This window comes from Opisthocomus hoazin, chromosome 1, assembly GCF_030867145.1.
Source record: "Opisthocomus hoazin isolate bOpiHoa1 chromosome 1, bOpiHoa1.hap1, whole genome shotgun sequence".
Taxonomy (NCBI): Eukaryota; Metazoa; Chordata; class Aves; order Opisthocomiformes; family Opisthocomidae; genus Opisthocomus; species Opisthocomus hoazin.
Window position 1 is genome coordinate 138,014,175 of NC_134414.1, and position 142,088 is coordinate 138,156,262.

At 41.9% G+C, this 142,088-nt stretch overlaps 1 protein-coding gene across 5 annotated transcripts; it reads right to left on the minus strand.

Annotated features, from left to right (window-relative positions):
- Positions 1-308: 308 nt before the first annotated feature.
- Positions 309-52,663, minus strand: WARS2 (tryptophanyl tRNA synthetase 2, mitochondrial). Of its 5 annotated transcripts, none has more exons than XM_075437806.1 (7): positions 52,587-52,663; positions 29,135-29,392; positions 12,515-12,595; positions 10,771-10,856; positions 7,544-7,662; positions 5,053-5,474; positions 309-3,465 (listed from the first exon to the last, which is right to left on the minus strand). In XM_075437806.1, the coding sequence occupies exons 1-7, from the start codon at positions 52,638-52,640 to the stop codon at positions 3,430-3,432; spliced, it is 1,056 nt and encodes a 351-aa protein (XP_075293921.1). In that variant the 5' UTR covers positions 52,641-52,663; the 3' UTR covers positions 309-3,429. The 5 variants fall into 5 exon arrangements, with proteins under 5 accessions (XP_075293921.1, XP_075293948.1, XP_075293938.1 ...); XM_075437833.1 differs by lacking the exon at positions 52,587-52,663 and adding an exon at positions 52,280-52,387; XM_075437823.1 differs by lacking the exon at positions 52,587-52,663 and adding an exon at positions 52,048-52,127.
- Between the last annotated feature and the right edge of the window lie 89,425 nt (positions 52,664-142,088).

Consider the following 142,088-nt stretch of genomic DNA (forward strand, 5'->3'; position numbering starts at 1 on the left):
TATTCCAATACAGCAGAAAGAGTTTTTGCTTTGCTGACAAGAACGGGTAACATCTTTCCTGAACAGAAAACCTCTTCCACTAGACTTCCTATGCTAGCACGCTAGACTATTTCTCTCTGTGAAGCAATCAGTCATAAACAAACAGGCAGGCAGCACCCAGAAACTCAAATACAGAGATATTAGTACAGAGGAAAGATCCATCCATTGTTCTGAACACAAATCTAACCAAGCCGGACCACTGAAAGAGCATGCTCATTAGATTCTAGACTCAAGCCCACCCGAGTCCATACTGTTGCTGTTACCAGAACCACACACAGACCCTCTCTGAGTTTTGTCTTGATCCTTGAGCCATATGGGTAAGTAGAACATGCATCAGAGCAGTAATTCAAAATATGAATGAGTCATTCAGAACGGACCTCTGACTCTTACTGATCCTACAGCAACTGCTGCAATTGGTATTGTAGCTTATCAAAAGCAAGCTGCTTTGGGAAATCCCCATTTCGGGAAAACATCCAAAGGCTTTGGATCTGAGGACTAGATTTGGCTTTGGCTAATCGTTTCCAAAGACATTTCTGCTGACACCATCATCTAGCAAACTGCAGAGACCAGAAAAGTGAAAGTTTCATGTTATAGTACACTTCTCAACAAGTCAGATACAGAGTTCCCACATAAGCTCACGTAAAGGCTTTCATCAACAGTATTTACCGCTGTACTGTTCTCAGGATCACGACTGCCCTAACCAAGGATAAGAAAACACTTGCTCTAATGACCCATCATCCCAAAACATTCAGATGCAGGTCAGTCCCCAAGCATACCGTTTCACTGTCCTTCCTTAAACTTTCAGCTCACTCATACGAACTCCCTAACCTTGAATGGAGGCAACCATAACCCTGCCAAGGAGTATTGCTTGAATTGTTTGTAGATAAACACACACTGCATCAGAACTATGAACAAGGCCTTCTGCAGAATCTGAGAATCCAGACCACGGTGTTTGAAAACTAAGTATACTTCAACCATATCTTTAAGAGTTACAAACAAATTGCAGCATAATGTACCATATATACATGCTCTCCAGTTATTTGAAGCGTGTATGTACGCAGATTCTGGAGCAGTGCCCGAGTTAATTTATGAGGCCAGTCATCACCTGGAGTCTCTGCTGAAGAAAACATTGAACGTAAAATTCCTGGTAAATTCTGTGCTCTAAATTGGGAGCACAGAACTGAGACTCACTATCAGCATCTTCTGGTAAGTGGTAAGCTGACTTCCTAAGAACCGTTGGTCACAAAGACAAATGTCTGCAGTGTCTAAATGTTTTAGTTAGGTCTTAGTAAGTTATTCACTGTGCAGCTGATGTTTGTCTCTAAAGGCAAACGGATCTCTTCAGTTACCTGGAGACACTAGGTCCGATACTGCAGATCCCAACCAGTACATATGTACCTCCAATGCACTAAGCACACAGGAATGGGAAAGGAGGAGATTTTGAGACCAAGACAGAAATTACTGCACTTATTGGAGGACAAGGATTGCTGAAGAAAAGGAAGCTGAAACAAAGAGCAACACAGCATGGGGCAAGGATACCTCTCCGCCTTTCAGCTCTCTTCAGCTAGGAAAGACGCGCTTGCATCTCTTTTCCACCCAATTCCAGAACACCATACTACAATGACTTCCACAGCACCACGGGGCATGTCTACACTAGCCTTGTGGTTAGGATCAGGAGTGCACTTCTGCAGAAACTCCCCACTGTCCCCACTAACTGTGCTTCAGCAGGCATCACAGAGAAGTCTCAGGGAATATGAGCTGGATGAAACCACACACGCAAATGCATTTCAGGAGTGCACCTACTGTACTCCAGATGGTAACAAACAGAAAAGTTCCAGCACATAGGACTAGAGTCAGCATGAAACAAATTCTTCTGAAATACATAGCATCAAGCCTTCTCCAACAGCTGTTTCCTAAAAAGCTGCTCTAACCCATCTGCACCACTTTGTTAAACTAAACACTGCCACAGAACACCATATAATACTCGTGCTTACAAAAATGTTCTGAAGAGGAAACGGAGAGGTAGAAGAAGAGCAAAGAAATCAGAGCAGCTTGGCATCAAATAACTTTTACTGATAGTAGTGAGCACATGTTGCTTCAAGCTCAGCTTCCTGCCAAACTCTTCCCAGATGCCACTTAAATGGCTCAAGGAATGAAATGAGGCAGCCAGGCTAGGTACAGCTAGACTCTTAACCTGAATGCCAAGCTGGTGAACTTCCCAGAAAAGCTATGCTCTAAGAAAACTGAAATAGCCAGCATACCTGCAAACATCTACATTACAGTCGTCTCCTCTTAGGGGACTCTAATGACCACGGCTGTTAGTGGAATTCGGATTATTTCACTGGGCAGACGCAGCTTTTATTTTGAGAATTGCTCCCCAGGAGCTACTAAAATAAAAAGACTAAGTCAACAACCAGTAGGTGAACATACTCTTTTTACAGAAGTTTAACTTCCCTGAAGAACAAAAATCACACGTCTTTCCTTACTTCAAGGAAATAGGTCAGGCAAGTAAGACTTGTTTGACTGATACGGGAAGGGGAAGCCCCCAGTCTATTCATGAATTAAAAAGAGAGAGAATAGTAAATTTGATTGAAACACTGCTAAATCTGTGATGTATTAAATGCCTACCCCAAAGAAAGGGCTCTTTTGAAGCTTTTCGTCCTGCTTCACCTATGTGATTTTTTGAAAAAATCTAACTGTTTTGGAAAGACTGCTCAGAACCGCTTGGGCAATGAGCCAGAACTGTCTGTTGATGTCACCCCCTCCCCTTTAGTTTTTTAATAAATTGTATTGAAGACATATGAATACTCCTATTTCATTTTCACTGAAAAGAAGGTGTGTTGAATGCCAACCTTAAGTGATTTGAGCATCGGAAGTGTAAAGGCACCTTGAAACTATGATTTGTCTTTCGAATATATGCTTCTATCTTTGTTAGTGAAAAAGAGCAACAGTTAGAAACTAGATACACTAGTGTTAAAGATTTTCAGTATCCCCATGAACACTGTTTTAGCTTCTCTTAAGGAACTTTTTGTGGGACCTTTGCAGAAATCAACCCATGTTAAAAAGTGTCACAGCAAACACTTTATGCCAAGTCAGTAAGCAGCCGTAACTGTGTGCATTATTGTTTTGTCTCAGTTCCCACACAGACTAATGTAGTTGTTAAACACTGACAAAAGTTTTGTAAGACTACCTAAACATGCACAGCTACAACTGTGCTCTTTCCTAATCCACTACAGCTAATTTGAAACCAGGGACTATTTTTGAATACACTACTCCTTTCCAGAGGACATTACCTTTTGGACTTGTCTACACCAAGTTTGGTTTCCCATCATTCTGTCTCCATCCACTTTGCTCCTCTAGTCTTGATTAACTTTCAAAACTTTGTCATCATCAAGTTCTTGCATGGCAGTTCTCATCTTCAGATCCCTAACAAATAAATACAGCTCTCAACACAGATCCGTAGACACTCAGTCCACAACTTCTTTTTTTGCAAAATTAAATAATTCCTTCTGAATTACCTCACTATAATTAACTAAATTTAAATATAAATTTTTTTAAAAAAAACAAGCAAACAACCAACCAACTGCACTACATAGAAACCCTTCCAGCTTTACTACCTCAGTCACGTAGGACTGCAATCCTTTGTGACAAATGCCATAGGAATATAATGGTTATGAGCTGCTGGAGTACAGGATGAAATCAATTTACATTACGATATAGCAATTTCAAACACACCACCATTAAGTGCAATGATACAATTAAATATGGTGGCACAGGACCAGCAGGGCTTTCATTACCTTTTAACATGTACTATTACCCCCTCTTCGGAAGAGGGTGTCTCCCTTTGGCAATTCCCCTTTGCCACACATTCCTCAAGAAATGCCACGGTTCATGGGTCCTGCTCTGAGCATCTTGTGAGGCTTCAGATCAGCGGAGGCTGAAACCATTCTCCCATCACTGAGCTTTCTTGAGGCTTAGTAGTGAGACTTCACAAAGATCTATTTAATCTCAGTTTGGTTCTGACCTCAGCACAGTTTTCTAAACAAGTAGTTTTGTAAATTCTGCAAAAAGTTCTCTGATTTCTCAACCTCAGATTTCTTTCACACGAGATTACATCTCTTCCCCTGCACCTTTTCTAATGTAATCCTAGACTTGATGCTGAACTGAAAATCCTGGAGCTCCATATTAAACCAAACAGCAGGTGGAATAGGAGCAGCTGAAGCACTTGTCATTTCTCACTGAAATACCTCAGACCTGACCAGCAGGATGGCACAGGTGGCAGAAGTGAAATTCAAGTCCACTCGCTGGATTCTTTGGCATGATTATCAAAGAGGCCACCTAGCACAGCAGTCACAGTGAGTTTTAGGGTATGGACAGTCATATCTCTAAGACATGCTGACTCACTTCACACAAACTAGATGCAGGCACAAAATCACACTGAGTTTGAAGACATGATAGGGAGTAGTTAAGTTCTCTCTTCATCACCCTGAGCATTTTGATTTGTAAGCCTGTGCTTTTATTCTGGTTATCCAATAACACATTCGACCACCGTATCAAAGCTGAATAACCACCAGTGAGACGAGTTGTCCATCTGTGACAAGATCACATGCACAGCTAAGGATGTTCTTGAGAAGACTGAAAATCTTTCTGCTAGATTCTGACCACGTCGCCTATACCTCAGCTTCTTGCAGTGGTCAGCATAAAAACCCCAAACCTCATGTGGGCAACCTTATATTCTGCCTTTACGGGACTTCTTCGCGAATTGTAACTGATTCCACCCTCCCTCTGAGTATCCAAACAAGCTCAGTGCTGGTCCCACTGGAAATATCTGGCTTCGCGCACATTTTTTAATGCAAACACCTTCAATGTTCCACTTGGATTTTCCAGGAAAAAAAGGTTTTGTTTCAAACCAAAATGATTAAGAACATACAAATAACAAAAAGTCCATTCCAGGAAACAAAAGTCCTTGCAACTACTCAGCAGTTTCTACTGAAAACCCACCAATCTTCTTACTTCTCGATAGATGGGGGTAGCCAGTTCTTTCGCTTTCTCTGCTCCATTCTCTAAAACCTTTATCAGATGGGATTTGTCTTCCTGGAGTTTCTTGATTTCATTCCTGATAGGTGCAAATTTTTGAATAACTGACTCTGCTACCACCATTTTGTAGTGAGCAGTGTCAAGACCAGCAGATTGCTGCAGCACTTCTTTGATGCTAAGCCCCGTTACTGCAGCATGAATGGACACCAGGTTGGAGACACCAGGGCGACCAGCTGGGTCGTAGGTCACCTCAGAGGTAAAGTCAGTCACAGCTTTGCGGAATTTCAGCACTATTTCGTCAGGACTGTCCGCTATGTTAACAGTAGCTAACTTCTGCGGGTCTGACTTGGACATCTTCACTGTTGGATCTCTGAGGGATTTTATCTTCTTTGTTGTACCTTAACAGAAAATAAAAAAAAGAGGCAATAATTACGAACACATATAGACAATGGTTTCTTATGACAATTGCTAAGAACACTTTGCAGCAGCATGACAAAGCTCTCTGTTTATCTTTGCTTAAAAATGAGTTGTGAGCACAATCGCATATGCTCCTATTTAGTCCTTATGCCCTCCCTGTCCTTCTCAGCCACCTTTCTCCTCACATAAACTGAATTAAAACCTGCTCCATTCGTCCCTTCCTCACCAAGCAGAAACTTCTACTGGGGTATTTCCTAATATTTTCTGTGGCTACATGATAACGTTCCCTGAAAACCCTCTCCTCCTTCGTATTCCTGGCACTAGGGACAAGTTGCCTAGAGAGCACGGACTGCACATTACCGAAAGCTTCTGTAACAGTGGAGAAACAGGTTAAATCCACTGGTAAAGAAGAATTCCAGAATAGTTAATACCCTTGCTTTAGGAAACTCTTCCACCCAAAATCTCTTGGTAATTCTCCTAAATATCAATACAGACAGTTATTAAAAGTTCCCTAACTGAACGTTAACCATCTCTATTACAGGGAAAAAATTGTTCAAATAAGAGAGGTGTGGGTATTGTACAAAACTACTAAGATATATGCAAGTACATGAAAGAGAATAGTAGCATTAAGGGAATATTGCAAAGTACTTTCTTTAACAGTATCAACCCAAACTGTCTCAGTCTTTCTCCGAGAAAATCCATTCATGGAATACACAAAGTATCACTGATCTAGAAAGTACTCACATGAATTGTCTTTAGACACCTAATACAGCCAACTATATTACCCACATACTCCTCATAGATGGCCAACGTACTCGGTGAAAGGAGAAGTATTTTTCCAGGGTGCAATTCAGACTGCCCTACAAAGTGCTCTATTCTGCATCACCTTTCGGAAAAGCCCGTCTCTTTCCTGTAAATCTGAAGGAGTCCAGGTAATCTAACTGGCTACACCTAGTGAGTCTGAATGGGTCCCTAACTCCTCCATTCATCTAGGATATTTCATTGGTTTGCATGTACTTGTGAACTTACAAAGGTACGCTTTTCACAAGGAAAGTGAAAATTTCTTGTTTTGTTTTTCAAATTGAGCTTTTTATTTCCTGGGAAACAGTCTCATCTGCATCACAGGCTACATTCAGCTCCTCATCACAGCGCTTACTATTTAATTGTACACTAGAAACTGCACAGCTTGCAATGCCTTGTATTCTCTAAGCTCCACTCTGGGTCTAACACCATTTTTGTAACTGAGGCTTGAAAACTGAGAAAGGTTTATTACTGCCTGTCTTTTCTAAGGTGAGAGCTCCTTGCCCTTTTGGGGGCGAAGGTCTCTGCTGTGCATTCCTCTACATTACTTACAACAAAGATGCAGTGCTTCTTCCTTGCCCAATTCTTCACGTTTCTTAACAAACATGCCATTTGCGCCATCTGACTCCTCCTCACCCCCCGGCCTATGACCTTATAGCTCAAAAATGGCTGAGAAGATTTTCCTCGTAAGTCTCCCCAAGTCTAAGATCAAAACTGGAATGTCTAAGCTCTGTAAGAGACACTTACTGAAATATGCAAATATGTATTAAACACACTTAAAATATTTTTGAGCACTGTACCAATAAACCTACAAGCTGTTTAGCGTGCTTAATGTAAACATCTAACACTCAGACACTGAAGCATTCTGCTTGCTAGAGGTCTCTTGTCTCGTTGCTTACGAGCCTCGTGAACCAGCAACGCAGAGCAGAGACCCTGCTTTTAAAAGGTCCAATACTTCTCAAGAGCAAGGCTGACTGGCAGCAGCAGAGTGCATCTGGCCCCTGGACTAGAATACTAGATGTCACATACATTCCTCTACTGGGGATTTGTAAAGCTTTATGCCTATCTTGGGAGTTCAATTTCACAGCCTCTAGTCTCTTGTCAGTTTTTAATTTTCTACTCCCTTTGCATCAGTTTGCTCCCTTTTCTTGGTCCCTTTTTTTCCACAATATTTAAATCCATCTTCAACCTTGAAGTGCAGTTAAGGGGAAGGAAAAAAAAAAACCAACCAAAACCAAGACCAGCTCACTTAAAATGGCTTTGGGCACAGGAAAGAAATCTCCATATTTCTTGTTGAAATGTTGTGCTATATCTTGGGCTAGTTCCAGGTGCAGGACTTGATCTTCTCCAACAGGAACATGTGTCGACCTTTTAATAAAAGACAGATACAGGAAACTCAACAAAGCTCTCTAGTTCTGCTGAAATATTACTCAAGACTGTCACAGCTTTTGCCACGACTGAGGGCCAGACTGAGTCAAACACCCAGTCCCAGTTAGATACAGGTGCTACACGAAGAAGATCCCAAACCGACTATATCCCAGGATGAGTCTGCTTTTTGTGCTGAACTGAAGCACACCTCCAAGGGCAAAAATAGCCCTTCACAAAAAGATATACAGTAAAGATATCAATAAGAGCAAATCATTAAACTTGGCTTGAAGAAAAGTTCTTGTAGTATCTCCTGCTGTGTCTCTAAAGATCAAAGAGCATGTGTTACAGTGTGTGAACAAAGTAAGAAAGATCTGCAAGGCATAATGTGCAAGCACCTTGCCGTGTCAAGTCTCAAGAAAACATTACTGTTACAGAACCATAGAACAGTTTGGGTTGTAAGGGACCTTTACAGGTCATCTAGCCCAACCTCTCCTGCAACGAGCAGGGACATCTTCAACTAATCAGGTTGCTCAGAGCCCCGTCCAACCTCACCTTGAATGTTTCCAGGGATGGGGCAACTACAGCTTCTCTGGGCAACCTGCGCCAGTGTTTCACCACCCTCACTGTAAAAAATTTCTTCCTTACAGCTAGTCTAAATCTACCCTCCCTTAGTTTAAAACTGTTACCCCTTGTCCTATCACAACAGGCCCTGCTTCCCCATCTTTCTTATAAGCCCCCTTTAAGTACTGAAAGGCTGCAGTAAGGTCTCCCCACAGCCTCCTCTTCTCCAGGCTGAACAACCCCAACTCTCTCAGTTTTTCCTCATAGGAGAGATGTTCCGTCTTTCTGGTCATTTTTGTGTCCCTCTTCTGGACCCGCTCCCACAGCTGCACGTCTTCCCTGTGCTGAGGGCTCCAGAGCTGGACACAAGAGCACCAGGTGAAGAGGGCAGTTCTTCCTCATGGGTCACTGTCACATAAATATCATGTAGGCCAGTGTCTCTATTGCCACAAGTGTTATCACTCAAAAATTAGAACTGTTAAGATCAAAAAAATAATTTGATCTTCTCTATTGAACTCAGGAGCCTGAATGGACTTCTGGGGGAAAACACAATCTGCATCAGAGGACACAAGGAGGTGAAGAATCCATTAGTTCCCCTGGTGATACTTTCCCACAGTTAATCATACTTGCTAATGTATGATTCTTTCAGATGAGGCAGACTTGAAGTCTTGCCAGCTTTTGATTACTCTCCCTTCCCCCAGCAGACTTTTTTCCTAAGGCTTGTGGGGTATTCAGCTCTGAATTCTGGATATGTTCCAGTGTAAGAAAGTTCACTATGCATCTTTTAAGTTCCCAGAAAATTTCAGTTCAACACGGTACACTCCTTCCTTCCGATTCTGAATTACTGGGCTGACATGCAGGAATCAATTTGTCCACCTTTATTCCCCACCAAACAGTCAGCAAGGCAACCTAAAAACAGTTACAGTAGCCAATAGGAAATCACACTGGTCTATAACTAACAGAAAGAAAATCCGTTACCATAATCAATATACTTTAAGCAGGTCAAAAGAAACGTTTCCATATGCCAAAATGGTTCCATATTCACCAAGTTTGCCACTAAACAGAAAACATATTGTCTTTATAAATGCCTCTGCATGATACTTTGCCTTTTTCCTTGCTGTTTTTTTTTTAAATATTTCTGTGCTGGTGCTATTTTTTATTCCTTTCTGTCATATATTTACCTTCTTCGCATTTTCCTGCCTCTTTGATCCTTGGTTCATCTGAATTAATACTGTTTCTACCCCTCCCCCAGCTCTTAATTCTTCACTGCCGTTCCCTTCTTGTGTTTCCATTTCCCCCCTGATTCTTGTTCCCTATATTATGTTTTTACATTAAAACATTTCTTATTAAAGATATTATGTCATATTTCTTCAAAGAGATACCATTTCTCTTTCACTTCCTTGTTTTGTGCTCTGTCTGGACAGCCTGCTGTTAATACACACGGTACCAAACAAACCACAGGCTTCACTATGGAATGATGAATCACACGATCTTATTAGAGATAGAAGCGACATACATGGTTGAACTCAATCAAAACAGGGTGATTTCTGATCAAGTTGTCTAAATTTCACCCTTAAATACTGCTTGACAATCAAACGGGACTTGCTGCTTAGAAGATTATTTTCATGTTCAAATTAATTCTGACTTTTGTTTGCTTCTCATTGTTTTTAGTTAAAATCCAAGTGAATTAGAAATATCATCTACTGGTCTTCTAACATTACTGTTTTTCCCTACTAATGATCACTTTGGATCTCTAGATACATTTTTCTGGGTTAACAACTGGCTCATTTTGGTTACTCTGTCCTCCTAAAGTCCCTGTCCTCATAGCCCTCTATTACTTCTCTGTCCCAACAAATATCCACACCTTCACTTAAGAACAATTCCACAAAGTACATACACTCGGAACATAAAAATAATACACAGCACATTGTCTCTAACATTTACTTACTGAGACAGTTTAAAACATATTATGAAATACAACCAGTCACGAGAATGCACTACAAGTTCTACCAGCTAGGCTACAAACATAGACACGCTTAGTCACCAATCCCTCATTAGGGTGTATTTCCATTGCAGCACATCATACACCACAAAGAAAACTGAACTAGCTGAGGTACCACAAGGTGCAGTAAATTATTCACTTTATCATCAGTATCAACAGGCCTACTCAGAATCCCACACTAATATGGGTATACTACATACAGCCAGTTTAAATAGCTGTACAGTGCACTGCATAAAGTATAACTACTTTTAAAAAAGTATGCATGTGAATATGCAATATGTAAAATTAAACACCAATGTGTTATAATTCCCTAAGAATTAGCCTGAAGTGACCAGCTTTTTCTCTTTACAGCCTGTCAGTTGCTTTCAAACCAGGCTAGATTTCAACCAGCCGCTTGAGAAGTAAAAAGCTGTCATCCATTTCCAGTCTTCTTATCTAATCACACCCAGCTCCCCCACTTAATAAGTTAGCGTGTTGACCTGACGAACATTCATTCTAATGCAGCTGAACAGACATTGCCCATGGGCTCCCATTCTGCCTCTTACTTGTACAGCAAAATATCTGCTGCTTGAAGCACAGGGTAAGTCAACAAACCAACAGTTCCGTCATTATTCTGGCTGGCACGCTTCATCTGTTTGCAAAAGAAAAACAGAAAGAAATCACCCTTTTGGCTAACAGTATCAAAGTCTCTGATTTTAATTAATTGGAATTCCGACTAATTTGAGTAACTTATTGTATTCCCTAGAGAAAAACGTGCCATGTAAAATTCATGCTTTGTGAATACGCATATCCCATTTTATGTCCTATATTTATAAATTTCTCTGCACTGTTCCGATATTGTAATGAGGAGGCTTGTATTTTCTTTCTGTTTGTAATCTTACTAACAAAAATGATCAAAAATATAAAGAATCAGTATAGGTTATTACATTTACTATTGATAACACCTACTTTTTAAATAGCATTTTCAGCAGCAAATTTTTGAAACACTTTATAGTAAGACATAAAAAGTCATTAATACCTGTGTTTCACAGAAAAGAGATCAAGACGGCGATCACACACAGTCACCAGGACAGACAGTAACAGCTAGGAGGCGGACCCAGAACTACAGAGGCTGAGTCCAGCCTTCTCTACTTTAGTTCACACTGCTCCCAACAACCACCAACTGTCCTGAAGTCCTTTACCCCTCCAGGATACGGATCATTTAAACCAAGGTAGCCAGGCTACAGATACTCATTCTGTTCAAGCAATGCCTTATCTACTTTTTGCTTTAACAACAGTTAAATACTCTAAAATCCTTAAAATTTGAATTATTTCATTCAGACTATTAAAATATCTTTAGATTTTTCTCACCCTCTCATACAGATACTGTCTTCCGCCTACATCTCTAAGTGCCTAGGGTTCAGAAGTCCTAATTTGCAAAGCCTAGCACCTGTAACACCTATCTGTAGATCTGGAAAGTCAATCCAGTCAAAGTTGGATTTAAGAGCTTAACTTTAGAACCTCAGGTTTGAAACGGTTGGCTTTAATCTATGCCATGCATTAACGCTAGTTGCTGTATTTAAGTTTTACTGTTTTTATTTAATTAAGAAGAAAAACAGTAAAAAAGAAAACATCTGGAGGTATTTAAGACTGCTCTGAACTCTGCAAGCCAAACCGCTCTTAAGATTTTTTTTTTTCTCCTTTTTTGATACTTCTCTCTCCTGCTTTTTGTTTTTTCTGCTTACTAAATGCCAAAATACAATATATGGCAATTAAATGCAAGCATTCAGTTGATGCAGTCATCATGATGCCGTACCAAGACTAAGAAGATGAACACTTGAAACTTGTAAGGGCAAACATTTAAGGTGCATTAACTTTATCATTCAGCACATTGTTAATACTTATAATTTCTATACTCCTCTTCTTATGGAACTCCTTAATCAGCAAGGCTCAAGGTTTCCACTGCAATATCTTGTAGTTGTTTTGCATTATCGAATAAGCATTGAAATAACTCCAAGCATTCTAGCAAAATCAGTTTAACGACACTAAACAACCTTCCTATTTACTACAGTTTCTGCAAGTCTCTGCCAAAAATATTATCCTGTAGCTTCCAGCAGAAAAACGTTCACTGAGAGCAACAGATATGGAAAGACACATTTTCCTCCTTCCACCACAGGACTAGAGAATTCTTAAACCTAAAGCAAGGATAACCAAGGTGCAGTTGGTACTTCACAGAGAACAAGTATTTCAAGGACAGCAGTTCTACTGAATTCCCATACATTTAATTTCCACTTACGAAACTGTCCATACCTTCCACTGGGGCAAGCGTAGCAGACGTGGCATGTTAGTTAAGCACCCAAGAACCCAGGCAAGTTCTGCATGCTCAGGAACCTGGAAGCACAAAGTCAGAATCTGTTTAATCTTCTGCATTTATATGCATATTTTTTCAAAATCAATACACATTAATAGTATCAGAGATCAGAAAACCATTTGGTTTTGTGTACTATTTTTTCAGTAAGGTCAAAGGACAAACTAATGGAAAGTTTTGGACATCTCATAGATTGAATGCACTACACTCAAGCAGCATAGCAAGGTTCTTGATCTCATCCACTCCTATTCTAAAAAAGAAAAAAAAAATGCTTTAGCAATAACAGCATTGAACACACATGTAAACTAACCAACTGCTGGCCACTGTGCCACAGTCTCCTCACACTTTGACATAATATATTAATAGTTATAAAAACTCTTTGCCTTTCATATTTCCTGTGCCAATAAGATACCCAGACTTCACTTCTTCTGCAGCAGGGCCCTGAATGGACTAATTTCCCTTAACTGTCCTCACCAGCCTCACCTGAGCCCTCCACCCATACCCTCTGCCCATGGCCCCAGGAGCCCCATTTAAACTCAGGCCAGACTGCCCCTAGTCCTTGCCTGAGCTACACTACACTGCAGTATGTCTGGCAGTATAATAACTGCAGGTCCTTCACAGAAGCCTGAGCTAATAGACAGGAAACAAGAAGTGCTGGGCTGCTCCATGAGGCCCTGGCTACAGACAAGCAGTAACAGTTACCTCCCTGACCAGGACAATGTCCTGCAGTATTTAACCAGGGCAGGGGTGGTGACGGTGACAGTCTGGTGATCACCAGACATAGCAAGGTAACTTGTAACTTCTGAGGTCAATCCAGGAAGCCCAGCGAGAAAATTGGGGCAGCAGGGATAGGGTTGAGCACACTGTGACATACCTCAGGTGAAGACTGGGAGCCTGAGCTTAAGTGGAGCTCCTGCAGCATTGGGCAGGAAGTGCATGGGTGAAGGGTCCAGGTGAGGCTTGTCAGGGCTTTGGGTACACCAACAGGTCTTAATGACCCTGACCTGTCTGCAAAACAGGGATAACAGCTGAAGTCAAACTACAGTCCAGCCTGAATTGTGTCTTAATAGAATCATAGAATCATAGAAAGTTTTGGGTTGGAAGGGACCCCTAGAGGTCATCTAGTCCAACCCCCCCACAGCGAGCAGGGACACCACTAACTAGATCAGGTTGCTCAGAGCCCTGTCCAACCTGGTCTTGAATGTTTCCAGGGATGGGGCCTCCACTACCTCTCTGGGCAACCCGTTCCAGTGTTTCACAACCCTCATTGTAAAGAATTTCTTCCTTATATCCAGCCTAAACCTACCCTGTTTTAGTTTAAAACCATTACCCCTCATCCTGTCACTGCTGTCTCTACTAAAAAGATTGTCCCCATCTTTCCTATAGGCTCCCTTTAAATACTGAAAGGCTGCAATCAGGTCTCCCTGCAGCCTTCTCTTCTCCAGGCTGAACAAGCCCAACTCTCTCAGCCTGTCCTCATAGGAGAGGTGCTCCAGCCCTCGGATCATTTTTGTAGCCCTCCTTTGGACCCGCTCCAACAGTTCCATGTTCCAACAGTTCTTGTGCTGAGGGCTCCAGAGCTGAATGCAGTACTCCAGGTGAGGTCTCACCAGAGCAGAGTAGAGGGGCAGAATCACCTCTCTCGACCTGCTGGCCACGCTTCTCCTGATGCAGCCCAGGACACGGTTGGCCCTCTGGGCTGCCAGCGCACATTGCTGGCTCATGTCCAGCCTTTCGTCTATCAGTACCCCCAGGTCCCTCTCAGCAGAGCTGCTCTCGATCCTTTCATCCCCCAGCCTGTATTGATAGCGGGGATTACCCCGACCCAGGTGTAGGACCTTGCACTTGGTCGTGTTGAACCTCATGAGGTTCACACAGGCCCACCTCTCCAGCTTGTCCAGGTCCCTCTGGATGGCATCCTGTCCTTCTGGTGTCTCAACCGTACCACTCAGCTTGGTGTCATCTGCAAACTTGCTGAGGGTACACTCGATGTCGCTGTCCATGTCATTGATAAAAATATTGAACAGCACTGGTCCCAGTACGGACCCGTGAGGGACTCCACTCATCACTGGTCTCCATCTGGACATCGAGCCATTGACCACGACCCTTTGGCTGCGACTATCCAACCAATTCCTTATCCACCGAATGGTCCCCCCATCAAATCCATGGCTCTCCAATTTAGAGAGAAGGATGTTGTGGGGGACCGTGTCAAAGGCTTTACAAAAATCCAGATAGATGACGTCCATTGGTTTTCCCTCGTCCACTCTTGTTGTTACACCATCATAGAAAGCCACTAGGTTGGTCAGGCAGGACTTGCCCTTGGTGAAGCCATGCTGGCTGTCTCGAATCACCTCCCTGGCCTCTATGCGCCTTAGCATATATTCTAGGAGGATCTGTTCCATGATCTTCCCAGGCACAGAGGTGAGGCTGGCACATCGGTAGTTCCCAGGGTCTTCCTTTCTACCCTTTTTGAAAAGGGGCACAATGTTTCCATTTTTCCAGTCACTGGGGACTTCCCCTGACTGCCACGACTATTCAAATATCATGGAGAGTGGCTTGGCAACTACATCAGCCAGTTCCCTCAGGACTCTGGGATGCATCTCATCAGGTCCCATGGACTTCTGTACATTTAGGTTCCTCAGGAGGTCCCGAACCTGGTCTTCACTTACAGCTGGAGGGATTTTACCCTCCTGGTCTCCTTCATGCCATCCATCGACTTGGGAGGGGTGAGGAGAGAGGCTGCCGGTGAAGACTGAAGCAAAAAAGTTGTTGAGTACCTCAGCTTTCTCCTCATCTGCTGTTACCAGTTTTCCGGTCTCGCTCATGAGTGGGGGTACATTTTCTTTGACCATCTTTTTCCGGCTGACATACCTGTAGAAGCCCTTCTTGTTATTTTTCGCATCCCTTGCCAAGTTCAGCTCCAGCTGTGCCTTGGCCTTCCTGACCCCATCCCTACACAACCGGGCAGCTTCCCAGGAAGCCAGTCCCTGCTTCCACTGCCTGTGCAGTTCCCTCTTCTTCCTTAGTTTGACCAGCATCTCTTGTCTCAGCCATGCCAGTCTCTTCCCTTCTCTGCCTGACTTCTTACACTTGGGGATCGAGAGCTCTGTTCCCCTGTCCCTAAGGACCGTTTCCCAGGGAGTCCTTCTGACTATCTCCTTGAAGAGCTGGAAATTTGCCCTCCTAAAATTTAGGGTCCTGACTACGCTCTTCGTTATTCCCATTTCCCTCAGCAGCGTTAGTTCCACCAGCGCGAGGTCATTGCAGCCCAGGCTGCCTCCGATCTTGACATCCCCAACGAGCTCACTCGCATTGGTGACCACCAGGTCTAGTATCGCATCCCCTCGGGTAGGAGTGCTTATTACCTGGCTTAAGAAGTTGTCCTCAATGCATTCTAGGAACCTGCTGGATTGCCTACAGCTTGCCGTGTTGCTTTTCCAGCAGATGTCGGGGTGGTTGAAGTCCCCAAGTAGGATGAGAGCCTGCGAGCGCGAAGCCTCCTGGAGTTGGAGGAAGAACGCTTCGTCTGTCAGCTCCTCTTGATCTGGCAGCCTGTAGTAGACACCAACCACTAGGTTCCCTTTGTTGCCTCTCTCTCTGATTCTTACCCATAAGCTTTCGACCTGCTCGTGGTTATTCTTCAGGGACAGCTCTTCACTCTGTAATGTTTTCTTGATGTAAAGGGCAATGCCCCTGCCCCTCCTTCCTCGCCTGTCCCTTCTGAACAGCCTGTAGCCATCAAGAGCTACATTCCAGTCATGGGATTCATCCCACCAAGTTTCCGTGATGGCAATCAGGTCATAGCTTTCCAGCAGCACGATTGCTTCCAACTCCTCCTGTTTGTTTCCCATGCTGTGTGCGTTTGTGTAGAGGCTGTTGGCCTCATTACCTTCATAGCAGAGCACCCCTTTTTTCCCTTGAGGTGTTTCATGGCTATTTTCTTGTTGGCACCTGATACCTCAGGCGCCTCCAGCTCCCTCCTGCAAGACTTAATTGGTCCTTCAGTTCTGCAATCCTATCAAAAATAATACTGATCAGCAGGTGAAAAAGAAGGATCAGACCTTTGCATATCCTGTGCTACAAGGGTGGTTTGAAAAGAAACGAGAGAAAAGAAGATCCCATTTAAGCTCATACAACAAACTCTTCATTTAACATTCTGGGGAGATTCTGGTGACGGTGGAAGACTTTCAATAGGCGGAGACAAGAAATGTGCTGTGCAACAACCTCTGTTAGAAGAATTAATGTTTAGCTTCTTTATGTATACTCTTCAGCTTTGGCATTTCAAATATTGATTTTTGGATTAGTAAAAAAGGCTTGCATTGCTGATGCATACGCTGTTCTTTAATTTCTTTCCTGTCATTTTGTCTGTTGTTAGTTAGCTATATACATGATGATCATCAAAAGAAAAAGGTGATCTGTGTTCTGCTCCTTTGCTTACGTTTGATTCACTCTTTTTAATATTGGCAGGTCTCAACATTGAAGAGCATGCTAACCATCTCAAAGATATTCAAAGCTTCATGCTTGCAACATGATACAACAACCCAGATGGAAGGCAGTAAAAAGAATTACTAGCATTGTTAATGGCAATTCCTTTGTTGTCACACTTTAAATGTAGTCATTCCCTAGCTAATAGTCATTAGACTATTTCGTTTTTCTATGTTGTATAGAGGTATCTGACCTCAAGACAACAGCTCAGCAGACAGAGATATGAAATATTCCAGGTTGATTCTCTTTCCCTTCTTTCTGCCTTTCCCACAGTTTTTTTTTTTCTTTTTTTTTCTTTTAATTTTCTCATGCTTATTTGACCTGCAATCTTCTCTGCACAAGCAAAGCACAGCAAGTTGCACTAAATGTACCTTACGCAAGATACAAAGAGTAAACTGAACTTTGTAGAAAACACTAGGCTCAAGACCCCTATTTCATTTAGAAGGAATCACCATCTGGTTCAGAGTGGTTTCTCATTCCTTTCTTCTAGTCACGGATAGAGAGGAGATGGTGCTCTGTTGCACTTGTGTTGACAAGGATTCCCTTTAAAAGCAATGCAGTCATTGATCCAGCTCTGTCAAACGTTGCTTCCACAGCCAAGACTGCACGTGTGTTTCTTTGCATCAGTGGCTTTGACATTGCATCAGTTACCAAAACATTAAGTGATCTAAACAGCTTTTGTTGAGTTGAATCTGCAGTTTTGGGTCCTAGCAAGTTATACTCACTTCTAATCCTCAAACACACACAGTCCTTTCCTAAGTAAGTCTAGAGTGCTGAATACTGCAAAGAAAAAGACTGATAAAAGGGGGAGAAAATATAAAAAAGTGCACAGAAGTGTAGAGATTTCAGTTGGAAAAAATTTCAGTACTGGAGCCTAATGAGTTAACATTCATCACCCAAATTGCAGTAACTGACTGTATGTTGGTCTGTGAATCAGGAGGTACTAGGCTTAAACCACAAATCATTTGTCAGACTAAATCATGGTTTAAGCTACTGTGTTTTACTTGGCAAGAGGGGCAGGTAATTGCTGCATTTGGTCAGTCACCATGCATCAGCTCAAATGTGGTTACTCATTAAGCTACAGTACTCAATCACCTTGATTGGATAACTTTGGATACAACGCAGCTGGAAGAAGTGAAGATGTATATGATACCAGTAAAATAAAGGCCAAATCTACTCTTCCTTTCTGGCATTGAGCAATACCAGTGGATCACAATCAGGAGAAGCCATTCTCTTGGATAAACTCAGTCAGCCTCTTTCCCTGAGTCCATTTAAAGTTCTGAGCAAGTGTCTTCATTAAACAACCAAAACACATGAATGTAATAAATAATATTGTACTGGATCACAACAGAGGTAACTGTAGCTAAGCACTCTGTTTCCAGGAGCAGTAACAAGATACGGCATTTAGGGCAAGCACATGAGCCTACTGCTTCCTACAGTGTCTTCCCCTCATACTTTTCCAGCATCCATTATTGTTGTACTAGGGAATATCATAAAGTATTACCCCTGGCCCAGTCCTGTTAGTATCTATGTTCCCCATAAAGGTGTCTAATCCCTTTCTGAACCTGCTGATACTGTCCACTTCACAACCACATGCAGCAACAAACTCCAGAGGTTCAAACCTGATGTGTAAGGAAGTACTTTCATTTATACACTAAACTCTTCTGTTTACTAGTCGTGAATGTCACCTATTTCTTGTATTGCACAATTTGGCGAACAATTCCACATTCAGTTTATACAGCGCTTTTCTGATTTTGTAAACTTTGACGGCAGCTACATCTCAGCCTTCTCATCTTCGAACTAAGTATCCCAGACTTCTAAATTTTTCCTTTTAAGACAGCTACTCTGTCCCCTGTAGTGTTCATTCCCCTTCTTTGTATCATGGCTAATTCACTACCTTCTTGAGATCCTGATATCAAAGCTCTACCCAACATTCAAGATAAGGCTTTGTACAGTGACAAAACATCACCTCTGCCTTGTTCTCAATACCCTTCCTGGTGACACAGCGATAATGACATACTGCTGGCTTTTTTGAAAATTAATTGTGCTGAGCCAGTGATTTCAGAGAACTGCCAATGATGACTCCAAGACTTTTTTTCCTGCGTTATGACTCAGCATAATACTGTGCAAAGAAAGTTTAAATTACTTTACCTAGGTGCTTTACTTTAAAGCTCTTGTACCACTGATTTGCCTATCCACTCTGTTTTACGAGTGCTTTTGGAGTTCCTTTCCTTGGCATGGCATTTGACTACCCAAATGAACTTAGCATTGCCCACAAACCTCTGTTCACCACCTTCTTCAGGTCATCAATGAAGATGTTGACCAGAATTGCTTCTGGCATGAATCCCTGAGGGACATGACTACTGACTGTGCCATTCGAAAAAAAGTGATCACTATACCCTATTTAGACTAGTAATGAACATTGCCTCCAATACTTTTTTTTTTTTTTAATAGGAATTGATATAGAACCCTGTCAAAGGATTTAAAAAAAATTCAAATCCATTATGTTCCTGGGATGCCCTTTATCCACTTGCTTACTGACACCCCCATAACGTTCAGCAGTTTAGTGAAACAGGATTTGCCTTTAAAGAAATCATAGCGACTCTCCAAAGAGACTGTTTACTCATGCACTCAGTGTCTTGTTCTTTTTTGAAGACTCTACCATACCTGGTAAGACGAAAGCCAAAATCATGTTTGTAGTTTCTGGGGTGCCATTTAAAGCTCTGCCAACATGACTTCGATCTACTATTTCTCTGGCACAGTGACCATGAATTGTGACAGATTGACTATATGGTCGCAGACTGCACACCTTGGCCACCAGTTCTGCCATTTCACATCTGAGGTTTTTTTTCAGATTCCCACCTGCATACCATCCGGTGTCTAAACTGTCTATCTTTACCTAATAATTTCTGTAAACTTACAATAAACTGACTTAGCTCTTCTGATCTGCTGCTACAAAACACATAAAGTGGAAACCTTCCCAATACCTTCTGCAGCAAAGTCTAATACCAAGAACTGAGTCTTGCTCTCAGGGCACTATGAACCCTGAGCGTCTCCTATCCTTTGCGCTCACTGCTCCCCTAAATGACCCGCTGTTTTTGATGCAAGGCTACTTAGTTGTCAGCTTAAGAATCCTCTGCAGGGTGCTCCTCAAATTCTTTTTTAGCCCCCTTAATTTTTTGTTTAAAAAAAGGGGACTTACCATTTTTATATGTTTTCTTGCTTTTCTAATTTGGGGAAGTTTTCCCTTCTGAAAGTCTAATCTTTTCCTATGATTGCATCCTAACTTATGGAACCATGGAATGGGACTTTCTGGACCAATGTTTTCTTCGTGAGTGGTGTCACATATTTAACTGTCAGTTTTGTTGTGGGGTGTTTTTTTTTCTTAATACAATTGTTTTTTAAGAACATGACCTCCAGGATAGCTGTAACTTTCTTACTTTCTTGCTTTCTGCTTATTTATTTCTGACAACTGGACTTCATTTTCACCTAGCTCCCTTTCTTGAAATAGAACATTCACGCACTTTATTTGGTCTGCTCTCTCCAGCCACAATGCTAAACACCGCTATAATGAGGTTGCTACTACTGAGAGCCCTCCACTAAACCGTCCCGAACTATGTCCTGTGCACTACCCAAAAGCAAATGTAGTATGGCATCATTTCATACAGAATGTAAAACTAGGAAGCGTAATTTATTGCATTCAAAAAATTTGTCTGTATGTCTGATCCTGATAAAGGCTACATGTGGATAGTGAAAGTGTAGTATTATTGCTCTTTGTACTAAATTTGCACCTTCTCTTATCTCACTTAACATCTCCTGATCCCTGTCATTATCTTGGTGGGTCAGTAGTACAATCCCAGTAACGCATTTTCTGTAAGATTCTGGTATCTTCAACCACAAGGTTTTTTATCTCCCCAAGGCAAAAAGGCAACCCCTCCAGTAAATTCCAACTATGAAATGAAACAGAGAAGAGACATCTCATGTTTGTATCAATCTGTCAAATGATTTTCAGTTGCTTCCTGTTCTGTTAGGTAGCATTTATAACGCCATTGCAAGGAAGACCTTTGCCAAAGAAGCATCACTCCACACAATTTTCATTAACAAGAGTAAGACTGTCAGAGCTGTTTTGCTTGCTTTTTTTATTCCTTTTTATTTTTAAAGGAGTTCACGCAAAATCTAACTACGACTCTAGGAAATAAAAGAATATAGAGTTCCAACCAGTTACAGTAATTCTGTGTATACTTGAACCAGCAAAGAACTTAATTTGGTTTGTATTTTAAAATCTGACAACAGAAGTACCCTCTGGAGCTACAATGTACCTCAGGAACGCCCCACCTTCCTGAAAGAGAACAGATAATAAGCTCAGCTCTTCTCCAATGAAGACATCATTTTCTCAGCAGTGCTCCCTCCCCCATATGCCCCAGTAAAAAAATACTACAAAACGCAGAAAACCAGAATTACATCTCCAATGAACAAAACTCACAATCAGTTCCTGAACTGTACGTCAAACCAACTTCCAAGAATGTCACAATCATTGGTAACTCTAAAAAACAGCTATCTAATCCATTAAATCCTTCATGTCAACTCCAGCTACTTTTGTGTCCTGAAAGAACATAATAGCCCATTTTCAATACAAACATTATTTTCTCAGGAAGTATTTCTTGCAGCTTGGCCGAAAATATTTGGAGGACTAACAGTTTTCTAAGTCCTCTATTTATTGTTTCCCTTACAAAGCCAACTATGTCCCACTTACCAGTTTTCACAAAAAAAACTTAACCAAATCCACATAGTCAATGTCTCTTTTTAGACAGCTCAAATCATACCCTTTGCTTTTCTCAGTAAATTCATGAAGTTGCTCGCTTTTTTCCTGCTCTGTACTCTCACTTTAACACAATTTTCTTTCCTAATCTGTTACAAGTCTGTAAAAACCATCACCATTTCTCAAAGGGTCAAGATGGTCATCTCTCTGCTATTACCAGCGACACATTTTGTCCTTCATTTTCCATTGCATTAAGCATCCCTCACAACCTGGCTTACTAATCACTAATCAAAGAGTTATTTCCAGAACAAACTACTTACATACCGTCTTTGTGGACTGACAAGCCTGAGTCTGCATAGTCAGATTCCTTTTCTTTTATTTTTCTTTAAGCGCACTTCTTTAAGTGACCACTTCCAAATGATAATAAGCAGTTATCTAAAAAGCACAAACATCTCTGTTTCTTCACCTGGCTGAGTGCCCTGCTCCTCCCTCTTTACAGTCAAATAGCTTCTTAATTGTTTGCTTGTCTGGCCATTTGACATTACTAAACTCGGATCACACTGTACACTTGGATCGTCTCTGGGGTGTTACACGCTGAAGTACAACCTCAAGGCTTCTCCCTGCAGATCTATTACTTTGTCCTTGATCCTAGCTATTCCCTACCAAGTTATTGCTGCTATTCCCTGGCCACAACCACAGTTGATGATATATACATGGAAAACCAATAGCTACTTTTAGTCCAAGTAATTCTAGATGACTTCTCATGCTGCTGAGGAGGACAACAAGCAACGAACTTCAAGAACAATAACAGAAAGAAAGGCAAGGATACTGTGAGCCGATCTGGAAGCAGGCACATCAGCAACACTGGAACTCAGCTTTCTGAGGCTTATTATACAAAGTTGTGTGTCGGCAGCTGAAGGGGCTTTCTGCAAAAACAGATGCAGTGTTTAATTTTCAAGATGGATTTCCTGAAGTTGCAACCTATAGCCCTTCTCTGTAAGGGACTGCAAATTTGCTGCATAGCTTATGTCAAAACTGCTTCCCCTCAGCAGTTTAACCTTATTAAGGGCTACATTTTAAACGGACAATAAATTTCAAAGATTTGATTTTGACAGTGTAAAGGACAAACAAACAGGTCTGGTGAGGTAGTTTGGATAGCTACGTACTAAAAGAAATCTGAACAGAGGTGGGAAAGTGTCCTAAATTTCAAAAGAAATGAAACATTTTTTTTAGGATTGTTGTTTCTCCTAGAAGTACCAGTTAATACTTCCAAAAAATTTGAGAGGCCTTTTAGAAGCAAGTGCTGCTCACTTTTATTTTTCCTGAATAAGAGGTAAGATCTTATTAACGTCTAAAGTTGCAAACAATATGTTCAAGACAGTTGGTAATGCATCTCTATACTATACATCTAGAGAGAATAACAGGGCCATAAACAAGGCAAACTAGATTGCTCTTGAATCAAATGTACACATCAACACACAGTGAGATACTTTTATGACAGAAAATTTGACATGGCATCCCAAATTTCTGTTCAAAGAAATAATGCAAGTGTAGGTGGAATAAGTTCATGTTTACAAAGGCAACATCTGATCTAAAGAACATGCTAAGCAATGTATTGAAATTGGAGGTGATTATCTAGCTATCATTGGTAAGCCTATCAGTGCTTACAGCTTTCACTATTACCTTTGAACAATTTAATAACTTATCCTTTTGGATAAGGATAAAAAAAAAAATTTGGATAAAACTTACTGATATAAGATCTGTCTCTCCTTTCCAAAGAGGCTGACCAAGAATATCCCTACTTGAGTCAGGTTATACTGGTTATCAACCCAGATAAAGCACAGTAATTTGGCCCACGCCCCCATTTCCCTCCCCTTATTCATTATGAATTGAACTTCTTTTCAGAAACATTCTCCTAGTCTAACCCACAATACTGTCTGAGTCATTAGCTTGGTGTATCCAAAAGACTGGTGGAGAGAGGAACATATAACAGCTATACAATAACATGAAATAAACCAGGTAAAGTAAGGACGAAAAAAAGAGAAATCCTACTGAACCATGATTTTTCTTCCCACTGAGCTCTAGTTATGTCTAACCCAGTCCTATGGGGAAGAAAACAGAGAGATGAGAGAAGCAGAACAATTTTCCAAATTAAATAGTCACACACTTCCTCTTCTAACAGGAAGTTTTCAATGGACCATGCTAAATTAATGTACTTAAATGAATTTATAAGCTATGATGCAATGGAAGCTTTTAAGCCCCTCTGAACATTGGACAAGAAGTAGTGAGAATCCATTCAAACTCTGCCCACAAAACAAGCAGCTGGATATTTCTGGAAAATAATAGCAGTGAAACAGTTAGTGCACACATTTAAATTGTTGTATTTTGGCTTTTGGAGTTAAGGCTAAGATAAATTGGCAAATTCCCACCTCCCAGAGTTACTGCTTCAATTTGCTTGCACACTGCAAGAATACTGCAGCTGATTATACTAAAAAAATAAATCACCCCATCCAGAAGGCTGAAAACTGCAATTTTCCACCCAGAAACCGAACGCTACATTGTCCAGAAACTCGCAGGACTCCTCAGAGAAGTGTTAGTGCAGCATATCAGCCACTGCCTGCTGAATCAACTCTGATGGAATTTTAGTTTCTCTTGGGACATTTAGCATGTGTCTGCTACAATAGGTAGGTGGACAGGAAGAACAGCCTGAGACTACATAAAAGCAACAGCAGTTTCTAAAATGGTTTTGACTGTGAAGCAGATGAGATACAAGATGTTTATGGGTAAGAACTGAAATGTCTATTGTACCCACCAGGAATCAGAGAAAATGGTTTATACCATATAAGCTTACCACGTGTGCAGATTGCTTACTGTCTTCCTCATTTCCCTCCCTCCACCCCCATAGTCCCTTTTGTTTTTAATAAAACATTCTAAGTTTTATGAAAGACGACTGTTACAGCTTTTATCAGTTATGGGACAATTTAAGGAATATATTTGCTCTTTCTTCTAGTATTCACAGGATACATTGTATAAGTCATTATCCTGTTCCTTTTCTTTTATGCCTGGTAAGCAAAGGCAGCCACTCAAAGTGTATCTTGACCTTGTTTTCTCTAAGAGCAAAGAGCATTTCATACACCTTGCAGCTGTGCTCCAAATGAAAATGCGTAATTGTGAAACTTCCATTTATTTTTATTCTTACAGAAATTGTAACTATTCTATGACTTGTTTTCCTACTTAAGAAAAATCTAATTAATCAAGCTGTAATGAAAGAGCTTCTCTCACTGGGAGGCCATTCTAGTGTCCCAACATATTCCACAATTGTGTTTTCCTCAGTACTCTAATTAAATGTGCTTGTGTAGAGCCCTTCACAGACAATGCGGTTCCAAACACTACCCTAAATACTCATCATCCTCCTTGCTTTTAAGTATTTTCAAGTTATCATCACTTGCTCTTTGTAAGAAGTGATTTCTTTCACCGAAATCAGTTCTGGGACCCCAAGACAACTTCACCTATATCCTTATCGTAGCAGCACCTTTTGGATCTAGTGTAAACATCAGAGATATCTGTTCTCACCACACTTTTTCCCAGCAGTCAATCTGTGATTAATATTGTTCAGCCTTCTGTCTCTTGCTTCTATTGGAAAGGACGATAAAACATGGGGACACTCTGGAGGCAGGTATTTCAGATAGCTCTGGATTAAAGATATGATCTGCATAAACCCTGCTGCAAATAAAAGCCTACAGACAGTGAAACCCTTATGAAATGCACACGCCTTTCGAAAAACCAAGTAATCAATATTTTTTTTCACATATGGCAAACATATTCCAGAGAAGCAATTCAAGCAGTAGTAGAAAGAGCCAACAGAAGGAGTAAGCCAAGCAAATGAAAAACAAAAAAACCCCGCTCTTCAGCAATTCTAGACCATTCTTGCCCAGGTTACTGCAGAGGAAGTAAAAGGACACAGGAGCATTTACAGCAGTGACTGCATGAGCAGTTCCTTTAATGGGAGCTTACCATTACTAGCATACTTTTGCAGTGCAAGAATTTCATTCTGCTATATACTGCTACAGAATCAGGGTGCTACCAGTCATTAGCTGTAGCTGGTTTTGGTGATTAAAACCAAAAGTTCTTATTTCATAGTAATTTTATTGCATGATCTTTGTAAAAAAAAAATGAGCAGAAGTATTAATCAGAAGCAACTGCAGTAGCATTTCTGTGATCTATAGATTTGGTAATTTTCAAGATAGAACTGAAAATACAGCAGTAATTGTGGCACATTGATCTACTGAGAACTCTCTCATTTATCAGTTTGATCTGGTATTGAAAAGAGAAAGATACATTGCCCATAACCAGATATGTAAACCAGCTCTCTTTGCAGCCGGATTTTCACTGCTTTCCTGATGACCTCCGGAAAGACAATCTATTTCCGCATACAATCGCATTTGGTCACTTTGCTTTACACCTCATCCAAATGTTTGTAAATTGAATTGTGGCTTTTTTGACCACCCTTGGAGACTGCTATAGCGGCTGAAAAGGTGAGGCCAGCTCATTTTTTGAAAACTGCACAATTACCAATCCAAAATCAAGCAATAAACTTTCTTGATTAGCAATAGCTGCAATCCATCTTACACCTTTGCTTTTAGGAACAATCATCTCGATATTATAACATTCCGTAACATGTTATTTCATTATCATACTAAAACAATAATCACATTAGCAAGGTTCCTGTCTCCTTTCCTCGCATCAAGAACTACACACAGATATTCCTTTTAATTGCTTCCAGAGAAACGCCTGGTCCTGCCAACGCAATTGTAACAGACCATAGTGCATCTCTGGGTATACCTGATCATTATACCTGATCACTACATACAGCTTGCTTGAATAGGCTTGGTTTTGGGAAGTCAACAAATGACTTCAGCCTGAGCCATTACTGAAACAGGCCGGATTCACAAACAACTGTAATAGTCCTTCTTCTGCCTTCAGTATGACAATAAGCTCACAAAAATCTGCTAGAATCAGCCACTTCTGAAAATTGTATTGATACATGTGTGATAAGTAGTACTAAGAATCTGGTTCAAGACATCAGACACTGCCCACAGAAAGCAAATACTTCATGGTTTAGATTGAAAAAGAAAAAACATTAGATCTGGACAGATAAGTATACACAGAAAAATTAATATAGAAGCCAGTCTATTTAACAGAGGCCAGTCTAACCATCATAACATAAACAAGAATCAACTTTGGTGGAAACTTTTGTTTGATAAAGCTGAACATTCTTCAAGTCTAGCTATCTAAAGTTTTAATTGGTTGTTGACTTGTATTGGTTTTGTAGAAGCATCACTTACAGGCCTTCATTTCTTGAGTCTGCTATTTTATCTTTGGGGACTCAAAGACTCAATCTCTGTGTAATTACATTGTGAAAGATATAACATGCTTTCTATGGCTGACTACAATGTAAGGTTCTCACTAATAATCTGCTGGCTTCAAGGGAAGTCTGCGCGTTGGCTTTAGCAAGACCTGGAACAGCAGCAGTTCAGCTTTTAGACTCATAGGAAAATAAGAAAAGCAACACTGGAACAGATCAAATATCCACCTTTGACAGCAACCATCATAAAAGAACGTAAGTACAGTAACGCATAGATACTCTCCCAACTGTGGTTGCAACGCTTCCTGCAGAGGTGGCACCTCAGGAATATGACATTCCTCAACAGATTTTTCAGATTAATTCACCAAGTTCTTTTCTGGATTCATACACATTTCAGCACGTGCTGTATCCTGTGCCAAGGCATTCATTCTGTAGTCTAATTGTGGATTTCACAAAATGCAGCATTGTTTTGCTTGTACTGAATCTACCAGGTGTTAACTAATTTGATACCTGTTAGTTCATGTTCTTCAGTGGATAAAACATCTGTCCCCTATCTATTTTCTCCATTTCACTAGCAGTTTTATAAACCTTTACTTTACTCCTCTCTAACCATAACCTGCAAATCATCTCTCTTCTAGACTGAAGAGTGTATCTAGTCACTGATCCTCTGTTGTAACTAACTGAATTGTTCAGTTGCTAGACAACAAGAAAAAACAAAACTCTAGACTAGTTTTTACTGCATCACTGGCTTGTAACTCACCTTGAGACTATTGCAGCTACTGTCAGCCTCAATGTGAACGAAGTTAAGTCACAGTAGAGCCAAAATAAAACCCAAGTTGGTAACTTATTTGAAAGGATAAACAGATTTGAACAAAGGGCAGATTAATCTAAACATATCTCCACTAGAATTCTCAGCTAATCTTTTCAGATTATGTTTTTAATACAGAGGAAAAGTGAAGCAGGAAGTGCATCCGTCTTCATCATTTCAATATCGACTGGGGATACAGAGCTATGATTGTAATTTGCAATTTGACAGCCACAGGAAACTTTGCCTGTAAAAAACAACGTCCAAAGGAGGAATGTAATACTGTGATTTCATCTCACACTGGTAAAATTCAGACCCTGTGCACATCACCTTCGCAGTTCTGTTGCAGGTCGGACATTCGTTTAAAGATGTGTTCACAAGAGCAGAAGCTATGACACATCTGCCTCTGTGGGAAATTACAGAAGTTTGCCAGTTTAGAGTCAGTTAGAGACACTTCATCAGGCAAGAAACTAAGCTGTGCTCCAAGAAAATGCAGCATGTGATAGACTAGGCTGACATATGCCAAGTGGGAAGGTAAGCCCTGTAACCCTTGGGGTGGGGTCAGGAGAAGAAGCAAATATTTCACATATGAGTTATCAGACCAGGTGGACAAAGGCGTATACAAAAAGGGGGTTATAGTGAAGAAAGGGAAAAAAAAACTCAGAGAAGACAGAACTCCCTGGTGATTGCAATGGAACTGACACAAAACTTACCATGTCAATCACCTGTTGGAGATACTGTGCAGCTGGCAGATTAAGTGGTAAGTGCTGATACAAAACCATAGAAACATGTTTTACTTGCCTTTACAGTTGCACAGACTATGCTTATGCATTTATGAGTTAACCTTTTATGACTAAAGTGAGACTTACTGAGCTAAATTAATGCTCTCCTAACAGGTCTTGCTGGTATGTTACTCATAACCTGCACAAGCTCCTAGCTCTCCTTGCGAAATTTAAAATGTACTTATCCCTAAATGAACTTCTCAATTTCAGTCCCTTCAAAGCAGCAAGGGGTAAGTTTGAAATCCAACATTGCAAACACTTTCTAGGACTACTGACACAAAGATGATGAAGGAGCTCAGCTCATTCATTAACATGCCTGGAAAGTCACTTCATGAGAATCAAATCTAACATAACAGGAGCACTAACCAGTGACTGTCGGAACAGGAAACACTTCTTTGGGTCAATACCACAGGCGAGGATGGCAGCAGTGGTGTCCAGTATGTTCTGGCGCAGGACAGCTGGCTCCTTGGGCATGGTGAGAGAGTGCATGTCCATAACGCTATATAGCACTGAGCTGCACTCTTCCTGCAGACTCACCCAGTTCTGAATGGCTCCAAGGTAGTTACCCAGATGAGGCATCCCAGTTGGCTGAATACCAGAGAAAATCCGATCCACGACCATATTCTGTTGCAAAACATTGGTAAAATTAACACATGCATTTTCTGACAGATTCTTTTACATTTTAAAGTCATAAATAAAGCCTCACTTATGCCTGTCTCTTCTCTCCTTCTGTCAGTGTATTAATGCATAAATTATCTCAGGATTGACTAAAAATGATTGCAGTAAGTCAGTCAAAATACTCTATCTGACTGCAGAGAGACTGGCAGCTAGCGTAATTTTAAGCTGTCAGACTGCATATGCAAACAAACATAGCTGTAAACAAGATCAGCGAAAACTACATCTCAGAAACCAAGTGGTAGATTCTTTCATCCTTTTTTGCACCGAAGTTGTATGTTTCTCTAGTACATTATCCACTCTGATACAGAAACACAGAATGACTGCATAGACAAATTTGGTATTGCATATGTTTACAACAAAAATGTTTGAAGTAGACTTCCATCTTAACTCCCATGAACACTGAAGTCTTATTCTTCCAGCTGCAAACAACATTTTGAGAGGTTCCTAAAAGAAACCTAATCCTTGACCCAAAGGTTAAAGACTAATGAAAGAGATTATCCAAGTTCTGCAACTACCCATCTTGGCAGCAGTAGAGTTTCTAAAAGGGCTCTACAAAGAAATACTGCTATAGCTCAAGATCACACCTGGAATACTGTGGATGCATGAGTATCAGTAAAATGTCAACTTCTGAAGAGAGTTCACAGAGAAGTAACAAAAATTTATTAAGAAGCTGAGGTTGTAGGCAAAGATTAAAAAGCTTAAAATATGTATAGCTTGGCTAGGTGACAGTTACCATCTTGGAAAGTTTGTTTTCCTGCATCCCAGCCTTCCATCTGACCATTTTCTCTCTGCCCCAAGCTGTCAGCACATGATCAATTACCTCCCCGACCTTTCCAAAGAACTCCACCATATCCAGAAAGTAACTCAGCAATGTTTTATGTGAAAATGCTTGTTCTGTGCCAAGTTGTAAGAGCATGCAAGATTGCTCGACTTATAAATGAGGGTCCCACCAACCTCAGCAGGGAGTCCCAGTCACAGAGCTGCACAATACAAACCCTCAGGCTCTGTTGTGCAGCTCTGTTGTGCCTCTAGCTGCATGACATTTTTTCTGCTAAATTTTATAATCAACATCTATAACAAAGTAGAGAGAATTTATTTACTGATATAGTATGTTTTAATTTCTGTGAATCTCTTACAAATGTATGGGGGAGGAAAAAAAAGTCATACAACTACAAAACCACAAAAAATGGCAGTAGAAGTCAAGGCCAAGTACCATTATTTTTAACTATTTAAAAAAAAGGACTTCAAATTGACTTATTTAATTTTGACTCAGACTCAAGAAAAATTAACGAGAAAGTGTTTCCAAGCGGAATATGACTTTTTTTAACATGATCTATAGTTCAGAAAAGCCTAGCCCAGTTCCTTCAAAATCTGCTGAAAAATTCTATTTGCTAAGCCTGTTTTTCAGATCAAGATAATTTTCTTATTCAATGTTTAAGTGTGCGCGCTGACAGGTAAGAGCAGGTTTGGGCTAGCAGCATGCTAACTTCTCCTGTTCCCATAAATGCCTACACATTTAAGTCCAGGTGGTAAACCACTCACTCCATCCCAGATATCTGCTTGACTTTGAGTCAGTTTCTAAGTGCTCCTTGGAGAACGTCCAGCACAGGAGCTGCTGCAAGGTAGTCATTGCAATGAAAAGCACACCATTTTCTCCAACAGCAGTTCTAACTTCAAGTTCTTATGCTCCAGTTCTTGACCACCCATGCCTCTTTTCTCCATTACACAAAAATGGAATTATGCTATTCAGTTCCTTGTTTGCCACTTCATCCCTTGTTTTTCTAGGAAACTACATCAGAGCATTCATCACCTCTCACAGGAAGCCCCTCATCCCCCACTAAGCTACTACCTGGCCCAAGGACTGCAGCCAGCTCTTTTTTAACACTGAGAAGGGCCAGGTGCTCACCTAGAGAGGAAGGCATATAGCATCCCAACATACATAAATTAAATGAAGTTTTGTAGAAACTTGGGATTCACTAGGCTTCAGAGGTGTGCTTCTATTATTAAGGGTGTAGAGCAGTTGCTAGGCAATGCAATAGGTACTTCACAGGCACAACACCTGTCTTCTGCTTCCCATGATCCTGCTCTTCACCAAGAGAGTAAGAGCTCAAGAAGAAAACAAGGCTATAAACAGACGGTCACTAAGATGGTGTTCTGCCCCTACAGGGATCCCAGAGCAGCTGGGTGTTTGTCAGAGCACATTTCCTTTTCTCATCTCCTTGTCTCCCCTCACTCAGTTCAAATCCGAATGCTCCTTCCCACAATTCTTTCTCCCTGCAGCGCTTCCTGCTTTCCACTGTCCATTTATATGCCTGTTTAACCACACTTTTCTACACTGGCTATCACTTCTTACAGCCCTGCTCTCCATTTTCTTACCAGATAGTTTCATCCCTCCTGTGTTCCTGTACTCTTCCTCCATTTCTGCTTCCCCACCTCCTGCTTCCCAGAAGAGCTCTTGCATGGCATATCAAGACAGTAAGGAGGCACAGAGTATGCCACAGGGTAAGGAAGCTATCATTGCCTCGACTCCAGTGACTTTACATAAAATACGTTTCCTACCTGCACTGTTAGAATAGCTAAGAAACTTTATGATATTCTAGAAATCTACTACAGATGTGCATCAAATAAAGTATGTTAGGATGGCCATGTCAAAGCATGGTGCAGAAACTTGCACACCTTTCAGTTGCAGTCTAGACAAAGACAGCATCACCTGAAATGTGTTCAAGGGTCCATGGAATGTGGAAAGAGGGGCAGGCCACTTGGGAAGAGTACAGGAACGTGGTCAGAGCATGCAGGGATGCGACGAGGAAGGCCAAAGCCCACCTAGAATTGAAGCTGGCAAGGGATGTCAAAAACAACAAGAAGGGCTTCTTCAACTACGTCAGCAGCAAAAGGAAGGCTAGGGACAATGTGGGGCCGCTGCTGAATGAGGCGGGTGTCCTGGTGACGGAGGATGCAGAGAAGGCAGAGCTACTGAATGCCTTCTTTGCTTCAGTCTTCAGTGCCAAGGCAGGCCCTCAGGAATCCCAGGCCCCGGAGGTAAGAGAAGAAGCCTACAGAGAGGATGACTTTCCCTTGGTCAAGGAGGACTGTGTGAGGGATTGCTTAAGTGATCTGGATGTCCACAAATCCATGGGCCCCGATGGAATGCACCCACAAGTGCTGAGAGAGCTGGCGGATGTCATTGCTGAGCCACTCTCCATCATCTTTGAGAGGTCCTGGAGGACAGGAGAGGTGCCCGAGGACTGGAGAAAAGCCAATGTCACTCCAATCTTCAAAAAGGGCAAGAAGGAGGACCCAGGGAACTACAAGCCAGTCAGCCTCACCTCCATCCCGGGAAGAGTGATGGAGCAGCTTATCCTGGAGGTCATCAACAAGCAAGTGGAGGAAAAGAAGGTTATCAGGAGTAGTCAGCATGGATTCACCAAGGGGAAATCATGCCTGACCAATCTGATAGCTTTCTACGATGACATGACTGGCTGGGTAGATGAGGGGAGAGCCGTGGATGTTGTCTACCTTGACTTCAGCAAGGCTTTCGACGTGGTCTGCCATAACATCCTCCTAGGGAAGCTCAGGAAGTGTGGGCTGGATGAGTGGTCAGTCAGATGGATTGACAACTGGCTGAATGGCAGAACTCAGAGGGTTGTCGTCAGCAGCGCTGAGTCTAGTTGGAGGCCAGTAATTAGTGGTGTCCCTCAGGGGTCAGTACTGGGCCCAGTCTTGTTCAACTTCTTCATCAACGACCTGGATGAAGAGTTAGAATGTACCCTCAGCAAGTTTGCTGATGACACCAAACTGGGAGGAGTGGTAGATACACCAGAAGGCTGTGCTGCCATTCAGCGTGACCTGGACAGGCTGGAAAGTTGGGCAGAGAGGAACCTGATGAGGTTCAACAAGGGCAAATGCAGGGTCCTGCACCTGGGGAGCAACAACCCCATGCACCAGTACAGGTCTGAGGCGGACCTGCTGGAGAGCAGCTCTGTGGAGAGGGACCTGGGTGTCCTGGTGGACGACAGGTTGACCATGAGCCAGCAGTGTGCCCTGGCTGCCAAGAAGGCCAATGGCATCCTGGGGTGCATTAGGAGGAGTGTGGCCAGTAGGTCGAGGGAGGTTCTCCTTCCCCTCTACCCTGCCCTAGTGAGGCCTCATCTGGAGTATTCTGGGCTCCCCACTTCAAGAAAGATGAAGAGCTACTGGAGAGAGTCCAGCGGACGGCTACAAGGATGATGAGGGGACTGGAACATCTCCCCTACCAGGAGAGGCTGAGGGAGCTGGGCTTGTTTAGCCTGGAGAAGGCTGCGAGGGGACCTTATCAATGCTTACAAAAATCTGAAGGGTGGGTGTCAGGAGGATGGGGCCAGACTCTTTTCAGTGGTGCCCAGCGACAGGACAAGGGGCAATGGGCAGAAAACGAAGCACAGGAAGTTCCGTCTGAACATGAGGAAGAACTTCTTCCCTCTGAGGGTGACAGAGCACTGGAACAGGCTGCCCAGGGAGGTGGTGGAGTCTCCCTCTCTGGAGATATTCAAGACCCGCCTGGACAAGGTCCTGTGCAGCCTGCTGCAGGTGACCTTGCTTCGGTGGGAGGGTTGGACTAGATGACCCACAGAGGTCCCTTCCAACCCCTAACATTCTGTGTGATTCTCTGTGTGAAATGTCTCCTGATGTTATTGCTTCTTTTCCCTGGGACCCTGAAGGTAGTGCTACTTCAGTGCAGAAACACCTCTACCCTCTGGGGTAACCGTCTTGTTACACCAGAAAGCAGGAATCTCTGTGCAATCACCACAGATCAGCTCACGTGCCAGTACCTCGACTCATAAAGAACTGGCACCCTGAGCCTGTGGAGAACAGTTCTGCCTACAAACCTCTTCAGTCCCCAAGTCACGCAGACTCCATTCCTTTGCAGCTGCAGTCCCTGCTTCATATGCTTCCCACAACATATTCGTCATCTGCCTTTTCCCCTTCCTGGATCACCGCCCAGTTTGTAGATTATGTCACTATGAACATATAGGATGTATTGGCAAAATTATGTCCCCTAATTAGAGTATAATATACTCAAATAGATGGCACAAATGCACTAGTGACATTTAAACAGGCAGTTTGAGAATGTTTTTCACTAAGAAAATAGAAGATATCAGTGTCTCAACAGAAAATGTACATTCAAATTCTGTACTAACTCAAAATATTTGAAGGGTAATAATGAGCTAATTAAAGATAGGTTTATTGTAATACTACATAAGTTAGCGTCTGGTGACACACTACATGTTGGAAAGAAAACACCGAAGTACAATGTAAAATGGACAGTTTCACATAAAGAGAGAACAAAGTTCTGTCTATCCAGTAAAGAGTACACTTGTGAAAGCAAGCAAGGCATCTTTAATAGTGCTTGCATGTTCATATGGTAAACAAATACTTATAAAAGGTTTGTTCAGTATATTGGCAATAAATATCATGTCAAACATGAGAAACAAACAGTAGCAGTATTATACTGTGTGTAAGCTCAGCAATTACTTAACCTAAAGCATGGAATTTGCAGAACAAGTAAATCCAATAATGAAAACTGAGCTAGGCTGGGCCTGGGTAAAGCACTAGCAAACACATTACAAAGAACAAACCCTCACCAGCTCCCAGTGGAGGGACCAGTTGACTAGAAGTCTTTCATCTTTAACTCCTTTGATTCCATTTAACAACATAGAGCATGAGATGTTACAGCAAATAGGGTGGTATAAAATAATCCATTGTGTTAGCAGAAGTCTATATTAAAAAAAGCCCACACAAAACATCTTTAAATGAATCTTGGATTTCTAGCACTAAAAATATACAGAGAACATTGCTCCTTTGGAGAGAGTTTATGTTCCTTGTTTGTTCACTCCATGAGAAGCAGCAGGCAGCATAGCAGCGTGGCAGGGGAGTTCTGCCTGGTACCATGAAATCATGGGGCTGGAATGCACTTCAATGGAGCTGTTAGGTCAGGGGATGGGAGCTCTGTGGTCGAAAGTACTGGAGTTGGAAAAGGATAAAAACAAAAGGAGTGAAGACTTCCCAGTGGAGCAGAGTGAAAGCCACAAGACATGCAGCTCCAGCCCACAGGCACTCACTCATTCAGACATCTGTAGTAAGCACAGTGTGAGCCTGCTGTTCGTATGTTTAACTCTGTGTGGTGTGTGCACCTACACCAGTACTGCTGCACGTTAATCTTCACTCCTGTGAAAAGCATGGTATCTGACAGATGTTTTAACATCTATTATTTGTTTTCTCTCAATACGACTTCTGCATGGCAATTCCAAACACCACAGGGCATTTCTCAGCAGCATTTCTAAACAAAATTTGCCCCAAAACCCATTAAGATTCAGGTGTTCTCTTACCTAACCTCTTTTTTCATGATGAGATGAACAACTGCTGGCTCCTTATACTGAAAAACTGTCAACATCCAAATGCTCTCAAATAATCAGAAATAAGTATTACATTCTTGTCCCAGAGGAGCATGGCTAAATTCTGGCCCTGACACCCTGCAGTATGGCCACATCCATTTTCAATGCAAAAGAGCATACTGGAAAAGATTATAGCTTCCAAAAATCCAGTGCTGCTCTCTTGGACCCAAGCAGAGCTTTTCTTGTATGCCACACCTGTATTAAGGAGAGCTACAATTGTCAGGGCCTCAATTGAGCAAAACCACACTCATTCCCTGCTCATGACACAAATGTGCCAGAACTGGAGAACACAGCAAAGTTGCTAGAGTTAAGGAAATCCTATTTGCGTGTCTTCCAAAGGCCATCACAAACAGCTTTATTTTTAAAGCAAAGAGGGTGTTAACAGCATGCTTGTCTAATCAAAAGAATTTTATGAAGAATATTAGTAAAGTTGATGCTATTCAGTTACACAGGGAAATGTATGTATAATGCATGACTTTCTTGTTTTTTTAATGACACAGGCAGACTGACTTGAAGACCACTGAATCTTACATCTTTGAAGACCATCAATTCTTTAAAAGAAACATGCAAACTGCCTAAAATTTATACTCACAACAATCTACCAAAGCTAAAATTCTTAAAAGAAGGGGGGACTGAAAAAAATACAGCTACCTTAGACTAAGTTTCAGCTTGGTTTTTGCCCTTAGTATGGCAAACTATCTTCAATCATTAAACATGGTCAGCCATTCTGTATCAGAAAAAAACCACCTATCACCATTTACAGGAAACCTGGAGAAGGAGGACAATCAATTTTAGCGGTTAACACGTACACCTCAGAAAGCAGACACAGGACTCTCTTGTCTGTTAAAGAGCACACAGAGAAGTTTCCAATCTCTTCAGCAGCCTAGCAGCACTAAACCCTCAAATCAGCTATGCAGTTCTTTGGATGCTGGTAGGTGTACGTATTGCATTTCCAGTTGTGTTTAAAAACTTTTTGCAACCTTCAGAGCAGGCTACCATATGCTCCTTAAACCATCTGCAGCTGTCGAAAAAGTTTCCCAATGAAGTTTCTCTATTCCATGACTTTCATCTGACTCAAATTTACTTTGTTAATACCCTCTAATTTAGACATCTGTACAATTTGAGCACATATTACTCTGATATATATATAATTGATATCTAAACAATACAACAGCTACAAGACATCTTAAAAAAAAGCTAAAGATCTACCCAGGCAAAACATTTACAAGCTTAAAAATTGAAATTAAAATATTAATAGTTACTTCAGAAAAATCTGTGAAAATGTCCTTCTTAAAAATTAAACATTAGAGAGCCTGGAAACTAAAAGTTCAAGATTCCTTAAAAACAAGCATGGAAGTGTACAGCTAACCATAATCCAGAAATGTTTTTCCAAACTAAAAATCAAGTGGAAAGCAAAAGACAACCCCACTGCTGAAAGCGTTTCATTGTATCACTGACCATAAAGTTACAGGCCTCCTTCCAGGAGCTCAGCACCACATCCGCAACACTTAAAATGGTAAGTTTCCCTTTGTTTGTTAGTGTAAGAAGCCACCTCTGCCTCCTTTAAAATTATAGGAAGTTACTTATACTTTTTAAAGATTTTTAAGACTTCACCAGGAAGATTTGTTGTTGTTGTTGTTTTTAAATTGATCAGGATAAGCGCCAGGCAAACTCCAGCATGAAAGTCTCATCATACTGAAACACAAACCATGGATACAAAATACAGCTATTTGGAGAGGTAACTAGTGATTTGCGAAGCCTCAAACTGCTTTCATTCAAAGGAAGAAACCAATTCAACTCTCTGAAAGTGCTGAGAACCCATACTGAAAAGATCCACACAGATCAAAACAGCCCATGTCACTAGCCAATTCTTAGTATCCAGACTATACCTTTCATGTTTAGCTTTATGAATTCTGCGAGGGCTGAATATGTGTATTTATCTGTTGAATACATGCATTTGCCTGGCACAGTCAGCAGAAAACTGCTTCTCAAATATGTAGTAATGTCATAATACAGTTCTTCCACTTCATAAAGGAGTTACACAAATTAAATCAAGTGAAAGCATTCACAGGACTAAAGTTTTCAGAGCCTCTCTTTGTAACTCCACATAAATATTGCCATCATACACTTGAAATGACAGCAGGAATTATAAAGAAATCTTATATTTATACTTTCGTCTTTTTGTAGGTTTAAAAAAAAGCTAGCACTCATTCAAGGAGGTAAGAGAAAGCTGCCAATAGACAATTCTCAGGATTGCTTTCTTCTTTTACTTTGGTATAGGAAAACATTTATACAATTACATAAAAATTTGGCTGGTTTGAGTCCAGTTTAGACCTATTATTTAACACAACAGATCATAAGATGATGACATTAATCCTGCCCTAGAAGTACAGAAGCAGTACATCTCAGCTTCTCAGTCTACCCAGTGGTGCGGAGGATGGACACTTACATTTTCAAGAATCCCACTAGCCAGATATAGATATAAAAATCAAATCCCCAAAAGCCTTTTGCTAATTGTATCCTCTGAGTAACTGAAGGTAAGGACAAAGCTTCAGACTAATTGATTTCTTTGGACTTCATTCATAAATCCATCACAGCAAGCTAGCTGACGGGAGACAGGCTTATGCCTCTATCTATAATGTACCTAATAAATATTTTCATCTTTAAATTAAAAAAAATAAAGACTTGCTCACAAGCTTACCTTTGGGCTGAAACACAAGCAAGAGATTTCAGACCCAAAAAACACTGTTACAGAAAATTATGACAGCATTACAATAGCAGCTGCAACAGCAATCACCCCACAACCCACAGTGGTGGTTACTATTCACATGCTATAGCATTTAGCCACTCTGCTTTATTTTAATAGCTATTTAGTTGGGGCAGAACAGGTGAAGAGTCAGGCGAGATCCACAGCATCAGAGCAAATTCTAAACACAGGTGGTGGGCACGACAGAGAGCGGAAGTTGACAGGAGAATCACTGCTGACATCTACGACAGGAAAGATTGATGGCTTCCCTCTCTAGTTTTCCCCACTGTGTAGGCGCGCAGGGGGTGGGGGAAAGGGACGGAGAAGCTGCTGTGCTGGCGACATAACACACCACACAGCCGCCACAGCACCCGTGCTGATTAATGAGACTGGAACGACTCAGGAAACAGCAAAGGATCATTCGCAGACTTTGCTCTTCTTGTTATAATTTTACCCGTGGCGGTTCATTTCACTCTAGCTGTCCCAAACTGAAGCAAGTTCAACTTTGCCAGAGGAAAAGAAAATGTGAAAGTCAAAGGGAAGAAAAAGCACTATTAAGCAAACACAGACACAAGTAAAACATACAAATTGGAAAATTTGAAAATTTCAAACATGAAGATCCTCCCAACAGGGATCAAAAAGGGAACAAAAAATACCCCAAACCTAAAAACTTGCCTCAATGTCAGAGACAAAATAAATTCTTTGTCTGACAAACATCCCCAACTACTGCATCTTTTGCATCTGTCTATGATTTTTCTATCTATCTCCCTCATTAATACTTTGCAACTTCAGAGCTCTCATTGCTAAAATGATATGCTTGTCTGTTAATACTGGCTTAGTAAAACCTGTCTTCAAATAGCTATTAAGCAGCGAAATGAAGGGAAACCAGATGAGTCAGATTTTACTAGCTAAAGCATAAATTTTAAAGCCTAATTGGGACAATTTAAGTGTTAATGTTATTAGAGATAGAAAAAAAATTGAAGGAAAAGGGAAATTTAGAAGTAGTCTATGTACTACAGACTTTGCTACATTTATTGCTTTTTAAGCAATTACTTCTCTGCAAATTTGGTGTAGAAACCTTAAAAACATGTTTATCTTGACCTGGTAATTCAATACATCAAATTCATCTGGTACAAATGCTATTTCATCATGCTTAATCCTCAAAATTAGGAATTAAGGTTCTAACATTAAATTAGAAAGAACATATTTAGACTAGAGCAAGTTTTCAGATAAATAGCTTCTGAGAAAGGATTAACTCGTTGCCCAGAAACTGAACTAAATTAAGATTTAAACAGCACTGCCTGGTACCCCTTTCTCAAATGTCAAATGCATTTATATTTAAACTTAAGTAAGATTTGAATATTTATGTTTAAAATGAGAAACACATTTAAAGGAGGAACATTTACAGCACATGCTAACCCAACCCTATAAATTTAACTCTGCCCTCTAGGGCTAGCAAAAGAATACAGTAGAACTGCTTTTGGGTTAGGCTGCCCTCTCATGCTGCCTTGTTAAAGATGACTAAGCAAACCGATCCTTTAATGTGGTACGCTGTGTCCCGCAAATGTATTCTCTCATTTGCCTTTATGAGCTCCATGTGCCACTCAATGTGCTAGTAACAGCTGTACTGACAGATGCAAGGATTATCTACAGCAGGTTGCTGCACTTCACATCACCACGCAACAGAAGATACCTGTGGACTTGAGGCAACCACGGACCCTTCCTTCCCATGCCCAGTGAACCAGGTTATACAAACTCTTGCTAAGGGACTTTTAAGCAGTCAGCAGTCTACAAAACAGGAGAGCTGGCTCAAATACTCTGCAGAGGTCCTAGGACAAGAAGAGGTGGTAACACTTACAGAGCGGGAAGGGTTTGTGCATAGTTGGTGCAGGAGCCAAGCGCTGGGTTTGCTTGCAGCCAATGCCGATCACCAATCTTACTCTAAACCATGTCTTCCTTAACAAGGACACAGCCTGATACTCGTCTTTTTTTTTGTGCTGTGCTCCCTACAGTTTTCCACATCAGCTGGAAGGACAGCAAGCTGTGGCACCTGTTCAGAGCTGAGGCATACCCTAAAGAGGCACAGTTACAGAGCAAGTCCAACGCACGCTGACACAAGCGCTACTTCTGCACCTCCTGGTTTTCAAAGACGTACACAGAACTGCAGTTAATGGTTTCCAGTGATCCAAGACAGGCAGCCGCCTATCAGCCTGAACCCTGCATTAACTATTCTCAAACCATTGACCTCCTTTTTTTTTTAAGCTAAGGCATAAAGCTTCTTCAATCAAATTACCTTACCACAGACGTTAACAGCAGGCCTTATCAGACCATTTGACCCAAACTCGGTGAAAGGGTAAAGGACTTAATAACACTATGTTCTTACAACTGCCACATAAGTAATGTGCTAAGTGATAACCAAGTAGCAGCTCACTGACAGGGAGCTGCAGCAAGAGCTAAGTGTGCTGAACCATCAGCAGGAACATACTGGCCAGCCAGGCAAGGCATGAAGGTCAGGCCAGTTCAGTACATGCTGCCTCCAAATCCATCAGATGACACACACAATGCTCAAAGCCGAAAACTTGATAGTTAACAGTAGTGTAGGCATTGCTTGGAGAAGCTGGCACATGGGAAAAGTAGGGGGAGCAGAGACACAGGCTTATTACACTGTGGAGAATACCCTTATGACACAAATTCATAGAAAAACTAGTTTACTGTTCACTGAACAATGTGGCTGAACCAGGAGCAACCAAACAATTAAAATTCGAGGGCACAGATGCCTTCTGGAAACAGCTCTCCGAAGCATCCACCAGGTCTGCCTTCCTTCTGACCCAGCTGCAGCCCAGTGGGCTGGCACAGCAGCAGTGGGTCAAGGAGGGAGCAGAGAACCTCATGCTCCACTCTGGGACCATACCTAAGTGGAGTTACTCTCCATCAGTCAGCTTAACTTCAATCCTTAGAAAAATACAGGCACAAATAAAGAACTTAGAAGACATTACAGCTATAAACAGCAGACAGCCGTATTTCTCAAGAATTAGTCATGTCAAATCACTCTAACAGCCTTCTGAGGCAGAAGAGATGCTAGAATGGAGAAGCAGGTTATATGTTGACTTTCATTAAGTTCCGATATTACCTAAGTTTCCCACAAGCTAGAGAAACAGCACCTAGAACATAATATTGTATGCTGGGAGGGTGGAACTGGACAGAAAAAAACCCCAAAATGACACTTATTGGTGGCTTACAGTGGTTGGGGAAAGATATACCAAATACAGGTTTGCAGGTTTTTTCCTGGGTCAAGTATTATTTATTATTTTAATATCTTCCTTAGTAATCTGGATGATGAAATAAAGAGTGTTCATTAAAACATGCAGATGACACAAAGGTGGAAGGATGATAAGGGCTCACAATCATCTAGACAAAATGAAGAAATGGTCTGAAAAAACAGGATGCTATTTACCAGGCAAAAGCACATGGATTTATAAAGGACTAGTCAACTGCACAAATGTAGGAAGGAGAACAGCTGTCTAGGCAACAACTGCAGAACAGGGTCTGGTGTTTGTAACATTTTAGAAGCTGAGTATGAACCAGTATCATGCTGCTGCAAGCCCACCACTTTTATAAAATACAGCAAAAATTGCACAGGAATATATGAATAGGATTAAAACCCAGAAGACACAAAAGAATTTGCTCATCCCACTAAGGATGAGGACGGCCTCAGGCTGGAGCACTGAGGCAGGTTTTAGGTCCTGTATTTCAAAACAGTGGTAGAAAGAGGCCATACAAGTACAATCATATCTGATGAGAGACCTCAGAAATGACACAACTGAGGAAAGCCTGAAAGAACTGAGGTTTAGTCCAGTGGAAGGAACACTGTGAGGGACAAGGTCTTAAACATGCCTTAAATATGTAGTCTTCTACATATGACTTTTGGGACCATGGTTAATAGGGTAAGAAACAATGAGCTTAAGTAAGAGCAGTAAGAAAGATTCAAACCAGATGTAAGGAAAACCTTCCAACAGTAAGAAAAAGAAAACATTTCAGAAGAGTGCTTAGAGAGGTTTTTTATTAAAAAAAGATATACGAGATGTGTTGATAAAGACAGTGGCAGATAATCTTTATTTTGGACCAAGGGAAGCACCTGATCACCTCTAGTTCAGTCTCTTCTAGTCCTCTGAGCCTATGATCTTATATAGGCATGATTAACGTCGAAGTGTGATGAAGAAGGAGGATGGAAGAGAAATTAGAGTTCTGTTTAAATAGGCTAGATCTCATGGTATTTCAAGATTCAAGCCATTCTACCTGCATTTAACAAAATTTAAGAATTGAGGCCTTTTCAGGGGTAGCAGCTGAACACTGACATGCTTTGAAAAATCATTAGCACTTACTTTGCTACAAGAGAAAGGTCTTACTGTCAAAATGTAAAGAAAGAATATTGTATTTCTAAATTAGAAATATACATTATTTATGAAATGTTGATGTGATTTTAAGTTAATAGATGAAACCATTTCACGTACTGAAAACATCACAATCTTCAAGCAGAACAAAATAAAACGCTAAGGAATGCCCTCATAACTAAATACTTCCCTCCCAAAGAAATTAGAGAAGTTTTGGTTTTGATCACAGTAGTATCCAAATCTCTTAAAAACGTCTTACCGCTCTTGCTCCTTCTCTGACCTCTAGCTGAAAGGGAGTTTATTATATTTCTTACATACTTTGTTCAAGTGAGGAGTCTGCTTGCTACCAAGATTGCCCTATGGGATATAAACAAAGACTATCAACTTACATCTAGAGGGATGTTTTTTAAAAAATATTTTTTGTTTGGAATTACTATGCTTCTTCACAATATTGTCCTAGAAACTCAAAGAGTAGTTCATTTCCTTTCCATTATTTTATTTGGCAATTTCCTGTGCCAAGGAAAAGTTGGCTTCATTTCACATGGGGCCAAAATTAACACAGCTGTTCAAAAACTTTCACCTTGTGGTCACTGCCTGAAATTCATCTCAGGTGAGTAGGAAAGTTTTAAAACCACCTGATGGCTGTTGAGAGGCCTTAGGACCTGGAAAATTCAGTGAATTCTGTAATGGTGCACACATGCACAAAGTCAATGCTACAGCTGGTCCTCCTTGTCTATGCTGAAGAGAATTTTATCCATTTAAATATATTAGACATAATAATCACACTTGTATTAAGGACTTCTACAAAATTTTACAACCTTTTTCTGAAGACAGACAATACTCATAGACTACATTTAAAGTGTTTTTATCAGTGTAGGCTGGTCCTGAAATCACCATACTGGGCTGTTTCCACAGAAAGGACAAACAACAGATGAGGAATGGATGAGGGAGACAGAGGCTCATTTGTGCTCAGGTCTTGCCCTCCAAGAGGATGTAGGTTCCTGTATCCAAGAGCAAAGCAGCTCATCTGGATGCCCTAGTTTAGATGCAAGCACTGACCCCAAAAAGTAAATGGTCAATAAAAGCTGTATTTTCTTCCTAAGGAAGGCTGAGTTGAAGACAGGATGAGTGTAGTGTCTGCATTTCCATTGAACGAGCAGACTGAATCTACAACTGATGAAGTTTTCTGTATACAGAGCAAATTCTTTGCTTACAAGATGACAGTGAGCCTACAAATTGTGAAGATACTAGCAATTAAATTTGTTTTGAACACTGGCCAACAACCTTCCAAACGAGATTAACAGTTCAGCATCCAGATTGTAAGGAGGACACATGAAGAACAAGGTACAATATTTGATTGTCACTGAGTGTGTGTGACCAGAAACAAAAATGAGAAGATTGCACTGTCGGGATTCAAAACCACAAATACTCCATCTGTCAGAGTGGGAGTATGTATACAATTTCATTTCACTTTTAGCTTCTGAATACTCTGGAAATTACAATAGTTTTACAGGAGCTCTGAGCCTCAAAAATGGAAACTATCTACTACCAACCCTGGGTTCTTTCTGCACAGGAACTTAAACAATGACACCCACCAAGGTGGGTGAACTAGATGAGCTTGCCCCATTTTGAAAGATCAATGAGAAGCACTTAATCCACCTTCTAATATGTATCGCATGGCTCCAAAACCCTTATCTGTAAGCAAATTAATCTAAACAAACAAACAAAAAAAGTTCTTGTCTGTACAGTTATGTAAGTGCCATCTAAAAACAAATGAAGCATAGCAGAGTTTTCTCTGCCTGGTTATGTAGATAACATCAGTCTGGTGGTAGTAGTTCATAGCATGCCCTATGTGCAACACCATGAAAATTGAGGAAACCCATCTTAGTGCTCCCTTCATGCAATGCTAATTCTTCATTCAAATATTGTACAGACATCACTGAGGCAATCAGGTAAACTTCACCTTTACTTTTGCCAGCTCCAAGAAGTGGAAGCAAGCCCTAGCATAATTCAAAGAATTTGAAATTAAAAGTAAAAGCAGACATTTCATTTCTGGTAGCAATCATCACATTTCAGCACAAGAATGAGGGAAATTTAAATGTAAGTACATATACTTCATTGTATCTTTGTGTGTGTATACATATATACAAATACATATATATTTGCCTTCCCTTGCAGAGAGAACTTCTGCACACTCTCTAAGTGGACATCTCTGGCAACAAAAATGTATTTAATCCCTTTCAGTGGATGCATAGATTTGCCTGATACAACAGAACATTATGAAATCTCCTACTTGATTTGTCTGAGTTGTGAACTCCAAGAATGGTTTTGTTGCAGTTACTAACAGTCAAGGGCTCGAATAACCAAAAGGAAAACAATTTCAATTCACTACTTACAAACTCAGCAGAGCTCAAAAAATATACGATCTAAGGTGACTTCACTGACTTAATGTTTTGGGGTTTTCTTTGCTTCAACTTCTGATCCTACTGTAATTTGAGACAACTCCACAAAATGTTTGTTCGTCTAACCCTACAGTCCCAGCATAAACCACAACTTGTGTCATGGAAAAAGTAATTGTTGAATGTCTAGAATAGCATTTGCCGTATTAGTAAATGGAAATTCTATCTGCCAATGAAACAGCATTAAAACAAGACCCCCAGTCTGCGGTCTAGAGACAGAGGTAATCCACTACAGACTGTATAATTCACAATACCTTTGTCCAACATATGCACCAGAGAAATTTACACAAAACGTCAACATCCAGGACTGCCAGAGTAGCATCTTTCATTAAACTCACTGTACAAAAACAAGTTAATAAAAACAGAAGTCCCTCTAGAGAAAAAACAGGCTCAGCCAAGAGACTCAAAGCAAGCGCCAGCGGGGGAAAGAATGGTGGGACTCTACCCAAGCTCTGCCAAGATGCCAGAATAAAGGGCTGTTTCCTGCTAGAACAATCTACGTTTGCCAGACTTTATTGTAGAACTCCATTATGGAAATGAATAGGACCCGTTCACGCCTCAAAGATCCTTCATTGCTCTCTACAATGGAGGCTATCTCCTGTGCAGCTACAACAGTGGCCAAAATCTACTAGAGACAAGGCATTAAGCAAGGCAGATTAGGAGAAGTCTCTCTACAAGTGGAAGGTCTAATAAATCTGTGTGAAAATCTGAGTTCTCTCAAACCCAGTGAAGACCCGAGAAATGTATATACGTACTGCATACTATCTTCCCTTCAGCTCTGAAAATGTTACACAAGCTAATGGTAAGACAAGCCAGTTTCCCTAGAGAGTTAAACAAAAGTTATTTAGTGATTAAAATAAAAACAAATGACTGATTAGGAGAGACTTCCATTCCAACCCAAACAGGAGACACTAGAGGTTTAATCCAAAGGCTGGAACGTGTCGCTATATCCAGCTGATTTCAGGAGGAGACTAATAACTTTGAGTATCTGTGCCGAACAACAATAAACAAAAGTTTAAATTTGGCAAAATCCAAAAATGGGAAATAAAAAAAAAAAGAAAGAAAAATTACCAATTTTTCCACATAGAGGCTATTTGTATTTGGATGGCGTCACTTAGATCTTTCTTACAGGTCTTGTAGATCGCAACGTACTCAATGACTCCATATTGACACCAGGAAACAGCATGGGCCTTTACTAGCAAACAGTTCTCTGCATTCCCAGCTTTCTTCTCAGTCAAAAACTCTTCGCTACCTCCAACCTTCATGCTCTCTAGAAGAAAGAGAAGCTATACCTGGGACTGTCACAATCACATGTCCAAGGCAGGCACTTAAAAAATTCCCTGCTCATCCATCAATCCCAGTACACGGCTGCCTAGACAGCCATTCTGAAGTTGACCTGCTGCATTAACCTGTGCAGCTTGTCACAATTGTTAACAAAGTGACCCCTATGTGACAGAAGCAAGTTCAAGACGGGAAAATGGATGCCTTTACATTGTTTGTACTTCATTCATAACACATCTGAATGATACTAAAAATTGAGCTTGCTTTCTCACTATAGTTTTAACTACAAACTTTTAAATTCTTAAGGATTAGGGCCTCATAATTTCAGTTACTTCCCTTCTCCATAACCCATATGGTGACTAAAGCTAAAAATTTCCAAGATTAAATTTGCAATTTGAAAAAAGCATTTTAATGGTCCTCTCCAAAACAGCTCTTCAAATTTTATCTTACTGCTTTTTTCATAGCCCTCTTCATTAAAAAATATGAAATATGACCAGTAATTAACATGACTAGCACAGTAACAATAGAGATTAGGTGGCTAGAATACAGAAAGAACAATACTTCATAAAAAAATGCATCAAATTTCATCAGAGCAAACCAGTCTGAAAATCTCTTTTTAAAGTACTGAGAATACCGCCCAGAATCACTGAGGTTCACACAGGCCTAGCAAAGTATCAGAAGACCAAAAAAGTTTGTCTTCTGTCATTTTGTCAATGGACAATGACATTTGTCCTTTTTGTCCAAAAAAGGACAAATGTCATTCCTGTCTTCAAAAATATAGGAAAAGAGGAGTAGCCTGGAAGGTAGTCTTTTTAGCATCAATTCTCAGTGAGCAAAAAACCATCTTTTGCAATTCCCTAGAAGGTAACTAGAGGAAAACAACAGCAAACATGGATTTGTTAGGGGCAAAACACACCAGACTAGTGTAACTTTGGCCTCAAGGCCCATAAGGCTGTCACAGTAGAGGAAGATGCAGTAAATGCGTGTTCATTTTAGCACCACCTTTGGTCACAAAATGTAAAGCAAGCTAGAGAAACGGTACCTACAGGGAATCTATCCTCTGGCATTTTTTCAGATATTAACTCAGGTAAAGAAACAGCAACGTTCCTAAATGAGCTGCTAAGATTACCAACATGTTGGCTAAGCTTCCTTAGATTTGAAGGTCTCGTACTTGCAGCGGTCCTGAGTAAACATTCACCAGGGATGTTTTCTGTGCAGCACTCACCGAGAGGCAGAAGAAGCATCCTTGGGACTGTGGGACTCAAATCAGTCTTCTCTTTGTATGACTGGAACAGTGCCTGCTAGAGTCACTGTCCTGAGTTTTGTTACAGCAAATCCGACCTTGAGTGCCAGAAAAATAATGACCAAATTCTAGCACCGAAGAGGAAGAGAAGGTATTTTGTGTTTAAAAATACCAGCCCTTGTGGCTGGAAGATGCAGTTCTGTATCACATAAAGCTAAAAGAGAATCCACATCCCAATGCATCGGACTCCTGTGAAAGCTGACAAGTGAGGAAGGTTATAGGACATCAAAATGTAGAGCTTAGCAACAATACAGCCATTCTAATAAATCATGTGTGAAGGCCAGGGAAGGCTTACCTATCAAAGAGGGAAGGCGAAGGTATGAGAAAAGGCAGCAAAATAACAGGTTCATGTTTGTGTAAAAGACGCTCTCAGGAAGAAAAGCAATGTAGGCATTACAGTATTCTTACAATAACTGTAACAGTGATAACTACTTTGCTACTAGAATAGAAGAATGGTGTCAAAAACTCATGACTTCTTCAGAAAGGCAAACAACATCTAAAAGTCGGCCTTCAGTTGGGAGCCTGGAAAGCCATCTAGTGATGCATGAGACTCTATAATCAAAAGCAAGACCCTGCCATTCTTCTACTTCACTGGGTAATAGTGAAGGTAGTAAACTACCTTCTCGTGTGTGTCAAACACGCTATGTAGATCAGAGTCTAAAGGAGGCATGTGCAATACTGACTAGGCTCCTCCCTGAGCATATCAGAAGTCCATTATGGGCTATAGAGGAGAAAAAGAGATACCCCGTCCAAGAGCTTGAGTTCACACCAGTACAGAAATGCTCCACAGTTAGACACTGACATTGGTAGTACTGCTGATAGATAAGGTTTTCTTCCCTAAACACCCACGCACAAACAGTCCCTATCTTTACTTCATTCACTTACTTAGATTTTTTTCATCAGCAGCTCTTACGGTTACGAATGAAGGTCTGAACTGGAGAAAAGAAAGCCTACACAGGCTGGGATTCGACCACTGGCCATTGATCTTAAATGATTTGGCTTTGCAACAGTGACACTACACAGAGATTATCAGTTGAAGATACTGATGTAACAGCAAACACATGAAATTCACTGAGGGACACAAAGTGAGGCCTGATTTAGTAAGATTTAAGATATAACTGAACACTTACGTTGACAGCAACAACATCTAAAGCTTTGCTGACAGGACTAAACCTAATTCATATTTTATCAGGTCATACACCAACAGCTGACTGACTCACCTTAAATTTTCCTACTGACAGGTTATGCCATATGGATTCCTCAGAATTATATCAGTAATTCCCTGGAGTACCTTTTAGTTGCCATTTTTAAGAGTGTCTTATCAAAGAAACAGACTTGATGAAATGACTTTCTATAACCCTGGCTTAGAAGACCACTGAAGAACAGTAAATCAAGGAATTCGAAAGTAAGCTCTTAGAAGTCAAGACACCCAAAATATAATTAATGTCTCAAACAAAATGTTACCTTCTTAACCACATACATTATGTCTACATATTCTAGTCGCATACTAGAAATGTGTACAACAAAAAGTATAGAGGAACTTTTCCACAGCATGATAAATCCCACATAATGATGAACTGTGCACTACAGTGAAAGAAAGCTGAAACCACAGAAATTACATCTTCTAATAACTATGGCTGCATTATCAAACACTTAAAGATCAAAACTATAAGGGTGCCAGTAGACAAACACTGCTCAGACTTGAAGACAAACACATTTCCAGCTTGAAAATTGAATATTCCTCATTAGCACACAGCAAATACACGATCTGTTCCAAGCTGTCTGCAATAACAGTTGAACTACTCTGAAGTCCAGTCTGGCAACAGGAACAGCATAAATTAGGAAGCCAGTTTTTTCTTCAGTTCTTTTGAAGAAGCACTGAAGTACCACTTCAATTCCAGTGCAATTCTTTCCAGACATAAGACAGCACTTGAAGTGAGAGAGGAAAGAGACAAAAGCCCACAGCATATTGGACTTGCAAATTTAAAATCAGAGAAACAACTTATATTACTACTGTTATTTGGGGATGGACAGTATGAAGTTACGTAACTAACACTAACTTTGGGCTTCTAATATTTTTAAATTAAAACATTTAAAGAATAATAGGAAAGAAGTACATTCTCAGATCTATTACATCTGATGAACATCAGGTGACAGCAACCAGGTGACAAAGCACCTGATGAGTAATCTTGATCTGATGGGCAACTCAGAGCTGGCAAAGAAGTTCATGTCTGAGCGAATACTAAAATTTAACAGAGCCAGGTCTGCTCAGAGCAGATTTCTCTATGATGCAGGATAAACCAGAACCCTTTGCTAGAGGAATGAAGGCAGGGGAGGGTTTCTGCCAGGATACTGAACAGATCCCAAAGAGCCACCATGAGCAGCTGAAAAGATAAGCACACACAGACCTTTCCAATATTTTTCAAGGAACTTTGCAGTTCTTGTTCTAAAAACAGTGGTTTGAGGCACCTTTGTAAGATCTGCATGTCGTTTGCTTTGGCAAATGTATTACACGGACAGTGTAATTGTTCGAATTTTAAGTGTTAAAAACCTAGGAAGATTTAGGTACACGTAAGTGAAATGAAACCAAAGCACCTAAAGGAATGGAAACACCCAACAAGTTTACTAAGTATGCCATGTCAAGGCTCTCTAGGTCTTCTGTGTGGTTAAAATTCAGAGTAGTCTTATAGACAAATGAATTCTGAAACAAAAACTAAGCGCGGAAACCTTACCTCTGCCTCATAGTAACACCTAGTAGGAAGCATATTTTACTAAGTAAAATATCGGTTATGAAAGCTTCATAGGGGATAACAGGTTCTCTCCCTCCCACTCTGTCTCCTCAATAGACAGGGCAGAATCAAGGTCATTTGCATGCTATTAGCTCTCTTGATAAATAACTGAAATATGCCTTGATCTCTTAAATTTAACCTTAAAAATCCTAGTTCTGAAAGAAGCCAAACATTTATCGAATTATAGAATGGTTTGGGTTGGAAGGGACCTTAATAGATTATCTAGTTCCAACCCCCCTGCCATGAGCAGGGACACCTTGCACTAGACCAGGCTGCTCAAAGCCCCATCCAACCTGGCCTTGAACACTTCCAGGGAGGGGGCAGCCACAGCTTCTCTGGGCAACCTGTTCCAGTGCCTCACAACTCTCATAGTAAAGAACTAATCTAAACCTACCCTCTTTCAGCTTGAAGCCATTACCCCTTGTCCTATCACTCCATGCCCTTGCAAACTGCCCCTCTCCAGCTTTCTTGTAGGCCCCCTTCAGGTACAGACTCGCTATTATATATGCCAACTTTTTGTGTATTAATGTACGTTTTCACTTGAAATTCTGAGAGTGACTACTCCATGGTTGAGGGCAACAGGTCTAATTCAGGTGCTGTAAGGTTGCAGATATCATGGACAACACCAAGAGTCATCTTCCATCTTCTGCTTACCCTCTTTTTCCTCACAAGCAACATGAGACTTCTCTACCCTCACACCCATTCTGGATGAAGCGTTCCATTGTAGAAACATAGCATACCATCCAGGATTTGGATGATATACAAATGCCAGCATGATTTTAATGAAAATACCAATTATTCAGCTAAGGGAAACAAACATTCACTAAAATGATGCAACATTGGTATTACTGTCATCAGATTGTTTTAATAATTCTTCCACTCATTTTAAAAAGAAGACTGCAAGCTACATAAAAATTTAGATTAGTAAGTCGAATCATTTCTAAACAAGAAAACCTTATGAAGAAGGTTGCCTACAAACATGCGCTCACTGAACACATTGCTACCTGACTTGGCTGACTGCATAGGTTATCTTCCCAAATACGATCTATGCAATCAATTGCTCCTTTATTTCGATTTTATAATGGGGGGGGGGGGGGAGGGCGGAGAAAGTAAGTTCCTGTTTCTTATGGTTACAATCAAAATCCCAAATATGTTAAGCAAATCTAACCGCTACTACATCCCACCAAAGCCGTGGAAGTACCAAGGCAGAGGGTCGACGTGCATCCTCTAATTAATGCTCAGACACCTGTGTGGGCTTTTTCCTGCTGGAGAAGACAGGAGCTCGCAGCCTGCAGGTACACTTAAAGCCGGAAGATAACGCTCTAGGGAAAAAATAAAGACCAACGCTGAATGGCGCCCAGTGGTACCTCAGCGCTTGAACGACCACCAGGACACTGGCAGAGGCGGTGGGAGCAGCCGCTGCGCCCACTCACCTCCCTTGCTGGCTCAGGCCTCCCTCTCTCCCGTGCCCCCTAAACCCCGCGGAGTTAAAGCCCCTACGGCTGAGAGGCGCCAGAGACAACCAGAGGGAAGGGCACGGCCGAGAGAGGGGCGGCGGCAGCAGCTCACCGAGCCCGGCCCGGCCTGCGCCCCCCGCCGCCACCTCACCGCCCCGGCCGCTCCACCGCGCATGCGCGCAGCCGGCCCGCTGCACGGGGGCGGGTTGACGTTTGGGCTGGCCCAACCGGTGGGACCGGGAGGGGTCTACACGGGACGGGGGAAGTGTCCCAGCCCGGTTACCTGGCCGAGGGTCCCGCGGTGCAGGGCCCGGATCAGGCCACTCGGTGTCGCCATGGCAAAGGCGGGAAGGGGGGGTGGTGGTGGGGGGAAGGGAAACGGGGCAGAAGGCCGGAAGGATCAGCGCATGCGCTCAGCAACGGCTTCCCCGCCGTCCTGAATGCGCATGCGCAGTCACGGGAGTGGCAGATGAGGGCGCGGCTGCCAGCAGGGGAGCGGTCACGTGGTAGGCGGGCGCCGCGGAGGGCGGTGGGAGCGCGCGGGGCTGCCGTTTGCCCGCCCGTCGCTGCGGAGCGAAGGGCCGCGGTGGGCGGCGGTGATCTCCGCCTTGCCCGTGGGCTGAACGGCAGCTCGTCGCCTGGTTTTTTTTTTCACAGTCCTGCCTTATACGCAGGTTGCCCTTGAAACTGCCCTTCCCGGCAGCGCGTCCCCCCCGCGCCGCTCTAACCTCCGCGGCCTCCCCGAGCCCTGCTCCCCTCAGGCCGCCCCGCCATGCCCGCGGCAGAGGTCCGCCGAGAGGTCCGCAGCTTGGCCCCTGCTTGGAGATGACTGCCTCTCCCCGTCTCCTCTCTGCTCATCAAACCGTCCGAAGTCAGTCCCCACAGAAAACCCTGAAAAGCTGCTCTCTGCCCTGGATGTGCCCTGCTTCGTCCTGAACGCCAAGGCCGAAGAAGCTTGCTTGCTCGCTTGTCGTCTTTCACCCCTGCCACGGCGCATCCCCAAATCCAAGTCTTTGTGCCCGCATCGCTTCCGATGCACCAGATAACAGAACCGAGACACATAAATAACACTGACGTTCTAAATGAGGTTAAGCATGCTCCTGAAAGTGTTGTACATCAACCGTTTGTGTGGGCTCTTTTGAGAAGAGTGCCAGGTTTCTCCCCTTTTAATTTCTACCCAATTCAATTCCCAGGCTGGGAAGCCACAAAATGCGTGTTACCGATGATGAGGTGATGTGAACTGTGGCAGTGACTGTGGGAATCTGCTGCTGCAGGATTGCGGGAAACAAACCAGCAATGAGGAAAGAAGGTGCACCAATAGGTCTGTCATCTGTGGCACTACGCATTGTACGGGTGCTTATTTCCAGTGGCCAGCTCATTACTGAGCAAGATTAGTCCAAACCCTATCACTGAGGATATTACCATTGAATGTTCCTAACTGTAAAATCCTCAAGTAATTTTGATAGCTAAAACCAGTGGAAGTTTACATAACTTTGTTTATTTGCTTTGATGCATTTGTTAATAAGAGTTTTTAAATTTTAAGACTGTGTATGTACAGTGCTTAGTACATTGTACCCTAATCTTCCTTTAGTTCCCCAGACTCTACTATAATACAAATGATAAAAAATTTACTTTGCACAGTCAATATGAACTTTAACTTGAACCCAGAAATTGTTCATATATTTTTTTCATGATTTACATCATCACTATACATATTGTTTATAATTTGAGCTGAAAAATTCTATGTGCGATGTTAATCTTTGACATTTTTATTCAGTGTTACTTTTCAGGAAAAATGTGTCAGCCATTTTTGGCATCATAACTAGGCAAAAATCACGTGAAGATGGTTGAATTGTAGGAGACATCAGGGAAGAAGCTGAAAAATGGAAAAGTCCAGCTGATATTTTTTGAGATTTTCCAATCCTAAGGCCAAAAAATACTAGATGAGCCTATGGCTGCTCCACTAGTGTGAAACTGAAGACGTGCTTTGAGTGAAGCATCAGGTGACAACCTTGTTGGTGGGACGCATGCACAGATGCCTTTGTCTCACACCTAGAACTGTTCTCCGTTGGAGACTAAATGGAGCAGGTAGAGCTCTCTTAAACAACTGCGGTGAAGAGGGGCATGCTGAAGATGCAAATAGAATATAAACTTAGCTTCAAAAAGTTGTAAAGAAAATTGAGACAATGTGATTAGGAAATGTTAAGACAATTTTTCAGTTGTAAAGAACTTAAAAACAAACTTTTTTTCCAGTATGTGATTGCCAAGAAGAAAGCTTTCATCATCAAAATATAAATATTACAATGTTGTTATAAATCAGTGTCAGACATTGGCTTGAAGCAAAATGATGAAGAAAAAAGCTACGTGGGATTCAGTGATAAAAGACTAAATAATGAAGGTATAGTTAATACTACTTAAAAAGACTGAGTGTTAATTTTCAAGGTTATTAGAATTTGAGTTAGTAAATGGAACAGTAAAAGGTGATACTTTTTAGACTTTTGTAATACCTTTGACTTAGTACCACAGAGCATTCTAATTAAACATACCAGAGAAGTACACATTAAATGACTAAGGGCTGATTAGCTGACAGCTCTCCAAAAGTACCTGTTGAATTGGGAGACTGGAGTTCTATGGTGACCCGTGCTTTGCCCTGCTCAATACTGTTACTGGTAACCTGGAAATAGATGGTGAGCAATTTGTGTTGAAATGTGCCCTTGAAATATTGACAGACTTGTAAATAGCACTAAAAACATGGTGATCACTCAGACCATTCTGATAATAGGAGTGTGTTAAAACAAAGCATGTTTTAAAATTCAAAAATTCAAAACGATCTTTACAATAGCTCTTTAACACAAGAATATTCCACTACTGTGACAAAAATCTATCAGGGGCAGAAAAATAAGCACAGGGTATTCTTGGTGCAGGCGGAGAGGGTGAGTGGAGTGAATGTGCAAGGCGGCTGCAGCTGAGAAGAGGAAGAGGTTGTCTTGAGAATCCCAGAGAAGGTGGGACGGCTTACATCCTGAGAGATGGCCAAGTTAGGGGAGGAGAAAGATTCACTGATCATATTTATTGTCCTCTGAAATCTCCCGCTGCTGCCAAGACTCTTCTGACCTTTCTTACATATGATTCCTAAACATTTTTCCGCTACTCGTATTACCCTAATGCACATTGTGAATCCATTGGAGACTGCTTAAATGTGCAGAATCTGTTCCTGATCCCAAATTAGGAAAATACCAGTAAGGGGTGAACACGAACCAGAATTCAGTCAAAATATCACTAGTGCAATTCTCCGTTTTCAATATCACCAAATTGACTGTTGACTTAGAAACGAGAGTTCTAGACCGTTATCTTTCAAATGAGTATGTGTCTCTGGGGACACAGTGATTCTGCAAAAGATTGAGAGTTTGTGTTGGACAAGCAATTCTATTTGCTAGTGTAGTCCTGTTGCTGAAATGGTCAATGAGGTGTTTTTTTAGTACTGTACTGTGGCACCAGTCAGTAAATATCAAGTCCACTTTGTGTTTCCATGCTTAAAAAGAGATACTGCAAAATCAAGGAAAAAACTCCAGACAATAGCCGTGAAATGATTTAAGAGAAGAGTTAGGCATGTGCTCAACTAAGTGATTAGTGAAAAGGCAGGATAGTGCTAGGAACAGAAAAAAAAGTCTGCAATTCATTTTTCCAAGTAGAAAGGCCTCTGTAGCTGGGCTACAGCCCCCCAAAGTTTTATTTTCATGAAGCCTTGGAGAGGCAGGGCTTTACACAGGACCAAGCCTTGGTTGGTCTACAATGAGAATGGGATCTTGGGAATTAGGGATGTGAAGAGAGTTTTTGTGCACAGCCTGTTCATCTTACTTAATGTAGAAATTAGAAGTTGTTTGGTTGTTGGCAGCAAGTTGTGAAAAGGAAGAATGGTTAAAGAAGTTGAGCAAATTTTGAAAACCTGGCTTTGTTACTTGTGACTATCAAAAATCATGTGTACTAAAATGTTTTGTGTTCCTTACCTGAAAACTTAGCAGGAATTCTGTGCACTCCTAGCTAAAAGCAAATTTTTTACTACTGTGCTTCTAATTTACCATATGCTAAAATCATGACACAGCCTAAAATACTAGAACCTATGTCTATTAATTTAACATGTAAGATTTATGTTTTATGCTTAATATATTTGTACTTTAGCTCCCATCTTTAAAATAGAGTAACAGCTACTCAAGTCAGCATTGTCAAAATAATTTCACTAATACTCTTGAATCATTCACATTCTCTGGTAAAAGTAACAAAGAATAATGTAGAAGGAAATCAGTAATTTTCTACTCAATTGAGGGATTATGACAGAAAATCCTATGGTAAGAAAGTCCTAGGACACCATTTTGAATAAGAGATTTTTTAAAATGAACAATAATCAATGAAGCAAGACCCATGCAGAAAAAATAGTATGCTATGATATAGCTAGAGACAGTATCATAATATTTATACAGAAGAGAGGGAAATTAGTTAAAACCACATCACAGAGTTGATGCTGTAATTTCTCAGTTTCTGAGTATTTGATCATGTTTTTTAATGTAGCTTGGGGAAGGGGTAATTATAATTGTTTGTATTGTTTGCTACAATATTGCTCAGGTACAGTCTAAAATAGGATCCCTTTGTGCTATGCATTGCTCAAGCATGCACCAGGTGACAGCCCCTGCTCCAAGTGGCTCATTGTCTAAACAGGCAAAACAGACACAGATCAAAGAGTGTATGACACACAGTGTGATAAGTGAATTTGCAGAAATCACCATGTAAATATTCTGACTCCCATTGTTTTTTAAGTGAATGATGTCATTAGCAAGGTGCTGCCTGTGAAAGAGCAAGGGAGGGGGATTTAGGCAAACTAGAGAAGGCAGAGAAGGGAGACCAGGTAGGGTGGGATCCGAAGAACAGAGTAAGAGGAGAAGTTGGAATAGGCAACCAAAAAGCGCAGGAAAGAGTCCAGTCAAACCCTTCACATTGTCATACTTGAAAAACTTCCCTTGAGACGTGTAGGTCGGCATAGTTTGAAAGCACATGTTTGAAATTCTTGAGAGCCTGGAGGTTAGCAGCAAGACTGGCTGAAGAGGGTAAATCGATTACTCTTACCTGTTTCGTTTTACATTTTACACAAGCTATGGAAGAATCTTTGACCATTTCTATACATCTGTCTGTTCAGTGAAGCTTCGGCAGGGCAGTCATGTGAAAGGGCTGAAGATCTGGCAGAAAGCATGAAGAAGTGTTGTGTTATCTTTTCTACGCTGAAACTGTTGATAGTATCGTGGCATTGCAGAGAGCTGTATCCTGTGAAGTTCGTGGAAAAACACAGTACTGGTAGCCACTAAGAAATAAAAACACCTAGAATCTTCTGAAATCTGTAAGCCTTTCCTCCCTATAATATGTTGGGAAAAAGAAATCTTTCCTACATGTTCTTTTGTATTATCATCAGTTATGGTGACTGTGTTCTTTACATTCATTTTGAATCTGTGTTTCCTGTCATGAGCAGATTAAAAACAGAAGAGAGTGGAGTGAAAGTTTTCTATTGCAAACATCTGTGTCTGAAAAGGGATTGTATTTCCATGTCCTGGAACATCAAGGGGAAAAGCTTGCGCTCCCCAGACACACACCTTTGGTTTGCAGCAATAAGGAGTTTATAGACAAGGTTGCTTTACTACAGTACATAGAAAACCCAATTCTACTATTATTTCTGGTGGTTAATCCAGCCTGCGTGTCTGAGGAGACCTTCGATCATTGTTCCCAGCAGAGAGCTATCTTATACTGTATCTCTGAAATGCTGAACATATTTTTGGGTGTAACATAAGCAGTGCTTTTAATAACTCCTGTCTTTTGTATCTGAAATTCAGTTTTATATGCAAATATTGCTGTCCAGATAACTGTTCTTAGGGGCTGTGAGTAGAAATGGTGAATGGACATACTTACCCTCTAGAAGTTAAATGAAATCCACAGACAGGAAAAACCAGCTATGTCAACGGACTTCACAAGGAAAAAAATTAGTGCTGACGTATCATCCGTATCTGTCTGCTTTTAAGCAACAAAAGACTGGAAAGGGAGAGACAATGTGTTGTAAGAAGCACTGGGGGTCAGATATACAGTACTTTCTCATACTTTCTGGTATTCTTACAGGAATTTAGCCCTGGAAAGAAGGAAATCTATTTGTTTAGATGCTGCCCTGAGATCTTCCTATCTCCTACATAAATGCCCTCCTTTTTAAACTTCAGTATACTAACATGCATCAATGCAAATACCACCCAAGATATATTTCACTAGATTCATGTACTCCCTCACTCCATTGTACCCAAAGATCTGTTAAGTTGTATGCGAAACTGGAACAACTCTGGGAAACAGTTGATAAAATCGTCTCAGTCATAACGATCTTGGGCACTGAAGAGGCTTTTGCTGGTCTGCAACAGTGATTCTTCCTTTCTGAAGTGGAAGCACATCTTCAAGTAACAGTCCATGGACTAGAGTTTTACTTTGGGCAACGTTATTAGTCAGGATGCTCTCCTTTCTCCTAATCATTTCCCCCATCTGCCCAACCTCCTTCAGGTATACCCAACTGATGGTGGTATTTCCATACCTGTGAACATATTAAAGACTCTTAACATTGCAAACATTATTACTAGAATTAATAGAAAAATGAATAAGACTTCAAAGTTTTAAACAAGCTTGGAAAAGTGAAGAAATTGTCTGTTAGGAAAAATCTCATAAGCAAACAGATTTGGAAAATTTAGGAATAGGTAGCAAGTAATTCACACACTCTGAACCTCTGCTTTGTAACTCTGATTGTTCAGTTTAGTAGGAGAACCTGGCAGCTGCCCTTTTACAATGGCGATTAGCATGACATCTCTCTCAGTTTCTCTAGAGGGTACGTTACAGTGTGAACATTTGCCTGTGACTTACATGTCTGTCCAAGGTTCTCAGAAGAGACTCTACAAAGAAGAATGAAGTGAATCCCTCAACCTGCTTATTGGAATAAGGATCTTAAAGATGCGAGAGTAGGATACAGAGAGATCTGCTTGCCCAGTTTGCATTTAAGTCACTTTTGAAAAGTCATTGATGTAGAATCTATGATTTATTTTTATAGATTGTTCCAGTTTCTAAAAAATGTGCCATACTTCCAATCTAAATTAGTCTAATTTCACTTTCTAATTTTAGGTTATATATCATCATTACTTTTTAAGCCAAAACATGTTTTACTTTCAGAAATCTGCTCCGCTTATAATCAAAGAATGTTTCTATCTTTTTTTTCTTAAAGAAATGGCACAGACTGATTTTTTCCAAACTGTCATAAAATAGGCTTTACACATTTTAAATTACAACTGTGGCTCCTAATTTTTTCAGTTTTTCAAGCTCTTCTGTTCAGGTTAAGTACCAAAATGTGCCACAATACTATTGCTATTCTCAATATCATTTGTCTGCTTCTACTCAACCATCTGCTAAAAAAAAAAAAATGTTGCTAAGATCGTTTGCAGATGATGCATAGATTGATAGAACAATAAATAACATTTATATATCTGAGAATAGTGTTAGCTGCTGCACCGCATGGAGAGCTCACATTCTTTCTATCTGATGTCTGTCTGCCAATTTCAGTGTCAGTGGTTTCCACAGTCCCTCAACTTTGAAGAGTGACATAGCTTTTTTGTTTCCAGGTGTGTGACCTTCCCCGTTTATGTGTGCTCAGACACATTGCTTGAATGAGTCCCCCTTCCTACCAAACAACCCAGCTGTGTGTAACTTGCTGTTTCTCGATACTGTTTGTCACTCCACCAAGCTGTACATCATCTGCAAACTTTACTAGCAGTGCTTTTATATTTTCTTCTATGTGCTTAATAAAAGTACTAATCACTAAAATAAGAGTAGGGGCTTAACACCTGTTGAACTGGTAATGATTTAACATATATTGAATGTACAGTTCCATATACACTTCACTGATTATTTTATGTTAATTTAAAAAATAAGACTGTCATGAAGTACCAAAATAAACACTTTACAAAAATGTAGATATGGCACAGCTGAGTGGGTTTCTAGATACCAGAAAGACTGAAGTATGTAAAATGCAGAGTTGTTATAATTATCTCTAAAAAACTACTCTTGTGTTAATGTATTAACACTCACAGATAAAGATTTTCAATGTTAATTTTTTTTACTTCACATTTATACGCACATTCATGGCTGTGCTCTGACTATTGTGTTTCCACCTGGGGAACACAGAACACCTATGGTTTATGGGATTCTTTGACTGGGTTTGCAGCTGCTTTGTTTCACCAAAGCAATGAAAAGTTGCTGAAATAGACTCTAGCACCCTTTGCTTTCTACAGTTCGAATTCCTGCAGATTTGTCACCTCCCACCATTAATTATTCTTCATACACGACCTCCTGGTTTGCATTCCCTTAGCCTGACTTTATCCTGTGCATATGTGAAATTCCCCAGGCTCACACAATCCCACTCCCCTTGCATGCCAAGCTGGTGCTTAATTCGAGCAGAGGGACCAGCTGCTTGCAGCATTGGGTTGGTTGAGGGTGACAGCGAAACCTCCCTGGTCTTGCCATCTGCTTTTCTTGTGCCACAGGCTCAGAAAGCCAGGCTGACCACTGCTGCTGAGGGAGCAAGGGATTGCATGGGCACCGGCTCTGGCTGGGCAGGAGGGCAGCACTGCCAAGCAGCATCGGTCCATGGTTCCAGCTCTTCTGGCGTCTTGGTGATGGCGTCATAGTTTGATCAGTTCTTCACAGCTTTTCACTGAGCCCTCTGCTTCAGCTCCTCACCTTTCCTCCATCTCATGGCAGAAGTAGCCCTGTCACTTCTCCTTTGGGCATCAAAATATGATTTTGCCCACACTGCTTACAAGCCTGGAGCCAGCCTTCTCCACATGTCCGCTTTCCTCTCCATCACTTCTCCAGGGAGGGTGCTCCTGGCTTCCCCTTCAGTGCAGAAAATGAGCACGCTGCCTCCCACCTCCCTCTCAGCTTGTCTGTAAAGAGGATCTGGCACAATAGGTGCTTTCCTCACAGATGCTTTTTATGAATGGCCATACTTGCTGTTATTTTTTGTAACTAAAAGTTGTTTTGTTGTTGTTGTTGTTGGTTTTCCCCCCATGCAGAATTGTTCCCTTTTGGACTGGCCACCATCATCCATTGTTCTCCATGAAACAGAAACTGCCCTCGGGGGAGATGGCGGCTGCCTATACTGTGAGGCATCATGAAACACAGACCCCGTTGGGAACAATGGGGAAAAGCCTGCTCAGCGTGGCCACCAGCTGAGGCCTGCCACCACTCTCAGCTGGCCAGAGAACTGGGGAGCAGCAGCCACGTTGAGGGGAGGCGGTGGTTCACTGAGCAGCCTCTGGGCACTGCCTAAGGGGAAGACAAGATTACATGCAACAGGAAAAATACCCAGACAAAACCATCTTAATTACAAGAAGCAAGTGAAATAAAGTCTTTGTGCAAGGTTACAATGGGTTCCGCTTCTGTGGGAGCTAGTAGAGATTTTAGCCAGTTTTGCAGGGGAGGTTGAAGACCTTTTTGCTGCTCTTTCCCACTGATGCCTTGACTTCCCCTTAAAAACTAAGAGAACAAAATTCTTACGTGACATTTTTAATAGGAAACAATTTTTGTCACAGAATAATAAACATTTCATCTATACAGGTGTGATATTTTTCACTGGGCAGTCTCCTGCCTTACATACTGTTCAGTCTCTGGAGTCTATATTCTTTTTAACAACATATGAGACAAAGAGAGGTCTAGTAATGGATGGTCCATTTTTTAAAATGCCTGATTTTTAATCTCTAAGCTAATTAATATATTCAAATACATCTTTGAAATTACCAGAAAAATTTGTTTTGTAATCAAACCATACATATTGTACTCTTAAGGAGAGTACACTGTGCTTTTCATAGAGAGTAAAGAATAATCAATAAAGCGTGCCTGAGTTTGAATATTCTGCCCTGACTCTAGAGTGAGTCTTTAATTGCCTCTAAAACACATATTCAGTGATAGAAAATATTTTAAAATATTATTAAATTTGAGGGCATATGTCATCAATAATTTCTCACAAGCCACACTATAGGAATGCTGTGATTATTTTCGAAAACGAGCATTGTGATTCAAGGAAATAAATGGGCAAGATCTTAATCAGAATTCAAACCATTCACATAATTAAAATCACAGTTAACACACTCAGCCAAGTCAAACTGTAGTCTGTTAAAATCCCACATACATCAGTCTCCAGATCTCCGTACTTTTACAGTTACATTTCTATAGGATGAACAGTCATTTGCTGCCATTATTCTTCTTAGCAGGAAATTTCCTGTATACTGAATTTTACTGAAAATTTACTGAAAACCTGTATAATTATGCCTACAGCTATTTCAGTGGCTTTGTACTTAAATTGATAAACATTGATATTTAGAGATTCAGTATATGCTCCCTCCTATTCAGAGTAGTGACTGTAATTACTTTGGAACTAGCGATTCATCTGGAATGATGAAGCTGCATTCTCAGCTGAGACACGGAGTTACTGGTATTATGCACCTAATAATGTGAGTTTGGGAGCTGAGAGGCAGCATTTTGGTTTTGAATCATCCATAAATCCCACTCAGGGTGCTAGGTGCGCTCGCTGCCTTCCACACTAGCTGAAAGAGGGAACACCCTGAGTTTAGTAATAACTTAAACAATGGAGGCTGCTGCCCAAGGTAAACATTGAATGCAGGGTCAGAGGATCAATCAGAGTGAACGAAACAGTGGAAAGCGGGAGGAAACAGGCAGGGAGCAAACCCAAAAATCATGGTACAAGAAATGAAGTGAATACACAATGGCCTTGAAAGAAAGCCAAAGGAAGGAGCTTTCTGAGCGGAGCCCTGACTGCAAGCAAATTTGGGATCATGAGCAAAGCAAAAGATTCTTGTTCAATCTTACTGTATTTCAAGAAGCAGGACTTTGTTTGTAGTAGAACAGGATTACTTCAAAGAAATACCTGGCACTTGTAATCAGTTTCTCATTCTGATGGAAACAACCTGCAATGTCGTTCATACAGGCTAAGTGCTCAGATCATGATAGAGTCAGGCAATGCAACCAGAAAGCGCAAACAGTGAGGAAGAGCAGGGAAGGAGGACAAAGGGGGATTTTAGAAAAAGGCATAACAAAATGGAAGGAAAATGAAAACTTGCAGGAAGTCAATCCAAGGCACAGAGAGATAAAAGAATGTTGTTAGGACGTATTCTTCAGCATGATAGTCACTCAGCTGGGAGATGCTAATGGCTCTGGGGAAGAATAATCCACGAAGTGTACCCATATTTGAATTTCTGATAAAAAAGAAGACCCTGTCCCTCCCGTCCCATTGCCATTTCAGAAAAGCAGCCGTCTCAGATAGGCAACCAGGCACCACGATGGAGGGTTAAAACACATGAAGCTGCTGCCCATTTGGAACGCAGTCTGTCTCCTTTCACATCTGCAGAGCATTTAGCTGCTTGCATCTGGTTGTGTTTGCGCAAATATAATTCCATATTCGCTAATAATTCCCGAGGCTAAAGGCCCCTCTCCTGTAACCTTGTTAATATTCTCACAAGGCCTGGTGTGAACGCCTCGCAGCATTTGGATTAGAATTCAGTCTTATGGGGTTTCCCCCCTCCCTCCGTCTCTTACTCTTTCTCTCTCTCGTACTTTTCTGGCCTCCAGTTTCCTGGCCACCCACATGACGAGACACTCTCCCTCCCGCTCTCTCCCCATTCTCAGTTTCAAGGAATTTCCTTTTGTCAAAGGCAAAGTGTGATTGACATATTTTCCCCCTCTTAAGTGCAGTCTTCTTAATACTTGATTTAACTATGTCCTTATGGGGCTCGTATAATCATTACCTAGGTGAGAAAGAGACCCCCTGCTCCCTCTCTACTATCCGATCTTTGGCTTTGAGTGCCAGACTGCTGGCTACTTAGCGCTTTTTACATGTTTTTTATTCACTTTTTAAACACTTTTTTTATTAATTTGGTGGTGATGAGGTGTTCCAGATTGGCAGCACTAGAAACTGGAGTCATTTGTTTGTCCACAAAACAGGTACCACCTAAGCAGCAGAACTGCCAGCTGCCCTATCAATTTGCCTTGGGATCCCCTTTCAAAGCACCTCACCCAGGCCAGAAAAATCACCATCTCCTCCAGCCTGTCTGGGGAGCAGGCAATTCAGTTTTCTAATCAATCCTCAACCCAGATGTGAAGACTGATAAAAAACTGAGCTGGAGCTCACCCTTACCATAGTGTCACAGGAGTCAGTCACTTCTGGTCACTCCTTTCTCTAGCATGAGAAACAATGGTTTCCTGTGGTTCTCCAGCCAATTTTCCACATGACCTGCATAGGATGGGCCCTGGCCACCTTCCCACTCCAGGCAGAGAGCAAGGTGTGCCATGGTTATGGGGGCAAGGGGTTGAAGGAGGGCGGCTGTGGGGACTTGGGAAGGTGGATAGGCTGCTGGCAGGAATCACAGAATCACAGAAAGGAGAGGAAGGTGAGTGCCCAGGCTGATAGCTTGGAGTCCTTAATGATACCCTGGTTAATTTGTGTTGAGCACCCTGCTGTACGGCTCTGGTTTTATCTGTGTCATGTATACTCGGACAGGAAGGTAAAACTCTGCATTACGATGGCTGTGGGTTGGCTGTGGGAATTCAGTTGAAGAGGTTGCTTGGACTGAGTCAAACATTTTCAATACAATGTAGGAAGGATTATTAACAAGTTTTTGACTAAATATTTGCAAGATCTTAGTACACTTTTGAAGCAATACGAGAGCAAACCAGAGTTTTGTTTTCCATTTAACAGAAACAGTCCCGGATACCGATTGTTATAGCCAACATATAAGGAAAGGTTTATGATTAAGTGTGTTGAAAATTTATGCCACATCATTATAATGCCTTGTTTTCAGTTGTGTGTGAATTTTGCTACATTTGAAAGAACTAGGGTGAAATTTCCCCACGTTGGGGATTAATCTCTGTACCTTGCATCCTTCTTTTCCCTTTTCTTTGAAAAAGAATTAATTGAGTTTTCAGAAAAAAATTTGGGTGACTTTATTCTCACCTATATGCTAAAAAAAATCTGAAAGGGATACCAGTAAGAATTAATAATTCCTCCCTAATTTGAGTGAAAGGCTTGTCTTTTGATCAGCAGTTGGGGCGGAGGATCTCTCTGATGTCAGGAATGTATACTTGCCTATTTCTGTGAAAATTTTCCCACATTTACTCAAATTATGAGCCTCAGAAAGTTCCGCTTCGCACGCAGACATTAGAAATGCATGTCCTCTGCAGGATTTCTGCCCATTCTCAAACCCAGGAGCGGATGGCAACCTTCTTTCCCACAGGAGCAGTGGGGTATGTGGCGTGGTGGCACTGTCTCAGGGCACAGGGGATGAACAGTGTTGCTGCCTCCGCTGTGGTTTCAGTGTTTGTCTGACAGAGCATGGGAGAGGAGAAGGATCCTTTCTGACAAGACTGCAGAAGGTAGGGAGCTGGGACCAAAGTACGGGGAACAAAGACATTGGAACGAAGAGCTGCTGGGCTCAGTATCCTGATGTTCTTGAGAAAGGGTGGGGGGCTTACCGGTGGGACTGGAAACGAGAAGGGGGAGAGGCATGGAACTCAGATGCTTGTCTCCAGAAGCAGAACAGGAATTTCCAGGCTTTAGAAGTAAAAAACTAAATAAAACAATATGCAGGATCTTCAACAGAGATCCAGTGGATAATTGTTATGTAGTTACGTAATTAAAGATGGTAAGGTAGCTGATAGATAGGGCTGAAAGAAGGTCAGGCTGATTGCTGATGATCCTTAACATCGAATGTTTGAATTTCAACATTAATAGTGTCTTAACATAGTATTATTTATACAGTACATAGACTTGGTATAGCATATAGGCCAGGACCTACACTGCTGCAAAGTGAATTAGATTCTGTATCTCATTAATGGCTTAAATTAAATTAATTAACAACTATTTACCTTCACTCTGGCTCCAAGCCACAAGGATTCAAAAGAATGCATCCTTTGCAAAGCCAGCTTCTGTGTATTCTGTAATGAGATGGGACTGAATGGTAATGATATGAAAAAAACCCTTTCATTCTCGTCTTCCTTTCTTCACACAAATGTGTGCAGCTGTGGCCCATATCTGCTGAATATGGCAATGAATATTTTCAACCATTCTTTTAAGAAAGCTTTTATCTTTTCTTGGCCTCGCAATGTCTCCAGGCAATCTATCTCCATTGTCAGGGCCTTGATTAGTGAAATATTGTTTCAAGAAGCATAGTCCAGGACTTTTTTTGTGCTATGTGCCTGGGAAGGAGTTAAGATGGCTTCAGCAGCTTATCAGATCACAGTCCTCAGCCTTGCTGCTGCCACATGCCAGGAGTGCCTCCCTTGCCATGAAGAGCCTATTCCCTGGCTTTGTCTGCATTGTCTTGCAAGCTGGCCAGAAACTGATGTCAGGTACTTGACTACAGATATTGGTAAAATGCTGTATTTATGCATTATGGGAAAGTGCCAAATTCCATTGCTGCAGAATAAATGAGTTAATGAGGTTGTAACTGAAATGCTTTGAAAAGGTGATGCCAGAACTGTTGTTTCCAGCTCCGAGGCAGCTCTGTGTTGCTGCAATGGTTTACCCCTGGTTCAGGTTCTCACAGTTATTTCTGTAACTGCAATTATCAGAAAATTTTTTAAATAAGTTGTGAATGTGATGCACAGTAAGTGAGTTCTGGATGAGCTGCAGAGCTGTGGGAAGCGGGGGCTCTCACTGCACAGTGGAGCAGGCTGTGCCCCCCAGACCAGCTCATGTCACTCGTGGTTGCTGTTCTTCCCTCTCCTCTGAGAAGTTTCTGTTGAACACCTTATGCCCCACACTCTTGTGCACGTCACTTGTGAGATCAGTTCTCCATCCTTGTGTCCTGTTGGGGCCACTCTTCTGTCTGACATTTGGTGAAGTGCTTTTCACCTTCCTACTAGCTCAGTCTCAGGTCTGTGGTGTGGTGTTAGGATGGGTTCTCAGGCTTGCAGGACTGCCTTGTAAACAACAGTGCTCTAGGTGAAAACACAGAAAGGAAATTCTGCAAATTGTGAAGCAGCCTTGGCTTTCAGAATGACCCCAAATAGCTCAGGAGACCAGTGACCTGAAACCTGCTAGGATATTTGTATAGTTTTTTTCTGAAGAAAGTCCCCTCTGTTGTCAAAACTTGGCAGTAATAATCTTTTTTTTGTTTTAATTCAAAGAAACAAACCTCCGTTGGAAGGGACCTCTGTGGGTCATCTGGTCCAACCCCCCTGCCGAAGCAGGGTCACCTAGAGAAGGCTGCACAGGACCTTGTCCAGGCGGGTCTTGAATATCTCCAGAGAGGGAGACTCCACAGCCTCCCTGGGCAGCCTGTTCCGGTGCTCCGTCACCCTCAGAGGGAAGAAGTTCTTCCTCATGTTCAGATGGAACTTCCTCTGCTTCAGTTTGTGCCCATTGCCCCTTGTCCTGTTGCTGGATACCGTTGCAAAGAGTCTGACAGCCACCCTTAAGATATTTACAAGCATTTATTAGGTCCCCTCTCAGCCTTCTCTTCTTCAGGCTAAGCAAGCCCAGCTCCCTCAGCCTTTCCACATAGGAGAGATGTTCCAGTCCCCTCATCATCCTAGTAGCCCTCCGCTGGACTCTCTCGAGTAGCTCCTCATCTTTCTTGAACTGGGGAGCCCAGAATTGGACAGAGTACTCCAGATGAGGCCTCACCAGGGCAGTGTAGAGGGGAAGGAGAACCTCCCTCGTCCTGCTGGCCACACTCTTCTTGATGCACCCAGGATCCCATTGGCCTTCTTGGCAACCAGGGCACACTACTGACTCATGGTCAACTTGTCATCCACCAGGACACCCAGGTCCCTCTCCGCAGAGCTGCTCTGCAGCAGGTCTGCCTCAAGCCTGTACTGGTGCATGGGGTTGCCTTCCCTGCCATACTGAAATATCTTTCAATCTTTTTCTCTTGTAACTGAGTGTTTGGAGAGGGTGGAGGAAAGATGGAGAAAAAGCGGCTGGAGTAGGTTGCTGATGAAGCGTCTCGGTGTATCAGGTGTTTTCAAGGCATTGTGTAAAACAGTCCCTGCCTTAGTGTGCTTACAGTCTCAAAGAACAGGGTACAGAGAATCTGAAAATGGAAACTGGGAACAGGATGAGGGTAGTAGCAAGCAGCATCATGGTCCTGGAGAATAGGGCTGGAAGGATCTGTCACTGCCAGGGTCCAATTTGGAGGAAGTGGAACACAATCCAGAAAGCATTTGAATCACTCCATTGTCAGCAAGTACCTGTGAAGCCCATGGGCGAATTATGCCTCACCCCCTTTTATGGCCAGACCAAATATGAAATGGCAGTCTGCTACTGCTGCTAGCAAATTGGGAAGCAAAGACATTTTTGTCCCTTTACCACAACCCCCCCCACCAAGGAAACAGCAAGCATGAGGGGTACTGGGCCTTTTGTTATTAAATCAGTAGCTTGACAACTACGTTGACTGATAGCAAGGACAAACGGCTCTGTTAAGATGTGGGATAAGATAGCAAGAGAATCCCAAACCAAACCACTTTCCCCTAGGAACAGGGAAATCTGGGATATGGCAACTGGTGTTTCTGTTCAGACACAAGTGATCAGGAGCTCCCTCCTGCATCTTATTTTGAGGTGCCTGTAGATGTGTAAGGTGCTGCTGCGGGCTGAGGTGTGAGACAGAGAGCCTTCTTCAGGTTTTCCAGAGGCAGCTCCTGTTCTGTGGATGCTTTGGACAGTGAATGGCATTGTTCTGGGGACTGCAGCTTGCACTGAGAGGATTTATACACAATGTCAAATCCCTCCTGTCCTGACCCTTCCTGACTCCTGGACATCTGTGAGGGAACACCCCTGAGAGGGTATCTATAAAGAACCATTTATTTTGCAGTGAAGGGGTAATATTATAATAACCAGGGAGTTCCTCCAAGTTCCTGGGAGTACCGAGTGAACGTTGCCCAGTGTTGCTGGCTGAAACGCTGCAAACACAAATACAATGGAGGCTCTGAAGAAGGCAGAGCGGCTCAGCACCCACAGCTCATGTTTATTTTCTCCAGAGATGAAGGGGGGACTGCAGGTCAGCAGGAATTGTGCATTCTGACTGGTATTTATTGACTCAGAAGTCCTTGCTGACAGACAGACAGACAGACAGGCAGGGAAGGGTTCCGTTACAGTGATGTCGTTTCTTTCCCTCTTTGCCCCTGAGGCTTTCACTGCTGACACTCTTCACACATTGCTGTGGCTTCTCCAGCTGGTGCTGGGGCGAATGGCAGCTGCCTTTCACCTCGCTGATGCTGGAAGCTTGGGTGCCCCTAGGGAACTTGACTGTCAGGCTTTCAGCGACGTACTGCAGCACATCTATCAGAGACACAGCAACAGCACAGAGCTTCGTGTTCAGCTTTCCCTCTGAGACCTGGGTTAGGGCTGGAGGTCTGGGTCAGATGCTGAAGGTGAAGTCTGGGTGGCTACTGGGCGTCAGTGTACACGGTCTGCGTAAAAGAGAAATGTACCCCTGCACTGTGCTCAGCCCCATTTCCTTCTTTTCCCCCACCCTCTTTTCCCTGATGCAGTCATTGCTAATTAGGTCTTTGATTGCCCTACTCTCAAATTGTGCTTTAGGAGAGGTTCAAGTCCTTTCTAGAAGTGATGGTGAGGCAGATCTACTGTCAGCTATTCGCAGGGATGCTACGACACCCTGAGCAGCCGCTGTTCGAGCCAGGGGTCATGGCTTCAATACTTTTGATTCCTAGCATGGTTCCTCCAGAGGGTCCCTTTGGTTTTAAGACCATTCTGGAGACATACCCATTGCAAGCCATACAGTCACCTGTGCTTTTAGCCACACGGGGCAGCCTTTTCTAATGAGCCCTCACTGGCAATGCAAGATACCGGACCCTTCATCCTTTGTCGGAATAGAGAAGCAAACTGTCTGTGTTTAAATAGCATGAATTGTTTCTCATGTCCCCACAGTCTCCGTTGTTTTTTTAAGATGAATTTTCTCACTTTTAGTCCAGTAAACCAAAGGTGGCAGTTTCTAAAGGGTGCAGCAGGCTGGGATATAGGATTTCTGGAATATTTGCAGCAAAGCAGTATCAGATAGAGCAGATCACAGGTTCTTTACTCACTTTAAAAACATCATATTTACAGCATGGATAAGTGATTCACACTGATCTCTTGCTTAGTGAAATGTACATTAGGGATACTAAGAAGATGCAATATGAGGGTGCCCTTTCAGATTCAGTCTTTATGAATATACCGTCTCTGCAAATGCAAATGCATATGAATGAGAACCCAAGCATCAGAGAATTCAGTCCACTTCTTGATTGCCAGTGCAAGATTATGTGCAACAGTGTATGTTTTCTTTGAACAGTCTTAAATGATGAGTTATCTTCCACATTTGGAATCTGGCTGTTTTTGTAGTAATTCAGTTCATGCAGTGAGGCATGGTTGCGACACGTTCTGTTCTGTGACAGAATGCTACTTACATCACCTAACATATACGGAATTCTTTTCAGGCTCTACCTCATTAAAAACCGATGCTTAGATCTCCTGCCTCTCTAATTTACAGGGGCAGATCTAGGCATATTTTCACTTTGAAAAGATTTCCTCTCCTTTCCATTAATGACAGCTGTACAGCTGTCTAAAGACTGTGGAGATTTTCCTCTACACTGCGGGGTGTTTACTGTCTTGGTAACCTGTTTGTGGAGACGCACATGCGTTTGTTCCCCCAGTAAAGCTCCTTTAAGCATAACCTATTTTCGCTTCTGTGACCTTCCCAGTAAATAGTAGTAAAGAGGGTGAGGGATTCAATGTGTGCAGTGCACGCCAGTGGTGGGATGGCACTGCAAGGGAAATGCTTTCCTGGCTACGTCTGTTAGCTGCTGAGAATGTCTCTTGTCGAAGGGCTGCGAGAGGGAGCTCTCCTCAGGACACTGTATATAGAGCACCTCCAGAGTGCTTATAGGTGCACATCAACTTGCAGTTCTAAGAATAAGAAGGCCAAACCAGCCACTAAGCATTTTATCATCCAGCCTTGCTGAGCTTTAGGTGTAATGGGGCAAAATATGTTACAAGCATGCAAATAGTGGGCACAGTTATCATCACTCTAGTGGGCTTCCATGCCTGAAGAGGGAGTAAATGGACTATCGACTCTTACCTGAGGGCTGACTTACACAACTGGGATGCCCCAACCTAATTCCTGTTCGAATAAGAGCACATACATAGAAACAAAGCAAACCTTGATTTAAAAGCAAATTTAATGATTGACACTCTGTTACATGACTGGCCCCCTGTAACTTTCTTTTCTCTATCTTTAATCCACTGCTTTTCTCATCTTTTTCCATGAGATGCAGTGTCCACTGTCAGTGGCTGTCAACTTGTGATCCGCAGATTTCTGGAAATCAGGGGACTGTGTATAAGGGGTCTGTGAAAGAAAGAGAATTTATACATGCTGTGACATGCTTGGACATGACATCCATGCACAGAGAAGATGCTGACATCAAAGAGTGAAAGCTGCCTCCTTAACAAGAGCAGGCACACATGCAAACATGTCCTGGATTTGGAGATGAAAATTTTGAGATCCTGTGCAAAGTCCTGTAAATCTGCTATGTTTGATCTCTAATTCAGATCCTATTTAATCCCTCTGAAAGACACTCCATTGTGTTTTCTTTCTTCTACCCTGTCTCTTGGTCAAAGTGCTACCATGGCCCGCCTGTTCAGCCACCATGTTAACCTTTGATCCAAGTTTTGCTCAGCGCCCCTAAGCCTTTTTTCTTCAGAGCCTATGATTGCATCTGTTTGTGGCAGCTGTATTCTCGAACCAGCTGCTTTTGCTGTTTATGCATTCACTCCAAAATAAGTGACAGCCAGGCACAATAGATGTAAGAAAAGCTTACATGCATTGTTACCTGTAGCTAGATCTTAACTTTTCCTTGCAAACCTCAGTAAACTCTATTTAGCTTAGTTATCTCCATCGCTGCAGAAGGAGAAACAGACTTTGTTGTTTTGCCTTCTACCAGTGAATCCTCACCAAAGAAGGATGCTGACCATATAGACAACCTACTCATGTAGTGCAGGTTTACGGTCTTACTGTCATTGATCCATGGCTTTAAGCCTAGGAAAAATGAATTTTGAAAATGAGATTAGAGGCAGATTAAAGCATTTTTTTTGAAAACAACAGACCTCTGAGTTCTTTGGTAGATCTCCTTTTATTTTTGTTTCCTTTGCAAAACCTTATGTGATTTTCTGTAAACAGAATAATATCAGGTATTATGACATGTATACAGTGAGATACACCTTACTGATTTTCCACATACATATATATAAATATATACCAATGGTGTTGTAGGTTTATAAATTTAGATACCTTAACTGGTGCTGGATATCCACAGATACTCAATGCTGTGGATGTACAGAATGAATCTACGGTGTAGTTATACACTGGAAGCTAATCAAAAATATCCTTGATGGGCGAAAGTTTGTCTTTGAGCGATGCTAGAGCACGCTAGTTTATCTTAACACATATTAGTTTAGTTCAGCAAATTGAAATGGAGCCAGACAATAGCTGGTTTCTTTCTGGCCTGCACTTACTTGGTATATATTTAGGTCCTACTCTGGACAAGCAGAGCTCAGTGCAGTAACATATTTGTTTTTGCCGGCTTTGCAGTTCACCTGATGGGTTCTGGAGGACCATTAGCTTCCCCCATTTAACACACTTCAAGAATGGCCAAACTATGGCTTGCAAGATAAATATTTCCTGACATGTGGTTAGTCCAGCATGCAGTCCATTTCTTGCCATTCTTTTCTGAAGGCCCTCAAGATGTGTCCAGAGAGCAGGTTATAGGCTTTGTGGGTTGTTCTCATGGTTAGTGCCACCAGGTAATCCCTGTAGTCCTCATTCCCAAAGATACATGTAAGTGACATGATGCCATGTAATAGGACACATCAGGTGTTGGAAATCCAGCTATTGATGACATAACAGGTCCATATCTGACAACTTAACAGAAAGGCTCAAGCTGAAAAGAACAACCCCAAAATGTCCCCCCAGGAAGCTCTAGGGCCCACCTCAGCAGAAAGGTGGGGAGTCAGTGCTTCCCCAGGGCATAATGCACTCCAGCCATATCTGGTGCCTCCTCCAGCACGTTGTCCGTGCCCTTGTGACAGATTCTTCAAGGAAGCAGGATGGCCCAGGTGGGAAGTGCCATGGAAACTCCTCTATGTCCAAGGGATTTCCAACTCATTAGTTCTGCCATTGATCCAGTCCTGGTACAGAGGCCACAGTGAAATGCAGCCTTTTTTTGTATATGGATCCCCTCCACTTTAAGCTATGCTGTTTCAGCACAATCGGAAAGAAATCAGTAGGAGTTAAAAGATACTTTTCTGAGTAAAGGAAAAAAAACAATCAATCGTCAAGAGTTGAATCTAGGTTGAAGATTGAAATATGAACACGAAGAATGAAGAGGTAACATTGCAACCTGGTCATTTTGTCAAACATTAGTGCATTTTGATGTATGTAAGCATAGGGGGAAAAACAGCTAAATAAATTTTGATGTTTAAAGTAAGCAAGGGTGCACTCACCTAATCCTGAGCAGAAATGTAATTTTTGTCACTGGCTCTTGAGCATACATATTTAAACTGGAAAACCCAAAGCTTTTGGGTTCAGGTTTTGCGACATAGTTCAGTTGGATTGTGAATTGGGAATTATGAAATCTGAAGTGCCAAAAGGCTGTTGTTGATGCTTTTCTTCAAAGGCTTGACTGCTTCCCCTTTTGTCTAGTTTTCCTTCTGTGTGTATCCCTACCTTATTTCCATGTCTCTGACCTGCACATAACATGCCTGTTGTTAACACGTACTGTTAATACCGTAGACTTAATTTTCAGAAGGGCAGCACAAAACCAGAAGCAGCTGCCTTTGGCTTCAACTGGAATTCAGCACCTCTGAAAACCAGTCACTAATGTTTTTCAGTTGGAAGAACAGATTTCCTTCTATAAAATAATGCTTTGCATTTACAATTTAAAGAACTTCCAATCTATGTAGGTTTTAAAACACTGTGTACACGCTACGTTCACACAGGAATCTGGCAGGCATTTCTAGGGAGCATTAAGCAACAAGATCTTGTAGTGAACAGTGGAATTATTTTTTATTTAGAGATTACATAACTCTGACAAAATGGAAACCAGCCCCTGTGCTTCACTGTAGACCAGAACTTTCTTCTCCCAGATGGAGGATGACCTTTAATCGTGTCAGTTCCACCCCACATCCTCAGAAAACAAGGGCAGCTGCTTCACACATGAAGGGAAGCAGAGACTGAAGCAGCCATGTTGACCAAGGGTAGATCATGACTGAGGTAACCTTATGACAGCCACAAGGGTTAGACCCCATCTGTCAGTCAGGTTCGTGAGAGTCTCCAGGCAAAAAGAATTGATCTTAAATGTCACAAATTGCATTAGACCCCCGCCTACCTCTGTCGCTTAAGCGGCCACTGTCGTAGCAATACTGATGCATCCAGAAAAGCTGCCTGTCACGGTTAACCCAAGGGTGATCAAGCAGAGTTTGATGCTGGTAGTACAAAGACTGACACTGGACTGGGGCTGTTCACTTCGTAGCCGCCGTATGGGCAGACTGGGCAGATGGGGAGCTGATGGTGCCCTCAGGCTCAGTCTGCTGGAGGAGGAGTTGCCGTGCAGACTTCATGTAACTGGGACTCATAGCAAAGACAGAGAAACTAGAAACACACCAAGTATTCTGCCCCGAGTTAATTCATCAGTACTCCTGTACATGCCTTATCAATAACTGTCCTAAAAGCTCCAACACCACTTATGCTCCCCTATCTTTTGGTCCTTTTGTTCCAGCCACTCTCCTAAACGTTCAGGTTTTTGATTCTCTTTCCCTGTTCCTTTAATGTCTTCATGGTGCTGAGGGCGTGGGAAGGCAGGAGGTGATGGGACCCCTTCTGTGGAGCAGCTGTAATTGCTTCCTGAGGGTGTGTGAGAGTTGGGAAAGATAGCGAGGCATGATTTTTTTGCTGTATGCTGAAAGGCTTTCTCCATCAACCTGAAGAAGGACCTGAGAAGTGGTGAAAAGGTATAGAGTTGTCAGCCCCGAAACAAAAGCATTCGCACAGTTGGGAAGTAACTGGACAGTGTCTGCATCCCCTGATGAGCTGAGACAATTCCATTACCCACAACTTGCCATAAATCAGCAAGTCCTCTGCTCTGAAGCAGGCATTCGGTGTTTGCACTGCTATTCCTTAAAGTTGGGGGCTCTCAGACAGAGAAAATACTTCAGTGCGCTGGTTGGCACGGAGTCACAGCAGTAAAGACTTTAGCACCTCTTTTGCCAAAGTTGTCACTGAATGCAGCCACACACTAAAACAGAATTTTAAAATATGAATTCACTTTGACTATGTTTGTGTTAACTTTCTGTGAACAGTCAAGCAATTTACTTTTATTGACAAGAAAATCTGTAAAAAGTCAATGTCAAAGATACATATGTGTGCATTTAAGTAAACTAGTTTTAAGTTCTCATGCATAAGTATTCGGTTTCGAAGTGCTTACACATTCCCTCAGCCAAAGGAATGGAAACAATACAATGTGATTTATCTGACCAATCAAACCTAACCCAGACAGCTGCAGCGCAGGCTGTCCTGCTGGCTGCTATTTCCATGCCGGCAGAAGAAGAGCGTAGATGCCTCTGATGATTGTATTTTTGTTGTGAGCTGGTCACTTGGCTCTTCTTGCTGATGACTCAGAAGCTAGAAAAAGCACAACCTGCCTCGAAGGGTCAAATGTGAAAAGCGTAGGAGTCCACGAAACCTGGCACTCACGGAACAACTGCCTACTGGAGGTATTCACTGAATCTGGCCATTAATTTCTGTATTTAAATATGAACATGTTGATGGGGAGCAGTTTGCGTGCTGTGCTGGATATGAAATCTCTTCCTCCTGCCCCCAGTTGATTCAAAATCACTAAAAGAACTGTTGACAAGCTCCACGCAACAAATAGCATATTAGGACAAAATGCTGAAAAACATGCAGACATTTGATGTCACAGTGTAACATGGGGGATGCATGACATCATCACTGAAATGACAGCTTCAAGCTATACCTGTGTAACACTCCTCTGTGAATATTCCTATGAACAATTCAGAAATGAAATACAAAGGACTCCTTAAAAAGAAAAAAAACAGCACTAAGAACCAACATCTAGATTGCTTAAGGATATGCCAAAATGCCAGCAAAGCTGCTGCCAAACCCGAAGATGTTTAAATTCCTTACAGGACTACACCTTTGCCAGCAAAGCTTCTTATGATCTTGAAGGTCTGCTGCTGAGCAGTTCAGCCTTGACTGCGTTAGGTAGCACAGCACGTAACCTGCAAGATCGCGAGAAGGAAACTGGCATGGTGCAAGTGGGATTCCCCCGTGCACCCCTCAGGTGTCTGGGATACAACAGAAATCCATGCCAGGGATTCAGGTGGGTTGTGTGAGTGCTCCTCCCATCACCTCCTCTGCCGGTGATCCCACCCGGCAGCAAGGACTAGTTCGTAGCTCCCCGTCCACGCTAGTTCTTGCCATCTTCTCTTGCTTGTCTTTCCTCCATCTTCATCCACCGCAGGGAGCCTCTGCAAAGAACTCGGGAGAAAAAGTAACCCGAGGACAGATCTTCTGTGTTTGTGAGGGGTGCATTTCAGCTGAGGTGTGGATTTGGAACAAAACAGCACTCAGAATACAACGCTCCTCCAGTCAGCATGACCTGCTTGCTCTCTAAGGTGTGTTTTCAAAGAAAGATCTCCCTTTATAAAAAACACACTATATTGAAAATCAGAAAATGGGGGTTTATCTTCCCTTTTAAAACCAGAAATCAAACCCAGATGGATTTATATATTTGTGAATACTGTGATTTTTGACTTGTCCCTGACACCCCCATGACACTTTGAGGTGAAGCCCAGGTGCGGCCGAATGCGCCCGTTGCGGGGCAGGGACCTTTCTCCGAGGCGGGGGGAGGCTGCAGCCCCAGCCCGGCAGCGGGGCAGCTCCCGTTCAGCCCTTGCTGCTGCCCCAGCTCGGCCCCGGCGGGGGCTGTGCAGACGGTGCTGGCGGGCCGGGTGGGCGAGGGGGGCTGCTGGTGGCCCCTCGGAGGGCGGCATCGGTGGACATCTGCTGCACACGTTCTGTTTGTTTCTTGTTTGAAACAGCGGTGCGAGGGGCACGGTAAATCCCACACATTTTCTCAATCTGTGCCCCAACCAGGTAGGATTGACAGCTGGAGAGAACCATATATTCTGAGCGCTAAATAGGCTAGCCACCGTCTGTAAGAAAGAAAAGCAGCGAGCTTTACAACCGTGCCTCCCAGCCGTGCCCTGGTTTCTGACTTTGCCACTGGCAAGGCTGAGTGCCTGACCCCTGCTAACGTGCGGTGCCTTTAATAAGGAGAGGGAGGGAAGTAATTTTATACTCAGCGTGTGAGTGATTCATGTTCTCAAAGAGGATAAAAATGTTATTAGAAAATTCTCCTGCCAAATGTGTGGCAAACGAAACCAATTTATTAATGCTGTGAAGCCAATGTGTGAAATCGGGATAAAAGGTGAGGTGCGGTCTCACCCCTGTGCTTACTGCGGCAGAATGTGCTGCAAGACAAAGGGGCCTTGTCCTCGGAAAGGGGATGCTGCTGGTGTGACCACCAGAGCCAGCAGCAAACAAACAAAACGTTTTCTTCAGCTCAGATGCGCTTCAAAGTGTTGGGGTGAGAGATGCCGAGTCTGAAAGAGCAGACCGTGATCACGAGCCGTCGAACCGTTGCTTGAAACCTGTAAAATATTGTCGGGACACCTTTGAAAAAGCTTTTATTCTTTCCGTAGTTCAAGTCTTCCTCTTCATTTAGGGTTATTATTTATTTTATTACGTGTTAAGCAGTCTCAGTGTGCACTCTGTTGAGCAAGACACAAAACAAAACCATTCCCAGACCCCAGAATACTCCCAATTTGAAACAATGTCTGCACAAGTAAGGCATGGTTTTGGAGCCAAGCAAGAGGCGCAGACATGGCCTATGCTTTTACACTAATGTATTTTACATGGGATAATGGTGAAGGTGACCATATGTTCATGAATTACCTATAAAGCAGGTGCTGTACTATTCACAAAAGCAGGTGCTGTACTATTCACAAAAGCAAGGTGACTTCTGAAAGGTCAAGAGTCCTCTGTCTGGTGCCTTTAAACTGAAGAAGTCTGTGGCTCTTCCTGTACCCCCAACTTTTGCTCTCTCTGCCAGTGCTGTGTTTGATGCAACTGAAGAAGACTGAAACAGCACGGATGGAGCTATAAGCAGGATGAGCAAGTCTCAGCTCTACGTCTTTTTACTTCACAGGCAAATAGCATCATCTCCCTGGTTTTGGCACCTGGAAAATGTTGGCATCTGGACAAAGAATAGTCAGGCAGAGCCTGTCAGGACAGAGGAAATCTGTGGGGGAATTTCTGCCTTGTAAAAATCATCTTCTCCAGAACAGAATGTACTCCTTCATCTAATGGTATCTGGCTCCAAATTATCATGTAAGTAAGCATGCTCAGTTCTTCTGGATTCCTTTCTCTTCCTGAAGAGCCCCCAAAACGTAAATACCAACAACTTCATTTCTTAGCTGCAGGTATCTAGAAATCTGGGCCTTGTTCAATCAGATTTTGATTTCACTGTGACAATCATCCTCTCCAAGATGGTTTGTTGCATTACTTTATACTCAGAAACAAGGCTGAGGATTGTTCTGATCAATTTCTGGAGAACTGTCATCCAGCCATTAACTCACTTAGCTCATCCAAGTCCAGTCTTTCTGATCACCTTTCATTCAAGAAAGAACTTACCATTTTATCCCCAGACTCTGGCAGTAGGGGAGAAGAGGTGAAGTCAAACTTTGAACAAAGAAGTGAAATATATTCAGAATGTTCCTGAACAAGAGGAAATGTGAAAACTGTTTGTTGTTCTTTCAGGCTAGAGAGGAGCGCTCAGGAATTTGATGAAAGAGTATAAGGAATAAAATGTAGCTGCTATAGTTGAGCACATACACAGTATGAGTGGCTGCATATTTTTTTTCATTTACTTTGTAGAGTTGACCTCTAAATAAAGTTGTGCAGTTTTAACCATTCTCAGAACTATGAAGGTTTCTTTTGCTGTGTGGATTTGAGTTTTTTTCAGCCTAGCTTCTATTGATGAATCTTCTACTGGTAAATTAATTCAAGTATGGAATTTCTTTAGGCTTCCCTCAACTCCCATTGTACTGCTTTTCTGCCTGCCATTGAACATGCAAACTCATTCCACAAGATCTTAACATTATTTGTATTATGTCTCCAGCAGGGATAAATTAATTAATTTCTGATATAATATTAGTGTATTATTAGCATAAGTCACAGAACACGGTAGCTCAGCCAGAGCTGAGTGATCCAGAATCTAAATTAATTGTTGGAGTTAGTATGAAGTACCCACAGTCATCTGTCAGGTGAGTGTCTCCATCTAGCTCTATCTGTGGCTGGAGCCGAACGGTGAAGTTTGCAGAATCAGAAGCCCTGTGGTTGTTCTCCATATTGTCAGATTACAGCGTTCAGCTTTCTTGCTCTTACACACAGGTCCTTGGAAGAGTGAGGTAACTGCAGCTGATTGTCAGGATGCAGTATTCCAAAGTAGAGTCCAAGGTCTCTAACACATAGACAACCATAAATAAATAAAACCTACCATTCATTTGCAGAAAAAAGATTTAGACGCTGACTCCCTGTATGCCTTAGAGTTCCCAGTTTCATGTCATAATCCAAGCCCCACAGTGTTTTTACCTTCACAAGCTGGTGATTTTTGTTGCAGATTCCTGGTTCCTGTGCCTCTTACCTTTGTGGGTGAGCTTCTACATGCTCTACATTTTATCAGAAACTTTGAGACTCAAAGCTTAGTTCCAGTATTTGTCCATCCTCTTTATGGAAGTGGCCTCGGAAATACCTGTCTGTGAGCTCACTTCGTGGTTACAGCCAAGCAAAAATGCTAGTGTTTTACTGCACTTTGAAATACATTCAAGTATACACTTGCCTGCATTATGGATGTACTTAGTATTTTCTGTCTGATTAGCTCTTTCCATGTATTCTTTGGGCCCTTCAAAAACATCAAGAACCTAGTACAATCAATCCATGGACTTTCCTAGAAGGGCCTTCAGCGCAGGTGGAATCTGCAGACAACCTAGGCAAAGGATACCTGTGTCTAGATTAAGGCAAGATGGACACCTGGAACTGCATCTCAGCAGCCCTGAAATGAATAGGCTGTTCAAACCATTCTCCAAAAATCTGTTAACCATATTCCCACCATTTTTTTTTCTTCTCTGTCATTAACATGAAACTATCACTACAGTCCACTCAGCCATCAGGAAAGCCAGGAAATTGTCCCTGTTGGTAGAGGCAGAGAAGTCTTCTCCATGGGGTCCCTGGAGAGCATTATGTTGCATTTCATGGGATCTAAGACTTTACAGTGCTATTTCTGGAAATGCATTCCCTGCATAGAGGCTGTTATTTTCTCAGTTCCAGTTTGCAGAGCTATTGTCTGAATTGGCTAATCCCCTGCTAAAGACTATCATGAGTCAGTGATTACAGAAGAATATAGTCTGGATAGCAGTAAACACAATAGAAGACAAGTAACTCCGTGAATTCTGCAATTAAGGGAACACAGTTGGCATACTGTGGTAGTTAAACTTTGGTGACTAACGACACCAAAGAACTGAAGCTCTTCCTCTAATTGACTTTAAGAGTGGCTTCCTGAATGGATTCTCTGGGGTCAGTGAAGAGCTAAGCCTATCTTCCCATCACCCCATCAGCAGTGAAGCAGTGGTAAGGGCTCTCCTCAACAGCTAGTGATGGTCATGTTGACTATCTGGAGTTAATATCTCTGCAATATTCTCGTTTGTGTCAGCTATAGTTGAAACTGGCTAACCTGTTCAAGCAGCATTGTGGGAAGAAAGAGAATAGAAAGGAAATTATAAGCAAAGCAAACTAACATCACAGTCTTCCATCTTCCCCTTCGACAGCCCACATGTCCTTGTAAACCTCAGTTCCTCAGGAAATGTAGTTTATCCACTCCGAGCAGCAAAAACACCCTACAGTCTTTTCTGCCACAGTTTGATAATTTTGTGTATTGCATGGAGAGTTAACAGGAAAGCAATAGAAAGGACTATTAACCAGTTTCTGATGTCACCTAGGCTGGTGTGTCAATCCTCTGGAGCTCTGCTGAAGTCACTGGAGTTACTCTACATTTCCACTGGTATGAGTAGATCAAAACATAGCCTGATTTGCGCTGTAACTTACTTTTTTAGGGAAGCATAAGAATTTCCATTTTGTATTACAATACTTAATTGGGAGTTGTTTATTATTATACCATTATTATCATATGGCCTAAGTGTTAGTGGGTAGAGTCATGTCACAATTTAATTTTGTATTTCCTGGAATCCCAGATCCTTGGACGTCTCAGGCACAGTGCTTTAGGCAGTAGCAGAGCAGATGTGACTGAGCTGTAACAACCTCCTGGTATTGCTTTGCCATATAAACTGTGATTTATATCTGTGTAGCGTATCATTTGCATTTGTTGTTGTTTGCAGCTATATGACAGCAGTGCTTTTCACAGCGTGCCAGAACTGTATTTGCTCTTGGATGTTAATATTTTCACAACACGACTGTGTGATTTTGGCTGGGGCTAGTTTGCATTCATTTGAATATGAATTCATATACATACTCTCTTGTGCCTGCTCTGCTGTTCTGCGAATACATTTGATGCTGATCGTAGAATCATAGAATCATAGAATAGTTTGGATTGGAAGTGACCTTTAAAGATCATCTAGTCCAACCCCCTCCTCCAGTGAGCAGGGACATCTTCAACTAGAGCGGGTTGCTCAGAGCCCCGTCCCACCTCAGCTTGAATGTTTCCAGGGACAGGGCCTCCACTACTTCTCTGGGCAACCTGTGCCGGTGTTTCACCACCCTCACTGTAAAAAGTATCTTCCTTGTATCTAGTCTAAATCTACCTTCCCTTAGTTTCAAACCATTATCCTTTGTCCTGTTGCAACATGCCCTATTAAAAAGTTTGTCCTCATCTTTCTAATAAGCCCCCTTTAAGTACTGAAAGGCCACAAGAAGGTCTCCCTGGAGCCTTCTCTTCTCCAGGCTGAACAACCTCAGCTCTTTCACCCTGTCCCCATAGGAGAGGTGCTCCAGCCCTCTGACAATTCTTGTGGCCTTCTCTGAACCCGCTCCCACAGCTCCATGTCTTTCCCGTGCTGAGGGCTCCAGAGCTGGACACAGGACTCCAGGTGGGGCCTCATCAGAGCAGAGCAGCGAGGCAGAATCCCCTCCCTCAACCTCCTGGCCTCGCTGCTTTTGATGCAGCCCAGGATTTGGTTGGCCTTCTGCGCTGTGAGCACACATTGGTGGCTCCTCCACCAGCACCCCCAAGTCCTTCTCGGCAGGGCTGCTCTCAATTCCTTCATCCCCCAGCTGGTGTTGATACAGGGGGTTGCCCCAACCCATGTGCAGGACCTTGCACTTGGCCTTGTTGGAACTCAAGAGGTTCACATCGGCCCACTTCTTGAGCTTCTTAAAAAAAAAGCAGAGCCCGTGTGCCGTGGTACTGCCAGGGCAATGCCGTGACTTGGATCTTGTGCAAGTAGCACAATTACTCTGCTTAGGGAATTCCTCAGAAGGAATTCGTGGGCCATAGGCTGGCACTATCTGTTGAAGTAAGCCTGCCACCTACATGACATTCAGTGCTTCATCCAGCAGAAGTGTTCATTACATGGGCTGCTTTCTGCGTGGAGCAGTCACTCCGCACTCCTTTGCATGCAATTTTCTGTAAACTCAAAGAAAGTAATTTTATTTCGTCAGAATTTACTCTGATCGTAATGCTTATCTGTAGGAACCTAGTATTTGTACCTCACCAACTAGATGTTTCAAAATATTGAGACTGTTTTTGTATACTGTCTCAGCAAGAGTGGGTTACCCTGCAAGGAAAGATGAGGTGGGAGCTGAGGGTGGCAGGAGGCAAGCAGGGGCTGGGGCCTCATTGACAAAGCAGCACAGTCCCACAGCACCCAGACAGGGTGAGAAGGGCAGGTCCAGTGAAGGCAACAGGGCTCAGCCAAGAATCCAGTGATCGCCCCACAAGCCCATAGTGACAGGGCAGATGCAAGGTCAAGCCAGGAGGTCAAGTCAGTGAGTCAGGCTCAGGATTAATGTGGTACTATGCCAGGCACAGGCAGGGAGCAAAGGTGAAGCCCTAGGCCTTAATGCAGTTCCTGAGCAAAGGTGGGAGGCCTCCAACAAGGTGTCTTACAATTCTTTCCACAGCATCTGATCCAAATTACATAGCTGTGCTGTTCCAGAGCTGGTCTTGATCCAGGTGGCCAAGCCCCATTTATGGTGAGGGAAGAGGCTGCAGAGCATGTTGATGCACTCAAGGTGGGCTCTGATAAGTATTGGGACACTTTAATTCATGCATTTATTCAGCAGTCATGGATACCTCATGAATTCCTGTTCTTATCTAGTCCCCCTGTATCAGAGAGACAATAGACAAAGTTACCTCCTCCTTCTCTTTCATTTACTTCAGCAAAGCTTTTCTTCATGATGATATTTTAGAAAGCTTGAAAATAACTAACAGCATTTTTGCTGTCTCATGGTCTCCTTGTGCGCCTCTACCTGTCTAGTGTACCTGCTAAGGGGGGAAGATTTATCTATCACAGTCACCATTTGAAGAAATAATAACATTCAGAAGCTACTGTCATGAAGTACTATCTGAAATAGTTTTTCTGTACCGAATAGCTCTTCAGGTTGTTCATATGCACATAATTCTTTTTTTGCATTCAGCTTTTTAGTGCATTCTTCTCTGTGATCACGGGCTCGCAGGGGCCATCGCAGTTCTGAAGAAGAACTGTATTTGAAGAAATATTACTTTGATCAACACAATGTCTACGCACAATGAAGATACAGATTTTTATACATGTCCAGTATCATATGGGGCATGGTGAGTTTTAGCACATTCTCTCCCTGTAGACCAGACCCTTCTGCCTTTGAAAGACTTTTCAGAATTATAGAATATTTTTCCTTATGACCTGAAAATGTTACAGCTTTGTTTGGAGGCTATTCTGGGCTGCTCATATGTATGGAAAGCATTCACCAGACTTTCTGCTAGTTCTAGGCTGCTGATTCCCACAACAAGGCCATCTCAACCCATCTCGGGGCCCTAGTAGATATTAAACTGATAATACTGTAGGAATAGTTAGAAATTTGGCTTATTGTTTAGATGAAATATTTCTCTGTACAAAATGCTCTGTAAATATCTTTCCTGTGTGAATTCTGCTTGAACTAGCTGATGTGAAAAAAAAAAATTTCTATCAGGAAATAGATTTTTCTGTCTAAATTGATCACTGTCTAGAGCCAATGTGAGCTCTAGAGCTTGCAGGAACTCACAGAGGAGCTTTGCCTGAAAGATTCAACCCATTTCCAGGCAACATGGATAGTGTGTGATTACTGAATTTTTGCTTAGGCTATTGGTCTCATTTTGTGTGAAAGGGAGTCAAGAGCATAATCTCTTCTCTTCTCTTCTCTTCTCTTCTCTTCTCTTCTCTTCTCTTCTCTTCTCTTCTCTTCTCTTCTCTTCTCTTCTCTTCTCTTCTCTTCTCTTCTCTTCTCTTCTCTTCTCTTCTCTTCTCTCTTCTCTTCTCTTCTCTTCTCTTCACAGAAAACAGATGCTATGCTTTCAATTTGGGGCAGTATTAGATTAGGTTAAAAGAAACACTCAGCTGAGAACAGGTTTCCAAAAGAGACTTGTTTTGCAAACAAAAGAGATGTATCTTCACCTTTTCCAGAAGATCTGTAGGGTAAATGATTTAACTATGTTGTGGAAAACTCTGCTTAAAGTCCTAACGCGGCCTGATCCACAATTACAGTCCTTATCTCAGGTATTCCCAGTGAGAGCTCAGGCCACAGAGCTGCTGGGTCTTTGCAGTTCATGTGGCAAATGCCACTTGCTGTGGTTAAGTATTAATTGGAGCAAGGACTTGAACCTTGGTTACACCTGCACTGGACAAGTGCCATACCCACTTATCTGCAGAACCAGTCACTTGGAGTCAATGGGACCAAATGTCTGATTGTTTATTTGAAGTGGAATCCTGTCAACAGGAGAAATCAAAAGAGGAGAAAGCTTGTCTCTTCCTTTCCTTCCTTCAAAGTCAGAACAAAGTCTCCTACCTTATTTTTAGAATAACAGTAGTAAACACAGTGCAATTCTCTTGTCCTATAGCTAAAATGGCTTCAATGGATGGTCAAAAATGTTGTTAGTTTTCTGGTTAAAAAGGCTCTAAGTATATGCAGCATAGTTTTCATACAACCAGCGGCATGGCATTTTGAGAGAAGTTCAAGTAACTGGAATTTACATGCGTGTCACTCAAATCTGCAGTTCTGCTCAGAAAAATGTGTCTGCAGCAAAGAACACTTCACCCCATTAGATTAATATAATTACAACTTTTAGTGATTGCCATCTCTCCTAGCACTGGACTATATGGTGTTGGAGTCAATACTCCACAACTGAGTGGAAGGAAAGAATGCAAGATAATAGGAATAACATATGTTGCTGTCTTGATAGGGTGCTGAGCATTGTAAATCAGTGTGGACTTCAGCCAGAAACAGTCTTCAGCCCCTGCTGAGAGTGTCAGCATCATAGAGTTCCCCAAGTTTATGTCCCTTTGCACAAATGTGCAAATTTGAGCCCCTCCTCTCTGGTCCTATAAATTCTGAAATAGAGAGATCTTGATTCTCCATTCCTGGAGCTGCTGATTTCGGTCTCTAGGGATCTGGCTTTCTTCTGTATATTTTCCCCTTAAAATGTCTCTAGTTGAATGAAATAAAATTGTTTTTGTACAGTGTATTGGCAGAAATAATAGAACATCAATCATAGAATCCCAATATGTTTTCAGCCAGTGCCTACAAGCCTATTCAGATATGCTGAGAATGGACAGTCAAACCCGATGCTGGCCACATCAGCTAGTAACACATTGTCTTCAGACAAATTGCATCACCTTACACTAAGGTTAAATAAGGTATTTGGAGGGCAGTTTCTTTATGCTTTTGCTACTTTTTTTACAGAGCATGCCCTTTGTGGTGAGCTCTTTGAGTGAAATTCCACAGTTCCCAGCTGGATTGTCAATAGAAGTAGAAATCCCTAGGTGGTGAAAAGTGTTGTATCTGTAGCTGGCCAAAAGTCAGGTGAATAAACATAATTTCCGTGACAAACATAACTCATAGTCAATAAATAGCATGACTGAGTGGAACGTGATCAACTTATTTTTTTCTGTATGTAGCTGAGCACTCAAGTAGGATTCCATATCTAGAAGTAACCCATACTGGGATGTCTCCTAGACTCCTTATGTGTTAGGTTTCTTCCTTTTAGGTTCATATCCAATTTCTCTCTCTCAGGATGTAAATGGTGCAGCCTGCAGAACTCTTGTTGAGCTGTCACACAAAAGATATTCCTTAGATAGCAGGAAGTGCAACTTAAATGTATGGTCTGAAAAGGAACTGGCTAGATCTGTTAAATCCCATAGTTAGTGCCATGCTGTAGGGGTGAGTTGTCAAAGTGCTCTTATTGTGAAGTTCTGCAAGAGGTTGACATAGCATACTCCTACCCTGCTGGAATAAAGTTGGTTTTTTCACCTGTTTGGAGTTAATGGAATGCTGTACACTAGTAGGACAAAGAAAGTAGGCAGCCCTGGTGTGATGAAGTCTATAGGTTGGGAAGCAGTAGCTCAGAAAGGAAAGTCCAGTTTGTGGTAAATGACTGAATATGACCTTTTGGCGCAGTGCTATGGCTGACTGAGCCTAGTGAGTGATGGCTGGGTAATCACTGGGTGTATAAACAGGCAACACTGAATAAAGAGATCATATTTCCTCTGCAAACAGTACTGGTGATATGTATCTGGTGCTAGATGTGTGCCCGGTTCTGCTGTCTACACTTCAAAAAGGTGATGAAAAAATGACGAAGGTTTAGAAACAATTACAAATATGACCACAAAGGGAGTCTTCATAATGAGAGAGCAACTCAAGTGGAAGTTAGACGAAAGCTCAATGATGGTGTGTAGGTAACTATACAGTCAGAAGATTTTGATCAAACAGCTCAGAGAAAGGCAGAAATGACCAAGAGACTGCAGATTTGCACATTGCGAGACAGACAAATTCACACTGAAAGTCAAGTTCACATGCTTATGGTGAGGCCAAAGAGTTGCTGGAAAAACTCATCAGCAAATGCAGTGTATTCCTCTTTACTTGAAGTGACTGAGTACATTTACATAATGGCTGGCTGTTTGCCTATGAGATGTCCTCCAGCTCAGCAAGAAGTTTTTGGGATTTATGTAGGATTTCTGTGTCTTGTATTACAATCGAAGTCAAGATAACCTGCCAGTTTTCTCTTTTAGCCATAAAATCTGTGTGCCTACCTGCTCATTTGCTTCTTTGGCGTGTGGGATTCCTTATTCTCCTTACTGGTGGGCTTTGAGCACAATCCTGAAAGCTGAGATATTTTTCTACTCAGAATCTACAGGAAGAGTGAATTAAAGTCACTGGGACCACTTTTCAAATTCTCATCATAAACAAAGAAGCTTGCCTATGCCTATTTCAATTTTGTTCTTGTATGAAAATGTCACATTTGGCAAATGACTGGGATCTGCTGCTGCTGCTGCTTGTGTCTTCACCTCACTCCTCAATTTCTTTGGGCCAACTGCAGCTGTTCTGTTGGTGCTGAGTGGCTAGGAAAATAACGATCTGGAACTCAGCAGCATATTGTGTGAGAGCAATGGATTTATTGCCAAGAGTACGTATAAAATAAATCGCTGCCACGATCCATTTAGAAGTCCTCACTTTCCTCAACTATGGCGTCTCCTTAGACAGCTCGGCCATTGCTGGCAGGCTGGAGCTCTAGCAGGGACTGGGTGTACCTGGGCAGGGGACTGTGGCTTGACGTGTGACAACAGGAGAAGGGTGAGAGGGGGAATCAGAAGGGGCTGGCTGAAAGGCTTAGGCTAGATTTTGCTCTGTCGTGGTGTGGGGCCAAGGTATTTTTCTGAGGCAGGCAGCAGTGAACAGCTGGATGAGGAGAGCAGGACCGAGGTGAGAAAGAAGCAGGACAGAGACACATAGTACAATGGGTTAAAAGGGCCAGGTTGGAAGGAAAAGGAAGAGTCTTCATTCCTTTCCATGCTCTGGGTAGAAAACTGAGAATCGTGAACTCCTTTTTTATTCACTTAGCTGTGAATAATACTGTGAGAGGGCTTAATCTCTATATGTACGATTGAAGGCGTTGACAATCTAATATTGCTGTCAGGTATTTGATAACACAACTTAGAGCTGTGTTGGTTGAAAAAGTCTCTTATCCTGTTGGTGAGCCATACAAGTGCCACATATCATGTTTTTGTGGTTCTAATTTTTCAGCGTGAAACTTTTAAAGAAAAAAGTGTCATGTGGTTGTGTAATTAAAGGTAGAAACATAGTGTGCATCCACATGAGAGTCTAATTAATATAGGCAGCATAAAAACCAGGCACACTATTTTATTTCTGACTTCAGATTATCTGCCATTGCAATGGCTAATAGCATTTTTGTAACTTCATTTTTCTGTTTGTTTAATAGTATTGTTCAGTCTGGCAGGTGACCTTACTCTTTAATCTAGTAGATAGTGACTGCTTTTTGCAAGACTTGAGCACACTGGTATTGCAACTCAGCCTCTGCTGAAATCCTCAGTCTGCCTTCGTTTTCTCATACTCATCACTCCCTTTCTATGCTTCTCTGAGTCCCAGCTGTCCAAATCAGCACATGCCGAATTCTGCTGCCCATCTGTTCATCTACACAGAGAAGCGTGACCACATCCCCACAGCCTCAACCAATTTCATTCACTTCCTGCTGTCTTTGGATTCCACGTAAAGCTGGTTTTTAAGAGATCTTCCCCTAATCTGTCCACTTACTGATGTTAGTGTGTGTTCTTTCATTTAGGAGGAAGCTTTATCATAATTGCACTATATTGGCTGTATTGCCCTCCTAAAAATGGCTGTGTAAGTAAGTTTGTGACTTGAGACCATGGGAAGGGCATGCATTTCTTTGTGTCTGTTCCTGTTGTGCATTCAGTCCTGGGTGTCTCCACATTTCAGCTGTCACCTGGTTTCACCAGGAAGTTTGTATCCAGAATTTACATTTATCCATTGCTATGTTAGCGGTAGCATCAAAAGCCCCAGGCATCAGTATGGCCCTGTTATGCCTGATGTTATATGAACCCATGAAAATACAGCCTCTTCCTCAAATTGCTTACAATGTGCGAGCATCACGCAACTCATACCCCTGCAGCAAGCAGTTCTCTTCTCATTTTGTTCCCTGGTATGGACGCATACAAAATGAACATCATCTGGAGGCAATGGATCATTTTACCTAGGCCACCAAACATGTGTTTGTTGCTAATAACTTTGGTTCACTATTCAAGCATGGCCAGGCAAAATGAATGGTCTGGATCCAGAAGCTTTTGTATCCCAGCTCCACTCTTCCCCACACATTATTCTATAACATAAGTCCCTGATGTATGGACGTTTGTTTTATAGCTCTGTGTAAAGTGCCATGTGTTTTACAGAACAGAACAATAGTGACAGCCACATTTTCAGTCAATGTGGTTTGGGATTTGGATGTCTTTCCCCCCTCTCCCTCTCTTCTCTTTGGGTCACTGCATTGTTTTCAGAACTGGCATATCTCAGCAGTCAGCAAGTTACGTATGATTGGTCTCTGCTTTACCTGGGAGCTCCCTGAGTTCTGCGCCAAGAGTTTGTCACAAATTTCAACCGTGCAGTTTTTAGCAAAGATAATCCCAGCAAAATGGTAAAACTTAGCTTCTTTTTTGCAGTCATGTCATCCAAGCAATGAGTAAGCCCACCAGAATACCTGTCTGGCAGCGTACACAACTGTTGTGCCGGTCTGTAAGCCAAAGCAATTCAAGTGATGACCAGTGAAAGCAGGACACCATTGCCTGGGAAACCAAATAAACAGAAGCACACAGCCATCCATCACTGCCATCTGGAAAAGATTGGGCTGAACGTCTTCCTGTCAGGATCTGCTACAGTATTTATTTGTATAGCTGAGCTTTGACTTTGGGGATTTCAGCAAAATATTCCTGTCAGCGATGATTCGAAGGGAAGATTTGGGTCTGATTGTCAGGCTAGGGTTAATTCCTCTGTTCAATTTTGCAAAATTACAATTGTAACTAATAGTTGCAGTTCTTTTTCACATGTAGGGACTTCACATGTGTGGAAACAACATGTAAGAGATGATGTCATTTTGGCATTATGTGCACATGTTACCAAAGCACCGTGAATGATCATGAGTTAGTGACATGTACAGGTGTAAACGATTCATGATGGATGAGTTTGGTCCTCCAGTGTATGTCTAAACCTGATAAGAAGCACAAGTTTTTGCTTAACACAAATAGTCTGGTGGGTTCTCCTAACATCAGAAGATAAACAAAAGCTGAAAGATGGAGTTATTTCAAACATTAAAAATAGGAACATCTGAAAGTACTAATGCACAAGGAGCTCGTGAATCAGCTAAGTAGTTCTGAGGATAAGGCTTGTTAATGGCTGTATATTACAATGCAGTAAACAAACCTTGAAATTTAATAAAGTGATAGTTAAAACTGGAAGGACAGCAGGAGGCATACAAGCTATACAGAAGAGAAGAGGGTAAAGAGGCAATTTTAGCTGGCTACAGCTCAGCAATGAAAAGTGTACCGATTCATTTTTTAAGTAAGGTCACAAGGAAAGGGAACAAACAAATGTAAACATGCATTTTCTGCTAACCATCACGGCAGAAGAGAATAAGAACAACATGTTCTCAAACCAGCAAATGGCACAAAATGCCAACTTTAGGGAGGAGCATGAGCTTTATGTATGCTGATAACTGTCAGAAATTCCATTTAGTCAAAGAACGACAAAATAGTTTCCTAAACTGAATGGGAAAAATAACTTTATTGTTCAGAAGAGAGGGAGTCTAGTCAGTGAAGACACTGTCTGGTGTCTGCTTTGCCATCTGACAGGGCTGGAGAAGATGAGAGAGGCAGAGAGTAGTTTGGCACCAGGAGCCAGGAGGTTCTGCCGACAGAGGACGTGGACCAAATTACTGAATTTGCTAGTGTAGCAAAGAAGTAAAAGAAAGAAAAGAAAAAAGTTAAGAGAAAAATAAAGAGGATAAAAGAAGATTAGGAAAAGTAGGACCAAATCCTCAATGCCATGTTCACTATTTAGTTACTTTTCACTCAAACTGTCTCCATTTGACTTCCATGGGATTTTATAGGAATAAAACCACAGTAAAGCAGAATTGGGGCATTGCATTTTTGATTCTAGCAGATGAGAGAACAAGCCTAAAGAAATGGGATCCTCAGTGGAAGAGGAATTGCAGCCAAGTGCATTCATGTTGCCCTTTTCTGAACAGACATAGAGAGGCTGGAAAAAAGCTAGTTCTTCCCATCAGTGCCTTCACTTTTACACCCTCCCACTAGTGTTAAATGTGTGGGAGCAGGGAAATCCAGAGCTTTTCCACAGATGGCCTTGCCTTCAGTATATCCCTGAGGATTCATGTGCTCTGCAAGAGGAACCATTTTCCTTCCTGGGAGAGCTTTGTCCTTCCCATAGCCCTCCTAAGAAGTCACCATGAAGACATCCTCACAGAGTTTGCCTTTCCCCAGAGCCTTCTCTTGGAGACCCATTGTAATTACAGCACAAAGAGCTAGCATTCCTTTATGAAAAAAACATTTTCAGAGAACAAGAAGCAGGCAGCATGTGTAAACAGGAGGTTTGAAACGCAACTGGTCCGTAAATGAAAATGTTGGGATAGAGAGCGTCAAAGCAAGAGTTACCTGAGACTCAAAGGGAGAGAAGAGCAGCAAAGGAAGAACAAGGAGTTAATGCTTAACCTAGATTCTTTACAATCTGTTTCTCAAAGGGAAAGGAAGGAAGAAGGGCAAATCATTCAGGGAGTGTGACTTGTTGAACTAGATCTCAGCACGCCTAGCCCTTGGAAGGATGACTGCCCAGGAATATAAATGATTTCACGTAATGGGTAAATTTTTATGTTATTTTTTATATCTTGCATTATCAGTGTCATTTTCTAAACAGGAAAATGGAAATTCAATGTGCTTATTCTGTGGGAGGAAAGGCAGAGATTTAATTAACACATTCAGAGAAAGAACCACTAATAGTCAAGAACAGAATTCAGGAATCAAACACTCTTTAGTCTGCAAAGCTGAAGTGAACATATCTGAGAGTAAGAGCCACTATTAAGGAGAAAATCATGCTGCAGAAGAACTTGGTCTGGACAAAACCAAGTGCTGCTGATTTGCAGGAAATTTATTTATAATAGCTTTGGTCCAGAGAAAACTGAACCTCAGAGTACATGCAGACAAAGATCTTCTTTACCTTGCAGGCCTTTTCTAAAACTGTCTTTCTTTACAGTTACTGTCATTCTTTCCAGCTGAGTGACAGTATGTCCTGCCAAATAGTTTGCAAGAGCAATAATACAGAGAAGAAGTAATAAATTAAGTGATAAACAAAGGTGAAATTACATGCTTTCAGGGATCAAATGTATGGTGTATAGTTTCTGTATTATTTTACAGGAAGTGTTATGAAACTGTCAGACTTGCAAGCAATGGCATGAGAGCAGGAGATGAAAGTTTCCCAGCAACTGGCTTGCTTGCCAGAGGTGATGGGACCTTGGCTTTCTGTGAATAAGATGTAGAAATTCCTGTCTTCACTGAAGCTTCAAACAACAACAACAACAAATGAAGGCAAAGAGGAGAATGGAAAATGAGGAGAAGTAAAATTAGATATTCCCTTAGCTGCTGGACTGTGGCTTTATGTTGTTGGGCTAATAACTCTGGGGCTTTTTTATATCATGGTGATGTATGTACTACCAATACTTAGGTATTTAGATGGACAAATGTTGCAGAGATGCTAAAAAAAATCACACCTGCTTTCTATATCCAGTGTCTTGCTTACTGGGAGCACTCACTCTAGAGATGTCAGGCAGCATTGCTTCTACATTCCTTGGATATACTCCATCAGAGGAGGCAGCAGTTTTATTTTCTACTTAGCTCTCTCGAGAAATCACGATGCACAGTTATAACTTGGTGGTTGTATTGTTAGCATATCCCTAGTGACTGCAGCTCGCCTCTCCTCCTGGGCAATGATGCCTTCTTTGGCTGCATTACTGGCATGTAGTAGCTAGCTCACATTGTCCTGCCAATATGGAATGCATTCTCAAGTCTTCTGAGTGCAGATGTGTTTTTATTTTTGTTGCCTTATATTCTGTCTCAGAACTTGGAAAAGGGGAGCACTGATGTGTTTCTAAAATCAGACTGAACATCTGCTGTGCCTTTTCACCTCACTCCATGCTGCTAATTCATACTATGTACCTGTGTCTTTGCAGAAGGGATTATGCATCTCATCCTTTGTCCATAAAAATAACATGTTAAGAGGGCCAAATGTGAGGAATGAAAATATAGAAAGACATTAAAAAGATTATAATTTATTATTTCTAAGTATAGTTCATGACTTTTAACTGAGCCTAACAATTTTCTTGCATTTGGATCTTGGTTTCTGAATTCTAGGATTGGCAATGCTTTAGTCTGAAGCTAAAGGGGAATTTTTGCTGTTGGCTTCCATAGGTGCAAAAATAGGTGTAGGGCTCAGATCTGTTGACCTAATTTCTGCTAATAGACTGTGTTTTATTTTGTTTATATAAGATGCCTCCAAATATGCTGTATACACTGGTCTGATGAGGGAGGGATTTATGTTGTTTCAGAAGAAAGATACACAGGAAGTCTCTGGTGAAAAGCAAGGAAGAAAAAAAAAAAAGAAATTTGCCTACTTGAACAGAGGCTGGATTTTGCTTTGACGAAGTCGCAAAGAATTTAGGCACATATGAAGAACGTTTTATGAAAGTTTTTGGAACCCTTATAAGACATACTTCACCCCTTGAACCATTAACGTAGAGCAAGTCCTCATGTCCCATTTGGTACATTAACCACAGCGCATCAAGCACCTTCAAGTTATGACTCTGACATATCTCAAGTACCTTCTGTTCAACTGCCTCCTTCAACCTAGGCAGTTGTCCTTATCCTAGGACATCTGTAAGGGCAGGAAGATGAGGAAGGCAGAAGAAGGGAAAAAACACTACAGCTTACATCATGCTACTGACAATTATTTTAAAGTGATAGAAAATGAAGGAGGAAGCAGGAGGCTGAGCGAAAGCAAATGTAGAGTCCATCATCAAAAAAAGGAGCAAGATTGATGATAGTGAATGCTGTGGCTGTCTCGGCATGCAGGCTACCAGCTGGACTGTTAGCTGTCATATAAATACTTCGGGTTTTTTGAAAAAATACTCATGGTAACTTCTTGAAAACATTTTTCTCATTTCTGGAGTCACACTCTATGAATTGTAAAGTCATAGTAATGTGCTCCTAGGCCAGGAATTGTTTAGAGTCAGGAGTAGAGCTGGTAGATATTTTTCACTTGAAAACAATTTTTTGATGAAAAATGGCCTCTTTTGTGAAATCCTCTGTATTTAATGAAAAACAGAAAGCAAATATGTTCTTTGACTCTAAGTTAAGAGTAAATATCATCCCAAGGCAGTGTGAGCTCCACATGAAGGGAGAAATCAAAGAGTGGGAAAGTGTACACACTCCCTAGAGCTTCTTTCACTCAGAACCTGTCATTTCCTCCATAGGGGTGCTTAATTTAAACTGAAGCAGGATACGAATCTTGAATACAGAGGAAAATAACAGTTACAGGAGGAAGTCTACAGCTGTTGAACGCCTTATCGGAGAACATCAGCTAAGGGCTGAGTATAGTTGTGTTCAGATCTGGAGTACGTGGCCTACCTGTTCGAAAGACTTGCCCATGCAATGATACCTTCTAGGTACTTTTCATTTTAGTGTTACTCATAGTATTCTGGTGATTCTGGAATATTTATGATCTGACGTCTGTTCCCAAAGACAGTGAGCTGTGGCTGAGGCATTTTTCAGTCTAAACATAATTACCTTCAAGTTGTCATTGTTTCCTGATGTGCTTAGTCTCTATTTAGAGCTAGTAATAAGCTAGATTCCTCTCTATCATTTAAGTATTTGTGTAGTAAATTGTTTTGGAGTCGTATGTCATTGAACATCTCTATGCTTAAACATACGTGAACTCTCAAGGACTAAATTTAATGACCAATATCATGCTTTGTAGAGGCTGTCAGCCTTGTGTTGTACAGGGGAGTTTGTTTATTGACCGGCTTCGTGCTTGATTCCTTAAGCATATAGTGGAAGAGAGACTCATACTGTGACTGATTGCATTTTACTGATGTACTCTTATAAGCTGATGTCTTAATTACATTACTTGTCAAGGTGAAGGGTTACAGACAGTCCCCAGAGAGACAGATATGCTGAACAGGACCTCTGGTGACTTGGGGCTTTCTTATGGGAAGCTTATCCCAGAGAAAGGTCCCTCCTTAGAGGAGCAATAAACAGAGGCCATGGATCATCTAGGAATTTAGCTGGCAGCTCTGACAGCTGTGAAATTGTCCTATCAGCAATGTCATTGAAGGGAGCACCACACAGGTCCTGAAATGGAGCCAAATGACTGGGTATACCCTGTTGGACCTAATTTCCAAGTACTTGTTCCTGAACTGAGTAACTTCTTCCCTAATGGTGCATCATGTTGGAATAAACTTAATACTTTGCCCTTAAATTTGGTCTGGTCAGACAGCACTGGGAATCTTCTGCCTGAAGGATAAATGAACACAGGGACCATGTGCTCCCACAGAGGTTGTCCTGCACCCACTGCAGGCATAGGAGTCCTCTCTGTTCTGCAGGACTATCCTCCACTAAATTGCAAGGAACCAGACACGGTGTGTCTGGGAAGGGAAGTCTCACTTGGTAAGCAGTAGCCACAGCTCGTTGGCAAGCAATAACAATCCTAGAAGAGGGTTAGTAACTTGCCATTGACTTTATTTTTCCTTGACTCCTAGTCTAATAGCACCTCTGATGTCCAAGGCCCTTTCATCTGCATGAGATTGAGTGTTAGATAGCCAGTGGAGGCGTAGGGCCTTATAATAGTTGTGCTAACACACATTTCTGCTGTGCTCCATGATGAGTTTAGTTCAACATGGCTTGAGGGTCATGGTGTTTATTTTTTATTTCCTTCTATTTATTCTGACTTTAAAAAAAATACATTTTATTGATTTATAATTTTTTGGAAGAGAGATTCTTGTATTCCTTTTAGCCTGGAATGTCACTCCCAGTAAGTGCAAATAAAAGAAGCATTTACACACAACTGTGTTTTCTGCTATTTTTGACCACCATTCTTTAACAGTTATTTTTCTAACTTTTTCTTCAATTTTTTTTTTAACTGTGAGGTGTTGATGTCTTACCGCCAGAACCGAGAGGGAAGAGATTCTGAGTTTAAGGGCTCTACCAAGAATCAACCCAACCCTGAGGAGTCAAGGATGCTGCTGAACCTCAGCCTGCCTGAAGTGTAGATATGTGCCCAGCCTCAGATGGAAGAAGGAACAGTTGCAACTAAATGACAAAGCTTATTGGTATCAGCTAAGTGGGGATGATTTCTAAAGCTTGAGCTGCAGATTTTTTTTTCAGTTCAAAGCCTCTCTTTGATTTGCCCATCACCATCTGAAATTTTCACCTATGGGACTAACATTTTCAAGCCTGACCAGTGGGCAGATTTTTTAAAAAGTGTGAGAAAAATGATTTAGCAATTCCAGAGCATGAGGAAAAGTGCAAACCCTATGCTTTCTGACTCTATAAAGAAGGACGGAAGTGCTCTAGTGGCAAAACAGCTGCATGACTTCACATGAGACAGAAAAATCTTCTTCACTAAAGACAAAAGTTTGTGAGTGTCCTGATGAAAATTGATTTGCTTTTGTCTGAATAGCAAGCACTCAGAAATCACACTTGATCTAGACTCAGTTAATTTTAAAGAGCTCTTGTGGTACTCTTAATAACAAACGCCCACTGGAGCCTTTGCAGTGTTCATTGTGTTTCCTGTATATAAATTACTTTCATGAGCTGTTTGTCTGGCATATGCAGTAGTGGAGGGCACTGTACATGTGTATGTGAAGTGGAGGAAATGGTATGGCAGAAGTAGGCAGGTTTCATTGGTGCTGTAGTGTTATGATCGCTGTTTTAATAATTGCCTTGGCATTCTTGAGGATCAAAATGCTACGGAAATACAAGTTATAATGTAGTTATATAAAATTAGAGCGGCAATAAAAATGAGAGTGGGCTAGCTGCAGGAGAGGATACATGAGAAAACAATTCCTAAACTGAAATGTGGATTAAAGGTTCATTTAAGCAGGTTGCTATGTAACTCTGGAGTGACCACAAGCATGTTAAGGCAGCATTCAGCTCCTCTGTAAAACATTTGCTGGTCCACAGGAAGAGTTTGTTGCATTAAGTAATTTATGGGGTGCTAAGAAGTTCCTTAAGCTATTATTAAAAACATACAAAATCTTCCCTGGTTAGGACTCTAGTAACTCAGACTTCTAACTAAGCAGAACTGATAGGGCAGGCCTTTTGATGTTTAATGAGTTCTGAAGCAGATGTGAGATGTGATAGACAGGGGAGCTGGGGTGATTTAGTGCTCATAGAACAAAATGATGAGATCCCCTCCTGAAAAAGAAAATGTAGCGAAAAAGGACAGTTCCCCCCCCCTTTTTTCACCCCCCCTCTTCCTTCTCAGTGCATGTGTTTTTGATTTCCTCACCCCGTGCCTCTCAGTGCTGGCTCGTTTCCATTCAAACACACACAGAACACTGAAAACTAATTAGCCCTGGATGCAGCCACAGGAAGTTAGCCTGCCAAGTCCCCTTTCCCCCACAATTCCTCAACTTTCTCAGCTCGCCTCAGGCCAAGGGCCTTGCACTGGGCCTCTCTGTGTAGGTTGCCAGGTCTAATTTTACAATTTCCCTTCACCTTATCAAGTGTGCCCCAGGCCCAACAAGGGGGAAAGGATCAGAGCCAGTGTTGTGTTGTGGACCTTTCTCCCCCACACCCAGTCCCCACCCACCTCTTTTCTTTTCTGCATCAATTTTGGGAGTCTTGGTCATATCTAGTTTCAGTGTTGACTTGTTAATCCGACCTTTGCTAATGGTTTTTAAAGGAACCAAAGAGAACTTCACCATCCTGTAAAACTTGAAAGTCCCTCCTCTCCAAGAGTTTTCTTCAAGGTTAACAAATTGTCCCGAGAGCCAGAGGACTACAGGTGTCAACCATTTTCAGGCATCTCATTTCAAAGCAGAGCCCACCACAATCCCAATGCGAGAAGCCAGAGTCTGATTAGAAGAAAGCAGCAGGCTGGATGCCAGCCTACAGTGGGCAGAGTCATGACATGTGCAACTCAACTGGAAAATACCAGCATGGCTGCAAAGTTATGAAGGTCTAGAAGCATATTTGGGTTTTCTTCTTGGTTCTTATGCTCATGTCTTATTGCTGTGTGACACTTAGCAAAAGTCACTTCAGCTCTTTCGACATCCCTTTCTAGGCGGGTGATAAAATGACATAATCTCTACAGATAGTACTTTGAGCTTTGTGGATGAAAGGCACTAAAGTACATGACAGCTGTTATCAAATCTCAGCAGAGAGTGGTGAAGAAGGAAAAACATTGGGCAACTGAACTGCCCTCTTCCTTCTTCTGTGGTGTAGATAAGTGGGAACTGATGGCCTTGTTGGACTGTTGCCCATCCAATCAGGTGTCCAGATCCCACATGATCTAGAACAGAGTCTTCAGAGAAAGACTTGAAGATTCTGTGGTACAATGGGCGAGAAAAGAGAAGAGGCGAATTTGACCTTGTTGTCCAGTGCCGTTCAGATCTCCAGCACTTAGGAAGTGGCATAAGCCCTCAAGTACAAAATGTTTGCTGTTGTTGCCTGTGACAACTGTCGATGTTCTTGGGAGCCACATAAATATCTGGTCCTTTTTTATTGCTGTTAGGTTTTGAGCTGTTCCAGTTTCCCAGAGCAATGAGTTCCACAGTGTAATTGCATGTTGTTGAACAATATCCTTTCTCCATAGATGTACTCTGTGAATATCTGGAGAAACCCGTGCTACATCTGCTGGTGCTGCAGCTGCGCTGTAGACAGAGAACTCCAGCTTGCATGGCTGGAGAGGGGGGTCATCTGGGAATCAGCTCTAGATGAACTCAGAATTTGAAAACAACCTGAAGAAAAATGTTAAGTACCGTGCTGGGAGGGGCTGCTGTAGGAAAGGAATGAGATCCTATTCTTGTTTCATTCTCCTCTAATGCAAGACTTGAGAAGAGTTCTGTGTGAGTTTTGTAGTCACATTACATTTTAAACACATTTATCATCTTGCCTTTGATTTCCATGAATGTTCTTCCTGTAAAGCAGGTGGTGGCACCTGATACACCGTGTGTGGAACCATGACTGCCACCAGTCTCTTTTTGCAGCCTGTGAAATGCCTGTTATGATGATTTATTTAACATTTTGTACATTTTAGAGACAACCCAGTTTTGGAGAAGTGACTTCACTGCACAGCCATGCTGTTCTGGAGCAGAGATCAAACGGGAGCACAGAAATGTGATGTTCTAGACTCCAATCTGGAGCATTCTTAAGTGTGTGGCAAGTAGCATGTGAGTAGTCCGTTTAGATGAAAGGGACTACTCTGGTGACTGCCGTAATGCTATGTTCAAGTAGCTTACTGAACGCAGGCATCCTAGATAATTTTTGGGGAAAAAATCCCAAACTCTTTTCTGTGGATGCAGACAACCCTGTTAATCTGATTTCAGGGATGTCAGTGGCATTTGTAGCATTAGCTCTGTCGGGCAGAGTCTGTTTTTTCCGCTGTATCTGGACATGGCAAAAGTGGCCCCCAGTCTGCTTGGTGTGTCCCTGTTACAACTCTACAAATGTAAATTTGGCAGGATGGCAGAACTAGCAGCCCTCTAGTTGACCTGTACACTCTTCCTCCGGCTCCAGGTTGTAACACTTCTCAGAGTACTTGCGAGAAAATAGCCTCTTGTTTTTTTAATCTTTGCCTGAATGTCAGGACTCTAGTCCAAGATCATCACATTGCTATTGGTTGTTCTGAAGAAATCTGTAAATCCCAGTGAGAACTAAACAGCAGGACATGGCATCTTAAAAGAACAAAATGAAGACCAAAGCAGTTTTTATGCAAATATCTTTATTTCTTGTAGCAGGAGCAGAGCAATGCAGAAAATGGAATGTTCAATAAAAATTATTTCTGACTCTTGTTCTGAAGTTTTCTGAGAGGTATTACCAGACATAAAGACCCACAATTCTGGAATCACACATGCATGCAGTGTGTCTATTTTCTGAGAGTGGATGCCTCTAATTCAGCTCATTTTTCAGAACTCTTCACTTGTCCTGAAAAGCAAAAGGAAGAAAACAAAAGTCTAATATAAGAAGTTGGCTTGCTTTCATACCTGTGAAGTCAAAAAAGAGCTTATATGTTGCTAGAGTTCTAGCAGAATGAGCTCATATGGCTGGTCTTAAGAGCTATGACATGGATCTGATTGCAAGTGGAGCTAGCTAAAAAATTTCCATCCAACATTTCCTTTGTAAAAAAAAAAGGGGGAGAGTTTCTACTGAAAATGGAAGATTCCTTAAAATAATCTTCTTTAAGTAGTTCACATACTCTTTTTAAAACGTAAACCCAAAATTTTAGAGTGCAATTTCAGAGTACTGTGGGGCCAGGATTTGTCAGCTTTTGTCAGTTGTTCAAAAATCTGTGTGTTTGTTTTTCTTTTCTTTTCTTTTCTTTTCTTTTCTTTTCTTTTCTTTTCTTTTCTTTTCTTTTCTTTTCTTTTCTTTTCTTTTCTTTTCTTTTCTTTTCTTTTCTTTTCTTTTCTTTTCTTTTCTTTTCTTTTCTTTTCTTTTCTTTTCTTTTCTTTTCTTTTCTTTTCTTTTCTTTTCTTTTCTTTTCTTTTCTCAGTTCTAGGCTTTTAAAAAAGAAATGTTAAAAATATTATGCACACCTTTTTCTTCCCCAGCACAGACTTAATGAGGCAGGGCTAAGACAGCAGTAGCTCTGACTTCACACTCAAGTCACCGGATGCGTCTGCTGCTCCGTGATTACTCAAAACCTCTGCAGCGTGGTGGGGTAAGCTCAGATCTGTAAAACGCGGCTTGTCTTTCTGTACCTACAGTTTGTTGGCACTGGCTTATAGCCAGACTCCTGGAAGAGCACAGAATGTTATTCTGGCAGTGAGAGGGTACAATTGGATATCTACATGGCTCAGTCCTCACTTTACTAATCCTTGGGTCCCTGAAGCCTGCTTCGCTCGGAACGCCATCTTTGTTTTATGCATTTGCTCCTTAAATGACTAATTATACCCGTAAGAAACTAGCCTGATCCCAGTTCTAAGTGTGGCATAGTCTTTGCTGGACAGGGAAATAAATAGGTCCGAATTCATAAGATCCTGTTCAAAATCAAGGTATAATAACAAATAACTACTGCAGGAACATTTCCGTCACAATTAACCTGCTGCTATTAATTGTTGATTTTGATGTATTTATGTCCATGTCAAAGAGGATCTCATGTGAGGCTTGTCTGACATGCTAAAATGCTTAATTTAGTTTTCTCCCATCAAGTTTCTCTTTTAGAAGTTTTCACATTTCTGAAGTTTCTGCAAAAGTTCTGGTCTGTCATCTTCTGATAATTCTGTGAGGGATAAATATGAGTGTAGCCATTGGTGATGCCTGAGCATGGTGAACAGCTTCAACTGAGTGCACGCAGTAGGATTTGAGGAGATAGGATTGCCAGATCTGAGTGTCTTAACAGAAGGATCAAATCTGAAAATGTGTGAGTAGCTAATCTCTAACCCCTGAATTTGTGATCAGCAGTAATCTCCCTGCTGTTAAATAGGCCGGAATATACAGGATCTTAATTATCTTTCTGCATGGTGTTACAAATCAGTCCAGGTTCATTCAGGATCCTCCTTATCTAACGCAGAAGAGGGAGATCTATGAAGACCTTTCTCTGGAAAGTGCATTTGTGCATTATATACACAGAGATTTACCAGAATAAAATTTCTGTTATATTTTGCTGTGTAAAACCAGCGCACGGTAATGGTATAGACCAGGACTCCAAGCCTGATGCAACACCCTTACCTGCTGCTGTCATGTCTTGGAAGATAAAAAGAGCAGGAGGAAAGACAGCTAAGCTCAACTGTGATCCCCAGTTTTCTCTTCATTACCTTTGGTGATGTCTTCAGGCTGTGACCCTCAGAATGTAATTGCTGGATATTATTTTGGCATTAATATCTAGCAGCCTTCTCAACTTTTGCTCCACATTCCTTACCCCGTTCCTTTCCTCTGCTCCATTTCTGTGCCATCTCTCCTTTATGTGTCCTCAGGCTTTGATCTGCATTTTCCTTCATATATACCCTGCTCTTCTAATACACAGGAAGGCAATATTCATATTCCCCAAGCAGATCAAGCCCTCAAAAGAAAATGCAAGCCAATGAGATAATAATGAGCACAAACCACTTCCAAATTACTGCAGTTGGATGTATTTTCTTCTTTTTTTCTCCCTCGCGTATTGTTTATGTGTTAGAGCTGGTTGAAAAATGTTGAATTTTATTTGATTTGGGCATTTTCCCAGGGAATTTGGATTCTTTCAGTAAAAAATTAACATGTCCCCAGAAATTAAGATTTGCAGTGTAAAGGTACTCATTTACACGGTCTACTTGATGCCTCTGCTCTCCCTAGTTGTCAGACTTCTGTCTCACACAGTGTCTCTCTCACCATTAGTACTTTCCTGGTGCACCATTGTGGCAGATCATGAAGAAGTTGTCTAGGACACCCTAGTTAACCACATAACAATTCTTCATAGATGCAAGCTAACATTTCTTGAGAGAAATGTCATTAATGCTGCTGGTACTGCTGTGCAGTACTGGTTACGTAGCTGTGTGGTGTCAGCTCTTCTGATCAATCTTCCCTTTGTTTGGAGCACTAGAAGGCAAAGATATCCTGTGGGCAGCTTCATGGCAAGGCACTTGTGGGACATGACACTGAAGTTATATTTGATATGTTTTGAGAAGGTCTAATGGTTCTGATACCTGATATCCTATGGGTATTTTATACAGATGAATACTTCTTATATTTCTGGTCCTTGTCAGTCACAGACAGTTACATGGAGCAGAAAGTGGCAGATGGAAACTAGTGGGAGATAAATATTTAAGTTGTTATATGAAAAGCAAATAAATAAAAACAATATCTCTTGTGAAAGTGAAATCACAAAATTAATTACCCCTACTCTATTAGTGGAAAACAAGAGACCTCTCTAGTGCAGCTGACATCCAGAGAAAGTCTCTGATGCCACTGTCATCTTGGGTTCCCATTTCTGAGAAGCTATCTGTCTCTCTCTAAAATATATCCATGCATATAAACATGGCTTTTTATTTTTGAAACACATGAAATAATTTAGTACAAACTAGAAAATAGCTTCCAAATGCCCTCTTTTGCCTGCACTCTTCTGAGAACATATGGGGAAGATAGCACATACTTTTCTTACAAAGAAAATGAAAATGTCATTGTTTTCCCCAAGTGAATTTGAAAAATTGATTTTGAAAAAATGCATTTTTGAGATCAGCCCCTCCCATATCAATACATCATATGAGAAACCGGTCATCTCTGCAGAAACATTTATTGGTTTCCATCATGTTGCATCACTTAAAAGATGAGACAGCACGCTCTGCAGAGTGCAGAACTTCCTTTCCTCTCCTCTCCATTCTACTTTAATTGCATTTCTGTTCTCAGCATTACATAACTTTAAAGGCATGTTATAAATATTATTCTGTGTCATAGATCATGTCTACAATGTATACAGCATTTTTACTTTGACATAGTCTCCTAAAGAAAAAGGAAAATGTGGGAAATTAAAATAAAAGAAGCAACCTGCCATTTGAAAGACATTTTACTTTTATTTTGCAGAAATCGATTTAATATATTTTACATAGTATAATTATTTTGCAAAGTCAGTTTGGAAAGGTTTGATTAAAAGCCCTGAGATTTTTTGAAGTCAGAAAATACATTTACGGAATTTTTCTTCCATGTCTATGGTTTCATGTAATTGCTTTTGTTGTATTAGTTTAAATTCAAGATGAAATCATGGCTGATTCCCACCCAGAGTGAGGCAACCAGGTTAACAGTAGTGGGGAATACCACACTGAGAACATACATGGGCATCTGTGAGAACAACCAGATTAATTCCATGAGTTTTACATACTAGAGCAAGAAAGACCGGTTCTACAGGTACAGACGTTTGCTTTTTTCTCAATTTGCTCCAGCAAGTTAAAAGTTCAACTACTATGACAGAGAATGGGTTCATAATCCCAACACATATTACTCCTTGTTACAAAATCTGTATTATTGGATTGGGAGCGTTTTGCTTGATGAGCAACCTTGCAATCTAGCCTACATTTTCCCATTGTTTTTGCTTATGAAATGATAACTGCCACCTGCATCATTTGGTGTATAAATAAATTAACATTTGTCTTACAATTGAATCTCTCTGAGTCTCATGTGGCTGACCCAAAAGTGACCTTAATTTTGAATTTTAGTAATGAATGTAAATAAATATTTAGGTAACATATCTTTCTGAAAACAGTCTTAACATTAGCATATCAAATTCTTGGAGCATTCGCCTTCCTGCAGAGTGGAAGTTCTGAAAAGCTTTACCCAAAAAGGTGATTTTTTTTACATTTTCAAGTAAACCACAACATTTCAGCATCCCTGAATTATGTTTTCTTTTGATTTTTTGAACTATATTCATTATTAAAATAAGCTTGTGCATTGCATTACAGACTCTGCAGTTCAGGTTCCTGTTCTCTCTTGAGGGCTGGGTTCTTTGGGTGGACAACATGTTTCTATGATGTACCCAAGACCAATTTTCTGAGGAAACGAGCAGTATGGGTGGCATATAAGGAGGTGGGATGGATCTCATCTAATGGTTTCAGTAATGTACAAATCCAAGAAAGCAATGACAGCTTTTGCTGATGGCACAGAGCTGGGGACATCATCAGTACAGAAAAGGTCACAGTTCACACAGGAAAAAGCAAATGGCCATGAATATTGGTGCATAGAAAGTGGAGGGCAAGGTTGTTTGGAACAAGGTAAGAACTGAGGGTTTTGTTTGATTGCAGGTTGGCTGTGAGTTGCCGGTGTGGTATGACTGTGGAGAAAACAAATGTCATCCTACAGTGTAGTGAGGCATTTCTGACAGAGGTCGGCTTTTAATATTGTGATAGAAGAGTGTAGTGAGAACATGGCTTATGCCTGGCAGAGGCTACTCTCGAAGTAAAATTGCAGAGGATGCCTGCTGGTGTGGCTGTGAGTAGGAAGCCTGTCTCTTGTGTGGAGACCAAGACAATTTGTCTTTTTTAACTCAGCCATGAGAGGACCAGGGAGAAGATGCTAATGTTCTCTATGCATAGTCCAGGGCCAAGTGGCTGGGGTACAGAAGAGCAATATAAGCTGAGTGACCATCCTGGCCTGCGAACAAATGGCTCTGAGCAAACGTGTGCTGTGAATTGGGAGAGAGAGGAAAAGAGTCAGTAGAAATAATGGAAACTGGAAGCTGAACAAACTTTAATATGGGGCTGGTAAATATTTTAAGAGGATTACGTGGTGCAATTGCCTGCTTTGGTGGCTCGGGATGTTCATTATGGTCTTGTGTTCTGCTTTCTTTCAGCCAACATAGTCCTTCCCTGGACACCAGCACTTGGAGGAAACAAGGACTAAAAGAAGGTTCCTGGGATAAAACGTCGGCCCACAGATCAATTGCATGAGTTGTGCCAGTGGCCCCTTTGCACATTTGAAAGGATGGGGTTCATGCCTGTTGTGTCTCAGTGGACTGCTTCAAGCAGTCATGCTGCATCTGCCACAGGTTTGCCAGGAGCTGAGTAGAAAAATCCCATTTCACGTTCTCCATATGGCTGCTGTCTAACAGATGAGATCACCTAAATGCCCATAGTCCTGGCTCTCCCCTCAAAAGGCAGAGTGATTAGGGAAAAAAATAAATCAAACCTCCTCCCTGCTCTCCCTTGCCCCTAAAAAAAGTGTGAAATTCAAAAGTCTTAGTGAATCGTGTCAACTCAGGAGCAACAACCCATCTTCAGGCTTCGTAATTTGTTAGGGATACTGAATTGCAGCGTTGTTTTTTATGTTTTTGTTTGGGTGGGAAGTCTGCAATTCCTGTTAATGCTTTGTAACATACTTTGTGACATGTGGTAACACTAGGGAGAATAAAGACCAGGAAACACATGTGGCTGACAGGCAGGGCCAGTCATTCCCCTCCTGCCAAGTAGGCTGCCTTCATATGTGTTTCTGGCAGTGAGCTTCATGACACCTCAGGTTCCTTCCCATGTCTTTCCAAAAGTAACAGAGATTTTCTTCCTTGCAAAGGAAAAATGAAATCATGACAAAAAGTAATAAAAGCCAGCATCCAAAGCATTCAATAGAGTTTAAGACAGGAGTTGGGGGGGAGGTCATAGCTCAGAATCATTTTGTTGCAGATTATTACTGGGTGCTGTATTTTATCATTATGTATTCTATTTTGAAGTCTTTCATTTCTTTAAGGTGGTGACCTTCAGTATGCTGAAAGCATAACTGGATGAGCTTACCTGATTTTCCACAGCCCCAGGTATCCTTATGCATGTTTTGAACAGTGTAAGACACTTCTAAGGTATTTTGGTAACATAGTTTACTAATTAAATTTTTGTGTTGAGTTTACCCTTTAATAATGCCTGCATGGGTGCATTCTGGGGGCACGATGGTAGTTTCCTGGCAGTGCAGAGGACCTGGCAGCAAGGTGGGTGGTGGTGTGGTGGAGCTCTCCTGCAGTACAAATGTTGGGAAGATGGGAGTCCCAAGCCCGCTCAGGTGATTAGGCCTTCCACTTTTTTTTCTGTGTGTGTATATATATATTATTCCAGCAATGGCATAAACTGGCTTTCACTTCTCTCTGATCTGAGACTACGCTATAGTCATTCCATCCTCTCTGACAAAATTACTTTTTATTTCTTACTCTTTCCTCAGGAGGGTCTCCCCAGTCTCTCAGCATATCTTTGTTCTTTCTCTTCTGTACTTTAGAGTCCCCTATGGTCCTTGAAATCCTACCACACCACATTGTCCCCTGAGCTCCCTTTCAGCTCTTCCTTGCACACAGCATCTTCACAAGTGGCTGTAACTCCTTCCTCTTTATTCTCTGTGGTCTCCCCACACATCCCTATTTTGCTTATGTCTCATCTGCCTCCTACATGCTTTATGATCTCTTTGCCAGTATGAAGTAGTTCCCAGTAACATATTTACTGCTCTTTTAATAATTTCTAATGATTAAAGTGTCATGAGTGGCAGGACTTGCCCAAATAGGTGATAATTTAAAGATGAGACCCAATTCTCTTTTTAAAAATACAGTCCAGTTTGTCTTCCTTCCCAGCTTTGCCAAAACAACAAACCAGTCTGTCTTACATTTCGTATATATGATCTCATGTCAGAGCAGAAGTTTTCTGGAAAATTTGAGGCAAGTTGGAAGAGGCATTTTTGGATTCATATAGAAACTAAAGCATTCTTTTAAATAGATTTCTTTTTTAAATTTTTTTGGCTTGTCATTACTCAAAAGCAACGTGGGCTGGAAAATTCCTGATCTGCCAAGACCGGGGGTTTTCTCCACAGACTCTAAGTTTTCAGGTTCTTCTAGGGGCCCAGAGAGTAAAATCAGTAAAAGGGGCAGTCCTTTTTGTTAGGTCGTTTTTCTCCCTTCCTTGCCTGATGAAGTTGTGATGTGTACTGAAGGACAACCTCCCGTGCAATTACTTGTTACCTCTCAATTGCAGAAACAGGAGGTAAGGGGCCGGGGAAAGTGCCGACCAAATTGTGCCAAGTCCGTGTGTGTTCAGTGTCAACCTTGCTTATGGTTACTGAATGCTGGTTGTTGAATGTGTCGTATTAGCTCTTTATCAACAGGTGTTTTTTGAGCTTGAATTCTGAGTTGATAATACTGAAATAAATCTTTTATTTTTTTGGGCAAATACAAATTGATTTTATACTTCCAGCAAAACAAAAAATTCTTTCCAGATGCCTTTTTTCTTCAATATCAAAGCAGAGAATTCTTTTCCATTTTGTACATTGTTCTTTTTATTCTTAAGAATACTACCTTTAGGCAAATTTCAAAACAAAGTATTTTGTGGAAAAATCAAAATGCTCATCAAGAAAATGTCTTTTTTTTTTTCCTGTCCTCCCAAAAATATTCTGTAGACTTGCTAAATTCAGTATGAATTTATGAATAGTTTTGATTAACCCCAAATGATATTTTTATGGGCAAATATGTTATCTATTTACACCATATGTTTTGTAGCTGTATTTTACAATTTTTTTCTCTGAGTATCTCATCAATGACTGGTGCCTATGAGTAGTTTGGTAAAAGTTTATTAGCTAGGCTGAAAATCCTATGGATGGCATAAGAACTTTGCTTGCTGATTTTTATGAGCCTGTAGAAGCCCACCCTAGCCAGCTATGACATGTTTAATATTTTTTGTAGCTTCCCTTCTCGGATACAGCATATGCTGAATTCTTAGTGGGTATGGGAGAATTTGCCCAAGCAGTGATAATGTCACTAATCCAAAGATTCAGAAGACTTTGTCAGCTGTAGCGGAGCTTCTCAGGTCACAGGTTCTCTCTCCCTGTGCAAGCAGTAAGCTATGAGTGGTTTTTTTATTCTTTGCATGATCAGTTCCTATCAGAAGTAGAGGAAATGGTGCTTTGAGAGGCTAAAAAGTATGCTAGAAAATAAAGCAGAAAATAGTGTAATATGTGACTTTTTTTATCTGGTGAGTGAGTGGAGAGGAAACTATCTTTTCTTGCTCCCTTTTTCCTGCTTTCTGCCTCTTTCTTACAAAAACTGTAATAACTCACATGTAGCATGGATATAGGATATATGGCTAGAGCTTTGTGAGGAGTTAAGCTCGAAGCAAGACTTGAGTGAATTTTTTTATGATGGGCAATTTGCCAATGATGGGCAGTGTGGTGCAGTGCTGCTAGGAGAGCAGTGTGACTCTAAGAGCAGAATATGACCACAGCAGCCAACACAGATTTCATGTCACACCCTGATATTAAAACTAAGTCTTGTGCTGGCCTTTTGCACAAGGTCAACTTTAGTCTAGACAGGGGTGACATCTCTTCCACAGAAAAACCAGCACTCCAACAATCTGCATTAAATAAAAGTTTAAAAAGTATTATTCATATCTGAAGAATGAAAAATAATGGTGAAAGACTAGAGTTCAAAGTAAGTAGGTTTAATGGGAACTTTAGCAAGATAACTTAAAAATCTAAAGCCCAGAAAGTTCAAGATCTCAACAACCTTTAGTCTACTTTCATCTCATTGCACGTCTTCCATGTGTAATAATGGAAAAAACCCACATATATTTGCAATCCCTCTGTACATTGACAAGCTGAGCCATCAATGTGCATCATATGTGATTTACAGATGTCTTAAGCACCCACCCAGGACATATGGACATCTACGCAGCCAGAAACTATCTTCCAACTCTTGTATCTATGGCAAAATCTTGACCTTTATGTTTCACATAAGGAACAAAGATTCCCAGGTTCCCGCTTAAATTCTCCCTTCCATGTACTGAAAATATTAAAACAATTTAATCTCCTTACAATCCCCAGTGGTGCCCTTTAAATCAGCTTTTCACTGGGAATTGACTACATACTTTCTGTAACATAAACTGAAACCTGGGAGTTGTAAGCTGCCAGCAAAATATGAGGGTATGCTACATTTGCCTAGATATATAAGATATGACAAGACTTAATATATATTAAATTTAACAGGTGCTGTGATCTCCTGCATAGATACACAATATTCAAAGGCATACTCCAGAGAACTCTGCTTTCCTTGATAGTTCTGCATTTCTGTCCTTTCCATCATATTTTTATCTGTAATCTTACCTCCCATTTCTTACAATTCAGATTCGTTTTATTTAAGCAACGTTATCAATATTTTTATCAAGTTCCTAAATTACAGGCAACATATGCAACCTTAGCTCCAACTTCCCAGAGGTGTTAGTTGGGGAAATTGCAAACTGGTTAGATAAGCTGTAGACTTTAACAGAAACAGAGCAAATCTTGGATGTCACATTTCTCACTCAGTCAGAAGAGCCGTTTCTCTCACATGCTTACGATTTGAATTTTTAGGTGGAGAAATTACTAGGGAGGAGGTGGATGGGCAGAAAGAAGAATGGTTTTGTTTTTGTGAAAGCTCCTTAGACTATGGAGAACCAATCATTGCTGCCTTGCAGCTGGGATCTAAAGCCAAACATGTCAAATGCTGTCAAATGCTAATGATCACATTTTACATGTATTTCACACGGTCTTGAACATCAACAGTAGATGTAAGGCAGCACAACACAGGGAATAAGACACTGAACTATTGGGGCAAAGGGCCTCTCTTGAGCTTGCCAGCAAAGCTCAAGTGTCCACATTAATCTAAAAATTCTAGCTCTTGCTGGGAAGAAGTGTTTCTTGATCATGATTTACAGTGCCCACACTTGGATTTCACTGGTACTGCACGTTCTATCTCCCAAATAGTGGCCCTTCATTTTTTTAATGTCTAACCCATTCAGACGTTAATAAACACACCACGACCCCCATATTCACAATCATGTCATATGTTTTCTGAACACAGAACACACACCCTCGTTCACTCGACAATCCCACATCCACCAGTCCTTTTGTAGCTCAAGGAAGCCACAGTCAGATTTCCAACCCCGTTTTCAGTGGGGATCTGCCAGCTAGTGAGAGGCAGGTTCTCTGAAAGTTTGTTTTCCCTTTTCTGTCAAAGGAGGATGTTGAAACATCACTTACTAAGAACACTGTGTGAGAGGAAAATGTCATCATCTCAGTGGGCTAAGTAGAACCATATTTTGCTCTCTGTCTGGATCAGTATTTTTAAAAAAAGAGCAAAATTTTCCATTGAAGATGCCCTGTATGCAGAAGGAAGGAGGCTGCTCGACACAAAAAAGGAGACACTTTTAGACATAAAGAAACTCCATGTGGCTAAAAGCTGAAAATCAGCCTATTAAAAACAGAAGAGGTAAAACAAAGACTAAAGCCCTCTAAACACAAGGCAGTGATGATATTTCCAGAGATCTTAAAGCCAGAGGAACTAGTACAATACTTGTAGTCTAGGCTTTTCCGTAAGACAGGCCAAACAATTACACTTGGTTGTTCTATCAATAGAATGGTATCTTCTGCTTTATCTCTAAATTAGCTTTTAGAAATACATTCCATTTTTTGTTTGAAAGTCTCAGCTGATGAAGTGTTGCTTGGGTAAGTGGCTTCAATGGCTATTTCCTTGGACAAGAATGCATATGTTATTTATACTCTGACATTCTCTTCCTTCAGTTGCTGGTCGCTGGGTTTCCTTTTGCTTTTATCTGTCTTTTGCTGGAAATGTTTTTCCAGTGAACTTACTTTTAAGGATTGGATCATATGTAACTTCCACTTGTATAAACTAACTAGGATAATGTTTTCTCACTGTAAAGAAGACCATGTCACTGAATTTCATATGAAATGTGATGGGAACCCTGGAGTTTGCTTTCCACACCTAACTTTCTACAATGCAATGTCATTCGAAAATGTTGGAGTGTCTTTGTAAAAGGTATCCTAAACACTAGACAGAACTTGTTTTCATAACTTAGAAACAACTAAGAATTAAGCATTTTTGAAATGTGTTTAGATGTCCTCCATGATCGGAATGAAGTCTCAGAAACTGTTGCCCCCAGCCCAAGTAGTTATGCAACAGAGGACATGCATACAGATATGACTAGTTTCCTTGAGAGGAGAAAAATAGTGTGCATTGCATCTAGCAATGCACACTAGATGTGGAGGGTGGAAGTGTATGAATTCTGTCTGTTGGATGCACAAGTCTCATCTTTTTTGTAGAAATCTGGTGCTCTTCTGATCCGCATTGGTTTATGACTAATATGAACTGATGTGTCTATTTACTGCTGCAACAGGTTGGCTACATGCCCTGCAGTCATGCTGAAAAAGATGTCACATGTATTAGCTACCAAAAAAAAAAAAAGGAAAAAAGGATCGCAGAATCATAGAATAATAGAATCTTTAAGGTTGGAAAAGACCTCTAAAATCATCAAGTCCAACCATCAACCCAACACCACCATGCCTGCTGAACCGTGTCCTGAAGTGCCATATCTATACATTTCTTGAACACCTCCAGGGATGGTGACTCCACCACTTCCCTGAGCAGCCTGTTCCAGTGCCTGACCACTCTGTCAGGAAAGACATTTTTCCTATTACCAAATGTAAACCTCCCCTGAAGCAACTTGAGACCATTTCATCTCATCCTATTGCTAGTTACTTGCAAGAAGACACCAACACCTGCCTCACTACAACCTCCTTTCAGGTAGTTGTAGAGAGCAATAAGGTCTCCCCTCAGCCTCCTTTTCTCCAGACTAAACAACCCTGGTTCCCTCAGTCGCTCCTCATTAGACTTGTGCTCTAGACCCTTCACCAGCTTCGCTGCCCTTCTCTGGACACACTCCAGTACTTCAATGTTCTTCTTGTACTGAGGGGCCCAGAATTGAACACAGTACTCCAGGTGTGACCTCACCAGTGCCAAGTACAGGGGCACGATCACCTCCCTACTCCTGCTGACCACACTGTTCCTGATACAAGTCAGGATGCCGCTGGCTTTCTTGGCCACCCGGGCACACTGCTGGCTCATGTTCAGCCGGCTGTCAACCAGTAGCCCCAGGTCATTTTTTGCCGGGCAGCTTTCCAGCCACTCTTCCCCAAGCCTATAGATCTGCATGGAGTTGTTGTGACCGAAGTGAAGGACATGGAACTTGGCCTTGTTGATCCTCATACAATTGACCTCAGCCGATTGATCCAGCCTGTCCAGATCCCTTTGCAGAGCCTTCCTACCCTCGAGCAGATCAACACTCCCACCCAATTTGGTGTCATCTGCAAACTTATTGAGGGAGCACTCGATCCCCTCATCCAGATCATTGATGAAGATATTGAACAAGACTGGCCCCCAAAACTGACCTCTGGGGATCACCACTTGTGACTGGCCACCAACTGGATTTAACTCCATTCACTACAACTCTCTGCGCTCAGCCATCCAGACAGTTTTCCACCCAGTGAAGTGTACACCCATCCAAACCATAAGCAGCTAGTTTCTTCAGGAAGATGCTATGGGAAACAGTGTTGAAGGCCTTAATGAAGTCCAGGTAGATAACATCCACAGCCTTTTGCTCATCCACTAGGTGAGTCACCTGGTCATAGAAGGAGATCAGGTTGATCAAGCAGGAAAGTTCAAGATTCCTTAGTGCTAGGTCCATGTATGTTACCCAAGATAATTGTAGAGTCAGAAATTATATTGACTGCTAGTCCTGTTTGGAATAGACATCTCTGACAGCCAGAGGTGTGCTAGCCCAATTACATTTCAAATTTAAGAAGCTCTCCTCTAGAAAAATGAGTCTTCTATAAAAATTTCTGTTAGCCTTAGTCTTTTTTAATAAGGCATCAACCTCCATACATATAGTGGAGGTGCTAAATCTTCCAAGGGATTAGTTCAAAAGTTGAGCCACAACACCATTTAGATTTTAAAAATCAATAGGGCACAGGCCTTAAGGTATATGTAGTATGACTGGCATAAGAGACCCAGTGTTTGAAAGCTAAACATGGTCAAATGGAGACTGAATATGAAGCACGTGCATGGCTGTGGAGTTAGTTAACTACTGAGGCAACTTATTTAGAATCATAGAGACATTATTTAGAGACAAGGTGGATTTTCCAGTACTTGAAGACTTTACATCAAGCCTTAGAGCATATGGAAAGGGTGAGCATCAGGACTGATAGAGAGAAATGTTTTGGATAACTTGTTTGTCTTTACATTCTAATAAAACTTACAAGTGAAAAGGATGACAGGAAACCAAGTTAGCCTCATTTGTTTGGACCAGACAGTACATACAGAATGAATAAATGTGCTGTGGTTACGAAGGCTGGAGTGGAAGAAGGAGAGAGTGGGGATAAAATACAGAGCATAATCTTGCTAGAGTTTGGTTTTGATTTTGGTGGGGCATGCCTAGGTAGCATAGGGTACCTACTGTATAAAAAAAATAAAATGAAAGAGACCGTGGTATAAACAGCCATGTCCAGTGTGGTGGACATCCCTGAAATGTGGAGAACTGAAATTTGTATTTTGTGGTATAAGTTGCTTCTGTCAGGTGGTTGCGTCAGTTTCAGAGCTTGAGGAGCTGTGTGGGCTCAGCAGGGCACAGCACCCACAGCCCTGATGCCTGACATCCATAGGTTCTCTTTCCATCTAGGCCTCATTTTGTGGCAGAATTTCCACCCATTGTAATAAACAACTAAATGGTCATCTACCAGCACATCACTCATGCACTACAGATGTGTGATGGTCCCATTATGGCCAACCAAAAGACAAAATGGGAACAGAAGGTGATCATGGGTAACCACCCTCAATGCCATCTTCTGTTGCAAATCACTGATAACCAGTGATGGCATAGCACAGCCTAAACCAGAAGGAAACCCCAGTTTGCGTGGTCAACCCTGAAAGCTGATGCTCACTGTACTGACATATTCACATTGTGATGTTACCTTGTCACATATCTCGTCTCTAAATTCTTCACACATTTTTACAAAGTGAATTTTTTGTGCTGCAAATAATCTGTCTTCCCATCCCAGTACCTGTTAGTTAATTTAAAAACATTTAGAATAATAGGGAGCTGCACAGAAAATGGAAGCAATGTTGAGTGAGGAGATTGGATTACTGGAAAAATGGATATCTGTAGATCAGTAGGGCCTTACTGAGTCCCACAGTGGATATACTACTTGTCATCTTGAATAACACTTGGTTTTTTATGATCTACCAATAATTATCTGAACGAAGAATGGGAATGTTGCATGCTGCAGGGATCTCAAGAGCATGTCCAGCGTGTTAGGGGAAAGGCAGGTCACTGTTGTCTAGTTTGGCCAAGTTTGGGCAATGCAGACCACATAGCCTGCTTGTACTCTGCAAGCCAGAATGCCATTACAGAATCACAGAATAGTAGGGGTTGGAAGGGACCTCTGTGGGTCATCTAGTCCAACCCCCCTGCCGAAGCAGGGTCACCTACAGTAGGCTGCACAGGATCTTGTCCAGGCGGGTCTTGAATATCTCCAGAGAAGGAGACTCCACAACCTCCCTGGGCAGCCTGTTCCAGTGCTCCGTCACCCTCAGAGGGAAGAAGTTCCTCCTCATGTTCAATGCCATTGCCAAGGCCAGCTTCACACAACGCTAACTTGGGGAGTGAAGCAGCTCTGAGGGACACCCGGCTGCTGGCTGTCCTCAAACACCACCATAGCTGCCCTCTCAGCTCTTTGTGAAGGGTTATTAACACCTGGGTGGGCACAGTGATTAACTGCTCCTCTGTTCCACTCTTGATAAAATTACATGAACACCAACCGAAAAGGAATTGGGAGGATATAGTTTAATGCTTCAAATACCTTGATATTATATTAAAGTGAGTACTTCAGGGAGGCCTTCCTAAAGCAGAAGAAAATGTTAAAGGAGAGGTTTATTAACTAAGTAACTGGATTCCTCTGGAGCAGGAAATATAATGAAAGTGAGTGCACCACTGCTTAATTAAAATTAAACAAACAAAATATCTCTACAAGAAACCCAGTTGAGGAGAGAGTTTTGTTGTTGGTATTCTGTTATAACTTACCAGGATCTGCAGAACATATAAATGTAGCAAGTCACAGTGTAAATCTACAGTTGAATCCTCTGTCTGAAGAGTTAAGGTATCCAGTTGAGAAACTTTGCTGCATTGCCGTGTAATTCAGAAAGACTTAAGGGCTGTCTTCTGGACTTGCTTTCAACAGGGGTATGCCAGAGAAATATTTGTTAGCCAGTATTTTCAGTGTTTCCATTGACTGACAACAGATGTTGAAGTAGGAGTAAAAATTACAGAATCATCTTTGGTTGATCTTGAATATGTTGATAATATTACCTAGCACAGAGACTTCCAACAAGCTAAGAGGTTTGATGTAAAGTGATTTTGTAATGGAAAATCCCTCATGTCTCTCAATAGGTGATTTCCATGCTTAGTTAGAATTTCTTTCTATTACAAATTTGCAACACTCATAGTCTTTTCTTGCTAAATGAAAGAGCTCGTTCTTATCAGATATCTCTTCCCCACATAGGTATTTGTAGGTAAGGTTCAAACCCTTTCTCAAGGGTCTATTGGATAAGCTAGGTTTGTCTTTCTTCCTTCCTCACTATACAGCAGATTTTCCTGACCTCATATTAGTCATTAAATTATTTTCTGAACCTCTTCCAATTTCTACCATCCTCTCATGGGTGTGGACACCAGAACTAGAACCATCGCTCCAATCACAATAATACTTCAGCTGTGAGCATTAACTGTTTCACTGCCTATTTCTGTGCAGAAATTAGAAATATGAGAGTCATGGTTGTGTGGGCAGCTCCAGTCCTCCAAGGTGCCTCTGGGAAAAGCCATCCTTGTCACAGATGGTAGAGGGAACTTAGAGAGACCAGCTGCCCTAAGCCAAGGTTAGCCTTAGTAAGAAGCTTCAGAGAGTTTATTAGAGTATTGCTTTGCCCATATTGTCGCTACATGCCTATCTAGCAGTGTGTAGACAGATTTTCTCAGGCATTGATTCAGAGAGAACCAGATTTGTCTTTGGCCATGAACCAGGTTCCTGGTTCAAGAACTTTCCTGACAGTTTTCTATGTTGGATATTATTCTGATTCATGTTTGGGCTGCAGCAATAATTCAATCCTTCCATACAGTAATTTTATGCTTTTCTAGTTTGTTTTCTTGGAAGATCTCAAAAATGCCATAAATATTCATTGATTTACATCCACAGCAATACAAGGAAGAAAGTAAATATGATGGCCATAATACGATTATTCTGAGTCTTGTTTTAATGCTACATATGAAGCCAGCTGCAGAGTGAAATATAGCCAGTTTCTCACGCAAAATACTGAGTCCATCCTATCTCTCTACTTGATATTAGAATTATTGCAGTCTGCACTGAATATTATCTCCCCCTTTATCTGTGTAAGTAGCCAACTCTGTTGCTTCATGACTCCCTTGCTGTACTCCACAAATACCTGCCTATGTGCTGGAAAGGAACCTCTAGGTATGTGACATAGCCTGTCGGGATATACTTGAAGACAAGGTGTTGAATGTGGCTCCTTATTTCAGCAGCGGGGTGTTTTCCTCTCAGCATTCAAAAGAAGAAGGAAATGTAAGAATAACTGCCCCAAAAGCATAATGGAATATTTCTGGTTTGTGCATGCCTCCTTTGGGACTGCATCCCCTTGGCTTGCAGAGAAAAGCTCCAAAAGGAGAGGGTAAGGAGTTGTTTTTCGATGTGTTTGTCTAAGCTGTGGTCCTTCGTGTCATGAGAAACCTCTCAAGCAGCTCCGGCAAGAATCTTCTTTCTGCTGCTTTCCACATCCTCCTTTATTCCTAGGTCCCCATCCCCCTCCTCACTTTCTTTCATGTGGATCAAGGCCTGGAAAATGACAAGCCTCTTGATTAATAGATACAGAAAGTCTTCTTATGTAATTTATTTGCTTTCTGCACCTGACTAGAATCACTAGGTTTATCTGGAAAGGAAAATATATCGTCCTTCCTGACTCCAAGTGGCAGCAGAGAGAGCTGAGCATGTGATATCAAGCTGCGCATGGAAAGAAAACAAAACGCCATTTCTGTATTTTGTAAGCATCTCAGGTCATAAAAGTGTCAGCACGCTATATTTCTTGCTGGGATCCTCTCTGTTTTATTATCTGAGCCCTTTCCATTGTGTTGAATGTGCAAGGAGAGTCTCCAAAGCAGGCAACATCTGTTTCCCTGTCATGTTTTTGATTATCGGCTCCATATTCCTTGCAAGTCTCCCGCTCGCATTTTCCAATCAAACTCAATGGGGGCTTCAACAGCGAGGACACTTCCTTATCTTCCTTCCCCCAGACTCTTCATCCATCATTCTCACATGCTGGCCCACTAAATGCTGATGCAAGAGGCCTGTTCTTTACACATGGGTAACACACTCATGACCTTTCCAATTTGTTTTGTTTGCTTAAGTCTAATTGCTGTGAGTATACCTGCCTCTTGGTCCTTAGCAGGGGAGAGGGGAGAGGAAGGAGGCAGGTGGGACATCCGACTGATTTTTGTTTTGCTACCTGTGGAGAACAGTTTTCTAATGTAGTTTTAAATTTGTTTCCCAGTTTTCTTCCCTCAAGAGGAAGTTTCTTCCCCTCTTTCTTAGCTCCCAATTGCTAAATCAATAGCTCTGTCCTTTGCCAAGAGATCTGTTTTACCATTTATGCAGGAATATCAATCTGCAGATGGGGATTCTGGCCATAAGCACCAATTAAAACAATTGTCTTTTGCCTGTGGTATTGCAGTTGCAGAATATCCAGCACACTGAGATCTGGGAACACAGGGACAAAAGTTACGTTGAGCTACAAGTTGTTTATCCAGTGATGTTTTGCATGTGTTTTCACAGAAGATTTTCGTGTCCTTGTACAGAACAGCAATGAACAGTTGTAGGGTGATGCAACTAGTGTTGCAGTGGAGATACAGCAGTGTCAGTCTGTTCAGGTGAATTGTGTTTATTTAAAGGGTAAATTCCTGCCACCATAGGTAACTCAGCCGTCCATCCACAATAAAGCCACATTGTGAATCCACATGGCAGAATTTTCTGGATTCAGCCAAAAATGTTGCTGACATTCATACTCAGGCTCAAAGCCTGCGCAGGAGAAATGTACGTACTCCCCAGAGTTTGCTAGCAGTCCTGAGGTTACTGATGGATCTCTTAGGTTCCAGGCATGGCACAGCTCACTTGCACACTCCAGGTTAAATGACTCTTCAGATTTAGGATCATAAAGGAATTTTTCTCTGTGTCAGATTGGTCAGCAGAATTGCTACTTCTGCCCTGGTTTGCCATGCATCCCCGAGATGCCCCCGCATCTAGGGCTTCCTAGATGTGGAAATAGCTACTAAAGTCACTTGCTTGCTGAGCATTTGTTTGGCTAGTTCTGACACAATTTTTGTGTGGGGAAGGGAGGGACCCCAGGTGGCACTAGTGTTTGAAGGGCCTTGCATCCCATGGCTACCTGCTGAGCTTCTGGCATTCCGTGCAGCTTCCTGTTCAACTGCTGGTGCTGCTGTTAGGCAAGTGAAGCATACCTGGGGAAGAGGCCCTGAAGGTCGTCTTACAAAGATTCAGACACTGTGGTTGCAAAGTTGGGTGGCAATCTGTATACAGCCTAAGCTCAGACTGAGTGCTAGCTGTACCTGACTGCAGGAAACAAAAGATAAGGGTGAGGAAAAGCGAGGAGATGGATGGACATAGTTCCAGGAGTAGCCAGATATGGAAGACTGTAGCCTTTGTTGGTGGGCTCACAGAGTTAAGTGTGAGTGCAAACGCAGACTGTTGTGAGAGACTGCAGTGCTCAGGCAACTTCAAAATACGAGGTTCCTAGAGAGACAGCAGGAATTCCTGAGAAAATAAAGGGTGGGGGAGAAGAAAGGGAGCTGTAGTAAGGTGGGTTACTAGGACGGGTCCGAAGATGATGCAGGGTATGAATAACCTGAATGGGAATCATGGGCTGGGACAGTGAAATAGGAACAAGTGATCAGGAACAGAAGGAGGCAACAGAAAATTGTGTGTGTATGTGGAGGAGATTCACAGAGTGCTGTATGGGAAAAAGAGATAGGACAGATGAGGAGAGAAGAAGAGAAAGAGTGCGAGCAAGCATGGGGGCACCCACAGAAGGCAGAGCAGGGCGGAAGCAGAGATTACAAATAGCAGAAGCTTGCTGTCAGGGATTTAGACACAGAACACAGAATACCACAGATGAAGTTACTCATCCGCAGCCTGTTGCTTGTGTTTCATACACCATTTGATTATATGCTCGACATTTTTTTTCTTTTTTTCATGTGAATGCTACCTTTCCTATGTAACTCAATGGTCAGAAACATATATTCACAATCTGTTTTTTCCTAGTATTCTACACTCTATAGAGAATCTTTTAGTATCATTTTTGCATTTACTGCTTACTTATGTGATTGGAGCTAGCCAAAATTATTTCCTAGGCTGTTTTTTTTTTAATTACATTTCCATTACATAAAAGTGTGAATGGCCTCATTAGTTTCATTGGTATAACTTGCCATGATGTTTTGATTAGTTCACATGGAAATTTCTATTATTAGACTGTTCTATTTAACACAATATTTTAATAAAAATATAATAAGAAGCTTTATCCTTTAATAAAATACACAGCAATGAGTTTGCATTAACAAAATTAAATATTTGAGCTTGAAAGCAAACCATGACCTAGAAAGAGCACCTAAAGAAGGTATTTCAGTTATCTTGAATTAAAATTTGGGGTTGTTTTCCCACCCTGCTCTGTCCTTGGGGCAAAACCTGGGGGCCAAGAGCCACCCTGGGCCAGTTTGGTGGGCCATCGACCAATGGGGCGCAGCTGTCCAGGACACACTGTGTTCTGATTGGCCAGTCAAGGGCATGCATATTCTCATTGGCTGGCCAGAAGTTGTGAGTGTCCTGATTGGTCAGTCAGAGGTCATGTGTGATCTGATTGGCCACCAGTCTGTCCTGGCTGCCTTGGCGGGGCTGCCAAGATGTCCCAGGGCCGTCCCCCTGCTCTCCAGCAGGTGTGGGGCAAGGTGGGATGCGGGAAGCTGCGAACCCAGCCCACTTTGCAGCATTGGCAGGTCACAGGTCCACTCATGGTGAGTGACGGTCCCGCCAAGGAAAGCAGCGACGTGCTTCTGGGTACGATAAAAGCAGAAACAACCACTAACATCTGGTAAAACCACAGGAAAGGAAAAATGGCCTGAAAAACTCATGGATTGGATAGCTGGGCACCCCAAAGCATTTGGGAGGACACTACACTTCCAAGGCAGTAGATGGAAAGAGTAGATTGCTGCTGGTGGTACTTTAAAAAGACCGTTCAGCTAAGCATTCGAACAAAAAGGTTCTTGAGCATGAACTAGAGTTAAAATTGTGAAAGCAGTCACTCTCGTTGTAGAAGAAACCACATATCAAGACAACATCAGAAACTGAATGAGACTGTAGGGAAACATGGATCCTGTTGCTGTGAATTAGTGACTTTTGTTCATGGATATTTCAAATGTGCTCGCCAGGAAATACAGTTCAATACAAGGCAATGTACTGTGCATTAGTACAAGGGCATTTGATTGCAAGACAGATTGACCCAGGGCCTAGCTCTGCGATGGGTATGAAAGCAAGAGACAAGGAGCATTGACCTACCAAGTGCAGTTTGGTCACAGCTTGTTATCTGGTCCCTTATGCAATATAAAGGTGCCACAGAGTTCTGCCCTGTCTCAATCTGATCTGCTTGACCTTCTCAAATTGCTCCCCCATGCTTTGCCAACTCTTCTGCCCTTTCTGCTGTACTTAGGAACCTTCATCTTGCCCCTGCCTTCCACACCATTCCCTCACAATGCTTCCCCCCACCCGGGAAGATCACAACCTTCTCATACACTGTGTAGTCCCTTCTTTGAAAAGAAATCCGGGTAGATACTAGAGTAGATGTAGGCTATGACTTTCTTGGCAGGCAAGTTCCCATTCCATTTCCAAATGTAGTTTTTATTGTGTATGCATGATTGGTAACAGCAGAGGTGATACTGGAAAACCTAATGAGAGCAATTATGATGTTAATAAAAACAAAGAAAGTGTCCCACATGTCTAATTTCTATTCTGTTTAAAAATATTTACTCATGAGTCCTGTATGCCAGTCATTTGTGATGCAGCACCACAATCTCTGCAATTTTGTGGTCCAGACACACCAGGAATATGGGTTCAGACTGGGAGAGAAGCTGTGGCCGTGCTTTGCAATTTCAGATGTGCCACCTTATTACCCATGCCACCTTATGAAGAGCTCCTGGAATACTTTATGTGTTTCAGCTCTTGCCTTCTGCTGCAGCTGCTTCGCCACGATCCCACAGTGTGTGCATCACTTGGCTGCCTAAATCCAGTGCTGTCTTTGAGCCCTGATCCTTTGTGTCTGATCTGACCTGCCAATGGATAAGTAAGCAGCAGAATCTACCTCCTGGAAGCATGAAGAGAAAGCAGACTTTGTCAGACAGAAGTTTTAAAAATATATTTTAGTAGACTGTGAGGTGAATGGGAAGAGGGAGAGCAGTAGGTGGAGCAGGTCCCACACGAAATTGTTGGGACAGAGCCAGCTTCAAATGTCACCTGAGCACCCCCCTTCCTCTCCTGCACTGCAGCAAGCCAGCCATACTGCCTCCTGTTTTATCCTTTCTCCAGGTCTCCAAGGCAGGCATGTCACCTTCACTTTCTTGCCGTCCCCACCATGCCTGCCTTCCACCTGCCTGAGATCAGTGAGATGAATCAGAGTAGCCCTCAAGCAGTTTTAGCTTTTAGGAGGCAGTGGCCTGGCAGCCAGATTGGGAAGTGCTGAGAGTGCTTTGCTGCTAAGGTACCCAGTGTTAAGCTGCTTTGCCCTGCCTTTTTTTAGGGCTGTGTCAATCATGTCACTCTATACTTGGGCCTTTGGTCTTAGTAGCACAGTTTAAAATGCTTTGCCAATAGCAAGCAAGCTCAAAACTGCCTGAAAAGCAGCTTACAATCAATAGCTCTCCAGAAGTTTGCAGAACACATGGCACACTGAGTAATAATATTGATGTTTTCTAGCTTTTTCATAATGGAAAAGAGGGTAAGCCTGAAGTTCCTCATGTCTGCAGGCAGGAGGGTACTACTCAGGGTAATGTGAATAGAGCAAAACTGGAGAAGCCAGAGAAACAGAAAGTAGATCACTGGGTGACAAAATGAAATCCTACTTGGGAAAAAATAATCTAATACATATGGGGAAAATTATGTGAAACACATTATTCACCAAGGGAGCCATGGAAATAGGTAGGCTGAAAGAGACCTAAGTTTGAGAGCAGACAGTAAATTAGACATGAGTTTGCAATGTGTCAGTAATGCAGTTTGGGATGCATACACAAAGGCACCACATCAGAGAACACGATAATAAACCCTCTTTCTACATGTCTAGTGTGACCACACCTGAAAGTTTCAGGGACTTTGAAGTCAGTGGAGCTGTGCCAATTAACACCAGCTGAGCGCCTGCCTCTTCTGTTTGGTTATAGCTGTGACGTTACTGGACAGTTATTGACAAATTAGAAGAATCCAGTGGAAAGGAACAAAAATTATGATTGACCTGGTGAGGCTGACACAGACAAGCGTGTGTATATATATAGAAATGCTTAAGTAAACTCTACATGAGAAATGATCAAACGCTGGGAAAATGCCATTTACTCAAATTTCAAATAGCTGGCTTGTCTGACTGCAGCTACAATGCCCTTTAGTATATAGTCCCTAAGGACGTTTGTGGAGTGGTTCATCTTTGATTGCAGACATTTGCATAAGAACAAAGGTGTGTTTGTGGACAAACATGGGTATCCATTGTTAAATACAGGGTCTCTTCCTGGATGCATCTCTCTGATTAATATGTGTTTAGGCACCCCTGCAAGAGACTAGTTTTTTAGATCTGATAATCACCCACAGTTGTCATGAACTTCAATGGCAAGTGCTAAGAGCTCATCCTCTTTGAGTGTCTGACCTTGGTTATATATATGATAAATATAGATGTACATCTCAGTGCAGGTGTCTAGATTTTAATTGCTTAGTGGACAGCAGCTGAAGTTGCCATGAGGATCTAAACATTTTCTGTTTCGTTATGTAAAGATACAGTGACCCTAACAGCCAGTAAAGGCCATTTAAAGCAATGTCCCTTGAAAGGAATTCCTGAAGACGAAAGTTCCCTGTCATTCTGTATAAGACTATCCAGGACCTGATCCAGAGCTCTGGAAGTCAGTGAAAGTCTTTCCATTGACTTCAAAGTGTTTTGGACCATTCCTAGATAATAGCACAAATTTCACTTCATTCTTTCTTTCCAGTTGAGTTTTCTGAAATTGCATAGTGTGTGATTGAATCCCCGTGTCCCTTACATAGCTTGCATGCCAGCTTCCTTTAACACCTTCTGTGAAGGTTATGATGTTAAATGACATACTCAGTTGCTGTAGGCATCTTCTTTCCAGTCTGGACCCCGGCTGCTTGAAGTCTAACAGGTCGTTCTTAAAGGACAATGAGAAAGCAACAATCAATGTATCTAAAGAAGCCAGTTTAGCTAAGCACCTCTAAACATATGACATATGAAAGTTATGGAGTTAATCTAGTTTTGGACACATAAGCCTCAGCAGCAGACAAGTGATTACAAACTTACCTATTCATTAACCTTTACAAAAGTTAAGATTTTTCATGTTGCTAGTGATCAGAATGCACAAGAGTCTCAATGCTGAAATGCCTACACAGAGAATCTGACCACTTAACCATCAGAGACCACCAGATGACCCACATCACATACACAGACACATGTGAATATGTGACCAATTCTGTAGGGAGGCTTTTCCTCCCAGAAAATGACAAAACATAAAGTATGCACTCAAAAAAAGCATGTTGAAGACAGATAAGCCTCGTATGGTAAAAACTCTTGACTTTCTGTCATGTTCTGTTGCCATCAGATGATTCCAGAGGTTAAAACAGGGTTATTCATGTAGAATAAAAATACTGGAGCTACCTCTCTGCTGTCACTATAATTTTTCAGTCCCTCCACCATCTGACTGATGCCAACATCCTCCAGCCAGGATTTAGTGTCATGATTTAACCCCAGCCAGCAACTAAACACTACACTGTCACTCACTCACTCCCCCTGCCCCCCGGTAGGAAGCGGTAGAGAATTGGAAGGGTAAAAGTAAGAAAACTCATGGGTTGAGATAAAGACAGTTTCATAAGACAGAAAAGGAAGAGAATAATAATAATGCTAAAAGAATATACAAAAGAAGTGATGGACAGCACAATTGCTCACCAACCACTGACCGATGCCTAGTTAGTTCCCAAGCCACGGCCCCCTCCAGCCAGCTCCTCCAGTTTATATACTGAGCATGATGTCATATGGTATAGAGTATGCCTTTGGTCAGTTGGGGTCAGCAGTCCCAGCTGTGTCCCCTCCCAGTTTCCTGTGCACTCCCTGCCTTCTTGCTGGTGGGGTCAGCATGGGAAGCTGAAAAGTCTTTGACTGCTGAGAGGCGACTAAAAACATCAGTGTGTTATCAACACTATTCTCATACTAAATCCAAAACACTGCACTATACCAGCTACCAGGGAGGAAATTAACTCTATCCCAGCTGAAATCAGTCCATTTAGCTACTATTTAGATCCTAACATTATGTCTGTAACCACGAAGTCTACTAGTTTCATTAACACTTGGCATTGTGAAAATAAAAACTTCAGTTGGAGGAGCTAGAATTATCTGTTCCAAATTGATTACAGGCGTGTTTATCCAGGGAATTCAGGGGATTCAGACATATGCTTGGAGCTTGTCTACTCTGTGGCCAGTTCTCTCGAAAGGTAACACAGACACTGTTTCTCTCCATCGCTGTATGACTCCCCTATGCTGTCAGCCTCCTCACTTGGAGGTTTCTATTTTGTGTGGCAGCGGGAAGAGACAACACTAATATTGATGTCTAATGAATGCAATGGTGCTTTCTCTGAAGTGAAATAAATAGATAGAAGAGGAGGAAAGTCCACTTACCCTTGTCATGCCAATGACTGGGGAGTGGAAAAAGAACTAAGCTGAGCAATGCAGTGGAGAGGTCAGTGTATTCTCCATCACAGAGGCAAAGTAACAGTATGCCTTACTAATAAAACCTGCACAGAACCAAATAAGAAAGCCCTCATATGTAGAAAGACACTCCAAATACCACAGTCACTGATGGAGAGGAAATGAGATGATGAGTGAGCAGAATGGGGGAGAGCACATCTGGCGAATCAAACAGTAACTCTCCATATCAGACACGGAGATCAGCCTCCACCCTGCATTTTGGAGGCTCTCAGAAGCTGCTCTGGCCATGTCAGACAGGCCTGCTTTTGTGCTTCTGTATCAGTCCCGGGCACCTATAGGCAGGTGGAGTATTAACTCTGTCACAGCTTCACGCTACCTTTCTTGAATCAATTCATATCTCCTGCAGCAGTGCTTGATCCCTGTTTTGAGTCATATTTTCCAACATCTTTGTGAGACAGAGTGCCCAGTCTTCTAATGTGAAGTCTTCTCTCAAAGATAATAGGAATTATGAAATAATTATGGATTAATCTGACATGACCTGTGGTGAGCCAGAAACACTTTCCGTAACCAAGGGCTTGGAGGTGGCCATCAGACAAAATCATGTCTAATCTTTTGCAGAGCAGAGCAGAGGAGAAGGGGACAGACAGCAGTGGAATGCACTTAAGAGAAATAGATACACACATGAAAGAAAAAGGCCTTGATATTTAGAATATTTATGACCTTAAAAGGCATGAAAACTGATACTAGCTATTAACTAATAGACGTTCTGCCTTTGTGATACAGCTTACATCCCTAACTAAAACCACATCTCTGCTCTGACTTTGTCTGAAGCCAGGTGCACAGATGATTAAATTTTGGGCCAGCTAGAAGGAGAGTGTCTCCATCCTGTCCTCTCTCCTTTAAGCACTCACCATCTGTATGATACTTATTCATCTCCTTTTGCTGGGCTGACATACTGAGCCCATATTCTTCTAGCACCAGTTGTCCTCGTACTGTCAAGCTGTGCAAATGGAAGGGAGCTAAGCCTGAAGGAGTAACAGACTCTGGGAGCAGGCTTGTGCTGTATTAAGCCAGTATTAACTGGTCTGCGGTAACCTTGATGTTGTTCATATGTGTTTTCACAGAAGACATTTGGGGCTTTAGCTATCCAATGTTGCCAGCATGCCTTTTACTTCTGTGTTCGCTGTGTTTAAATGCTATGTTGCTGTGCACCTCTTCTGTGTGAATCAGAAAAGAGAAGAGGCTGGCTTTGCACCTCAGAACATATGGATTCCTTGTAATGTGTGGAGGGTAGATTGCTTAAAGCATTTTTATTTTATTTTCAGAACAGAATTTTTGAGCCCCTGTTCCTGTGTCATAGGCCTGCTTGTAGCAGGAAGTTATAAACCCAGACTCTGCCTCTTTGAGGAAAGGATAGGTGGAGAAAAGGACTTCAAATTCGTGTATGCTTTTCGTAAAAAGCTAAGACAGCTACTTTAAGTGTGCTGAAAATACCAGAGAATAGACACGGGCTCCATTTTTTTTCTTTTTTTCCTTTTTTTTGTTCTTCCTCTGGTCTAAGTCATAGAGCCTAACAAGGTCAAATATATGGAATACATTTGACCCAAATATATGCAAATGTTATTCAGACCTGGATCCAAAGCTGTCACCTAAGTTTTGCACTCTACCAGATATTAAACCACAGAAGATGCATTCAAAGATTTCAAGAAGTTCCTCCAAAGCAGGGCACTACTGACTGGCCTTACCCATCATTCTTCCTTCATTTCCTCTAAAACACAAAAAGGCATTTTCTTCCTAATTTTTCACAAGGCTTGAGGAACTGTTTTCAGTTGAGGATGACACCTTGTTGACATGACTCTGCCCTGTAGTTCTCAGGATTATTTCTGGGATGGTGGACTCAGGCTGCAGGGGGTACATAAGGATTGAGACCTTGGATGTGTACACTTTGAGAAGAGCGGGTAGAGAGCAGAGAAAACACCTGATGGACTGCACAGGTAAAGAAGCCAATTGTGGAGATGCAGCTTCCCACCACCACATCTTGCCAGGAAGCAGCAGCACCCTTTACCCCACATCATCCACAGCTGGTATCTTATGAGAGGCCCCAGACCACGTGCAGCTGGTATCTTGTGAGACACCTGAGCAGTGCACAAGAGCCCAGAAGGACAAGGATAGATCTGTGCTCTCTCTGCTTTGCCAGCAGACCATCCACCAGTAATGCATCAGTTTCCATGTTGTAGACTGGCTAGAACCTAGGGAGTGATGGATCTAGGACAGACCAGCCAGCAGGATATATGTAAAAATTTCTAGAGATAAGGAGAGAAAATTAAAATGTTGACATACCAGGTGACTACTTGCCAATATATGGCAATTGCATTCTGTCAAGTGTCCTACATTGTTCTTTGAATGGCATAAATAGCACATCCTGCAGGACATTGTCCCTTGGTAAAAACAGAAGTCCCAAGTGAAAGAACATCCTGAGAAGTGACTTGCTAAAGGTCAGCTAGGCTGCTGGTGCCTGAGGAGAGTATGGAAATTGCAACCTATGCTTTGCAGGCTTTTCCTAGCTACAAAGCCCTTGCTTTCCTCAGATATTTAAGAACGCTTGTAAAGGAGAACTGTAGAACTACAAACATAAAATATAGTAAATAAATACATATTTATCTGCATAATCTATTTGATTAGCTGTTTAGCAGGTGTAATGGAAAATTAGAACAGCAGATCTTAGAAGGGCTGCTTACAGAAATACCAAGTTCCATATCAGGATTGTTTTTGGTGAGGTCTTACACTAAACAGGGTGAGAAAATTTTTACGTGATCAATCCACATGTAAATGTAACAAGGATATTCAGTCTTATTTTTTTTCACTCAGTAATGGTCAAGGAGTTGTTAAACTTTGTATAAACAAGTAAAATGTCCACTCTGCCACATGTAAAATACAGTCCAAACATGGGACATTAGGGACAAAAATGGATCTTGGTTTTAACTAAAATTTACCCTAGGGTGTTTCTTGGAGTGCATCCTTAATTTTGCTCTGAGAAAGGCTGTATATCCTCTTCTCTCCAGCATGGAGCTTGGGGAAAAGTGTGGAAACAGTGCAAATTAATGAAGAATAATGAGATATAATAATTTTATGGTGACATTGTTAGTGAGATGATTTACTATACTTGAGATTATAATGCTTTCACCGAGGAAAGTGTTGGCCTTGCTGGAGGAAAAGTAAGCAGGAGAGCAATGCAGTAGCCAACAAGTAAGCAATGTTTCCAACCAACCTCCAAACTAACAGGGCAACAGCCAAATTTGAGGCTTCAAAAGCAACACAGCTGGAAGACATTGAACAGTTAAAAAGCACTTGGAGCAGAAGGAAGACAGAGAAGATGAATGTATGGGAATGTCAGTGGGTTCTAACCTGCAAGTAGATAGGTTAAAACCAGTTTACTCTTTAAGTTTTCTGCTCTAAAGAAAGAATCCTTTTCATCAGGGATAGTACTGCCATTGCTTCTGGAGGTGCTGGAGGGAATGTAGGCAGAGCAAAGTAGTTCTGGTGTCAGACCAGCCTGAGGCTCCCTTTCACAGCCACCAACACCTGCCTCAAACAGCCCTCTCACACGAACCTTGCCAAAGCTCCAGACCTGCATGGAAATGCATTCAGAGAGACTGGTTTTAAAGGTACTGCCATAGCAGAAATGTCATGCCTGAAATCTGTGTAAGCTGAGAAGAACACTATGTTAGAAATATAAGAATTCTTGTCAGACAACCTCATCTTAAGTTTGGCTGTCTAAGGAAGAATTATTTTTTTCAAAAGGCTGAGAAAACTGGTAAGAAATTGATTCATAGAGCAACTACATTCATTATTTTGTGTATATGCTTGTCTTTGATAGAGAAATTCAATACCAGAAAAAGAAACCAGGATGCAAAGTTTTTTCCCTTCACTATACTTCAACTACCATACTACAGCATCTTCCCCTGCTACAGTAAAATAAAACATAAGAGCAGCACTGAAGAGCTAAAAAAAGATGGAAATCTAATTCACAGACAAATTAGCTGCATTGCATTTAATATTCCCAGTGAGGAAATATAAAGAAATTTATTCTGTTCCTGCTCTCCACAAATTCACCAGAGGAAATGATATCCCTTAATTAAGGAAGACTGATTGCTTTTTTTTTTCCCAAGCTTTCGTTTGCACTAAAATAAAATGATGAGGAATAAATGGTGCACATAAAAAAAATCAAAACTACACTGGAAATGCTGCAGTCATTCAAATTTCTCAGTGTAGTAGGTACTATATTGTAAAGAGTATTTTAATAATGTAGTAGCAGAGTCAGGCAAATGGAGCAAAGCAATTCAACCAAACAAACTAAACCCAAGAAATTCCTTGTGTTCTTTCAGGGCTGGTAATTTAACATTGTGGGATAGCATGAAGGTATACATACTTGACAGACAATTTTTTTTTGCATAAACACTATGCATAAATATGAAGAAAAGAGGAAGATATGAATCAAGAAGTAGGTGGATGGTAAATTAGAAGGGACCCCAGGACTGGAACTGCATTGGTGACACCTTGGCATGATCAGATGAAATGGAATGAGAAATGCAGGCTGAACAGCAGAATCAAATCTAATGCAGGCTTAACAAAGAAACGTGGCTGTGCCTAGACAGCTATAAACTGTTACAGTATTTGTCATTATTTAAGGAACTAGATGTGAACTAGTAACTGTTTTTGCAGCTTGTGTTTATAAGGAATATGTATCTTTCCATTTATTTAAAAATGCAGAACAGAGGAGTTTGAAAGTATTTAGAGAGAAGACAGCTCAGTACCTTCTGCTGCATGCTGAGACTGAAGGCACGCTGAAAAGGCTGAACACAAGGGGGCCTTTGGTAATGCGTAAATAAGGTAGTAGATGCCCCTTGTACTATTTGTTGCTCCTGGCCTGAGTGTAGCTGTAGTGCACACCCTAGACTGGTCACTCAAAGGACTTTGTAGGAAAGAGGTACGTGAAAACTGCTCTCCTGGTTTTGATCGAGGATCCTTGTAGCCTGGTCGCTTCTCTGCAACAATGACCATAGCAGATGCCTTTAGAAAGGTAAGAACAGGTAAAGCATTAATGACACTCTCCTAACCTCCAAACAAATTTAGCTCCAGAGACTTCTTGATCCTGATGCTTTTTCTCTAATCTGCTTTGATGTAGTGCACTTCCAAACATTTGTCTAGTGTCTCCTTGAACCCATATATGTTTTTCATATCCATAACATCCTTAGGCAAAGTACTCCACAATTTTATTGCTTGCATGAAAACTCACTTCCCTTCATTGGTTTTTAACCTGAGGCCTGCTAGCTTCACTTCATTGTCGGTAGTTCCAGAGCTGGAAGAGACATTCTATTGTAATGCATTATCAGCATTTCATTCAGGCTTTTGCAGAACTCTCTTATAAGCCTTTTCTTTCCCAGGCAGAAAAGTTCCAGGCTACTGAGTCATTCCTCCTACAGAGGTCATCCCGTGCTTTTGATCATCCTTGTAGCCATTGTTTGAATGTTTTCTAGTTCCATGATACCGTTTTTGAGATGGTAACAACTGAATTGCACACAGATTCAAGATTGGGGCTAACCGTGGGCTTATACATGGGCATGATGTTGCTCACTGTTTTGTTGTCTGTTTTTTTCCTAGTAGCTGCTAACTTCTGATTTGCTTTTAATTTGCTCCTGAGCACTGAGCTAATGTGCTCATGGAATTATACCCTCATATTTCATTCCTTAGTGGCAGTGGTCAGCATAAGGTCATCAATTTGTATAAGAAATGGCAACTTTTTCCTCGTGTGCATTGCTTTATATTTATCTGCATTGAATTTCACCTGCCAATTTATTCATTCATTACTCAGTCATCTAAGATCCCTCCACCACCCTTCACAGTCTGCCTTCAACCTTATTAACTTGGATACATTTGTACCATCAGCTAATGTCACCTGACAGCTCTCGCTCTGAAGAAGTTCGTTTATGAGTATGTTGAACATAGGACCCAGCACACAACTTTGTGCAACTCCTCTGGTGTCATCCATCTGTTCTGAAAATGACTGTTTATCTCTACCCTCTATGTCCTTTATTTCATCTAACTCTTTTCCAGGATATTTCCTGCTTATATTTTGGCTGTTTAGTGGACTTAGCAGCCTTTGGCGGTGGAGTTTTCCAGCCATGTTCTATCTACAGGGCCGTCTTCACCTGTCTGCTGCTGATCCTTTCAGAGACAATGAAGGAAGCCTCTCAGACAGGACTTGTCTTTACACAGGTAATTTTGACTCTTTCGAAGTGTATCCTATTTCTTCATGTATCAATGAATTCTCTACAGAGTGCTAATGATTTGTCAAGAGCAGAACTTCCCCTCTCACACATGCACACCCTGGTCTCCTGGAGCTGCACTGCTCACCTTTCCAGGCTTAAAATATAGTATAAAGCATAAGACCCATGTTTCCCTGTATGCCCCCCAGGACCTGTTTTAAAGATTGGCTTCCTACCTGCTGCCTTCCAGTCTTCAGGTCCCAAGGAGGTTTCAAGTGGGAGGTTGCACACTGTGATTAGTAATTTAGTGTTTCCGTCCTTGATTTCTGCTAGGTACCATCTGGCTCCAGCAATTTGTTAGTTTTCACTTTGTCTGTTTGAATCACAATCTCATCCACAGTTATTTTGGTTTCAGACTTATCGTCTGCATTTTTCTCTTTATGAAAACTTAGCCTAGTGAACAGCAGTGCAGAATGGGTTCATTGTCTCTGAATTTTGCCTTATCACTAGCTGGCTATACAGTGTCCATAGCAGGTTTTTTGGTCCTTTTTGATTAAGGACTTAGTACCAGTTTTGATTCCTTTAGCTAGTTCTCCTCGAACTCTGTTTTAACCTTCTTAATTAAGATTTTGCTTTTAATCTGCCTGACTATACTACTCATTTAATTTTATAGGTTTGGATACAATAGGCATCTTTTTGAAAAATGCCTGCTTACTGCTAATAAACTTGCTTACTTGGTTGTTTATGTGTGTTGGCCTCCTTTAATCCATTCTCCAGCCTTTCTCAATAGGTCATATGCAGTGGTGTTATGCTTCTAGTCTGGTGTTGTTCAGAAGATTCCATGCTGCTTGTTCGGATTTCTCTTTGCTGACCTTTCTAGTTTCTTTTTAACAAGCCTCCTCATTTCTGCATAGCTTTTCTTGAAGCTGAGGACAATGGCAGTGGTGTATTTGGCCTGTAGTGCTCCTGAAGAGCTGGTGAAGCTGAGTCCTCTGTGGTCACGGTCACAGAGTGGGGCTTCCACTGGAAGGGCTAGAGCCGCAAAGTGGAGGACTGCATTTGCTCCTGTGGGCTTTCTAACCAGCTGCTCTGTGGAGCAATTGCTGACAGAGACCAGAAATGTTGTCTCTGTTTCATGTCCCCGCATGACATTTGTCAATCTACAGGAGGGCAGTTGACGTCTCCTGTTACTACTGCTTTTCCTGCCCACATTGCTTCTCTCATCTCTTACAGCTTGTTGAATTCAAGGCATTTTGCTATCCTGGGTCAGTAACTTTACCTGTCTTAACTATATTCTTCCTGTCTGGGTGTGGAATTTCAACCTTTACAGACTGTGAGTTGGTGAGCTTGTAAATTTGATTTGATGTTGAGTATTCAATAAAGCAGAGCACTGCTCTGCCTCTGGCACAGTTTATCTTTACTGTGTACTTTATATCCTGGGTTTAGTGTCCCATTGACTATCTTCCTTTACCCAGGGTTCCAGTATGTCTGGTGTATCACTATCTGCATTTTGGATCAGACATTCTGGTTCCTCATCTTACATTTTAGATTTCAAATATTTTGTAAAGTGAGTGTGACACTGCCTTGGTTCTTTTAGTGGCACCTTGTATAAGAAACAGTATGTTTGTTTCCCTTTCCCTGCTGGATTACTTCCATCTTCTGGATTGTGCTTTCCTCCAGGATTCAGAACTTTCTCGTTTTTTTCCTACGAAGGGTACACATGCTGAGTCTGGGCTTTTCCACACCTGTCGACTTTTCCCAATTACTTGTTTTTAGTAAGGGATGTATTTACATATTTTCAGGTAAGGGAGTATTTTCATTTCAAAATTACTGTCTAGGGCCTTCATTTTGCCAAGAATGTCTGGGAATGTTTTCAGTTTGCTGCAAGACCAAGCAATATCATGGTAGAGTGTTAGATATGTTGGATGTTTTCAAATTAGCTGGACTTGATGAAATTCCTGCTATGATACTGGAAGGATTGTCTGAAGCAATGCCAGAAGTATTAGCTGTTATCTTTGAGGAATCATGGAGTACAGAGATAAAAGTGTTGGCTCTTACTGTTTTTTTAAATAATGAGGAGGCAGGGGAAGCAATTGTTGAGCCTCCAGAAGTTAAATACAAGATGAGTGGCAACCAGTTTGGATTTATCAAGAACAAATCATACCAAAGCAATCTAATATGCTTCTGTGACAGGATTTGTGGACAGGGAAGAACAACAGAAAGATGTATCTTAACTTTAGTAAGGCTTTGAACATTATCTCATATGAGCTTCCCAGGGGCAAGCTAAGGAAACTTTGGCTGTGTACAGTTTTTAGCAGGTGAGTGCAATATTTGTTGAAAAGTATGTTCGGAGAGTAGTTCTTGACAGCTCACTGTCAGCCTGGAAGTGTATGTTGACTGAGGTCTCTATTGCTAGCTTTTTAATTAATCAAATAGATCACAGATTAGAGAATATATTTATTATATTTCCATATTACATTGAACTGGGAGGAGTTGCAATTACTTTAGATGACCTTGACAAACTGGAGAAATAGCGTGGAAAAGCTAGGACACAGTTTTATCAGGACAAACAATATCTTCTGCCTTTGACTATTAATCATCAGCAGTGCATGAGCTAGAGAGCAGCACTGCAGGCAGGCACATGGAGGCTGCAGTGGGTCCCAAGCAGAAAACTGCACGCAATGCTGCTGCAAGACAGAGAAATCTCTCAGTGGAAGGTTGCTGTAGATCAGTGCGCGAACAGGGTCATGCTGCCTCAGCTCAGCTGCTTCCCTGCTGTCTTGGTTACACTTAGACTCTTAGACTCTCAGACTAAGTGTCAGCCAGAGGACTGCCTCCAAAGTGGCTCAACCTTGGGATCGTTGGGACCAGGGCAAGCACTCTGACCCCACTCTGTGTCATCATGAGAGCAGACCCTCTGCTTTCGTGAGAGGACTCAAGGCGTACTGGGAGTCTAGACATTAATCATAATAGACAAGTCAAATTCCAAGGCATCAGTATGGTTTTACTTTTGCAAAGACATCAGGGACATCAGGGATTGCTGACGACACCAAACTGGGAGGTGTGGTAGACACACCGGAAGGCTGTGCTGCCATTCAGCGTGACCTGGATAGGCTGGAAAGCTGGGCAGAGAGGAACCTGATGAGGTTCAACAAGGGCAAGTGCAGGGTCCTGCACCTGGGGAGGAACAACCTCATGCACCAGTACAGGCTTGGGGTGGACCTGCTGGAGAGCAACTCTGCGGAGAGGGACCTGGGTGTCCTGGTGGACGACAGGTTAACCATGAGCCAGCAGTGTGCCCTGGCTGCCAAGAAAGCCAATGGGATCCTGGGGTGCATCAAGAAGAGTGTGGCTAGCAGGAGGAGGGAGGTTCTCCTTCCCCTCTACACTGCCCTGGTGAGGCCTCATCTGGAGTACTGTGTCCAGTTCTGGGCTCCCCAGTTCAAGAAAGATGAAGAGCTACTTGAGAGAGTCCAGCGGAGGGCTACGAGGATGGTGAGGGGACTGGAGCATCTCCCCTACGAGGAGAGGTTGAGGGAACTGGGCTTGTTCAGCCTGAAGAAGAGAAGGCTGCGAGGGGACCTTATAAATGCCTACAAATATCTGAAGGGTGGGTGTCAGGGGGATGGGGACAAGCTCTTTTCAGTGGTGCCCAGTGACAGGACAAGGGGCAATGGGCACAAACTGAAGCAGAGGAAGTTCCGTCTGAACATGAGGAGGAACTTCTTCCCTCTGAGGGTGACGGAGCACTGGAACATGCTGCCCAGGGAGGTTGTGGAGTCTCCTTCTCTGGAAATATTCAAGACCCGCCTGGACAGGGTCCTGTGCGGCCTGCTGTAGGTGACCCTGCTTCGGCAGGGGGGTTGGACTAGATGACCCACAGAGGTCCCTTCCAACCCCTACTATTCTGTGATTCTGTGATTCTGTGATCAGTTCTGTGATTCTAGAGTCCTAGGCTCGGCTTAAACACTAATTTCATCTCAAGGCTAAAAGGAGGCCCTCAGCTGTGATTTTGACTCCACATTCTCATTCAGACTGAGAGTCATGAAAATCTCCTTTATTTTCTGTGCTTCCATCACTACGAAATCTGAAGGCTGAGGTGTATCTTTTGGAATGCAGACTGTTCTTGACACTGTTGTTCAAAGGCCTCCTTTATATCATATATCATATCAGGTTGTCTCTGTTTCTCCAAGGAGACATCCTGGATGTATTGGGGTGTTTCTGTTGTGTATTTGGGATGGAGTCTTTTTATGACATCTATTTCCTCTCAACTTTTTTAGCAAAAGTGAGATTTCTTTGCTAGGTTGTTGATCTCTGGGGTTTGAGACTTCTGTTATCCCTAGCCTGACACTTGTCCTAGTTGGAAAAGAGAAGAGACTACTTCTCTGTCTGGAAGAGATGAACAAATGTGTTTGGCTCCTTTGATTATCTCAGGATAGAATGGCACGTCTGAAGAAATGAGTAAGGAACATACTGCTGAGTAATGAACACAAAAATACTCTTCTGTCATCACAGCTGAATAAACAGGAGTATTGGCATATTCTTTCTACTTTGTTCCAGATGAGGGCAGGAGAGGACTCAGTTGGAGGATCGTGTCCAGTTTCTGGTGCTTTAATTAAGGGAGAGTGTGGAACTGGTGAAGAGTCAGAGAAGAGAACAGGGTATGATCAGAAGTCTATAAAACATGACTCAAGAGGAAAGGCCAAAGAAATTTGCATAGCTTGATTTACAAAAGAGACAATAGAGGAGGTGGCCCAAAAATGATCTTTCAATATTTTAAAGTGAGTGAATCTTTTTCCTTGTCCACTATGGGTGGATAACAGCTTAAATTGTGGGAAGAGAGATCCAGGTGAAACACCTGTAAATTTTCCTTTTGTTGAGGGCAGTAAATCAATGAAACTGGTCTTCTTTGAACGATGTGGAATCTCCGTGAGTGGAGGAGGGCACAGGTGTAGCTGATTCTGATTTCAGGAAGAGGAGTGGACTAGATGGCTTCTCTGGCCTCCTCTCAGCCTTACTTTTGTATTTGTCTAGGGTGGTTATGCAATGGCAGATAAAGGCTTGGTCCTCACTGATTCTCAGTGGTGGTTAGATAGCAGCGTTACTCCCACTGCAGGTAAAAATTGTCAGGACTTTGCCAGCTTTTAAAATGGGAGTGGGACATCAAGCCAAGAGTGCTCTTCATCTCAGGTGGGTGCAGCTCCTGGGTAACTCTTGTTTCTGTTTTTCTTGTGCTCTTTGGATTTGAGTCAGCTACTTCTTTCACTACCAGTACCACAGTACTTTAAAAAACAAGGAGGAAGAGAAAGGCTGGACGTCTACACAAGCCTAGCTAGGCTATTAGGCCAGATAAAGTTATGGACAGTATAATCTGTAGCCAACTCTACATAAGAGTGTATCATGATTAATGTAATATCCATCTGCCTCTGACTTCCTAGCTTTAAGAGGGACAGCCGCCCGTGGAAGTCAAAGGCAAGAAGCAAAGCTGAGTCATGCCTGAGCTCCTCTGCTGCTCCACCTTGTGTGAGGTCGGTGTCTTTGGAGGCAGCTTTGGCAGCAGCTAATGAAGACCAAAAAGTGTTCTGGGAAACACAACATCTGCAGCCCTTCTGCCCTAACTCTTTTCTTGCCACTTCACACCCTTACCCCTACTTTGCATACATACTGCAGGTTATACTTCTTTGTGCAGCTATTTGCTTTACAGTAGTCTTAGATACATGTCTGAGATGAGCAACGCTATATGTTGTCGTCCTGAGAATGGACAGTCTTTGTGCTCCCTCCTTCAGCATTTCCAAGCAATAATTAAATGACTCTGAAACTGCTCTCTGAAATCTCTTTTTTATGGTTGTGTGCTCAGTCTGTGATGACCCTGCTTGTGCACTCCTGCCCTCATACCTGCAGCCTATGACTCCACACACAACAGTGAGTAGGTCTTCTCTACATCAAACCCTGATGTGATCTTTCCTCCCACCCAAATGCCCTTTTGGCTTGATTCCGGCATTGCTGGTGAAAGGACTTGTCAGAGTCTGTGGCTCCCGTATCTTTATGAAGAGGGGTAACCTGTTGATAGACTGCATCATCTCTCTTCAGTGGTGCAAAGCACTTCAGACCTTCCTCACTTGAAGAGATGCAAGGGAACAGACTTACACAGTAGGACCCAGAAGCATGCTCCTAATTTCTCCAGTTTTTGGAAAGAAGGAATGAAGAAAAAAGGTAAGGATGAGTTTAAAGTAAGGATACAACAAAAATTCAAGTTACTGAGAGAATCTAAAGAAGTAGGAATGTTCAGATATGGACAGCAGGATACATTGTGTTCCACATATGAGCAGCTATGTCCAAGAAGGCCAAGACAGATGTGGTGCAGGAGAGAGAAGGACTCCCCTAGGACAAAGAAGTTGTCAGCTGAAAGGTCCTGCTGCGGCTTGGTTTAGTATGAAATTGGAAATCCAGCCTGTGATCTGGAAAGTCCATTGTGCTTGATTCTCTTCCCCTTGTGAGAGGACAGAAGGGATCCCTGCAAATTGTAAGGGAAAAGGATCGCTGTTTTTCTGACCTGAACCCTCTAGAGGAAAAAGAAGAGATTCCATGTACAAGGCCATAGTGGCAGCATGAGGCAACTGGGATATGACCCAACGTGTTCATGGATTTAGATTGTCTTATTTCAGGCAATCTAAGTTCACTAGCTCTTTCAGAGCCCAGCCAAAAAATAATCATCCTGAACCGGTACCGTAAGTAGTAACAAAGTCATCTGTATTTTACAGCCATAGAGCAAAGAGGTTAGGACCATTGTGGTGGTAATCTTAAGAACAGCTCTGAATGCTCACGGACTGGAAGCAGGGAGGCTGTGCCAACACGCTGTTACTAGCAATTAACTGGCTGTGGATTACCAGCCTCAGTGTTTCTTTCTAGACCCAATCTGCCTTTGTGTCCTGTGAACTTACTATGCCCTGTTGTCACTGGTTTAGCAGATCTTTCCTTGGTGCTCCCTAATGCCTGCTAGTTAAACCTCATCTGCTTCAGACCCTTTCTCTCATGCTGATGCAGATGTCAAAGTGAGATGCAGCTGCCTTATGGGAAGACTCATAGTTAGGTGACATATTGGCACATTAGGTAAACCAGAAAGAAAGGCTCAGAAATTATGTTTTACCACATGTGACAGTACACAGGAGATGTGAGACTTTATACGGTTGGACCTCCAGAAACACAGAACAGAGCCCTGCTGCATGAGCTAGCGGAGTCGTCTGCTAGTGGGAAACGCTTTTCCTTTTTGAGAATATAACACTGGGGGCAGATGAGACATGTTTTCCAAAGGGCTTTGTTGCTGTTTGCTGTTCTGCAGAGTAATGCTAAGAACAAATCAAGCTCTATTTTGGGTTTTGGAGACAGAAGTGGTTACAGAAAGAACAGCCAAATATTTGGTAGTCTCCTAGAATTCTTTCTGCCCAGTGTCTCACAGGGTTCTTCCCCAAATTTGTCACCTTCTCTTGATTCTTCTATCCCCCTAAAATCCTGTCACGCTTGCACATCCCTGTCCTGTTTTAATCCCATCTGCTCCATCTCTGACATTGTTGTCTCTGCAATCCCACCCCACCTATCCCTAGGTGCTGACCTGCAGCTCCTCATTTGAGCCACTATTTTTCTCTTCCTTCTCCCCTCTGGTGCTGTTTAAGGCTGAATCCAAGTACAAGGGCCATGGGGAGCAAGAGGTTGGGGGGCCATTGGCTCTCTGCCGTCTGCTCGTATTTGGGACTTTCCAAGTTCTCTTGGCCATGGGCAGAAGCATGCTCTGCACTAGGCAAGTCTTCAGTAGAGATAACATCTGGATTTCAGACCAGCTCTGCTGAGCATGTGCAAGCACAGAGCAGTGATTTACAGCTAGGTCAGATCTGGCTGGATTTTCATGTGGCCAGCAAGTACAGGCTGATGCTCCCAGGGATCAGCCCCCGCTGATTTCAGCCCCTGCATGAAGCACTGAACTGCAGTGAAACCACTGTAAGACATTTTCAGCATGGGCCAACCACCATATTTTTCACTAACCTCATTCTTGGAAGTTGCTGACTGGCTTTCAGTGAAATGTTCCCAAAAAACCCCAGCCCAACACAGAGACAAAGGATGGAAAATTTCAGCCTAGAATGATGAAAATATGACAAAATTAAAAGCAACTGAAAACTGGATCTTATAATTGAAAGTGTTAGGCAATGTTAAATACAAGATTTGTTGCCATCTCCACCTATAATAGAGGAATGGCTATTAAAATATTAAATTTTGGGAAAACTTTCTTGCATGACTCGCATAGAAGGAAAAAGAATTTTCCTTCCAAACATGGGGCGTACGTCCAAGACAGACATCTGATAAGGAAAACCAGTGGTGATTGCATGCAAACTGTTATGTGATCTGAGTTATTTACATTGCTTAGGGTTCACCAGATTCTTCACCAAAGTGTTGTAAAGTCCCAGACTGAACCCACCACTAGTGGATGCATCAGTGAGATAGATGTCAGCTTGACCCACAGTGACTTGACATCTGTAAAAAGCAAAAAAATATAACCACCTAGACTAATGAGCATTGTGATTGTAATAGGAACTGGGGCAGATTTACACTGGATCTTTGTGTTTGGACTCATGAGCCTTTGACTATATTAGTATTGATAAATAAGCAACTGCAAAACTCCCGCTGTGCAGATGTGTGCAAAAATGGAGCTTTGGATGTCGACTGCTTGATACTCTACCTGCAAGGCTGCACCAGATATGTATTTTCCATATTATTTTCTTCACTTCTTAAAAGAAGGCAGCAAGGTTTCCTGCAAAGTTTTTAGAGAGTCTTTTCAAGTCTTTTATTGTAGTCCAATGGAGGAGCTCCAGAACTTTAAAGCTTGTACACTTTTTTCAAGTGTATGGCAGGGGCTTTAATAAAAGGCATTACATCTGTGGCAAATTTTTATTTCCTTAGAACTTTAAAGCTTCCCAGCTAAATCAGAAGTCAAACTGGTATCAGAGAAAATATTACTTATGGAGCAAGAAGTCACTGATACTTTGAATTGAGTCCATTGTTGAAGAAAGAGAATATATCTAGATGCAAATATAGTCTCTTAAAAGGCACATCACAAAAGCAGAAATTTTTCCTCTCTCCTGATCCAAAATACTGTAGTCACAGACTACTTTTAATTCATGTACGATTATGATAACCACGAAACCATAAACTTTATGGTTCGATGAGCTGGCTGTGATGTGCATCGCTAAAGCAGAGGTGTACTGGGATGAGCATAATGAGAAATATGACAGAGGACTCTGCAGATAACTCATAGGCTGAAACAAAGATCGGGCCAGACCAGATGTAGCTACGTTTATTGCTATGCTGTACACCAGAAAATGTTAAGAATAAAACACAGGGAATGAAGATTTCCAAACATATTAGCAGGCACTCTTGTGATGTGATCATATCAGTTTTAAGGCCGTAGTGCCCGGAAGGCCATCAAGGACTGATTTTTTTTTAGGTTGTTATTACCAACATAGATTGATATATGTGACCCAAAGCTGACATCTAGCGGAGGGAGAATGAGGGGAGGAGTTTTGCTTTCCTTCCCAGGGATCCACTGTTGTG

Coding starts and splice junctions, on each gene's coding strand:
- WARS2 (XM_075437806.1), bottom strand. CDS start 52,640: ATGGCGACACCGAGTGGCCTGATCCGGGCCCTGCACCGCGGGACCCTC. Junction 29,393..52,586: donor ACCGCGGGACCCTCGGCCAG/GTAACCGGGCTG, acceptor GTTTTGCAACAG/AATATGGTCGTGGATCGGAT. Junction 5,475..7,543: donor TGTGCCCAAAGCCATTTTAA/GTGAGCTGGTCT, acceptor TTTTCTGTTAAG/GTACAACAAAGAAGATAAAA.